General features: G+C 50.3%; 5 protein-coding genes across 7 annotated transcripts; 3 read left to right on the top strand and 2 right to left on the bottom strand.

The window, feature by feature from the left end:
• Nucleotides 1-2,666: 2,666 nt before the first annotated feature.
• On the top strand, nucleotides 2,667-7,952 carry LOC308060728 (UPF0500 protein C1orf216 homolog; the record flags this gene model as incomplete). 2 transcript variants are annotated; one of them, XM_080379811.1, is made up of 3 exons in its annotated part: nucleotides 2,667-3,269; nucleotides 3,339-4,024; nucleotides 5,442-7,952. In XM_080379811.1, the coding sequence occupies 3 exons, from the start codon at nucleotides 2,667-2,669 to the stop codon at nucleotides 6,277-6,279; spliced, it is 2,127 nt and encodes a 708-aa protein (XP_080235937.1). In that variant the 3' UTR covers nucleotides 6,280-7,952. The 2 variants fall into 2 exon arrangements, with proteins under 2 accessions (XP_080235937.1, XP_080235938.1); XM_080379812.1 differs by having other exon boundaries at nucleotides 2,998-3,228.
• Nucleotides 7,953-43,895: 35,943 nt separating this feature from the next.
• PSMB2 (proteasome 20S subunit beta 2) lies at nucleotides 43,896-54,735 on the top strand. The gene is made up of 6 exons (XM_080379817.1): nucleotides 43,896-44,077; nucleotides 46,219-46,341; nucleotides 46,921-46,991; nucleotides 51,854-52,016; nucleotides 53,528-53,577; nucleotides 54,505-54,735. The coding sequence occupies exons 1-6, from the start codon at nucleotides 43,987-43,989 to the stop codon at nucleotides 54,610-54,612; spliced, it is 606 nt and encodes a 201-aa protein (XP_080235943.1). The 5' UTR covers nucleotides 43,896-43,986; the 3' UTR covers nucleotides 54,613-54,735.
• Nucleotides 54,736-54,879: 144 nt separating this feature from the next.
• Nucleotides 54,880-96,604, bottom strand: TFAP2E (transcription factor AP-2 epsilon). Its single transcript, XM_080379815.1, has 9 exons — nucleotides 93,366-96,604; nucleotides 90,547-93,327; nucleotides 89,994-90,440; nucleotides 89,606-89,657; nucleotides 75,359-75,577; nucleotides 72,549-72,777; nucleotides 72,169-72,287; nucleotides 69,126-69,267; nucleotides 54,880-68,703 (listed from the first exon to the last, which is right to left on the bottom strand). The coding sequence occupies exons 2-9, from the start codon at nucleotides 90,571-90,573 to the stop codon at nucleotides 68,415-68,417; spliced, it is 1,524 nt and encodes a 507-aa protein (XP_080235941.1). The 5' UTR covers nucleotides 90,574-93,327; nucleotides 93,366-96,604; the 3' UTR covers nucleotides 54,880-68,414.
• A 100-nt stretch (nucleotides 96,605-96,704) lies between these two features.
• On the bottom strand, nucleotides 96,705-100,585 carry NCDN (neurochondrin). Its single transcript, XM_080379813.1, has 6 exons — nucleotides 100,380-100,585; nucleotides 98,958-99,944; nucleotides 98,510-98,736; nucleotides 98,109-98,333; nucleotides 97,743-97,885; nucleotides 96,705-97,419 (listed from the first exon to the last, which is right to left on the bottom strand). The coding sequence occupies exons 1-6, from the start codon at nucleotides 100,479-100,481 to the stop codon at nucleotides 96,983-96,985; spliced, it is 2,121 nt and encodes a 706-aa protein (XP_080235939.1). The 5' UTR covers nucleotides 100,482-100,585; the 3' UTR covers nucleotides 96,705-96,982.
• Nucleotides 100,586-100,786: 201 nt separating this feature from the next.
• On the top strand, nucleotides 100,787-135,140 carry KIAA0319L (KIAA0319 like). 2 transcript variants are annotated; one of them, XM_080379809.1, is made up of 21 exons: nucleotides 100,787-101,022; nucleotides 102,228-102,394; nucleotides 108,276-108,970; nucleotides 114,339-114,630; nucleotides 116,773-116,874; nucleotides 117,739-117,836; nucleotides 119,015-119,102; nucleotides 120,334-120,426; nucleotides 121,078-121,210; nucleotides 122,353-122,581; nucleotides 123,647-123,770; nucleotides 124,344-124,476; nucleotides 125,364-125,512; nucleotides 125,830-125,981; nucleotides 126,173-126,311; nucleotides 126,649-126,808; nucleotides 128,991-129,133; nucleotides 130,189-130,311; nucleotides 130,852-130,942; nucleotides 131,300-131,391; nucleotides 133,398-135,140. In XM_080379809.1, exons 2-21 carry the CDS (start codon nucleotides 102,253-102,255, stop codon nucleotides 133,583-133,585), a joined length of 3,366 nt encoding a protein of 1,121 aa, XP_080235935.1. In that variant the 5' UTR covers nucleotides 100,787-101,022; nucleotides 102,228-102,252; the 3' UTR covers nucleotides 133,586-135,140. The 2 variants fall into 2 exon arrangements, with proteins under 2 accessions (XP_080235935.1, XP_080235936.1); XM_080379810.1 differs by lacking the exon at nucleotides 130,852-130,942 and having other exon boundaries at nucleotides 133,398-133,537.
• The last annotated feature ends 4,446 nt before the right edge of the window (nucleotides 135,141-139,586 follow it).

Genomic DNA, 139,586 nt, shown 5'->3' with positions numbered 1-139,586 from the left:
GTTGCTTTTCTTTCCCTCAGCCTGCAAAACTGACCAAAATCTATGAAAATAAGACCGTTGTTTTTAAATTTTGTGAGGCCAAGAGGACAAACCCCTTACAGCATCCTCCCGCTCCTGCTCCCTCCATCGGCAGGACCCACCAGCACTGCTGACATGAGGCTCCTCGGCCCCAGCCCTGCAGCCACGGGGCAGCTCGATGGTCCCAGTGGCTCCTGTTCCCACCAGTATCGTCAGACCCGCGGCCAGGAATGTGACATGGCCACCAGCCCAGAGCCATCAGTCCACAGCATCCCCCATGGCCGTGGCTTTGTCCGGCTGTCCCAATGCTCGGTCCCCAGATACTGCATGGAGAGCTGCACCCGCTTGGCCACCGGCTCCCCCGGGACCCCCCCAGTGCCCCCCCCCCCCCCGTATTTACCGGAATGTGTTTACAATTACACGGAATGCCGAGCCACCGGTGGCTGCCGCAGCCGGCCGAGTCAGTGGCGGGGCAGCGCGGGGTTGGAGGTCAGCACGCTGTTTACTTTAATTTCTCTGAGAGCTTTTTGGGAGATTTCCCTCCTCCGTTATTAAACTCAGATGAGCCGCTGGGGAGGTTAGGTCGCATGTGGTTCAGGGCACTTTTTCTTTTGTAATTTTTTTTTTTTCCTTTTTTGCAATGTATCACCCTTAACTCTTTCGGGACGGGTTCCCCATCTCAGCACCTGGGTCCCGGGCTGAGCCTGCTGGTGGGACAGTGGCTCCTGGGTGAGCAGTGCCCTGGGTGGGCTAGTGCCAGGGTGCTCTCGGCCATGACGGCACCTGGCCAAGCCCGTCCCAGCATCGCTGCGTGGCCGAGCACAGCCCCACCACAGCCATCGCCCGCACCAGGGACCCTGCCCAGCTCCCAGGGTGCGCAGCCAGGCCGGTGCCCAGTGCAGGACAGGGTGGGAGATGGGAACCGCTGGGAGCCCAGGGAGAGGAAGAATGTGGAAATCTCCAGAAAAACATTTCATGTCCTTCCAGCACTGCAGCCTCCAGCCCACATGCCTCCCTCTGCACACAGCCCCCCCATGCACCAACACTCGCTTGCTCGGCCAGCCCAAGCACTGGTGTGCATGCACTGCGTGTGCAGCAAGTGTGCAGTGCGTGCATGTGGGCATGCAGCGGGTGTGCATGTGCCTGCGTTGCACACACATACTGAGCAGAGGTGCTGCAGGTGGAACCTGGGGAGCAGCAATGCCAGCACTCGCCTGCTCCGGCACCCCACAGCTCCCTGGCAAGGCCGCGGGGTGCCTGCCCTCAGGGCAGGAGGAGGCAGCCCCTCCGTGATGCTGAAGGCCCTTTCCCCTCCCTCCGCCATCTCGGTCCCTGCCGGTGGGGCTGGACGTGGCCGTGCATGGGTCTGTTCCCCGTGGGCATTGCAGCCCCCAACCCATTCTGCACCAGGTGTTTGGGCTCCGCGGTGCCACCTTCCTGGCGGAGAGGTCGGGCACTCGCCGCGTCCGTGACACGGGGCTGACGTCACGCGGGCACGGGGCCAAGCACGAGGGCTTCTTCTGGGACCAATTTTGTTCAAAGCCTGTGGCACGTTGCATCGGTTAGCAGGACGCACGGCAGATGAGAAGCAGACGGCTGCCGGCCCCATGCACGGGATGAGTGCAGGGAACGGGGAGCCGGGTGAAGGGTTTGAAGGATGATTTCCACGACGGCCAGTGCCAGGCTCCCCGTCACCAGTGTTTCCCTGCAGTGGTGCTGGGTCTCTGCTGGTGTGAGGCCCCAGCAGTCATGGAAGTCCCCTGGGTGCAAGGAGGGGGCTCCCGCAGCCAGGACGCTCAGCTGAGGGGAAGGGGGCTGCATCCCGGCCCCCAGGGACCTGCGCTGGTGGAGGAATGTGGTGCCAGTGCCATCTGGGGCGGGTCTGTGGGGTCACCCCAGCACCCTGCTCCCCTCCAAGCCCCAAGGTGCACTTGTGTCACCCAGGACACCCAGCTCTGAAACCCCAGCACATCAGGTCCCGTGCTCAGTCTTCTTAAATGATTTTTAATTTCCTGGAGAGAGAGCTTTTAATTTATTTCTGGAACAAAGTGGGGGAAGGGGAGGGGAAGACGACTCTGAAATCCATCACTAAGCCCCCTTCACTTCCAAACTTTCCCTTTCCCCTTGAGCCTGAAGGGATCAGCCAGCCCTCCCCGTGTCCTCGTGTCCCTGTGGCCCCTCTCTCCTGCACCCCGAGCTGGGGGGGCCCGTAGCCATCCCCACCGGCAGCATCCTCAGGGTGAGGGGCAGCGGGGCCGAGGGAACGGCTGGCTCGCAGGGAGCTGTTTTCCTTGCAAGCAGCAAATCCCTCTGCTCTCCATCAAATACGGATAATCCCAGGGCTGGGGGCACTGGGCTGGACCCAAGCTGCACCGGTGCAAAACCCAACCCCAGCGAGACCAGCCTTGCAAGCACCGCTCCCGGCTCCCTTGGCGCACCTGGCACAGCTGGCGTTTTTGGGGGGAACCCCCCCGAATGTGGTGGATGTCCTCACCAGTAAGCTGGAGCCAGCGCAGCAGGTTTGTGACGGGCTCTGGCACATCTGCACCCACCAGCCCCACGGGGTGGGGACGTGTGGCGCCCAGGGGGAGCAAAGCTCGCTCCTGCCCCACCAGCCACACTTCGGTCCAACTTGCCATCTTCTGCCCATGGCCCCGCCGCGCCGCACAGCTGCCGGGAATGCTGAGCGGGTGAAGCATGGCACGGATGCTGCTGCTCCAGCTCAGGCCCACACCGGAGCGACGCACAGCCCAGCCCGGAGCAGCCCAGCCCTCTCTTTGCCCAAACTTTTCCCTTTCCTGCCCATCCACAGGCACCTCCGAGCCGGTTTCTGCCTTTCTTGTGTGACGGGAAAGTTTTGTTTCTTTTGTCTCTGGCTTTCCGAGGAGGAGTGCTGCAGCCCAGCGCCCCAGTTATGCCTCTGGGTCCTGCCCCACCGATTCCTCCATGAGAGAGGTATCCGAGGCTGTCGGAGCGGGAGAGGCTGCCCTGGGGTCCTGGCAGGCAGATGGGGAGTGAAAAGAATTTATTTATCACCTCCTAGCATCATTCCACTGCTCCCAACCCTCGTGAAGTCCCCGGGGAACAGCTGCTCTCAGTGTTTCTCCCCTATGTCCCACCTCCGACACTCCAGAGCTTCAGAGAGGGTCTTTGTCCACCCTGAAAGCACCTTCATCCCCTCTGTCCTCCCCCTCGCAGGGGGGCTGGGAGGTGCTGAGCCCTTGGGGGGCTTCGGCTCCTTGAGCTGGGAGGTGCTGAGCTCTTGGGGGGCTGCGGCTCCTTGGGCTGGGAGGTGCTGAGCTCTTGGGGGGCTGCGGGAGGTGCTGAGCCCTCGGGGGGCTGCGGCTCCTTGGGCTGACACTGGGCTTGTGCCACCTTTGTCCCAGAGCCACCCTGGGATGCTGCCAAGGCCACACCGGCTGGACCCAGGGATGGGACCACTCCCACTCCAGGCACCTCCGTGGGTGACAGGGGCTCTGCGGCACCCCGGCTGCCCCCGCCCCGGCTGCCAGCCCCCCAGCACCCCCACCCCCGACCCCACAAAGCCTCTTTTATCCCCCGAAACACTCGTGGTGCCGCATGTGACGCCCCGCGCCGGGCTGGCGCTGGGGGACACGTTTGATGTCGCTGAGGCGCTTCCTTTCCCAGCGCCCGGCTGCGGGGGGGTGAAAGGCCCCTTTGAGGACGTGCCCCCCCGCCCCCAGCCCCCTCGTCCTCACGGGGACCTGCTGAGCCCCACGGGACCGACGGGCAGCGCGGGGGGGGGTCACCGTGCCCGACACCCAGCCGGGCTGCCCGCGGCGGGATGCACGGGCCCCACGGCCCCCCCGCAGCCCACGCACCGTGACACCCGGGGGGGGATCGTGTGTGCGCGCCGCTGGGCCCGGGCCAGCCCCCCCGGCCGGGCAGCGCGGGGCGGCGGCGCCGTCGGAAGTGCGGCCGTGGCGCCTCCCCACGCGGGGCCGCTTCCGCTCCCACCCGCGGCGGCGGCGGGGCCGGGCGGGCGGTGAGTGCGCGCTGCCGGGGGCGGGGGGGATGGGGGGCGCGCTGCCAGGGGCGGGGGAGATGGGGGGCGCGCTGCCGGGGGCGGGGGAGAGGGGGGGCGCGCTGCCGGGGGGCGGGGGGGATGGGGGGCGCGCTGCCGGGGGCGGGTGGGCCAGGACCGGGAAGGGCTCGCTGCCGGGGGGTTCGGGGGGGGGGGGGGGCGCCCATCGCGGCACATCGGAGCTGCTGGCTGCCGAGGGGGCGGGCAGGCCCGGGGGTCGCAGCCCCCCCCTGCTCCCCGTTATGTTTCCCGGCGCAGTGCGGGCATGGGGCCCTGCCGCCCCCCACCCCCCACCAGGCAATGTGTGGGGCTGAGGGTGCCCCCCCCCCGGGTCTGCGCTCCCCCCCCAGCACGACCCCACGCGTGTGCGGGGGGTGTGTGGGGCGGGTGATAGTGGGGCTGGTGCTGGGTCCATGCACCCAGCCCCACAAGGGGCTGCATGGTGGGTTGCGGGGGGGCTGCTGGGGCACAGGCCTGCGGGACCCCCCGGCTGTGCACCGGCTTCTCGCCCTCCTCTCCATGCGCCATCCTCATCCTCACCGCTGCAAGCAGCACCTCCGTGTCTGAGCCCTCCTGCCCTGGCCATCAGCACAGCACTGTGGGGTCTGCAGCGGGGGGATGGGACCAGGGCTGTTCCCCCCCCCAGCCCCGCTTGTGCACTTTCCCAGCCCTTGCCAGCTGCAGCCCGTGTCCCGCGCCCCTCCTGCCTCTTCCCGGGATGCGGCCGGGATGCTCCCTGGGCTTTGCTTCGTGTGAGCCCTGTCAGCGTGTCCTCGCTGGGAGGGGGCTCAGAGATGGGCAGGGAGCGTGGGGTTACCCTTCCCATCACTGGTCCCATCTGCTCCCAGTCCTGCAGGGCAGGCAGCAGCCCAGCGGGGTTACTGGTTTGGCCGCTGGTGGAGAGCAGACCCAGGGCCCGCAGCAGGGTGTGTGCGGAGGAGTCCAGGCCGTCTCACCTGCTTAAATACATTTTCTTGCTGTCGGAAAACCAGCTCCTTCCAAGCAAACCTTCCCCAGCCCTGAATACCTCGCACCTGCCCCAAGCACCGAGCGTGCGGGTGGGCACCTGCACCCGGCATGGCCCCCGGTGCTCACCGAGGGGCGGCCACATGAGCTGGGGAGGTTTGGGCTGGAGGGGGGGGCTGCCCTCAGCTTCTGCAGCAGGTGAGAAGTTGCCCCTGGGTGATGTTGCCTGGGGACACGCTGAGAGCAGCAGCTGAATGCCGGGAAAGGATGAGCCCGTGACTTGGGTTCGGTAGCTCTAAAGAGAAGCAAATCAAGTTTGGGAATATTTTATCCCGCTGCAGCTGGTCGGAGCCCTGGTCGTGCCAGCCCGGGTGCCCCACAGACGCCTTATGGTTCCGTGTCTCTCTTGCAGGCAGGAGAACGGCAAGATGTTCGCCGTCTGCCCACCAAACGCCCCGTTCCGGGGGGGCCCGGTGCTGGGCACGGCCATCCCAGGGGCCGGGCACGGGCAGGATTCCAACTCCAACTTCGTGGGAGAGGTGTGTGACAGCAATGAGAACTGGAGCCAGCCAGCGCCGGGGTCCCCGCCGGAGGAGGGCTCCAGCCGGAGCGAAAACACGACAAATCCATCCGATAATCTGCTGTTATTAATGCAGAGACAGATGGTCCAGGGCCGGCTTAGGGATGCCGCCCCGAGCCTGGGCGCCGCGCGGCCCCATCTCCCCGAGCCGGGGGTCCGCAGCCCCCCCGAGGGAGCCGAGGTCGGTGGGGCGGGGGACCAAAACGCTGCTGCCGAGAAGGCAGCCAGGGGATGCGGCAAGCCCCCGAGCTCCCCTGCGGAGGACAACGGCTATGCCAGCAGCTCCCTCAGCATCGACAGCCCTGACAGCACCTGTGGGAACGCCTGGGACACCCCAACCTCTGCCCCCATCCCTGGGAGCCCACCACATCCAGGGGTGGCCGAGCCTGAGCCAGGGACCCTCTTCCCGGCGCTGGCGGAGGCCGTGCAGCACCTCCAGGACAAGGAGCGCTTCAAGGAGCAGGAGAAGGAGAAGCACCACATCCAGCTGGTGATGTACCGGCGCCTGGCCCTGCTGCGCTGGATCCACGGCCTCCAACAGAAAGTCGTGGACCAGCAGAACCGGTTGCAGGAGAGTTTCGACACCATCCTGGATAACCGCAAGGAGCTGATCCGCTGCATGCAGCAGGGCCCGGCGTGCCCCACCGCGGCGGCTGCCCCCAGCCCCTGAGCCCAGCCCTCGCCCCCCGGCCGGCGCGGGGCTGGCTGGTGGCCTCTCCGTGCCACGTGCCGGTGCACAGCGCCTGCTGGGCGCCTGGGTGCCCGCTGTCCTTCCCATCTCTCTCCAACGTAGCCGAGAGTCCCCGAAGCATTCATCTCCATTTTCCCTCTGCATGGGAATTAATTTTCTTCTGCACCGTGTCCTGCCGGTCTGGGGACCATGCGGCATTGGGCTGGGTAAACCTCAGGACCTTGGGGTTTGCCGAGCCCAGGGTGACAAGGCTCAGCTTTTAAATCTAATTTATGATCCTTTGTACGAGCCTGGCTGAGCCACGCATGAGACCAGGAGGGTCTCGGGGCAGCGAAGCTTTTAAATGTACCTGGGCAAAGCCCTTCAGCACAGGCTCGGGCACAGGCACAAACTCGCTTTGTGCCCCGCATCGCACCTGCACCGCTGTGCCGGTACCGAGCCAGCCCGGCCGCCGTTAAACGTGGCTCGTGCTGCCGGTGCGAGCAAGGTGTCCTGAGCCTGACGTACCCCAGTGCACCGAGGCATGTGTAAAAGCTTTGCAGATAAGATCTAAACTCATGCAAGGGAGATGGAGAGAGAGAGAGGGAGGAAAAAAATCATTCTGAAAAGTCACCTCAGAATGCTAAAAAATAACTGTAAGTGTCAACTGGTTGAAAGCCAATATGTGTTTTTTCGATTTAGTATTACAGAAGTTAATTTAGGTTTTTCCGCACAGCCAGTGTGCACATCTGTCTGTCGTGGGAGATGCTTTAACATGGTGCATGATCAGGAAGCTGCTTGCAAACTTGTGCTGCTGCTGTCTATATTAATTTATCATTGGAAAGCAAAGAAAATATTTTTTTTCTAATCTGCATTTTACCCAGTGAGGACTGCATACGGAGTACAAAGCACAGGCTTCTTAAATAGAGATTAAAAAGGAGATGCTGTGTGTGTTTGCTGTATTTTACTAAGTGTTAGTATGACGTGTGCTATTTAAGTTGCTGATGTGGAAGGAGCAGCGGCGGGGGCGGTTTGGCTGCACGGGGAGTGCTCAGCCAGGAGGGGACCTGGAATTGTTGTGCAAAGCCAGGCACTAATTTTGTTTCTTGTCTGCAAAGGGAGGGTGGCGAGAGATTTCCAGGCTGCCACGTCCCCCCAGCCAAACTGCATCCTGCGTCGGAGGAGCGGAGCTGAGCGGTGACCATGACTCTGCCAGGACCCCGCTCTGCTGCCGGGGCGCAGCGGCGGGATGGTGGGATGGCACAGCCTGGAGCCTGGGCAGGTCCCAGCTTCCACCGACCGCGAGATGCTCCTGCACCACCACAACTGACCACGGCCGAGCCAGCCAGTGACCCGTGGGGCCAGGGTCTGCCCGAGCATCCTCCTGTCCGGCACTGGGCTCTGCTCCCGCCTGGGGCTGCTGCCGCCGGTAGCTAAAGTGAGGAGATGGGCAAAACTCTGTTTCTGGAAAGGACGTTTGGTGGGGAAGAGTACACGGCTCAAAGCAACCCGTGCCGGGGGCCGGGGGAGTCCAGCAGCATCCCTGCAAGGCTGGGGCTGCCTTGCCGCCCTCCTCGCTCGTGTCCAGCGCCTGCTGCCTGTGTTGTATCCCCGTCGCGTGATCGTGGGCATGTTGCGCACCTCAATAAAAGCCTCGGAGGTGAAAGAGCTGAGCCCCGGGTGGATTTGTTCCTTTATTTCCCTTCCCAAGCTCGCCGGGCACTGGCAGTGCTCGCCGCAGGGTGCTGGAGCGTGGGTGGGCAACAGGGCGAGGGCAGGGGTCTTGGCACCCTCCTGCCACTGCTGCATCCCCGGGCACGCGTGGGCTGCTGATGCGCCGGGCCAGCACCGGCAGTTAATTCACGCTGGGTTTAAAAGCCTTTTCGCTTTTTATAATCTCCAGCACGTTGCCCTCCCTGTGGCCGTGGAGCTGGTGCTGAGGCACAGCGGGGGTGCAGGATTTACCCCCTGCCCTGGCAGAGCGTGGCTGGAAGCGGAGGGACCGGATTGCCCGGGCAGCCCAGCACCCTGCCCTGCGGCCCCGGCTAATCGGGAGGGATGGGGGGGCAGCTCCGGGCAGATGGGGCTGGCAGATAAAAACACCTGAGTATTGACCCAAAGGTGACTTTGCCTCAGGCCTTGCAGCGATTAACCAGAGATGAAAAACCGAAGCCGTAGCAGGCCTTTGAACCTTCCTTCACCTTTCCCCCTCCCCTTCCTCCCTTCCTGCTTCTCCTTTACATCTCTGCATCTGTGGGAACCCAGGGATGCAATAGCCCCTTGTACAGACGCAGGGGCTGGGTTAGCGGTTCCTGACGGGTGCAGTTGGCACTTCTGTCTGTCCTGCAGCCGGGAGGTTTGTCCCCAGCCCTGGGTTCCCTGGGACATGTGCCCGTGCTCGGCTTTAAGACCCCCTTCCCACCTCAGCCGCTGCCCACGGAGCGCGTGCTGGGGCAGGTTTAGGGGAACACGAGCCTTAACCAGCCCTGCAGAGAGACCCAGCGCTTCTCTGTTTATCTTGGTCGAATGCTTTACACAAATAATTATTTCCAAGGTAAATATTGTGAAAATCCGGATTATTTGCTCAAGAAATGAAAGAATAACTGCAGGAGCAGATCAAAGTGGCGGATCTGCTCGGCAAGCAAGAGGCTTCCTCCGCGGTTATTGGGAGCCCCGACGCTCATGCCCCGAGAGCTGGGTTGAGATGGCCAGTGCTGATTTGCAAAATCAACTTCAGACAGTTTTTTACACACACACACACACAACCCCACCCAAGCTCCAGTGCCCAAATGAGATTTGGGAATTAATTAAAAATCTGACCAACTGCAGGGGGAAAACCAATAAAGACACAAAAAGCTGCAAGGCTGAGCCCGGGCCAGCTTGGGGGAGCCAGGGCCCTGCTCAGCCCCCAGGCACACACCCCCCGGGAGGCTGCAACTCCACAAACCCAGCCTTGCACCCAGCGCTCAGCTCCCTCTGCAGCTGCGGCCCCAGCCTGGCGCAGGATGGATGCAGTGGGATGATGTGCCCAAGGACCACGGTGGGGGCATCTCCATCCCCAGGGATTCCCAAGCCTCGGTGAATAAGGGGCTGGAATCAGCTCACAGATGGGTAACACGGCTCTTGGTGGCTCAGAGGAGATGCTCTGACTCCAAACTCTCCCCCCCCCCCGCCCCCAGGTCGGTGGGCAGAGGGAGCATTGCCAGCAGGGTCTGGATCAGGCCATTCTGGGGGGCTGGGAAGGAGTGGGGAGCCATGTCACTGCTTCCCGGCACAGGGGGAAAAGGAGCTGCAGACCCCAGGGCATGTGAGCTTGGATTTCCGTGCACGACAGACAGGGGCCTTTGTTTTTAAGGTCTCCTCTGAAAGTTTAGTTATTATTATATTAAATCCCTGTAACACTGGACTGGTTTTACTGCACAAAGCAAGATTTGGCAAACGTTGCCTTTCTTTGAAAGTTAAAATAATAGCATTAAAAAAAATCAAGTATTTATGAAGCTTTGGAGGGAAATATTTTACCTTGTAATTTGAATCCAGCCCAACTCCTTCCAGTATTTTGTGGGCTTAAAAAAAAAGTCTTTAAAAATAAAATCAAATTATGTGATAACTGATGCCATGAAAGTACAAAAGAAAATTAATCATCTCAGGCCATTAACATCCAGAGATCCAGACTGGGACACACTTAAAGCATCCTGGGATCTCCTGTTTATTATGTCTCGGAGACTTCCAGATCTCACGTGTTCGGTTTAGAGCGGGAAAAGGGCTTTTCTTTGCTCTCGGCGGGCAGGGTGAGCCCAGCTGGGGCTGCTCCCCTCACCCTAAACGCTGCACCCGGGCAGCACCCAGCACAGTGAGGGGCTCCGTGCCCCCGGTCCCACCGCCACTGTTCCTTCCCACCACCCCCCAGCGTATGGAGGAGTGAGGCTGCCTGGAGAGATGATCTCGGCCCTTATAGGATCCATATGTGCCACCGTGCCGAGAGCACCTGCTGCTGCCTGGGAGGTCCAGGAGGGTGGCGGGGAGCAGAAAAGCTCTGTCCTTGCTGTGCCCTGGGCACGGCTCAGCTGTCCCACACGTGGGCATGTGAGCCAGGCGGCTGAGAGCCTTTTCCACGCAGCCCCTTATCTGGCACGAAGCAGCACGGATCCTGCAGCACCCTTCAGATGGCCGGGAAGCATGGATGGGGGAGGCAACGGGGAAAAGGGAGGGCGTCCAGGTCCAGGGCAGGGGTCAGAGAGGACCTGTCCTTCCCCTGCCTGGCGAGCATTGCCTGTGGGATGCCCAGACAGGCAGCCAGGAGAGAGCTCTGAGCATGGGATGCCTTTGCTGCTTCTGCCTCTCAGATGCTCCTTGCCCAGCCAGGCTTCGTTCTCCTTCAGCCCCAGGAGAGCAGCACCGAGCAGCGGGCACCCAAGGGCCAGAGGCAGGTCCTGAGGGCTCATGTGTGGCCCCAAGCCTCGTACATCCCTCCTCTTCCAGCAGCATCTGCTGAGACAGACCCCCCCCCCAGCTGCTGGACCCCCCCCCCTGCAGCATTTGGGGACTGTCCCAGAGTGATGCCAAAGCCATCCCGCAGCCCTGCACCAGCGATGCCCTGAAGCCGATGTCCTTTCTCCCTCAGTGGGGTGACAAACTGTGTCCGGCATCGGGGTCACATCCTGCACCGCGCTGGATGAGGTGCTCCTGCACCCTGCGAGCCTCTACGCAGTCGATGACCTCTGCAAAAGCTAAATATAAACCCCACAGCACTCAGCTATTCCGTGCCAGCCGAGCCAGGGCGCTGCTGACATTTCAGCTTATTGGGGCAGCAAGTATCACACCGAGGATGCAGACAACACGGCTCAGCCCTTTCCCTACCCAAGGTGCTCCGGTGCGTGACTGAACCAGGATTCACATGATTTTTCAGGCTGTTCTCTGATATTTTGAATGTAATTTAAAATGCATTATGTTGGTGGTATAAATACAGTCACTTCAGCTTCCTGCTTGAAACAGAGCGAAGCAGCACCACCGATGCTGAGAGCTCGGCGTGGAAGGGGGCTGCAGGCAGGTTTGGGAATATTGGGGTCTTTTCCTCCTCACACCTGTACTGCTAATGCATCAGGACATATCACAAAACCCGCTGCCCTTCCAGGGCATTTCTAAAACCTCAGGATGCATTAAAACCTGGGCATCGTCCCAGCTGGATGGCGCAGGTCACGCTGCTGCCATGCCCCCGCGCACGTGCAGCCGGAGCCCCCACGGTCCCACGGAGCCGAACCGTGCTGGGACACGACCCTCCTCGGGCAGGCAGGCGGCTGCATGCCCTGGTGCAGCCCTGGCTTGGCGTGCGTGTCCTCCTCGCCCTGGCTTGGACGTTTCTTTTTTTCCAGAGCTGTTTCCCACTCGTCCTTTCCAGCAGCAGCGGGATGGGCAAGACCTGGAGTGCTCGGCTCTGCCACGGTATCTGATGAAAACGCAGTTTGAGCCTGCCTTCTTTAATGATTCCCTTTGAAATGTTGTTGCTTCCGCACATCCCCCTTCGGGGTAGAATATTAAGCAAGAGCAACTCGGCTGGAAATTCAGATTGTTTTCGTGTCTGTTTTCATTTACATTTTAATGTCGGAGAAATCTTAGAAATCTGGCTATTTGCAGCATGGCTCCTCAAAAGAAAAGGGGAAAAAAATCACCTGCAACTATCTAACCCTTGCCCTCTGCAAACGGCACCAAGAGCTGGGGATTGCTAGCAACTTTCTGCGTAAAAATGCTCTTTTCCCCCTTTTCCTGCCCAGGCAGCAGGGATGTCGGTGGGCAGAAATCGGCTCTCGGGCATCACTGCAGCCGCAGGGGCTTTGCCCAGGTGCGGCACCGCGGCACGGGCATGCCGGGTGCTTTGGGTGCTGGTGAAGGGGCTGCGGTGCCAAGGGGCTGGGTGCTCTTTGTTTGGTATGGCTGGGTGCTGAGGCCGAGGGTGCTGGGGGCTGCTCCAGGAGCTTGCTGCACCCACAGGAGGAGGGGGAAAAGGGTCCAGGATGTGCCCAGGTCTCACCGCCTGCCTTGGGCAGCGGTTGGGGGGATTTTCCCGCAGGGATCCACCCCGTGACAGCAGAGCCCCATCCCGGGAACCAGCTGTGCTCAGCACCTCGCCAAGCCTGTGGCTCTTCGGATGAGGCATGGGGATCCAGGCCTCCCCGAGAAAACAGCTGGGAGTAAAGATCACTAGAAGAGAAGCAATAAACTCTCGGTTATTCTTCTGCCATCGAGGCCAATCAAGCTGCAAAGAGTGCCTCAAGGCCGGTTGTACATCATTATTTCATGGAGCGTTCCCTGTATGATGTAGTGGCTGTCTGGCTGGAGGGAATGCCTTCCTGGTTTTAAGCATCAGCACTGAAATATCTCGAGCCCCGGAACCATCGGTTTGAATCCCAGGAGCCTCGATGCTGCACTTTATTCCTCCAAGGGGATAATAATCCGAGTGCCACGCAAGCTGCCTGTCTATGAGCATTTAATCGAGGGCTTAAAAACAAAGGTTCTGCTTGGATGGCCAAGAAACACCTACCCAGGGCTGGCCACGGCGGTCTGCTGGCTCCTTTTGGCCAGGATGGAGGAGATGGTGCCCCGGGGGCTCCTGCACATCAGGATGGGGCTGGGGGCTGCCAAGGATGGGCTCCAGCTCAGCTGTGACACATGTGGGACTGTGGTGTTGCCGCTGCCACCCCAACACGAACCCCTGGGGCTGTGGACCCCGGGAGCTGGGCTCAGCCCGGCTGGAAGCAGCGGTCCCCCGCGGGATGGCCGGGGTGGGCACTCAGCTCCCTGGGGGCCGGGGGATGCTGCGTGCAGCTGGGAGCAGGGGAGGGCTCTGGTGGGGGTGGGTGCAGGGAGGCTCCTGGCTTATCTGTGTTTAGATTCAAACCAAAACGCTGGCTCTGAACAAGCCCGGCTTGGCTGTGTTCGCGGGCTCTATCTGTGTTTTTCATCTTAGAATCTCCACTTCCCTCTATCCTGCCTTAATTTCTCTGCTCCCTGGACAGGGCCAGGAGGGAGAAGGCAGCTTCCAGTTCCCAGTCATGGATGAAGGCTGCATTTTGCAGTAGAGCAAAACAACACAGAAATGCACTTTTTTTTTTTTTTTTTAAGTCCGTCGAGGACTCAGATCATTTTATTTTGCCTTCCAAAAGTCTCCTTCCACCCCACGGCTCCAGCCCTGCCCTGCAAGTGGCACCATCTGTATTTTCACGTTTGAGTGATGCCGGCGGGAGCAGCGGCTGCTGCCAGCGAGCGGGAGCGCACCGTGCCACCGGGCTGTGCCGGGACCCGAGCCCAGTGGATCTGATAACCACGCGGGCCCTTTCATCTGCTGAGCTGCAGGAGATTTTTGTTCTTAAGCCATCCAAAAACTTTCCAGGGTGGGGAAGATCCAAGCTGACTTTCCATCTTTGTTTTTTTCCAGGAGGGCGAGGAGGGGGCTGCAATGCCACACGTCCCAGCAAACCCACCGCAACCCGGTGGATAAGACAGAGGCGCGGAAAGAAATAGAAACTTTTTAAAAATTCATGACAAACGAGGAATACAAAGACGAATTAAGAGAAGCCGGTAGTGCTGGGCTGAGTCTGTTTGGTGTTGATACTGTGCAGAATTAAGCCACACTGGTCTTTCTTGTGGCCAGAGGGTAGGAAAAGGGCTCCCAGTGGAGAGGACCCAGCCCGACGCTGGCGATGCTGAGCGGGGATTGATAACCCGGCGCGGGGGGGTGGCGCGGCTCTGCCGAATGCTGCTCCAGGCTGAAAAGCCTGCATTTATCCCAGCGATAGCAGCCAAGCCAGCGCTGCGGGCCTTGGGGGTAAAAAAGGCTTAAAAACCCATCCTTCATTCATCAGGCAGCTGAGACAGAGGAGGGGGAGGAGGGGAAGACAAAAATAATGGAGAACGAATTAAGAGTTGGGGGAAATGTGGTTGCAGGGGGGGGGTGCTGTGCCCTGGACAAGGGGCTTAGCCCTGCCTGGACCCTTGCCCCCAAAACCAGCAGCAGGCAAGAGCCTGGGTGGGGAGATGCCCACCTCACCCCATTCCCAGGAGGGTGAAACCCAGCTGAGATGTTACTTCCCAATCCATGAATATCCCTCCCCAACCCCTGAGCCACCCGCGCGCACCTCTGCGGATGCTGCTTGGGCAAGGGAGCAGCAACGGGTGCTGTGGTCTGGGGTCCCCTTGCCCAGCATCCCCCTTTCTGTGCCTCGGCGATGCCAGGCAGCCACCGGGAATTTTGCAGGCAGGGGAAGGGGAGGGGGGAAGGTTCACCAGTCACTTCTTGTCGAGCAAATAACGCAATGTGACAGTGAAAGGCTGCTGGGCGCAGCTAAGAGGGGATGCACAACCCTCCTGCACAGAAAGAAACCCGCCATGCAGAGACAATGCTGCCCGGCAGCGGGCAGGCAGGGACCTGCCGGAGCGGCATTGGGGCCATCGGGGTGCACAGGGCAGCGGGGAGGGCTCGGGGGGCTTGGGGCTGGCAATGCTCATGGCTGGGACATGCCGACCTGTTGGGAAGGGGGCTGCACCTCAAAACATCCTGCCCGTGGTGGGGAGGCTGCTGCTGCCCGTGGTGGGCTCTGCCTGCAGCCCCCAGCCCTGTGGGATGCGCTGATGGCAGGGGTGGCTCGCCATGGAAAACTTTCAAAAGGACTCCGTTTGGTTGCACGTTGGAAGAAACCCAAGTTTTAAAACCTCGAACATTTGATGAAATAGTTCTTGTTGCCTGGCCAAGCCCAGTTCTGAGCCCATCGACCATGACAAGAATCAAAGTTGACGTCTTGCGCAGCATGGGCCAAGGAAACTCACTCGGTACCTTCTCCACCAGCCCCACAATTTCTGACAGCAGCGTCGCTTTTGGGAAAGCATCCATCATCTCTGCAGCTACGAACAAGGCCTGGGGCACATCAGTTATCTTCCTGCACCCCCCAAGGTTCAAAAGGGAGATGATCATGGCAGGTCTAAGAGCAGATGTAGAAATCTCCTTCCCTATTCCTCTTTATGGGATCAGACACCTAAAGTACATTCGGGACCCCAGGGAAGATCCTCTCTGGGTGCCAGGAATAAGCTGCTGGCACCCCATGGTGGTCACCCGATAGCCATGCTGGTCACCCACCCAGGAGCAGAAGTGCCACCACCTCACTTGTCCCCGTTGACAAAGGTGTCTCCTGCCAAGTTGCTTAGTAAGGTCCAAAGCGCTAGGATTGCGCTGTGGAAATAATTCAAATTATGCATGCGTGTAATTACAGATATTTTATCCAAACAGGAGGAGCTCGAACATCACCGGGTATCTAGGGAATCATCTTGCTAGATGCAAGCGATGGGAAGCGATGTGGCAGAAGGGGGACAGGATCACCAGCCCTCAGCAGCATGATGCCTGCCCTGCCTGGTGGGACAGTGTGACAATAAGTGTCCGGAGCCTGCGGCACTGTCTTGGGCATCCCAGCCAAGCTAATTCAGGTGGCTGCATCTTGCCTCCTGCAGACAGAGCCTTCATCTGACTCCTCCTCTGCTGTCCCTCCCACGGACATGGTACGTCGTGGTGGGACCACTGTCCGGACAGTGGGTACCCACCGAGGACATCTCGCATCCTCAATGCTTGGAGATGCCATGCTCGTGTCCCATCCTGCTCCCCTGCCGCCTCTTTGTTCTCCTCCCTCTCCTCTCCACCACTCATTTTTCCCTCTCTCCCTCTAACTTTATTATTTAGTTTTATCATTCTTAATATTTCTTATAAAAATATTTTGTTATTATTCTTATTAGAGGATCAGGCATTCAGATGATGAGGCTCAGCTGAAGAGATGCTGTGAGAAGCGAAGCCATGCTGCTGTGCCCGAGGGTCCTTGTGCCACGCGGTGAGCTGGCGTGCGCCAGGCAGGGCTGCAGCCCCCTCGGCAGCTCATGCCACGAGGCCGTGGCAGCCCCCGGCTGTGGGACCTGGCAGTGGCAGAGGTCAAGTCTGGAGACATCCAGGGACCATGGTGGGAGCCACCAGGAGAGGTCTCGCTCGAAGCTGGCCGTGCTCCTCCAGGCCAGCCCTGCTCCGGTTTGGCTCTGCGCAGGTTTTGCATGCCCTGGGCTTAGTTGGTTTAGGGTGTTTTTTTTTTGCTTGGAACCAGCCCAATCCACCAAGTTTTGCATGATTTTTCTGCCTCCCGCTCCAGGCTCTCCAGAAACTCAGCCTCTCAGCTCGTGCCAGACGCTTACCGCCAGCTCCCGGTACTGCCAAAACTGCCCCGGAGGCTTGCTTGGAAGTCACCAGCTCGAAGCCTGGGCACGAGCCTCGCCCCGTGCTCCACAGCAGCCCTGTGGCTGCGGGGACAAGCTGGGGACAGAGCCCGGGGCACAGGTTCATCCCTGGTGCTCGGGCGGCCGCGGCGGTGCTGGTGCAGAGCGTGTCGGAGCAGGTTCCCCGCAAGAAAGGTGAAACTCGCAGGGAGCTTCTCTCAAATGAAAGGCAGCCCCTGGAGCAACCTTTCCTCAGGAATTATCCCGCTGATTAATCTCTCCCGAAGTCACTGGTGATAAATGAAGTGATTAAGGGACTGACCTGCCAGTGGGGCTGGATGCTCTCGGAGGGGGTGGGCAGGAAGGGATGCTCTCCCCCCGCCGCATTTTGGGTTCTTTGCAGACCTGGCACCTCCTGACTCTGTTCTGGCTGCACCAGCCCTCGCCTGGCTCCTGCACCTCGGAAGGGTGGCCGTGGCCACCCGCCATGTGGGGGCTGTCCCCACTCAGGGGGGCTGAGGGGATTCGGGGAGAGGGTGTGGAGCAGACCCCGGGGGGCCAGGGCAGAGGGACAGGGATGCTGCTGCTCTCAGCTGCGTTTGGTGGTCCCTGCCTGTACCAGGGGCTAGTGCGTGTGAAAAGCAGATTTATTTTTGCCTACGTTTCATATTCTTCACGCTCCGCAGCGGGAGACAAAGGATCAGCTCTTCAATGGAGTCCTAAGAATAAACCTTAAACCTCATCAAATCCAATCCGGCAATAAAAATTGCCCGAACAAAAGGCCAGGGACTAAGGGTAGTGGCGGGGGCCTTTTCACCATGATAACAAGTTTTCACAAGACTGTTTATCCGCACAATTCGGAACGACACTTAAAATCTCTAATCCCAATAGGCATGAAAGTGCTTGTCCTGAGCAAGCAGGTGGATTGTCCCGGAGCGGCCGAGTTGCCAGTGATGCTCGGTGGCCGCCATGGTGCCCATGGGGGTCACGGGGAATGTGCTGAGACGGGGCAGCTGCAGCCTGAATGCTTCTCTTCAACCTCAAAGCCTCGGGTCCCCTCCCCCTCCCCCCCCTCTCCATCCCACCCCCTATTCAACCCAGTTTTAAAAGGCAGCAAAATGGTTACAAGGTTTAAAGCAGAGGCGAGCAAAATGCTCCACAATAGGGAGGACAAAGGAGTGCTGCGGGGCTGGTCCCTAATCCAGCACCCATGGCAATGCAGCCCGGACCCTGTGGCTGCGAGGATTAAACCCGCTGCCAAGGGGAGGGTTTAGCGGCAGAGCTGGAGGGGGTGCAGAGGGGTGTCTGTCCTCCCCAGCCCACCAGAAGGGGCTTTCTGCAGCAAGAGCCCTGCAGGGTGGTGGTCCCCTCCCAGGGGCTGGATGCAGGCGGTAGGCTGAAGCAGTGAGGCAAAGTGGGGGGTGGCTGCCCCTCTTTCTCCAGGGGGGCAGCGCCCAGTCTCAGGCTGGCGTGGACCCTGTGGGGGCTGGAGGTGGGATGCTGGGAGCCAGCTGAGGATGGACCCTGTGGGGGCTGGAGGTGGGATGCTGGGAGCCAGCTGAGGATGGACCCTGTGGGGGCTGGAGGTGGGATGCTGGGAGCCAGCTGAGGATGGACCCTGTGGGGGCTGGAGGTGGGATGCTGGGAGCCAGCTGAGGATGCAAAACCATTGATGCTCTTGGGCTCAGCAGAGATGCTGAGGGTAAAGCAAAAGCCACCAGGTCCCCAGCAGCCTCTCCAGCTCCAGGGAATAACTGCAGCAGCCTGGGGAACCACAGAGCAGGATCCGGCCCCGGCCACATCCCACAGCTGAGACCTTGCACCCAGGGGCTCTCCCAGCCCATCCTCCGTGGCTGCTGTCCTGTGTTACTGCCCATCTGCAGGCACCCACAGTGAGGCCATCGGTGCCACACATGAGAAAGAAAAAGCGCAAAGACATGAATGATCTGAAAATCATTTGATTTTCATCACAGAGCTGCACCAAGGGGTGGAAGAAGGTGGTAAGGGCTGGCAGACAGCGTGGCTGCAGGGCTGAGTTGTGCCCCAGGGAGTCTTTCAGCATGGTGGGACGGTTTGGGTACGGCTGCCATCTCTGACACAGTTTAATAAATGTCTGTCACCGATCACAGTGGGTCACAGCCCCTGCTGACACCCAACCAGCCTCTAATTACTTTCCCCAAAGAAATCCTTCATTCCTTCTGGTTTTACACAAACCCCTATAAAGTGTTCATAGCAAATGGCAGCTGCTAAGTTGCCTAACTTGGGTCTTCCAAGTTCATGCCATGAGCCACCAGACCGGCTGGTTTTCCCTCGGTTGCCTCCAAGCTCCCAATTCGGTGCCACACCGGGAACTGGTGCCAACCACAAGGCTACGTTGAGTGGGAACATCCCCTCTGGGACAGGGACGGGGAGATGGACACAAACCCCCCCGAGACCAGCAGTCCTGTGTCCGCTAGGACCAGTGACTCAGGATGCTCCCATGCCCTTCCCCCACGCACCCCAGGACCCACAGCCTTGCAGGATCCAGCATGGTCTCAGCTCCTGGTGCAGGCTGCCACCCTTGTTTGAAGAAAAGCTCCTTTCTCTGGGCTTGACATTCACCCCAGCGCCCAAGAGAGGAGCTGTCACTCCCCGTCACATCAGGCTTCTCCTCTGTCTAAAGTTGGTCTTGAAATTAAGGTAATTATTTTTGCAGTCTCCGCTTCTGCATTGCTGCTCCCACGTTATCTGCTGGAGCAAGGCGCCGTGGCTGCCCGACGCGCGTGGCAGACAGCAGGGGCTGCTAATCCCTTTAGCACCCCAAAACCATCACCAAGACAGTAACGGGGCTTGGGAGAAAACCAAGCTGACATCCCTTTCACACATGGCGGTGAGGAGCCAAGCATCAGCTCACTGAGAAGCAGGGGGGGCTTGGATTCCGCTCGGGAGCCGTGGGGTGTCAGGGGACACGTTATGGTAGCTGTGAAGGATCCCACCGGCTCCTCACCGGCGCTCAGGGTGGATGAGCCTCAGCGCAACGCCACCGAGCCATGCCTGTGGCATTCCGAATGGGCACCACTGCCCAAGCCCTGCAACCCACACCAGCCACAGTCAGGGCACGGCTTGTCCGGGATGGAAAGCACCACTGGGCTCGTGGTCAGCAGATGTCTCAGGGGTGGTTGGGACATCCCAGGGGAAGGATGTTAGAGGAGCGGTGAGGGGTGCAGCCAGGGCTCCGGTGTGCTGTGGTCCCCAGCCACAGCTCCAGCCTGGGATGCTCCAAGGCTCCTGCTCACTGCAAAGAGGCATTTAATTAGTGTCACTGCCCAAGTCCCACAGCATGCAAACTGCTGCCTCCTCTCCCCAGCGATGGGCTGGAGGCAGGTCAGGGCTTTGGGCTGTTTCCAGATGCAGATTTGCAATCCAAAGGGAAGGACCGAGATCCTGGGAGCGTGCCACACTCACCCTCGTCAGTGCAGCGTGGCTTGTTTTTAACCAGCAGGTAGTGGAGGGCGTGGGCAGCGACTCGACCCCTGCACAAAGCTGCCCAAGGTGAGGAAAAAGCTCATCATAAAAATCTCTTACATGCACAACTGTGGACACTGGAACTGTGTATCAACATGCTCAGCCTCAGCCAGGCCACCCTAAAATAATCCGTGTTTAAAACAACCTCTATGAACCAAAGCAAAAGCAATACCATATTTGGCTAAATTACATATTTTTTTCCTTCCCAAGTTCACGGCAAAATGAAAGTACTTGAATAAAGCTGGGGGGGTGGGGAAAGACAGTGAGGTTGTGCTTTAAATTAGCATTAATTTACAAAGCCCAGGCAGACCTACTAAGCAAATTGTGCCCATTAATATATTAACAACAGATTTTCCCCTACTGCTCCTTTGGGTCCAGAGTGTAAACAGGGGCTGGTGATTAAAGCTTCTTTTTTCTTCTCAGAGCCTCAGTGACAGGCCTGGACCCGGACGGCTGCCTGCTTTCGGGAGGGTGTCAGGGTGACCTCAATAAAGTAGGTGACCACAGCACCTCTAATCCCCTCTTTTAATTGATTACTCTCGCCCAGCCCCCGAGGCCATGAGAACGGGGGACCCACCCTCTATAGATTAGCACCCTTTAGTTTACAGATCAGCCACTTTTTCAGTCCTTTGCCCTGCAGCAATGCATGAAAATAACACTAATCTCATTAAGGACAGAAGGGAGCCCTTCAAAGTTTATTAATAAAGGGAGCAGACAGGGAGAGAGTCAGGCTCTGGGTCAGATTTCAAAGCCGGAGAAGTGGCAGGAGCTTTCCAAGGGCCAGGTTTTGCCAGGGAAGAGGGGGTTTTGCCACGTTTGGAGGCAGGTCTGGAGGCTGCAGAAGATGCCAGTGGGCAGCGAGGGGCTGGGGCTGGTTCCAAGGAGCGCTGGGGCTTGCTGAGCACCTGGGAAGCCCTGGATGGGGCTGAGCAAGGAAGGGCAGCGCTCCAGCTCTCCGCCAGGCTGGCTTGGCCACTTCCAAGAGATTTTCTTGCATTGCACGGGGCTGTCTTCCTCGCAGCCCCCAGCTGAAGAATTTTTTAAACGATTGCAAGATCTCATCGCCTTGAAAGAGACCTGACAAACAAGACCTTAAGCTTCAAACGCCAGAATGAAGAGGACCCACATTAAAGAACAGATTAAGATTTTTCAAGGTTTAAACAACATTGCGGCCCCAGTTTTGGTGCTTTTATCCCTTTTAGGTAGAATTGTAGAATTCCTCCCATCATTACCTTTGCTGCTGGGTTCTGCTCAGCTTCTGCAGCATCCACCAGCGATGCACAGCCCCCAGCCCCGTACCCCTGGCCTGAGAGGAAGCTGCAGGCTTGGCATGCATCAGCCAGACAGGAAAGCAAAGCTTTGCTCATCTCTGAGCAGGACAGGTCTCTGAGCTTCTCCCTCCATCCACCTTTCCATCAGCAGGAATGGGATGAGCCCCCTGTGAAAAGATGCCCCATAGTATCTGCACCATTTGCCCACTCCCCACCCAGCAAGGGCAGAGCACAGAAGAGCAGCCCACCTTGCAGACACCCCTGGGCTGCAGAGGCAGCTGCCGAGCCCCCCCCATACAGCAAGGAAGAAGCCCCCAGCTCAGTGGTAAAACCCCTGCCCCTGCTGTGCCTCCTATTTCTGCTCCTTCCCCTCCCGCTGCCCAATTATCACCCTGTTAAACTGCACAGCTGCGGGGACTTTCATCTTCAGACTTCTGCACCGCAGGTTTTAACCCAGCCTCGCACCACCGGTGTTAATGGGAGCTGTAGGATCAGCCACCCTCCAGAGGCTCAGCTCCAGCTTTGCAGAGGGGTGGGCTCCTGGAGGCACAAATCCATCTGCCTAAGCTTTTGCCCGAGCAAGGTATTAATTAGCAGGGAGGAACCCAAAGGATGATCTGAAGCCCCCAGGACCGGAGCAGCATGGTCCCCGCGAGCCGATGCTGTGCTGTGCCGGGGAAAGGCTGCCCATCGCTGCAGCCCAAAGTGGGGTGGCTCCTGGGGGCTTCAGGGGGCCGCTGGCACCCGGCTCCGGGCTTGCTACGTGCAGCTCGCTTCACCTTCCCCTTCCCTCGCCATGGGATGGAAGACAAAATACCTTTGTCAAGTGCTTTCAGATCCAGAGGTTTGAAGATGTATAAAAGTGATGAGCAGGCTGTTAGTGCTCCAGTGGAAGCAGTTTATGAGAGATCACCCAATTTCTTTTAAGCTGCCTGAATCCCCACAACAAAGGCCATGCATTTTTAAAGCATATTCCGCATACGGTGTTCCCAGGCTGAGATGCACGTTAAGGGATAAGCCTTGATTTACTACCTGACTTCAAACAGGAGTGACAGTACAAACGCTTTTGCAGAAGCGGGACCTCGGCATTGCCAGACCTGAACTCTGCAGCCGGGATTTTCCAAGCAGCCTGTGGGTTCAGGGCACTGGGACCCCCCAGCCACCCCTGCAGAATTCCATCAACCCCAGGGGATTTGCAGAGCCGCAGAGAGGCACCTCACCTGCGAGATGGCTGAACAGAGGGAGGATTTCCTCGAGTGGGGCTGGAGCATCCCGTGCCCAGCCGCTGGCGCTCGGAGCTGCAGGGACCACGGAGCCGCCCCAAATCCATGGGGCTAAATCCACTGCTGTGCTACCCCCCCACTGGGCTGGGTCTGGGGTGTAACACCAAGGGCTTGAGGGGGGCTTGGAGGGGGGATGAGACAGAGCAAGAGAGGAGGGAGGGTCCCAGGCTGCGATCCCTCCAGGCCTAACCTAATCACCATCGCTCTGCATTATTACCCTGCCTAACGCGGCATGCTTTTAAATAAAATATGCAAAGATTTCTCAAATTATTTCCCCGGGGCAAGTGCGTTTTCTATCTTCGCTCGTGCATGTTAATCTGAAAAATGCAAATTCTGCACACACCCCCATCTGTTGGGGCTCGGCCATTTATTAACTTTTTTTTTTATGCAAAATGTTTCTTTCTTTTATATATATTTGAAAAAGCAATGAGTTTTGTTATCTCTGCCCCTATTTTATTTCATTTAGAGAAAACAGGTTTTAATGGATAAAAAAATAATAATAATAATAAAATGGCCCTGAGGTGGCAAGGATTACGACTCACTCAGCACCGGAGTTTTAATCAGAGATTGGTGTTGGGGAGGATTACGGCTATGAGAAGGCTGGGCCTGTTTTAAGAAGAAATGCTAATGTTCAGGGGACGAGATTTACTTATTTACCCGGGCTGACTTTGATACTCCGGGGCTGAGCCGATGGCACATCCCGAGAGGCTGGCAGCCTCCTTGCAGCTGCCTGGACCACCGATGGCACATCCCCGGGCTGCAGCACTGTCCCCATCCCCATCGCCTGCCCGGGAGGGTGACTGGCACTCGCCAGGGGACAGTCCCTGGGGATGGCGGTGCTGCTGGGAGCCAGAGCAGCACCCTCATCTCCATCGTTAGGGCTCCCTGACAAAATCATTAAAAGCATCAAGAAAAAAGGAACCACAGGCAAAAAAAAAAAGGGGGGAAGGAGGACCCCAGTGCGGCGTTTTCCCTGACAAGAACCTGATCTGACAGAGCTCGCCATATGGAGCGTAATTGGCAGCCTCTGCCCAGGAGAAGCCCATAGATAAAGTTGCTCCATGAGGAAACGATGCCCCATCCCTGTGCCTCCGGGTCACGGCGGCCGAGGCTGCGGCGGGGGGCGAGACTGGACCGTGGCTGCGGCACGGCCGCCTTGGGGGACATCAGCCTTCACCTGAGTAATGAGACAAAACCCAGGGAAAACACACATGAAAAGAAAGAGAAACTCTTAGGAAATGAGATCAAAGTCCTGCCTTCAAAAATGTTGTCCTGCAGCTACGAAGAAACCCAGATAGCCCTGACTGCAGCAGCCACGCACAGTGCTGGGCGCAGCACAGGAGCAAGCGCCAGCCATGCAGCCGAGGATGGGCTGGCGGGGTCCCAGCACCCAGCCAGGAGGGACAGGACCACCAGGGCTACGCTGGCTTTGCTTTATTTTACTTTAGAGTACTCCTACCCACATTGCTACAGGCCCACAGAGCTTGGGAGCGGTGTGCACGTAGGAAGAAATGTGGTGCTGGTCCTCGTGCGAAGGGTGGGCGAGGGCGAGCAGGGTCCACACGGGCCACCGTGTGTGAAGGGTGGGCAGGGTCTGCAGTGACCACCTTTAAAGCAGCTTCTTCCAGCAATGCCTGTGCATGCAGCTGCAGGGGCCACAGGTTAAAATAAGCCCTGAATCTCCTGTTATTTAATTTGCAAGCTGGGGTGGGATGCTCAGTCACCAGAGCCAGTTGTGCAGGTTTTAGCGCAGCTAACCCTGCGTTACACGAGCCACCTGCTTGCTCAAGTATGGAACGGCCAGATTTTATCACGTCCTGTAGAAGAACCCTGGTAGGGACCCACGGCACCAAACCCAGTGTGGACCAAGGCTGCTCCCAGCTGCTCCGTGGTGCCCCAGGACCAGGCAGCATTCCTGGCTTCATCACCTGCACAGCATTTCTGCTCCGGCCGCTTACGGCTCCGGAGGGAGGCAGGGGATGCAGCAGGTGCAGGAGTCTGCCCTGTCTGCCTCCAGCACCTGAAACGCTGCCCATCGCCTGCCTGGTGCCAGCATCTCTCCCTCCTCTGCCGTGGTTAGGGAGCGCTCGGAGCCGGCCCGGTTGGGAACAGGCATTAACTTCTTATGAAGCAGTTTTGAACAGCTCATCCCACATTTGCTAGGACTTTAGGAAGAGCCCTGGCTCCCCCTCTGCCCTCAGAGGGGGACACTGCCCAGGACACTGGGATGGCGGTGGGTCCTTGCCCACTCTCCCACTGGGTGCCCCCAGCTCCCCATCCTGTGCCAGCTGGCCGTGACTTTTCTAAGGGACATTCTTGCGTGGCTTTTTTCTTTTTTTCTCACGGGATGAAGGAGCAGAGGGAAGCTGCTGGCTCGGGATACCTTACACGTGGTATTTAACACAATTTAAGACAATTGTATTAAATACAATTCTATTAAAATAGTTCCCTCTAGACATCTGAAAAAGAAACATTGGATAAAACCCATGGCCAACTGCTTGGACATGATTAGAGTGGGTTTATGCATGGGAAATGGTTACAAAGGAGAACAGAAAAGGAGCTGCCTGGAGCCACTGGGGGGAAAAAGTCTCCCTTTTGGTAAACTGCAAACAACCTCCAGAACTGAAGCTCTCCCAGGCTCCCCGTGCAACTTCCCGGGGCAGGACCAAGTGATGGAGCAGACGGAGCCCAGCCCCAGCACGGGGTGGTGCAGGATGGGGATGTCCCAGGGGCTCTGCCTGGGCTTGTGTGAGTGCCTGTGGTGTGCCCGGGCAGCTCTGGACGGCGTGGAGTACCACTGACCTAGGCTGGCTATTGCAAACCCTTTCTGTTTATTAACATGTTCAGCGCACAAATTTATTCTGCAGACAGACACTTATTGCTTGCCTTCAAACAGGGTCTGGCGCAGGGTGATGGATGAGCTGACAGGTTTGCCTCCTCTCGCCGCCGTTTCTGCAGGTCGCCTCTCCAGCCCTTCCTCTGCCACAGGCCCCACAGCACCCTGCTCCTCCTGCACACCAGCAGCAGCCGGTCCCCAGAGGGGGACAGGGGTCTGGGAGCCACAGCACCAATCCAGCCCGACCCCTGTGACAGGTGTCAGGGTGCTCGGGTCCCCGCTGCGGCGGAGGGAAGCAGCTGGCTGGCCCTTTAAAGCCTTTTTTTTCCTCTCTTGTTAAAAGATGTCTGGGAGGGGAGCTGCCAATCTGAAAAATGATCCTTTCTTTTTTCCATTTTCTTCCTTCTCTCCTTCTAGCTTGTGCTCATCTGTTCAGGTGAACCGCAGGCACATTCATTAAATCTCTGTCTTTGACACCTCAGCTGCTTTGGAGCCCTGGGCTGCTCTTTCTCTTTCCTTTCTGTGTTTTTTTTTTTTTCCTTTCCCCATCTCCAAGCCCGCCTGATCAGCACACTAAAGCAGCGAGAGCAAGCTGCAGAATAGTTAACTAAGCAGAACTTCAGCTGCGAGTTGCTGAGTGGCCGGTTTTGTGGCCCACCGCCGTCCCTGCCCAGGGACCCGGAGCATGTGGCACCACGAGGGGCCACCACGGGCACCAGGGTGGCAAGGAGGGGAGCTGAGTGCGGCGATGGCACAGTCTGCACCCAGCCAGCGCCCCAGGGCCACGGCCGGCAGCCAAGGGCTTGGCTCAGCTGGCTCTGCTTCCCTCTGTCCCACTAAATCCTGTTACTCCCTGCAGGAGCTCCTTCCCTGCTCCCCTGGCCCCCCTGGGCTCCCCGAAGCCACCCGGGGCTCGCTGCAGCCCCCTTCGCTCACCCTCCTTCCCCTCGCACACCCACTCCTCGCTTCTCACGTAAATCCCATCCTGCCGGGGAGGCACCGAAACGGCTCATCCTGCTGCAGATTTGCCGCTGGGCCAAGAGGGACGGAGCTCATCCTCATCTCCATCAGCACGGCTGCGGCTGCCTCTGGAGCCATTTCTGATGGCCTCCCTGGCTGAGCGGGGCTGGAGTGCGGAGATAACCCACCCGGCTGCCGCCAGGAATGATTTGGCCTCGGCTGTGCTGGCTGCTGGCCGGGGTCCCTGCCGGCTGCTCGCAGCCCTGGAAAGCCATCGAGCGGCGGAGGTGATGAGATGCTCTCCCACGGCCTTTGCGCGTGGGACAAGGGATGGCTGTCTACATTTAAGGGGCAGGAGCAGAACACATCCCTTTCGGAAAGGCAGAGCCCCAGTGACGAGGAGGGCAGGAGGGCTGGGACTGGACCTGGACACCTCAGGAAGGCACATATCCGAATCCTGGCTCTCCCTGGATGCAGCACCTTGCACCCAGGGCACAGCAGGACAATGGCTCTGAGCTCCCTGGGATGCAGCGCCTTGCACCCAGGGCACAGCAGGACGATGGCTCTGAAGCAGGGACACGTGTCCTCCCGGGCAGGGGACCAGCCCAGTGTGGAGGACGGGGACCGAGCAGCGAGCGCAGCTCCGGGAGGCTCAGCGGGGCGAGGCCCAGTAAAGCTGTGAATTCCTGCAGAGTTTTGTTAGCGGGATCAGTGTGCAGCCTGGTGCCCTGCTCCGAATTAATTATCCGCTGACACGATTTCGCTTCTTTCCCTTTGTGTTATTTTAATTAACAGAGATCTCCTCCAAGCAAGCCAGCTGTCATGTAAATTGTAAAACTGTCAGCATGTACAGGAACTTAACAGGGATTTTAAGAAAGCCTAGCACAAAGGGATGTGCTACTTTCCCTTTTTGGTTTTTTTTGGTTGTTGTTTTTTTAAAAAATCTGCCACATTTGTAAAGTTAGAAAAAAGTGTGAAGATCAGGGTGGGGCTCCAGATGGAGAAAGCCCAGCTTTTATTTTAGATCCATTTCCTGAGGTAGAGGTGAGGGGCAGAGGTACTGCCCGAATACTTTTGATCGGGATAATTTTCTTGCAGCCACATGGACGTCCCTGCATCCCATCCGTTCCTCCCAGCTCCCTTCCCCACCATCTGAGCGGGCTGCAGGTGGGACAAGACCTACCGTAGGAAGGGCCCAGCATTAGGTGGGGTAAAAGGAAACACCAATGGCTTTGCTATAATTAATCTAGTCTGTGCCCATTGCAGATTCAACCTCATCTGCATTTGTCCTGAGCGTGATGCTGACAGCCAGCTGCTGGGTTGGCACCAGCCCTCTGGTCTCTGCTTCTGCACCCAGTTGTATCTAGGCTTGAGATTTTTAACTATGAGCTGAAATCAGCCAGTTCTTCCTAAGACTGGGCTCTGCAAGCAAGCAAAACCGTGTTAATGGGCCCCATATGTCTTTGGTTAAAAGCCACTTCAGCAGCAAGAGCAGCAGATGCAGAACTGAACGTGTGTGGATGGAGGTACGGCGGGAGTTCATGCGAGGATACTCTCTGGACATCTCGTCTCCCCTGAACACAAGCAGAAGCTTGTGGTAACCCTGCAGCGATCAATTAATAAATGTTTAGGCGAAGTCAATGGAGGTTAGCAAGGCCCCAGCTCATCCGGAGGCTCGGAGAGGACAGTGAAAAGCAGAGATGCTCTGGAGCACGGATGGCTCCGGCAGGCGCGGGGCAGCAGGACACTGAGTGCAGGAGCCAAGGGGGAGATGTGCAGGGGCAGCCCGGGGTCTCTGCACATCGGTGGGACCTCACAAGGATGTGGGGCAGCAGGGATGCTCACAAAACCTGCCCTCGCCAGAGAAACCCCTCAGGCACCCCCAGGCTGTCTACATTTTAATCCCTGCCCGATTTTAGGTGCAGATCAACAGCCTGGGAAGCGCCTGGCTTTTCTGCAGTGTGGTTTTCTGTGCATGTCTTGTCTCTGTGGGCTATGGACCTGGGATAAGTTTGGATGAGGATTGAGCTACTTAATTCTATTTCCTCCCTTCCTCATCAGAAATTATTTTCATTGTCCTTAAAGAACAAAGCAAAAAGATTTCAAACCACATTTTGGTGAAGAAGGAAGGATTTTCTTTCCCAGCAGCAGCCAGAGATAAAAGCCTCGAGACAGCTGAGAAAGCTGCAGCATTAAAGCCCAAATGCTGAGCTTATCCAGCGAGCACAGCCAGGCTGCAAGGGGTCCAGCATGATGCTGAAGGTTTCGCAACGAGGCCAGTTTCCCAGGGGCTTGGATATGCATATCTCATATGGAGGTTCCCTCCTCAGCCCTGTTTGCCATGCCAGGCATGCTGCCTTGTCCACTGAAACAAATGACCTTGAGCAGAGCTGCGGGTCAATAAAATAATTTGCTAACTGATCCATCTTCTGTGGCAAACAGATGAATCAACTTTGGCTCCCTGGGCTGTTTTATGTACGGATGGGAGAGCCGTGAAGTTAAAATAACGTGTGTGTACACATCCATCTCCATGCAATAAAAGGATGGCTCCAAGTGAATACATTTGTGTATGCCAGGATGGAAAAAAAGCATCTCTGCATCCTCTGACACTTGACTTTCTGAGGTGGGTGGGCAACCCAGGACAATGTGGCCTCAGCTGCCCGCTCCCTCGGTGGTGCAATGTGCCTCTCCCATCGTGGTGTCTCCCAGCAGCTCTGCTTCCCTGGTGTTCAGTTCAGCCCTTGTCGCTGCCTCGATGCTCCATGAGGAATGGGCCGAAGGCTCCGGTCCCCAGGGCTGGGCTAAAGTTTCAGCCCAGAAAGGTGACTTACAGCACAGGAGACAGACTTTGCTTTTACTGGTCTCCCGTGCAGCAAAGCACTAAAAGCAATGAAGAAACAGCCATCTCCACCATGGTGACACATCTTCCCATAGCAATTGGTAGGGGGTGGGAAGGAGCTGGAGCCTGTGGGGGGAATGCAAACCAGCCGGTCCTCCCTGGACCGAGGGCTCGTGCGTGCGCCCGGACTGCATCTGTCTGAGAGCACGGCAAACTGGGGCACTCGGAGGGAGCAGAAAGGCCCTGAGGCAGCCTGTGCTCAGTGAGTCCCTAATCACGGCGAGGCGATTAATGCCCTTCTGCTCCCGTGCATCGCTGCTCTGTTCCCGTGCTCCCCTCACTCAGCCCTGCTGCCTCGGCAGGTCCCACACCGGTGGGCACCAGGCAATTGGCTTTGCGGGGTACGGCACTCGGTTTTCCTGGTGCCAAAAGCAGGGAAGGAGCTGGCAGCGCACGGAAAAGGCAGAGCAGAGCCAGGGCTCTGACCCAGGGACTCATCCTTGGCCATGAAATGGTCTACGAATTAACCGTTGTTCCTGGGAGAGAGGGGTTTTGTCACCTTTCTTCCCAGAGGATCCCAGCACTGTCTGTGTCGATCAGTTTTCAGATGAATCTGATGAGCACATCGCCTTTGGTTTTAGGCTGGTGCAAAGAAGGTGGTGTCCAGAAGCAGGAGACAGCCCAAATTTAAACTCAGGAGCTGCCCAAAGAGTTGCATCCCAGGTTTCAGTGCTGAGGCAGACATTGCTGGGATTAAAAATCCCCTGTGCTCTGCTGCTCTAGCTGTTTATTTTCCAAATCCTTTATTAAAATTGCTGGTACAAACACAATTTTGCAGAAGGCCCCTGCAGCCCCTGCGAGCCACGTAGGGAGTGGGAGGAGAGGTGCTGGTGACCATCCCCTGCGCCAGAAACAAGCCTGGTGCCCAAACTCCTCCTCTGACAGCTGGAGCACAGAGCTGGGAGCAAAAAGGGGGAGTCTCGGCCCCCCCTTGCTGCAGCAGCACTCGCTGATCCTGACACTGCATCCAGCTGCAGGACGGAGCCCTTCCCGGGGGATGCAGGCAGGCTGCATCTCCCCTCTGCTCTCCCACAGGAGGGGCGAGTTACCTGGCCCCGCTCCCCCTGGCTCTCCCCGCAGGTGACCGAGGTTAGGCACAGCTCAGCCAGGTTAGGCACAGCTCAGTGGCAGCAAATAATAAGTTAGTGAGTGGGAACGAGCAGTTGTTCTTATTGCGGGGGGGCACGAGAGGTCAGGGTTTGCCTGCCCCAGAAGTTAACAAAGCCTGTGCAGCCACCCCCAGGGCTCAGGAGCTGCTTTCGCTGGACACCAGCAATAAAAGAAAGCTGTTCAGAGGGCTCAGAAAAATGGGGTCCCTTCCACAGGGCCATGGGAAACACCTCGTGTCCTGGCAGCTTCACACCGTGCTCCTCTTCCTCGGCTGGCAGCCCAGGGGCTGTGTGCGCTGCGGAGCTGCACTGGGCAAAGCTGGCTCCGCACTGGGATTGCTGCGGGGCACTTCCTGCGAGCCATTAAAGCAAGTTGGGTAATTAATACCTTCCATGCATGAGGAAAAATGAAAGGCAGGTGGGAGGAGGAGGGGAGGGGAGCAGGGGGGAGGCAGCTCCATTTTGAGGGCAGTCAGGGTGGTTTTCCCTTGGCGTGGTGTTATTCATTTGGAGCTTCCCATGCACCACAGCGTTCACACCTCTTGGACGCGTTGTTAACAGCCAGGTCCCACGCATCACCACGATGATGCTGTCGGACTGTGTGGGATCCATGCTGCCCTGCCGAAGCAGCTCTCCTCCCTCCTCTTCCTCCTGGAACCACGGCAGGGCAAGCTGGGGCTGCCCCAGGCACCCAGCACAGCACAAAGCTCCAAACACCTCCAAATCCCCTCCACCGCTGCCTGGCTGCAGAGGGTTACGGGAAAGGCTCCTCAGCATTAAAGAAAGCTCAATTTCAGCACCTTAAATACAGTTTCTTAACAAACAAAATGTTTATTTTCTAAATAAGAATTAAAAAAAAGAATCCCAGCCTCGGGGCATGTAGTGAAATGGCTGCAAGCTCATTGGAGCGTGTGTCCATTACCGTCCCTGCTCCAAACCCCACCACATCCCCAGCGCTTTATTCCGGGAGAGTGACTGACGGATCCTGATCAATGGGTTTTTGGTCTTAAATAAACACATTGGCCCTGGTTAGCCGGGGAAGAGCGAAGTGTCGGCGTCTGGCTGACAGGCAGGGAGAGGGCAAACTTTGCCAAACGGGCATTTCTTTGCGGTGTATTTTCTCTTCTGTCAGCATTGTGGCATGGGAGCCAGGCAAAAGCTGGGATGTGGTGGTTAGGAAGGTTTCAGGACAGGGGTTATTTTGCATTTTTCTCTTTTAACTTGTGTTTTCTGTAGACAGAAAAAGGACTGAGATGGAGTTCAAATATTCAAATAGTATTGTCCTGCTGAAAGCCATCAGGCACCTCACTGTTGACCGATCAGACCATCCAGCAGGGAAAGGTGCTTTGTTGTCGACAGTTGCTGTCAAGAGAAAAGCCCTTTGATAATTTGCTGAGCTATCACAATTCACATCTGCAAGAGCTGCAGAGCTCCAAGAAACCCTGAGATTCTTGGAAATGCAAACCGGAAAATTCTGGCTTTTGCACCAGCATCATGTACTTCTTAAAATCACTGGAAATGGCACTTGAGAGGTGTGTGAACTCAGGCTGCTGCAGGTTCGCAAAATACCACTCAGGTCATTTTTTTCTCCCTTTGGGTACCATTTTGTCCAATCCATCAGTTCAATCCATCTCCAACACCCATTTCTTGCTTTACTGCAGGGTCAGGCATCCACATCAGAATAGCAGCAGATAAAGTTTGCAGCTGCAGCAGCCCTGGCAGTGTCCCCTGCACAAGGGGTGACTGCAGCCGCCACGGACCGTGCTGTGCACCCGTGTTTCAGTGCCTCGTTGCGAGGTGACTCCTTTATCTCTCCATCTCTGACCCCTGCATGCCAGGCAGCCTCCAGCCTGGTCAGAAATGAAGGTGCTCTGACTCGAAGGTCACAAGTTACTGAGCCGAACTGGGAAAGAAATTCCAGGAGAGCAGATTGGGATTGTTTTAATTAAAGGAGAGAGGCAGGGGAAGGGGGGCAAAGAAACACTTGAGCAATCAAACAACGTTTTCCCCTTGTGAAGATGAACAATCTGAGGTAGGATTAAGAAGGCTGAAACTGTCTTTTTAAAGGAATGTAAAAATGTGGATGTTGAATGATTGACAAATAAAGGGCACTCTCCTTTAATTTAAATATGCTCCCAGTTTGCGCAGAATATGTTAATTTATACATTGCCTAAATAGCCAGTAGCTATTGTCTGTAAAACCACATCAGATCAGGGCAGCAGGGCAGTTAATGTACTGGCTAGATGTTATGGCTGGTCAGTGAAGCGATCCGAGCTTCCTTCCACTGGCTCCCAAACCCTAAATGGAATAGCTGAGCTGTAAAAAACTGCCAGGGGCATAAACTGAAGTTCATTCTGTCAGCCTTCAACAGGACAAGGCTCTCCTTCCCACAAGGACCTGTATGTACCCTTAGACCCAGCCCGGCCCCTGCACCTCGGTGACTCCGGAGCTGTTCCCCTTCTGCTGGGAGCGAGTGGAGGAGCCTCCGGAGCCCTGCAAGCCCCCGTGCCCCCCGCAGGGCTGGTTTCAGAGTCGTGGGGTTCCTACAGCACAGCCCAGGAGCTGGGGGACGCAGAGGCTGTTCACAGCTCTGCAGTGCCTTCCTCTAACCCCGTGCTCCCCCTGTGCCTCAGTTTCCCTACCTGCAGGCTCTCCCAGCCCCTCCAGCCCAGCCCTCCTGGGGCTTTGGTCACACCTTCTCTCTCTCAAGGTCCCACAGCAGCTCTTAGCCTCTCTAAAATGTCCTCCTCCCCTCATGCAACTCCATGCCCCTTGAGGGGGGTCCTCAGCTCGGCTTCCAGAACAGCCTCGGTGGTCCAGCTGTACTTTTAATGCTGTGATTTGACAGCCTCTGTCAAATCCCAAACAAGACCTGGGTGAGACAAACAAGACCTGGGTGTCAAAACCCAAACAAGACCTGGGTGATACCCATCCCTGACCTGCCTGTACCTCAGCCTTCATGTGTAGCCATGACTTAGTCTGGTCACTAGAGCAATTTTTAATGCAGAGGCTTCTAATTAACAGGATTCTGAAGTTAATTAAGACAATCTTTCTCATCTCATTTAGATCTCTCCACGAGTACTCACCAGGGCAATTCTGCTTCCCCGGGCTCCTGGGGAGCCTTCGCTTACCCTGCAGCTCACATTGAGGGACTGTCATGTCTCAGGGCAAGGGTCCGGGATTGCACCCCAAAGGCTGACAGGTCCTGGAACATGTTTGCCTGAAGGGTCAAATGATCAGCACTGAATCTCAGACTCCCAAGACCCCAGGACTGTCCTGCAGCCTTCCTGGTCCTCTCCTTTCATTTCTGGGACAAACCGACTGGCCTCAATAGGTGAATCTTAAGAGGAAACTCGCCTCTTGCCTCCCATGCCAGCCCAGGAAAATAGCAATGTTATGGACTCATCTTGCTTAAGAAAGATTCATCTTCTGCATTCCCGATGCCTTCCCGTAGATCAGTCTGGATTAAGTTTAGAGTGATATGATAAGTAGTAATAATACTGCTGCTTTGCCCCTAATTATTTTCAATATAATTACGTACCCTCAAGAAACCTTTTAAATAGCACACTCTCATCAGCGCTCTGGTCCAAGGGATTCATTTGTTTCAGGAAAGAAATAGTCTTGGGGCTGAATCCTTCATTAATCTTCACTAGAGAGACTCCTACTGAAGTCAGTAGGGTATGTGTGCCCCACTTGAAGATGTGGGGCTATGCCCATCTGGGCAGCTGGCCACCAAAGGAAGATTTTTGCAAGCACCTCAGAATTCAGTTTGTTGGCAGCATAAAGCATTTGGCAAGAAAAAAAGCCTGGAAGTCTGCTGGAAAGTATCAGTGAAAGACTCTGAGTTTCACTGTCTTTTATCAGCTTATCACGCTTTCTTTTCTCATGTTTTAATCCCACAGAAGTGCTGCAGCTCTGATGTGTGAAAGAAAAAGATAGATTAGATCCCTTGGCTGGGCAGCGCTGAGTGTGAGGCTGTATCCCTGGTATCTGCCTGGGCACGGAGAGGTGCTGAGCTGCCGTTTCTGCTCCTGGTGCTCTCCAAACCGGCTGGGTCTGCTGGTTAGCTGGGTGCCCGGTGGATGTGTGCCTGTGCCGGTGCACCCGTGGGTGGCCTCCGGGGTGCGGCACGCAGACCTGTGCAGGCTTGGGTTCTGGCTGTTGGGATTACACTGCAGCTCTGTGCGAGTGTGAAGGCGGTCAGAGGCAGCTTCCCAAGGCGCACTCTGGGTCTGGGATAACACTTTCCTGGGCCACTACAGACTGCGTGAGCGGGTGCTAAGGGTGCAAACCAAAAATGCGTACCATCGCATTACCGTGGCACCCTGCCCTACCCTGAGATCCAAACTGGGAAGGAACAGGAAGGACCAATGTGGTTGGAAGGGAGGAATTCAATGCATACATTGAATTTATGCAATATATTTTAAGGGGGTCCATTTTTTTTCTGTGCAAATCGACATTTCATTCAGGTTGCTCTCAGGTGGGGTCCTGTCTGTGGCAGCCCAGTGGAATTCCCTGTAAAAGCAAGATGTTCTTAGCTGAATTTTCCACTGTCCCAGTTACCCACTGGCCTCCCATCCCACCAGCAGCATGTTCAGGGGCCGGGATTCCCCAGCCCAAATTCTGTCTTGATGTGCTCCCGCTTTCCCCATTCAAACCTGTGGGATGCTCAGAGCAGAATTCGGTTTGTGGGTTTTAAGCAATTCATGATCTTTTAAAGATTAAAAATCTATATAAATGGATGTTTTCTCATGATCTTTTATTTTATTTACTTGCTGGCTCAGTGGTTGAGTCCATTGAGACCTTAATCCTGCAGAGACCCTTCTGTGCTCGATGGGGTGTCCTGAGTGCTCCCGTGGAATCAGGGGGTTATTCCTGGTGTGTGAAGCATCTGCATAAATCAGTGCCAGCTTGGGCCCCTAGACCAGGGAACGGGTACAGTGTCATCACTCAGTCTGGATCCCTGAAACCCTTTTGGGAAAGGGAGGACTTTAGCTGGGAAGAAAAAGCCCAGCCCAGCCCTCTCTGTGCATCCCCACACAACCTTCGTTTCAGACTGTCCCTTCTCTGCACCAAGGTTTGAAAACCAAGGATGAGTTTCCAAGGAAGTTACCTCACTGAAATAGTTAATGAGAAATTATACCATCCCCCACCTCTCTCCCCCCAGCTCACCACCCCTCTGAAAAAAAAAATCAGAATAATAATTAAAAGATGCCTAGAAACGCTCTTGGAAGAGCATAAATTCTGAAGATGAAAGTAAATGATTAAAATAATTAAATACTTCAAGTTGACAAGCAGAAGCAGAATCTTGCCAACGGACATTTGTCGGTAATTAGTTAATTAATCCTAACACAAATTATAAGCCATAACAAACCAGTCAGGCTGAACGCAGCCGGCTGTTCAGAATTAAACTTAGAAAAAGAGGGAGTGAGAGAAAGAAGAAAGAAAAGTTTTAAGATTCTTGTGGATCTGATGGAAGATGTTGTGCAGAAGCTGGTATCCCCGTGGGAAGAGTGTCGGGGATACAGACTGGTTTTCCAGGGCAGGAGGGCGGCCGCTGGAGCACTCCCCTTCCCTCCTCCGCTCTCGGGGTGCTCCCAGCTGTGCTGCCTGCTCAACCCTCCGCTATCCCCTCTCAGCTCCTCACCAGCCTGCCCTCAGCATGCGAAGCCCTTCAAGGACCTCTCGGTTCCCTCCTGCAGGGCATCTCTGGAGAGCGCTCAGCCTCCCTGTGCTGCCGGCACCCCAAGCCTGGGATGGGTGCTCACATCCCCCTGCACCCCCTGCGCCTTGGCACTGCTTGGTGGGTAACAACAGTGGTGTCAAAAAGCAAGCACAGAAACCAGCACGCATACTGGGAGAGGGGACTGGCCGGCACTGCTGTCCCGGAGAGTCCCACAAGGCTTTTGGAGGCGATGGATAGAGCAAGGATGGAGATGAGATCCAGGCCAGGCTGCAGAGTGGGATGGGATGTGTGGAGCAGGCAGTATAGAGCAGGATTTGGGATTTCCACCCTTTTTTCTGTGAGTAAACATGGAACAAAGGCTTCCCAGCTCTGTTTCTAGCTCTGCCACTGATGCCAGTGTGCGACTTGAGGCACATGACTTACACAGCCAGCCAAAGAAACATGCTGGTCTGTGCAGTCAGGGTCCCCTCAGGTCCTCAGGCAGATGGTGGCATTAATCCAGTGGTTTCTGGAGGACAGGCACGGGCCAGCATCTCAGAAGGCCTCTGTCTTGGGGTGCTGGGAGGGGAGCTGCAAGCCAGCTGCCTGTTAGCACCCTGATTTAGACAGTGTTTCTAAGGCAGGCTGAAAAAGCAGGGTCGGTGCTCGGGAGCTGAGTCCAGCCAGGGAAGCTCCGTGCAAGTGACACCAAGCCACATATGTGGTCAGCAGGGACCTGGCGTGAGCCTGATGCGTGCCAAATCGCTGGGAAGATGGGGAAGACAGAGCCACTGCTTTAGCTTGTGCAATGGGAAGAGGTTAATGAACTGTAGTCTGGTTTCCCACTTCCAGTCACCTTGGCTCAAGTCCAATTTTCAGCCCTAGATTAAGCGAGCCCAGTGATCCACAGGCAAGACATGGTGAATGACAGCTCATATGCGGCAGCGTACCTCTGTATTAACACATTGAGCTAGGACTGCAGATGCACTGAAGGGCCAGGCTTTGCCCTTCCTCCAGCATGAAAAAGCTCTTGAACAAGCAGGAGTTGATGCTCTTATGGAGAGGACCTGCAAATCCCCAGCACGGGGACACCTCTGTGTGACAAACTGGGCCAAATGACAGCTGGCAACACAGTTTAAGTGATAAATGGGACATATAAGTTGCAAATGGGCTTTTATCAGTAAGGAAAAGAAGCCAGGAAATATTTTGAAAGAATAAAGAGATGCCAGGGAAGCGTGACCTTCCCACAGATTTCAGATTGTCAGAGGAACTGCCAGCGACTGATGTGCCACGTCTGGGTATGCATCATGTGAGTGGAAGTACAAACATGTGAGCACTCATGACCATCTACTGATGTTTTACACACAGAGGAGAAAGAGATAATCTACAGGACAATAAGAACTAAACACTGAAGAAATGTAAAGTTCATCTTTTTTGGCCAAAATTCTCTGAGATGCGTGTGAAGCAGGTTCCTATTCGTCATAAAATCTATCCAGAGCTCTGCCTGAAGAGAAAGTTTCATTCCGCATGTGTGTGAGCATGTGTACGCGCGTGTTCTAAGTGTTTTGCATTATGTGAGCTCTGACCTTCAGAGGGGAACAGAAGGAATATTTTCCCCCCTGAGGCTAGAGTTGTCAGTGAAATGTCTGTCTTTCTTAATAATTTCAATCCGGGTGACAGGGGACAGGGCATTTTGCTCTGAACGAACGCACTGTAAAAACTGTCAGATAGAATTTGTCTCAAGAAGCAACATTTCTATCTACTCAGGGTCATAATTACAGGCATCTTATGACCTGTGGAGCAGCACATTTTTCTCAGCTGAAAAAAGGAGTCCTAAAATAGGCGGTTTGGTCTTCTGCAGAGCTTTGGATTAAACCTAAATGGATTCTAATAAGCAATGGTGATCTCTAGCAGAATGCTTTCTTCATTTGTTTGTTGGTTGTTGGTTTTTTTTACATCCAGAACAAACTGTGCACAGAAGTGACGTAGCAGAAAAGAAGGGATATAAATTGCCATTCACTGCGCTGGAGTAATGGCCTATTTTGTCCTATATCCTGTCTCCTAAACTGCCTGCCTCTCTGAATTTCCTCCAAACTGACAGTGCCCAGCGTCTTTGTAATGAACTGAATAAGTAACTAAATGGGTAATTAACCAAATGAGCATGACGATAATTTGATTGTGCTTTCCCCACTTTTAAAGCACAGGAAATAGTATGAAAAGTAATAATTCAGTGACCAGCAGGAATTCAACAGAAGGACAGAGCTAGAGGAGTTGAAGGGGAGCTTTGACTAGATGTTGCTCTCTGTAAATCTCCCACAACACTGCAGAAATCTCTTTGGTTTATTAAACATTTTGATTTCTCGATTTGTGCCTCCTCAGTGGAGAAAAAAAATATCCAATGACTTGAAGCAACTTTTCTTCTTAGGGTTTAATTTTACAATAAGCAACACTTATGAAACAGATCTTCCTGCTGGACTCGCTGCACAGTTATGGGTCACACACCACTCAAAGCTAGACATTGCATCGGGATCACCACACAGGTTTGCATAATGGAGCTTTTGCAGTGTTAGCCTGCAGTGCCTGTTGCTTCCCTGCCTCGCCAAGAAGGTTTGAGCATCAAATCAAACTGGCACAGGGAACCAAAAGTTACCACAGCAGGAAGCAGCTGTGATGCTTGGGGCTGCTGGGGAGGCTCCAGAAACTGGAAAACTGAGAAATAACAGGCCCTGGCCCTGGCCCTGGCCATCCCAGCTGCTTGCAGTGAATATCATCTTGCCCACTGCAAGGAGACAATGATGAGCACTGCAGAATCACTCAGGAAGGAGCATCCTGCTGAGGAGCAGGGCCCCAGCTGGTCTCTGAAACGTTCTCACCTGCAAGATCAATCCTGCCAGAGACACATACAAGTGCTAATCAGCCGATGGCAGATGGCAGGTTACAATCCATTTTCACTTGCACACTCCAATGGATGCCCCGTTCTTGCCATCGCAGGTGGAGGGTAAACACTCAGCAATGGACCTGGGACCAGGGAGGCAGAGCAGCCAGCTCAGCCGCTGCCGGCAGCGAGGGGTTTCTGTGGGATGCCTGCAGGACTGACGCTGCCAGCCATTGACATTTCCTGATGAGTTCAGTAAGAATGAGGACTCTTAGGAAGGAGTTTTGCTGGCAGTGGGTGAGAAGGACAAACTCCCTCCACACCAACCTCAGCTTGGGAAATGGCAGGAGAGGTGAACGAGGCCTCCTGAGTTCAAAGCAATCCCTCTGCAAAGCTGCTGTATGCCTGAAAGTGAGCACTGCTGGGGGATGCTCACAGTCCGCTCTGCATCCCAGGAAAGCCAGGCTCATGATTTAAATACCACTGACAAAACCCCTCCATGCAGGTAGTGCTTAATACCCATCTGTCAAAACAAATGTGAAAGAAAGACTCTGCAACTTTTGCTAGCTGAAACTTCAGCAAGAGCTGTTCTCGGGTGACCCAGAGGCACCTCAGTGGGGGGTAACAGCACCAGGGGCTCCCCATCAGCCTGGGCATGGGAGGAACAACACAAGGTTTGTCCCTGCCCAAACCTAAAGAGAATCTATTTAAGTAGACCATCTTTAAGCCCACAGAAAGCCAGCTCGAGGAGCTCTGTGGAGCCCAGACAGAGAGATTAAGAGCAAAGCTCCATGTAAGCCTTGCAGAGTTCATTTCAGGGTTGTGTGATCCAACTGGCACGCTTCAGCAGCTAGAGAGGCGCTCAGTGAATCAAGACGTTTCTATTCCTATCCAGTCCGCTAACCTGCCCTGTGATCTCCTCTAAATCACTTCTCCTCTCTGCGCCTTCATTTCCTGCACCTGAAATAGCAGGAACATGAGGATCCTTTTCTTCTCTGGAAAGCAGTGAGCTCCTAGCAGGAAATCTTGTCTAGGCATTATGGTAACTGTAACATCATCTTTACTAGTACCATATTGAGACAGATGACAGCAAAGGGCAAAAGCCAGTGCAAGCACTAGTCAAACAATCCCTAGAACCAAAACTATCTCCCATACCACAGTCATACATCTACCACAGCCCCACGCCTGCTGGGCTGCCTTGTGAGCTGGGGACAGAGCAGAAAGCTGAGCGCAGATGCTTCAGGCCAGCACTGCCCAGCTTTGGTTTAGCGCGAGGCAGCAGCAAGGCACCCAGGAGGGCTCAGCATCGCTCTTCTGGATGGGGAACAGGAACTGGGATCACCAAATTACAAGACCGATGTAGAACCTGTGGAGTTTTCCTCATCCTCTGCCACATTTAGGGCACTGTGTCCCCTCTAAGAAGTGTTCTGCTGTTACAAAAGGTGGAAGAGGGAGGAATGCCAGTCATCAGGCAATTAGCCAGTGGCCTAGGAGTTCAGCAAGCAGAGTGCTTGTTCCTGGACAAGCGACCGCAAATGTATCGCAACTTCTCTGCACTGCAGATGTGCTGTCTATGGCAGAGATGCATCTGTACTGCGTGTGAATTCGCACAATCCCTGTGCCCCTGGGTAAAAAAATAGTGGGGAAGAAAAAGAAATGCTGAAAGGTTCACAAAGCTAGCTTGTATCTTCATGGGCACTTGTTTTCCAGCTGTTGAAGCAATGACTTGTCTGCATTTTCTGCTCAGCTCCAGCCGCTCTGCCAGAGCAATCAGCACCTAGTAAAGAGACTGCAATGATTTCCTCCGTAAATATCACCTTAAATTAGGAAGTACTGGTCATCCTGCGTCACTGGAGATGAGCAATTATTGCCTAGGCCAGATCCACAGCTGGTGCCAGGCCAAACAGCTCCAGTGGCTGTAACAGCGCCCAGTGGATTTATATTCAGCGCAAAGCTGACTCTCTGAGCTGTACCGAGGACAATTTTTACTAACTTTTACTGTTTTATAGGTTTTCCCACATGACTACTTGCCTGCCTTTGTATAGAAAGCATGACAAGCTATTAATCCCTGACACCTTTTCTACCTATTTCTCAGCCCTCCTATTTTTCCCTTTCTCAACCAGTCTGTCCTTGCTGAGTTTCCTTCGTTGCATGTATCTTTACACTGACTTGTTGGTGTAGAGCAGTCCACAGAGTTATGGCAAGTTACACAATAAATTCAAGCTGATTCCTCCTTTGTGGGTGATCTTTTTTTCCTTTTTTTTCCATTTCAGGGTTCCTTAAATGATCAACCTTCCTTTTTAAGAAGATACCATGCTTCCAGCTAAAGCATACTTTACTTGCTAGAAGCTGTGATGGGTGGATGGGAGCGTGTTCCTCTCACCCTCTGTGTTCCCATTCCTGTTTTGTACCAGCACGCTTCAGCTCCATAACTTATCCGGAACAAGGAAGAAAAGATACTCCCAGGACCACAGAGTCTTTGGCTATCTCTGTATATTGGGGTCCAGCATCTTGGAAGCTGTATATTGTATATCAGGTATCTCAGGACACAGAGGAGTTTTATGTAGGCTGCTTAGCATCCCTGTGCTACTCACAGCTTTTGTTCTTGGAATAACTCCACCAAGGTTGTGTAGCACACACACATATAAATACACATAACTGCAATATTTGCCTTGAAAATAGAATAGGCAAAGGGAAGTTGAATTTTAAGGCAATTTCCCTTAATGGCAGAAAATGCTCCCCAATTTCTGCTGGGCTGAGATGTCCTGCTGTCCTTCTTATACTGATGTACTAACATTAGAAGCACCCTCACCCCAGGAAGAGAGGTAGGTGTGTACTAGATGCACACATGCTTCCTAAACAGGGAAATTCAATCTGTCAAGAAAATTCAATAACAACCTTAACATTTAATTGTACCCTAGGGCCCAATAAAAATCAACAAGGATGGTAGTTGTTGATTTTTCGTTAACCTTCTCTTAAAAAGGTCTCAAAATATAAGTTAGACTGGCTGGCTGTATGTACACGTGCAATACGTATGGAGATCTATAGGGAAAAATGCATTTAAAACTTCAGATTGGATCTACATTGAAAATACTTAAGCACTGGCACAGAGTTTGGCCATTGTTAGGTAACAGAAAACATCCTGTTTTGATTTATGCACGCAGCACTCAATTTAACAAGTGTAGCTACAGGCAATTGGAAAACAGTCAAAATGGTGTATTTGCTGCTTACACTCATTTATACTGTTTCCTGAAGACAATTTGCTGTTGCTTTTTGGCATGTTTAGTATTTTTTAAACCACACAAAGGTTATGCCCAGTTCTCATAATTACACAGTGACTTTCTTGGTATAGGTGCAGTTGGGCGTTTGCCATGTGCTGTAGCATCCAGAGTTTTATCTCCTGGGGCTGCCTCCTTTACAGCAACTGCCGTGAGGTTTTAATGCTTCGGTGGCCCCTTTTGTTAGCGTGGGGCTGGGTCTTTGTGGAGCTGCACTTAGTGAACATATTAGATGGGGCTCAGGCATGGGCAGAGTCTAATCAATAAACCAAGTGCCAGTTGGAGTTACTCTGCTCATCAGGATGGCGCCTCCAGTTAGACAATGTCCAGGCAATTAGAGTACTTGGTTTGTTTCTCTTGTTATTAATTATCTACATTACAGACACACCTGGAAGCTTCTGGGTGTTGCACTGACACCTAAGGCAAGACATTTTTTGCCCTCAGAAATTTAAGTAGATTAAGAGTTGGGGGTGGGGAGAAAGGAATAGTAGAGAACAGCGTTTGCTCATCAGCGGCTGCCAGAACCGCTGTCCAGCCAGGTGATGAAACAGGTCATCCAAGGTCTACACCTGAGCTCACAGACGAGCTCTGAAGCTATCAACTGACAGGAAAATCCTCAGGCACATCTGCGGCTCAGTTTTCCCTTGGTGGCTGGCACGGGCATGTCAGTCAGGGAAAAAATCCTGTATTGGCTCAGTAGGTGAGTCAGGCTAGGGCTTGTCCCTTTGGCTGGGGGGATTCGGCTTGGGGCAGCAGGAGGGATGGCAGGAGGGACTGAATGTACACTCATGGTTACCGGCTGTGGACCGGCAGGCTGTCGCCACAGACCGTGGCAGGAGCTGCAGGAAGGCCGGCGCAGCAGCTCAGGGCTCCCCTCTGCATGCAGCTGGCACTGCTGGCTACTTCTGACACAGGAAGATGGGCAGCAAATCAATCACTCCATCGCTCCTGGAACGATTTCACTGTCTCTTCACAGTTCAGTTCCCTTTAACTAAATAGATCAAGAGGCTGCAGGGGCACCGTGCATTTCCAAAAGAACTTGCGCCCAAGGAACAGTTACCATACAAGGTGGGTTTAGAGTATTTTTCCGTCTTCTTGGACCTTGAGTGTGAGGCAAAAGTGGGACATGCAGTTATCACCACTCCATTTTCTCAGCTGTGACCCTGCCCTGGAACTGTGCATTTTCATAGCCAAAACGCTTGTGTTTTGGTGAGGAATGGTGCCAGACACTCACTGACAGCATTTTTGCCCCAAACCAAAACCCCAGCACACCCGCCTGACAGGAAATCCAGGTCTGCCCGACTGCCCCATCGCCCCCAGAGCCATGAGCACCCCTGTCATTGAGCACGCCAGCGTGCCGGCCCAGGGCAGAGCGCTGTGGGAGCACCCCGGCCGCTCAGCCCCGAGCTCCGTTCCTCACGGACTGCGGCCCCCGGGGGGAGAGGGCTCCATCAGAAGCCCGCAAGGCGCAGGCAGGCCAGCCCGTATCCGTGCCCCTCCCAGATGCCGCCCCCCCGGATCGTTAGGGACGGCCCTGTAACTAGGGGCTACAAAATGGGGAAGCGAGGGTACAGCGGCGGCCCGCTCCCCGCCCGGCCGCGGCCATCGCCGCAGGACCCCGCCATCGCCTCAGGCCGCCGCCGGGCCACACCACGTGACCCCTCCCCGCGGCGCGCGGCTCTCGCGAGCGGTGGCGTCATCAGGGCGCGCCGGCGCTTGCGCGGGTTCAGGGGTGGCGGCGCTTCGCTGTGTCACGGCGCGGCCTGAGGGGACGGCGGAGCGCGGCCCGCCATGGAGTACCTCATCGGCATCCAGGGCCCCGACTACGTCCTGGTGGCCGCCGACACGGTGGCGGCCTCTAGCATCGTCCAGATGAAGCACGGTGAGAGGCGAGGCCCGCGCGGCGCGTGTGGCTTCGGCGGGGGGGGGCCGTTAGGCTGTGCCGGCCGTGCGCCCTCCCCTCCCCTGGGCAGGCCCGGCGGGGGGCCCTGGGCTCCGGCCAGAGCTCCCCGTACGCGTTATGGTGCTCAGGGTCTCCGGTTGTGACCGCGGTTGAGGAAAAGCTGTTAAAAGAGCAGTCTTGGTGGCGATAAACGCTGCTGAATGTCTCAGTTGAGGTTTTATTCGTTGTAGGGGCTCCTGGGCGGGCTCTGCCCCTCGAGAGTGAGGGACCCTCAGAGTCTCAAGGGGCCGGTTGCTCAGAGCAAGGTTTCCGAGCCTGAGCCAGTATAACTGCACTGTGTGGTGTTGTCATGTTAACTTACCGGCTCATGTAAGCCTTGGCTGGGTGACTCAAGCCCTGCTCTGTACCGGAATGTGGATGTGTTAGAAAACTGCACAGGGTTAACGATTGGTGAGCTTAAATGGTTTTGTCTAAGTCAATGGGAAAAAGGAAATACTGGAAGGAAAAGCATCAGTGAAATTTGTAGCACAAGGCATAAGGGCCAAACTGCAATGTTTTTGCTTTCTTTATGTAGTAATACACCTGGGGGATTATCAGGTGTATTACAACTGGGGGGTACCTCTGAAGTTCTCGAAAAAGACTATTTCAGTCTACTGTTGCAATAACCTGGACTGAAGCTTGTTTACAAGGAGTGGTGATCTTTTCCCATGGATTAGAAGCTCTTCTTTAAAGAAAAGTCTTAGATTGCAGTGTTAATAAACATCCCATAAAATCGTGACTGTTATAGCAGTGCTTTTACCTGAAATACTTCAGGTATGTGAAAGTTTAAGTAGCGTGAAAAAGATGGTTGTGAAAGGCGGTGGCACACGCAAAATACAAGTATGATCACTTTAAACAATGTTTTGTAAGTTAATGTTGGTTCCAAGTAGATTTAATCATAAACTTTAAGGAAATTATACATACAACATAGGATTTATTTGTCTTTGGAGGGGGAGAGAAACTCACAGATTTCAGATGTTTGTTTAGAATATTGGCATTTACTAATACTTGCTTTGATTTGTAAATAGATTGCAAAGGCTGATCAATGTCAGCGGCCTTCCCTGAACTCTCAAGACGTGCGGTTCCTGGGTACTTCAGTAACTCATGAAATCGTATTAGAGGATTGTGACACTTTATACCTGTCTTGCAGCAGAGATTATTCAGCAGCATTGAGTAAACCAAAAGTGAAATTCAGAGGTGGAGGTTTAGTGTTGTTTTGTAGAGCAGTACAGATAAGTGGTCTGGCTTTCACACCAACAGATACTTGAAATTTTCTGTCTCACAGATACCCGAGTGCCAGTCCGCTCTAATTAGATGAGACTGAGGTGTTAGAGTAGCACAAAATTGTCCTCAATGTTGTCAGAACGACAGTTTGGATTCCCTCAAATACACACAGATGAGGTTTTTTTTAAGCTGCAGTTATGAGTAAAACTGTAGCTTGCTGTTCCTTAATTTCCATGTATATCAGTGGGATGTTTATAATTTGAAATCAGTACTTAAATTATCTTTTTTTTTTTTTTTAACAAAAAGTAATGACAAGCAAAAACTTGTTTCTGAAAGCTTCACTCACCTAAATTGGTGATTTTTGAGACAGTGCTGGATATCAGGAAGAGGGGATCATTTGACAAAGAACTTTGTTCTGGATTTCCTAAAATTTGCTTCTGATGCAGTGTATTTAGGTAAAGCAGAATGGTCACTGAGCAAAACTTATTCGTGAACCCAGGAGGCACCACGTATAATGTTAAACTTTGCACATAGTATTCTGTGTGAAGTTTTAGTCTTTGTCTCTATGTAAGAAAGACCATGTATTTCTGAAGTGCCTCCCTTCCTGAAGGAAGCACTTTGTGCATTTCAGCTTTGTTTGTCTTGGTGATGTGTTTAATGAGTCTTTTGTACTGTGCCACCAACTGAGAAGCTGAATTTTGGAGTTTGCTTAGGAAGAGTTTTGGTAGTGCTCCAGGTCATAATGGAGTTATCCAAGTGTCTTCCTTGCTTCTGAAAGAAGTTATGATGTTATGACACTGGCAGAATAATTTATTTTCTCTCGACTGTGGCTCTTAATGTTATTTTTCTTTGCCTAGACCATGACAAAATGTTTAAGATGAGTGAAAAGATCTTACTCCTGTGTGTTGGGGAGGCTGGAGACACTGTACAGTTTGCAGAATACATCCAGAAAAATGTTCAGCTCTACAAAATGAGAAATGGTGAGTGAAGTAGAACAGTTACTTGCTGAGGGTTTGGAAGCAGAGTTAATGATAGGTATAGTTTACAGCTGAATGTTGGTGCAGTGTTGTTTTCAAAACTTCTCTAGCTTTAAGGATATCTGCATTTTTTTGTGTCAAGTAAAGGTGATAATGAAGGTGGCAGGATGAAGAAATAGAGACTGGATTATATAGTATAAGCCAAAAGTTTTATGCAAAGCCCAGCTAAACAGTTTGCAATATAAGTGACACAATAATAGATTTGCTAGTAAAGTATTTCTCTTAATATGTCCATTGCATGACAGTTGTTACCAATTTTCCTGATAACTGGACTGAAATTCAAGCTACGTGCCAGTTGTGTTTTAGGTTTTTTAAGCTATTTAATTTAATGGTCTATGAGCTACCTGGATTTTGAGGGCCCTTTCCATGCTTGTAGTTTTGAGAATAAACTGCAATTAGATAAATGGTGTAACACTTTGTCACTAAAGAATAACTTGTTATTTCAAAACAGAATGGAAAGTCAGAAGGTGAAACATGAATATGGATTTGTACTGTTCTCAAATACACACATTTCTTCTCCAGGTTATGAATTGTCTCCTACTGCAGCTGCAAACTTTACACGACGAAACCTAGCTGACTATCTTCGGAGTCGAGTGAGTAGTAGCTGAAGGATTTTGGCAAAGGCTTACAGGGGAAGATTTCCATTTTGAAGTAATGGAGTCTGATGAAAAAGGTTCCATTTTCAGTGATGAATTAACTTTGCTGAAAGGACGTTTTATTAAAATATAACTTGATTTGCTTATTTAAAAACTTATCACATCACTTATCAATAACTGATACAACTATAGTCTTAAAATTCCAGCCTTGGGCTCAATAAACATTTTGTCACAAATACTGCAAACGGCAAAGTGAATTAAGCCTCTTTAACATCGAGATAAGGTTGTCAGTTTTCATGCAAATGCACTGAATCCGTTTAATCTTCTTGGAAAATGATTTCATAGAGCAGAGCTGTTTGATGTACTTAGCAAAACAAGTCCCTTTTGTAAACAGCAACATGAGGCTTTCAGTGAATATCAAATCCAAGTTGGAGCTGTATTTTTGAGTTACTAAACTGCAGTTACTGATTTATTTATTTTTTCCTCACAGTAATTTTTTCAAGGTACAAAAAGACGTCATGAAGGGGCAAATGGATTTTTAAAGACCCAAGGTTAGGAAGCATTTCATTAGCGTTCTTCTTGATGTGCTATATGAAAGAAAAGGAGAAATAGGATGTTGAGAATTAAGTTGAACATCTCTGTCAGGGATAGGGCATGGGATAAATTGTGCTGCTATTTTAACAGTATACTGCATAGGCTTGTAATGATGTGGATGACAGCTGCAGGTAGCAAGTTTTCGAGTTACTGAGGTTAGAGCAAGTCAGAACTCAGTGCAGAGTCCTGCCTCAGTCTTGTATGTGAAACACTGCTCTCCTGGTTTAAATGGCTTCAGCCAACCATGTGGATTAAGCATGGTTGGTAGATGATGGTTGGCAGCGATGCTGCTTGCTTTAGCTTTTGTTTGGTTGTGATTTGGAAGGTCTGTGTATGTTTTGTGGAACTCTGTGCTGTTTTTGAGGTCGATGTGAAGGAGTAACGCTGCTTGGTGCCAGGCCCAGATGGCTGTTGGCTGCCTGGTGCTGGTGGCTTGTCTCAAGGGCTTCTTGATGACCTGCACAGATGGGGTAGGTGAGGCTGACACTGGATGTCCTGCCCGCTTAAGTGGAGGCAGACATATCTTGCATACGATGTAACATACCTCTAACAGGAGTAATTTAAGAGGCTTTTTGGTAAGCTTGGCCAGCAGGATGTGACTTAGATATGGCACTGTTGTTGTCTTCCTCTGTGCCATGCCCCTTGAGGCCTGATCCTCCCTGTGAGCCCACGCCTGTCTTCCAGCTCACCTGCTCCAGATGGGTAGCACAGTGGGGAGGACACTGGCAAAGGCAGATGTGTTTATTTACCGGAGACAAAATGTTCTGTTGCAGATGGCAATGCCCTGGAGCAAGTGGCGCACTCTGACACTACTGTCACACTACAGTGATCTCTATACTGTAGGGAGAACTCCCTTTTTTTTTTTTTTTTTTCCCTTCTTCTTTAAACATAGCACTTAATGATTTGTTTGTGGGATTTGGAGTTTGATGATACAAGCCTTGCCATCAGAATTTTCCCCCATGAATTTTGTTACATTTTCATCATCATTTGTGGGATACCAGAAGGATTAGCACTAGCTCTCTGTGTCTATTTAAATTGCATATAGGATTCCTGGAGGCTACTAATTTAATTATGTGGATGATAAAAATAAAAAATGAAAAGGTAAAACATGTGACTGCCACCTCTTAGTAGCAGGAAAATAATTTAGAAGTAGTAAGTTTAGTAGGGGAAAAGATAGTTTGTTGCTCTGTTGCCACTCACTGTGTGAAGCCACTTCTGTTGCAGAAGGGTAGCAGGTATGTGAAGGGAAGTGGCTAACACTTCTTTTTAGGCATTATACTGTTGGCATGGCCCAGCCCAAAGTAGAGCTTGATCTGCATTGTTAATCACCATCTGGGTTCCTCACTATGTTATCTAGTTTGATTTCATTCATGAACCTTGTGGCTAATGTCATCCAAGTTCCCAATAACCTTGGGGATGGGTGTCGCATAAGGCAGTGCTTCAGAAGTTCTTCTGGTGGAAAGTGTGTCGACTTCTGGTCGAGTGTGATGACGCTGGCCTTGTAACTTAAGGCCATTATGTTACTGTGCTCTTTTCTTTTACTGCATAGTCAATATGCGGTTCTTCATTACATCGCTTATTTTAAAACCTGGGGTTTATGCTCTAGAGTAGGATCCGAGAAGAATCTTTGTTGATTTCGGTTTATATGTTGCAATTGAGGCAAACCTAGAAACTACTTTGGAGCCAACTGGCTTTTGTGCAGGTGAGTGGTGCTGTAGTTCCTCTTCCACTGTTAGTTACTGCAGCATCTCCCTTGATTCACCTGCTGAATCAAGTGCCAGGTTTAGTACATTTAACATGTACTGAGGTTGTGTGGTGGTGGTAAGGAAAATATCCCCCTGCCCCTCCAAACATGATGGAGTTCATCTTCTTGTTGTGTGATGCTATGTTTAATTATAGGTGACAGGGTCTGGCCTGAGTCCAAAGAAAGACTAGCAGTTCCTCTGTCCTTGTCCACGCTTGGCAGGATGCTTCCTCACGCCCACCTTTTCCCCCCTTGCTGTGACTTTGGCTTCCGCCAGATGTCACGCCGCTGCCTGTCACCGCCCAGCCTCCCACTGCCAGTCTTGTTGTTGCAGTGTATTTATCACAACTGTTCTCTTCAGCTGTAGATTCTGAAGAATTTCACACATACCTTAATTGCTGTAGGTATTTTAAATCAAACAGCAGAAAGTGCAAAGGTACTTGGGATGAGAAATATTGCCTCTAATAGGAAGGTAAGGGGGTTTTTTTGGGGAAAAATTTTTCTATCCTGTAGTGTCAGTCATCCCCTCATTTGGTCACCCTTTAGTCACATCAGTCTTCTAAGGAGTTTAGAACCGTTGGCATGGATTTAGTTACAAAAGCCAAGGCTGCCTTTGAAATGGACAAAAGGCTTGAGATGTACAAGGAATACCAGTCCCAGCATAGAGATAGTCCCACTAAGACAGCACTAGGGTGCTGACTGCAAATTTCATTTGTAATTGTGGAAGTAATAAATAGATTATGTATATTTTCTGATGTTTAAATCCTGCCTTTCTCAAATAATAGGAAGGCATGGGGGACACTTTATTTACATTTGAGTTTTAAGAAGTTGTCCCATAGACCATTAGCGGGAGAACTTACAACTGAAAAACAGCTTACAGATTTGTTTAAGTCTGTATAATACCATTTATTTATGGTTGAGTATCTGGCATATGCCAATGTTGGTAATTCAAAGTCACACAATAATTTGAGTGATCTTGTGTCATGGCTCTTAAATATCAACTTGTGTGATGTTTCAGAATAAATAAATGATGAAATACAGACTAATTAAAAGAATACAGCTGCATGGTAACTTGTTTCCAAATATTCTTGAATGCTTTGAAGATTAAATCACACAATTTACAGTGCTATGTTTGATATATAACTGTAGCCTGCTTTATTCTTTCTTAATATCTGGTGAAAGTAAAAATATGTATTCTGTGATTCTGGTTTTTTTTTAGTGCAGATTCACTGTACTTATACTAAAATAAACTTTTTCCTATGGTACAGTTAATGTTTTGGCTTTAGGGTGAAATTGTGTTTGCTTGTTTTAATCTATTGTTAGTTGCATCATTTTTTTTCTTATTTTGTTGCTTTGTTGATTTAGGCTTTCCAGCATTTTAAGAAATACCCTGTTAGTATGATTAATTTAATAAGAAACATTCTTTAGATATGAAAATACTGGAAGTATATAAAAGCTGTTTTAAAAAATATATACGATTCCAACACTTTTTTTTGAGCCTACATTTAAAAATAATACAGTGCATGCATGTTTCATGATCTTATAAAGTACACATCTTGGGAGAAGATGTATAGGGACATCTGCTTTATTCGTTATGGTGGAACCACTAAACTTAAAACATGAAGGAAACTGCTAAGGAGTTGCTAAATTGGCAAGTACAGCACAATAAAAAGTCATGGTTCTGTTAATGCGGTTACATAGTCTTTTTGGATAAGATGTAGATATTTCTCAATCGTATTTGATAGGCTTTTGCTGAAGTCATAAACAAGAATCAGAGAAGACAGCAGCTAAAGCAAAGTAAAATTTGAGAACTTAAGAAAACTGTTTCCAACCAAACAGAAAAGATACTGCTATTGTGATGTTGCAGTATCTTAGTCAGTTTTGAATAGAAATAAACCAGCTCCTTGGATCTTCGTTCACTTGGTTGAGTTAGCCTAATACTAAAGATTAAACTTGGTACATGCAGTAAAAATCTAACTGCCAATTAACAAGACGGCATAACACTCTATATAACTGTTTGCACTGTATGTAAGCTTTCATATGTGCTAAACTGGTCTACGGTTAATAGTAGTAGGACTGAGAAAAGAGCATGCTAAATTAACAAAGACGTTCTTATAAACTGTAAAATGTTCACATTGTGCTCACATGTTGACAGTAAAAATCCACAAGTTTTATGTTGAGATGAAAGAATCTGGTGTGAAAACATAATTAAAATTTTATTAAGTTTGAATGTGCCTTGAAAGCTTTTTAAAAAAACCCCAAAACACAAACCCACAAGTTTTCAGGAGAATCAGAGTTTTATGTTTTTATTTGCTTATGCATTCCATATTACTAAAAGATCAAATTGGTTTTAGATTGAGACCTGTAATCTCCTGCAGACAGTATTGATGAAGTTGCTAGTAGCATTTATGGTAACAAATTGTGAAACCGTCGGTGTTGCTGTTTTGTAGGTGGCATGGGGAATTAAGATGCAAAGGTTTGGGTGTGGCTGCCTTAAGGAAAACATCCTTTCTGTTTGCAGACCCCTTACCATGTCAACCTTCTCCTGGCTGGCTATGATGACCATGAGGGTCCTGCCCTTTATTACATGGATTACCTTGCAGCTCTGGCTAAAGCTCCTTTTGCAGCACATGGATACGGTGCATTCCTTACCCTCAGCATCCTTGACCGCTATTACAAGCCAAGTAAGTGGAATCTATGAAGAAGAAAATTCTGTTACCGATTAATAAATTAAAGGCTTAAACTGAGAGACTGACGTTTGCCGAATCAGATGGTCCAGCACAATTGCTGTGGTGCTACAGATTTGAACTTGACTTTTTGTTGGAATAATGTAGCTTTAAAGATTGCCTTCTGGTTTTGCTGAAATAGTAATATGAAACTAGTCAACTCCTTAAAGTGTTTTCCTGTTTGAAGCGTAACAGACTGTAAGTGAAGGAAGTTTCAATTTATTCTAAAACTCGACTAGACTTTCCTGGACCATTAGCTGCTAGTGGTCTGTTTTTAATAAATAACATTTTGATAACTTTATCTTCTACTTGCTTCTCTGTTGGCTATGACATGTACATTTTCCCAGAGTATCAATCTTTAGAGGGCAGTCCCACATCCTATTGCTCCATATCTTGGATTTGTGTGTGATATATTAAAAAACATACTAGTGAAAAGATATTCCGAGCAAGACCGTCTTCAGTACTCTGAAGTGGTGGCAATGAAGATTTGTTGGTTTGTTTTACAGTTTTATGCACGTGGCAGCTGTTGATCGTAATTGTTTTACACGTCTCTACCTGTCTAAAGTTTTTAATTTTAGAATTGTAATCCAGCTCTTACACTGCCAAGGAATAAACATGGCCCCATAGCCACAATACAGATGAGGAAACATGCAAAGCTTGGAATATTGTTAATCTGACATCTTTGGCTTTAGTTACAAAACTACTTTACTCCTGTGTGCAAAGCTGAGTTTAATCTCATAGGAGAGATGTTTGCTTTGTAATCCTTTCATCTGTCTCCTGCAAGAAATGTAGCTATAAACTGACAATTTTATTCTAATGGGAATTCTACTTGAACAGTGGATACAGGTCTGGAACAAACTCTAGAAAGTTGCACAGTTTTGTGTAATGCACAGAGCTTAGCTGTTTTCTAGTCATGTCCCTTGCAAATTACACTGCTCCTTTTTCACCATTCCTTGTGAAAAGAGGAAAAATAGTGAGCTACAATACATTGTCATGGCTTGTCATCCCTATGGAGTGCTGGATTTTATCCTAATGAGTGAGAATAGCAGGGGCATCGCACACGTGCCTTTCCTATTATTAAAACTAATACCCAGCAGGGAACATAGCACTAAAACCAATCTCCGCCTACTGTCACTGACTTGCAGCCGGCTGTGGACAGATGGAGCTGATTTAAAACTGTAATAAACTCGAGGAGAGAGACGGCTGGACTTCTCCGAAGCCCAGTCCCTGGCCATGGGAGGCAAAATTCCGTCATGCTTCCTATTCAGTGTAACAAATCGATTCTAAATGGCTTGTTGCAGTGTGAGTGCTTCGGTGCAGGGCATCCTCAGTACATCTGGAAAGTGTTTTCTGTGAGCTGGGAAGGAGAGTTTTTGGTGCTCAGCTGAAAAGTTGTTTAAATTTAATAAAGTTTCTGTTGAGAGAGATGGCCTCTAATTAAATCAATCTGTGGATGTTTTCCCTTTCAGGTATCACACGTGAGGAAGCTGTGGAACTCCTAAAAAAATGTCTAGAGGAGGTGAGTTGCCAGACTTAGGCCCTTGTGATCTTAAGAAAGGAATGTTTGTTTGCATTCATTTGCTGATACTTTCCTGTTCCTCTTGTCACATCTTTTTGCTGTTCTTTGCCAGAAGGGGTTATAAATGCACATTGACCAGATGTGGAATAGCTACTGAGGGAAGGGATTTGTGGGCACTTGCATTGTCTTAGCATGGTTCACATCCTTCAGAAAGTAAACTTGAAGCTTAATTGCTTTTCTTTACTTCTGCTTCTTCCATGCTTTGCAAAGACAGTCTTTGACATTTTCCTTTTAAAGTTTCTTCTGAACTGAACACGATGCAAGAATCCTTCCGTTACTTGTATTATACTTAACTAGTACAGACTTCTAAGTGTACTTCTGTTCCAGCTTGTGAAGTGATATGTAACTGAGGTAAAGATTTAACCTTAAAGTTCATGATAAATTTTAGCATAAACATAACCTTTCAGACTCTGAGGCTCTTACTGTAGGAAGATATTCTTTATCCTTGTCTTAAGAGGTTGAATTGAATGTAACTGGGAAGAAACACCTGGGGAAATGTCAGGAAGAAGTACTGTAAAGAGGTTCTGTTTGAATTATCTTTTTGGTACCTGCACTTTGTGCCCTAAATTGTAGCCTGCTCTAGCCTTCCTGCTTAAATGTTTTCCTTGTTAACAGGCTCGTGTATTTTGCATTTGTAGCCTAGGCTTGTCTAATATGGATAGTCTTATAACGGAGAACAAACTTGCGTTAACTGATTCCTGCACAGTGGAAAAATACAGGAACTCTAGTTCCTAGTATTTCAGGTCACTAGAACCAGGATGGAAATTTTGATGTGCAACAGCATATCCCTTAAATTATGCTCTCCTCTTTTATTTAAGCCTTGAATGAATCTCATCTCTTTTTGTCTTTCTGTCTTTTGTTGAACAGCTTCAGAAACGCTTCATCCTAAATCTGGCTTCTTTCAATGCCCGGTTCATTGACAAAGATGGCATCCATGAAGTGGACAATATACCCCTTCCAAAAGCAATGTCCTAACCCCTGAGATCTTTCCTCAGCAGTTTTCTTTTTTGTTCACTTTTGTTTTTTTCTAATAATTTGAAGTACACAAGTCATGTACTGCACTGGGAGATTGAATAAAGATTGACATTTATATAGCCAGTTTTATCTTTTCATTCCACTGATCCTTCCTGAGAGTATTTAAGTAAACTGTTCCACAGCGAAGGTGAAACTTGATTTACTGGTAATGTGTGCATGTTCAGGTTATTTATCTTTCTTTCCTCTTCTGAGATTTTACACCCCCATCCCAAGTTTTTCAATGTGTGGGAAAACTAATAACTTTTATTTTCTGGATGACACTGTGTGCTGTCATCCACTCTCATAATTAAAGTTCATCAAATGTCAGGCAAGTATTTCATGCTAAACATACAGTGTCTACTTTATTTTTCCAAAGATGTTACCACTGTTTCCTGTATAAAACAATCAGGTTTTCAAAGACTTAATTTGCTTTTGTTTGTTTCAATCTAATCCAAGTGAAAGGTGAAAGAAAAGATTTTTCAAGTAGAATGGATTTTAAAATGCTAGTGTCACTTTTAAGTCACCTGGCCATGATTCTGTTACTAGGAAAGAATATTCGCCTGCTGGCACAGTAGGCTCATAACTACATTAAGTATTTAAAATATAAACTGATGTATCAATTGCATGATTTATCTTAATTGATGTGTCTGTACATTTAGAAGTGCATGAAAGCAGTTGGATGAGAAATAAAACCACAACGCTTTTCATAAGTCTTTGAATTACTTTCAGCTAGCTGGAGCTTTGTTTCCATGAGAATAATCACGGATCTGTCTAGGCTCTAGATCATGCTTCCATATAAAAACTCCATTCACAGAACAGCTTCAGAAAATTATCATGTGGCTGATACTTGCAGTCTGCCCATAAATGAGTCTTCTGAGAATAATTTTCATGGAGACTGCTTCCCTACTTGAATTTGCATTGAATGAGTTAACCATTTAAAATGCTCTGTTTGGGTGCTTGTTTTATGTTTGAATAAGCTTGGGAAAAGAATCTTGGAAACAGAAGGATGGATACATACAAGACTGTGTGCAGACTGTTACTTGTGTGGCATGGCATAAGACCTAAGGTCTCAGTTGGGAAAGGTAAGTGACAGACCTAACTCTTTATTTCTCAAAGCATTTTTGTTCTTGCCTCAGGAGTGGGTTTGAGAATGTTAGTCTCTTTCCCACAAAAGCTGTCAGTCATAAAGACCTCAAGTATTCCCATCATATTGAATGGGTGAGAACTGGATTAGAGACTGAGACTTGCTTAATGTCACAGAAGAAATTTGCTGTGTCAGTGCTTTAACTCATCTTGCCTCTTAAGGCTACCCTTGAATCTAATCCGTAACTGAAGTCCCATCAGGCTTTGTAGTTTAATTCTTTACAGAATGAGTTTAATTATCAGGTGGTGGTGTTGTAGCCATGGCTGCAATAGCTTTTATTTAAGGTCGATGGCATATAATTCTCTGAAACATTTTGCTAATACGTACTGTCTTTTAAAAACATTTTCAAACTTTTTTACACTAGGAAAAGAAGTCCACAGCATGCTTATTTTCTCCTGGCAGGTCACATTTAACCCAAGTAGAGTCTGAGTGTTCCAGTTCTGCAATTGAAATCTCACCCCTTCGTGTTGCATTAATGTATTTTTTTAGCTTAATATGCAGTATCTCTAATTTATTTTACCACTGATGTTGAATGTTTTTGCAGGTTTCTTGTCTCTCTTTTCAAAGTCATCATTGCAGAGTGGCTGAGATGATGTGATATTTTTGTCACTGCATATCAAAGTAGCAATGCCTCCTTATTGGAGGTATTTGTTATTTCAGACACCAAAACTGGGGTGTGGTGCTATTAGATTGTGAGTCTGGCAGAGAATCTGCCTGGAGTTTTTATTGGCACCTATTTGCATGCAGGTGATTAATAAACATAAAACAATTATTCCCTTGCAAACACCCTTGTTGGATTCAGGTTGGAGTGGAACATATGTTTTGCCTGAGGGCAGGGCCCAGGATCTGAATCCCCCACTGAGTGCAAGATACAAGGGGTTGCATCAGAAGCCAACAGAGCAGCAACCTCTAGGAATAAATAAATACAGACCTTCATTTCAAACCAGTAGAACAAAAGAATTGGCCCACAATGAGATTGGACTGTAGCTTCTAATGAGGTAGATTCTTTTGAGGTCTTTCCAAGAATTTACACTCTATAAGGGAAGGTGTGATAGTTTTGCTGTGTAACTTTGGATCGTTTTAAAGGTATACAGTGCTGATCTTTACATTCAGAAACATTTAACTTTCATTTTTTGACAGTAATACATGGAATCTGTTTGAAAAACCAATGTTTTAAGTTTTCCATTTGCATTACTTGAGGAGAAAACTTACCTGCTTCAAGTTTAGCCCTAAAGCTTTTGGAAACCGTGTTTTGCCTAGAATCCAGGAATCCCTTTTCGAAAGAATTTGCCTTTCCATTTGAAAAGCATCTTAATTTATCACAACAGGCCTCTCATAAGAAATCTGAAAGAATTGAGCACTGCAAGAAAGCACTGTTTTCTACTAATAAGGGGTTTTTTCTTCATATTATAAAAAATTAATGTTGTAAACCAAGGTAACGTATTCCTAGGGCATTGTAGCCACAATAAGCTGTTCTGCTTTGCTTTGGCTGGTAATTCTGACCATATGTTTTACTACCAAAGCCTCAGGGCCTAAAGAGTTAACAAGGCACATTTCTTGTTTTAGGTTTCCTGTTTAAAGATGGTCCCTTCCTGAGCACTGTGAATGTAACAGATCAGTGCATCAGCTCATCTCTTCAAGACCTTGGAGTTTGCTCTGAGATCGGTTTACAAGAGAACAGAGCCACTGTGCCTTAGGCCACGTTACATTGGGAGTGCTTTGCTGAAAGGAGTATGTGAGTGTAGGTGCAGTGCTTATAGTTCTGGGTTGGTTTTTTTCTTCTTGGTGTTAATTATACCTTTTCATGGAAGAAAATCTGCACTTTTGTTGTAGACTTTCATTCATACTAGAAACACTGGCACATGGTACAGGAGGTCATCGGTACTCAGCTGGCTGGCGTAATTGTACTTGGCACAAGCTTGTAATGTCATCAGGCCAGTTCTGCAGTCCTGACAGTGACCAGATGACTCTAAGGAGTCTCGAGTGATGAAGCTTCTCCCCACATGGGATGGCAAGCAATGGCCAAGCACAGACATGCAATTAAAATTTGAAATGTAGAGGTGAAAGCTACCTCCCCTCTGGCTGTATTCAGCCTTTATGCGGAGCTGCTGGTGGGGGAGAGAGCCCCAAGCTGATTCACCTACATGTTTCCCCAAGATTTCTCCACTCTAAGAAATCCATGACCCCATTCAGTTAAACCAAGAGACACTTCAGCCACAGGTAGGTGATAAGCCTTGGGCAGGGACTACTTTTTCTGTGTAAACCTGAGTGTCCTTAGCAGGTACGTTTGTAGAAATTCATGAGCCAATGTAGAGACTGCACAGCAATCGAACAATCCAAGACAGAGAAATAAAGCATGTTTGGAGCAGTCCTACAGAGTATTCTCGGCAGTCTTTGAGTCTGACTCCTGTTGAAGATGAGGTGATGAAACAGTCGCTGTCAGAAACTACAAAAAAATGGAGCTGTTGCTTTTCAGAGCGAAGATGTAGGAGCCAGAGGGTAGAGAGCAGGCTAAGCTTTCCCAAGAATGTGTTTTCATTTGCTCTTAGAGAATCATAAAATCATTTAGGTTGGAAAAGATCTTTAAGATCATCGAGTCCAACTGTTAACCAAGCACTGCTAAGCCCACCAGCAAACCCTGTCCCCAGGTGCCACATCTGCATGGCTTTTAAGTGCCTCCAGGGATGGTGACTCCACCACTTCCCTGGGCAGCCTGTTCCAGCGCTTGACAACCGTTTTGGTGAAGAAATTTTCCCTAATACCCAATCTAACCCTCCCCTGGCGCAACCTGAGACCATTCCTTGTCCTGTTGTTTTTTTACCTGGGAAAAGGCACCAACCCCGACTCGTTACAACCTCCTTTCACGTAGTTGTAGGGTGCAATAAGGTCTCCCCTGAGCCTCCTTTTCTGCAAGCTAAACTACCCCGCTTCCCTCAGCTGCTCCTCACAGGACTTGTTCTCTAGAACCGTTGTTGGACATGCTCTTTGTCTAGTTTTGACAGTAGGTTCCTACAAGAAATATTAGTTGATGCCAGGGCTGACATCATGGGTTATGTTCATAATGCTTAGGATTTGGATGATTCCATTTTCCAATCTGAAGCCAGGAGGGAATATTCTTTTTGTATAAAATAGCTTGACATCTAAGGAGGGGAAAAACATCTAACTTTGCTACCGTGAAGCACTGTATGTATTGTCTGTAAGGAAAAATAAATTTATCCTACCTGTAAAAAGTTTATCCTTCAAGCCATTTTTAATTCTTTTTTCTTTAAAGGTTTAACCTCGTATAGAGTTTCCATGTGTTGTTATCAGTCTGCCATCAACAGTAATTAAGTGCAGGAAATTTTCATGTGGGCACTGATCAAACTAAACAGACATAAGCTGTTTTAACAGATTAAAAAAAAAAAAGGCAAAATGAGAATGGTGGAATTAAAATATGAAACTTCTCTATTTTCCATGCTCTCAACTATGTTGGTTTGAATCTCTGCGTACTCCTGACTTGCTAAGGACTGTGTTAAAAACTAAGTTAGTTGTCTTGAAAATGTAAAGTGACAGTTTAAGTGTTTTGTTTCTGTGCTAATGTGCAATTAGGTAGTTATCCAATAAGCTTATTCATGTAGTCTAACTCGAGACAGCTGTGGAAGGAATAGAGAAAACCCTTTAGTGTTGTTGAGGAACAGTGAGAGAGGAAAGGATGTTTAAAAGGATCTGTTTCAGAACTGCCAGTACGTTCTTTTTCCCCATGTAACGTAGTAAAGCATTAAAGGTTAGCAAGAATTGTGAAAAATTAAATTCTGCTGATCAAATTTATAGAGGTGAAACTAAAATATGGATAGATCTGAATACCAGCAAATGTAGTATAGGTTTGGATCTACAAATTAACTCTAAGGCAACCATACAAGGTGGGGCCAACCTAATAATCTCAGTGTCTGAAATGACTGACTTGGCTTAGTGTATTTTAATTTGGGTAAAATACCTTTTGCTTAGTAGAGGCTTCCTTGATGTCATCAAATAGTTCTAGTGTTTATGCACAAACATGAAAATAGTGCAGCTCCTTTAGTTAATGTACAGAAGACAAAGCACGCTCCATCGTGTTTTGTGTCAGTATTTTTAGGATTATTGACAGTATCCTACTATAGTACCACCAAAATGCCCGTGGGCTTAAGTGATGCTTGATCTTCTCTTGCTAAATGTTGCACTTGAAGTGCAACAGATGCCATTACCCTGCTGCCAGAGCTCTTCGGTTTGGGGGGGAAACCTGTGCGACTCACCAGCCTCTTCCTTCAGCAGAGGGCAGTGATCCTGCACGCACACTGCCGCCTCCTTGCAAACTTGTTTGGCCTCTTCATCTCTGCAGATCATCTGATGGCCACAGAAACTCCTCGTTGCGGAGAGCGGATTAACACCTAGCACAGCAGTGGCAGATAGGATGTACAAAGTTGAGGGTTTTTTCCTCCTTGGAAGATGCACGTTTTATTTTTTACAAATGTTGGACAGTTGTCCCATGAAAATTATCCATGTTTTCACAAGTAAAGGCTAAGATAGCTAGTGACTCGCCAAAATGACCAAAAAAGAGGAGCTGGAATCTGTCCTTTACTAGTTAGTCCAAACACTAACAAACAGGGATATAAAGTTAAGGTACATCTTTAATTTTTTTAAGATAATGCCATTCTCTCTTGCAAAAGTGCTCTTGGTACTTACTAACTATGCGCTTGAAGTGAGGATGCTCACAATATTTTATCAGCAACAGCATGCTGGGGAGGAAAAGCTGTGGCACCGTGTGATACTATTTTCAAAGAACTTTCTGTGATTCCACAGCAAAATTTGCTTAAGAAAAAAAGTCAGTGAAAGTCTGAAATGGCTATTTGGGAATGTGGAATATTATAAAACATTCATTTGCTCTTACCCAACAAACATATAGTGTGTTGAGGCCATGGCTGAAAGATACCATTATGGTCCTGGGTTTAGCAGAAAATGCACTTGTCTGTATAATTAAAATGTCCACAGTTGGAGTATATAAGAATCAGAAACTTTAAAGTACATAACCAGCCTCTGACATCTGGGAACAGGGAAGACATTTCCTAAGCTGTCAGATCATTTTGTGGGGTTTTGAGTTTTGGTTGTTGTTTTTTTTCCCTTGAACAGCAGTTTCGTGAATCTTTGGAACTTCTATTACTGGGCAAGACCAAGTACAGGATATAAAAAGATCTCCAGGGTTTACTTGTTTCTTATTTTTTTTCATTTGAAGTAATAAGGTTCAAATCTGTTTCTCCTCTCCTTTTTTATAATCATCCTTAATATCATGTAGCTCAGAGTGGGCACCTTCAAGAAGAAAACTATTAAAATTAGGTTGTAATTTCATTTGTTTTACAGTATTCTTGCAAAGCACGTGAGAAACCTGTCCAAATCGTCACACTTGGGGCTTTGGTCTGGTACATCTGATATTGCTAGGTTTGTGTTATTAGTATTTACCTTAGTGTTTATTGCCCATGCTTTGATGAAACGTCAGGAAGGCTGGTTGTGTGAACACTGCCAGAGGTCAGCTTGCCTTCATCTCAGATGTTTACATAAGCTGGTTAAAGATTTGAGGTTAACCTCTGCTGATGTTTTTAGGAGCTGTAAAGCCATACGTTTTTGGTTTTGGTTTCTATGTTGGCTCCAGAATTTGTGGAGAACTAAACCAAAAGGTTCTTTATGTTCAAAAGCTGTGAAAAAGTTTATTAACACATGGCATTAATAGGAAAAAAAAAATTACCCCAAACTGAACTGAACAGAGCTATTTTTCCTTGCAGCACTCAGCTGAATTACTCCTTAGCTCAGCAGATTGAAAGGCACTGGCAACTTTTTTTAAGAATACTTTAAAACGGGAATGTTCCTGTATGCTTTTTTTTTTTTTTTAACCTTTTCATCAAAGTCTTTGGACTTTACCGGGTAAGACCCATAGTGTGGATTTTCTAAACTGCCTGTCTTTCTTCCAAATGTTACGAAAGATGCTCCATCGGGTAGAGAGGTTTCCAACCTGTTTTGCCTTGCTCACTTTCCTGGGGACAGCTGGACACTTCTCAGCGTGCCTGAAACTTGCCTCTTTGCCTGGTGCCTGCATGGCCATGCCGTGCCGAGGTGGGGATCAGCTTCCCTATCCCGTGTGGATACGCTCGCTCCCATTTTTGGCTCCAGAGAACCGTGCCAAACCTAGTCTTCTTTGCAAAGAGATCCTGAATGGGGCAGAGTCAGAGTTATCTGTGCTAAAAGACTAGTCTGATTTAGCAGGGTAATTAGTGTGTTCTTCTGGAGGCTCCCTGTGATGACCAAATTAGCAGGAAACTCTAAAAGCTATAATATGCTCCTGACATATGACAAGGCTGGGGGAGAGGAAATGAAATGAAAATGGGTCAGGAGTGGGAGGCCTGGGCTGAAGCAATTCCCTGTGGTGCCAGGGTCCATTTAAGAGTCAAAACAGCAGCACATTACAAAGAGGGTGTAAGAAAGGTTGTTTTCGTTGTCCGAACTGAGCAAACTGGCCTTTCCACTCCTCTCCTCAGCAGTGCCTGTAGCGCCTGTAGCACCTGCAGCACAGACGTTAGATGTATTGCCTTCCTAGTTTGAATGCTTTTCTGCCTTTGTTTTTGCAAGGAACCAAGAAGCAGCAAAATAGAACATGGATTGTTAAAGGAGATGTCATTTTATCACTGGAAATAATAAACTTACAAACTATATTTTTGGCTGAAACAGACTGTTGAAATTAACTTTGGGGTTTTTTTTGTAGTTCCAGCGCTAGACTTGATTTATCTGGGTTTGGATCCCAGCTTTTTCCTAAACTCCCTGTGTCTTCCCCTGCAAATCACTTTAACTTTCTGTTTTCTTGAAGATGCATGTCACTCTTTCCTTCATAATCTTCTCTATGAAAATAGAAATTCTGGGGTAAGATCTCTTTGCACAGGGCCTAATGCAACAAGGATTTGGTGTCTGATGGCACAACGAGGCACTACTGGAGTGTAAATGTAACCCTCCTGAAACATAGGTACGTGGAGTGGATTGAATGAAATGGTTTCATAGCAAATGCTCCTTTTTGAAGAAAAAAAAATAGTTGTGGCATGCTGAGAAGTAAACCTGTGGGAAAAGAAACGTCCCTGGGTGATACAATCAGTGCGGGAAATACAGATAAGTCCTCTGGTTAGAATTCCACGTAGCTGTTGGAGTGAAGTCTCCAAGGTGTGATGAAACTCTCCTGAACTCCAGAATAAAAGCATGCAGTACTTCAGCCACTGGAGGATAAAAAAATCCAAGATGCTATGGCAGAATTAGCTGGAAATTAGCTGAAACTTATCTGTTCTGTGAGATAATAAATAGAATCACAGAGAACACGTAAAATTTTGGGTGTGGACAGAGGAAGATGGTGGTCTGATTGTCATTTTTTGTTGAGTGCAGGTCATTTAGTCGCACCAAGAAAATGCTGCCTCTTGGGGATTCTTTAGCCGGTTTAAGGCTCCTTACAGTGGAAAAACTTGAGGGGAACCCAAGGCACTTCTGTGCAGACAGACGCAGCATCAGGTGAGAAGACTGTAGCATCCAGATGCATCTTGACAGGCTGCAGAACTTCTCAACTTGGAGCAATAGCTTGATCTTTCTCTGAGCTCATTTCCCACCCAAAAAATAAGGTGAATTGTCTCCATTTAGTAAATCTTTGGCTCTAAACTTTGCTACTAAAATGAAGCTATCCTTATGGAAAACACTTCTCAATTTCAGGGTATAATTTTAGCCTTTTCTCTGCCGAAAAGAATCAAATAAGAAACAGCTGAAGCTGTCGGGATAAAAACATACAACGGAGCCATCCAGATGAACACTGGCATAAATTTTGCTGCCTGCCTGCCTCAGAGAGGTTACTGGGATGCTTCAGCACTGCGATTACGGGGCCAAAGGTTTGGTGAATTACAATGTCTGGAATTATTATTGCCGTTTTATTATTATAATAAATAGGAAATTTTATTTCCTATTGAAAATGCAGCCGGTGGTCAGGTGGCCACGGTGGGATTTTTTTGCAATATAAAGGAGGACGGGCAGGAAGACCAAAATGATGCCTTTTGGCTTGACATGTTCAGATTCCGTGTAATGGCTGGGGTTAGACTGTTCCTGCCAAAGTCTGTTAGGCTAATTAAGGCTATAGTTGCATGCTGCACATGATGCTGTGCTGTCTGGGCTGCTAGATCAATAACCTCTGAAGTAAGCATTTTGTCAACCTTGCAAATAACATTTGTTTTACTGCCCGAGTTGAAAATGTTATCGGTTTTGGTGTTTTGATTCAGCTGCACTAACAGGAAAAACTTCCTTTGCTCGCTCATGGTGTGGCTCCTCGGGTTCTCTATGTAAAGTTTGGAATTCAATGGACTCTCATATATGAAAGAATGTATTAACTACAGGTCAGCAAAGTCTGTTTATTGCGTTGTTTTAGTATGGAGAGCTATTATTAACCTGTTGCTTTTAAGGTAGCCTGCTTAAAGGTAATTATTTAGTCTATCCAAAGCCGTGCAGATGCCAACGCAGCCTCTGCTTGTTTACATTAATGATACAGTATAGAGTCACAGTTCAATGTTAACCTCAGTTTACCCTTGGGATAGCTGACTGTTAGGGAATGAAGAGATTTTGGTAGTGTTCTTTTTCTTTTTCACTTGTCAAGGTTTGTCATGTGGTTTCCCCGGACTTGTCATTCATTCAAAATTAATTCAAAAAAGATATTTTTTTTTTTTCAATTCCCCTTTAGGATTGAAATTCCAGAGTGTTCTATAACAAGCACAGAAACCATGAGCCTGAATCTATTTTTACTCTTCGACACAATCCTACGTATTTTCCCACGATAATCTTTGTAATCAGTGTGGGAATTTATACCAGCATTGAGCCCTGAATTGTGTAAAATGCCTTTTTTTTTTTTTTTTTTTTCTCTTAGGATGGAAAGGCAAAGAACATATCAGGGGATGGCTTTGTTTGACAGTGAGCTGGGAGGGGAACTCCAGAATGAACTTATTACAAACCAGAACTGGCTTGGCACAACCTCTGAAAGCTGTGCTCCTCTCGGGTATCTGGGCCTGCAGAAATGAAGCTTTGGGAATTTGGGGAAGTGTAAGTCTCAATGCTTTTAGAAAGTTGATCCTACATGGCATGTCCATCGTCAGTCTCGAGCATCTGTGCCAGAATCAACAAGTGAATCCAAATCATGACATTTCCTCCCAATTCAAAGGGAATCGGTGGCATCCTGGCTTTTCAGGCACCAGACTGTTCCTCATAAAACATTCCAAAGACTTGCAGTTACCCAAAAAGGAAGACGAGGAGGTAGGTACCTTTCCACCTGATGGACATGGCATGTGATTACTGTGGGCATATCCTGATTCTTTGTCTGCATTGCTCATCGCTGATACGTCTAACAATTCCTTGATATTCAAAAGGTGCCCTAACCAAGTCAGGTTTTCATCATATGATTACACCATGAAATTATATTTCATGCCGGTATATTATAGCGTGTGCACGTACACTTTCGTCATGTGTGATGACGATCCCATGCACCAGAGGATGTCTACAAATTGAGTTATTTCAGGATAGTTATCCTAAATAACTCCATGTAGGGAAACATGTATTGTAGCACAAAAGCACCTTACTCTCCTTTATCATAATCTGTTTTAAACATGGATTATGCTGATGCAGAACAGGGCACTCCTGTTTTGGAATAATTTTAAATAGGAATAGTTTTTGTGCTTTCTGCTCACACCGTGCATTATCCAAAATAGCTTTGAAGTGTAAAGAAGCCTCTAATGTGTCTATAGTATTTCCATTCTGCTCCCTGGCTCCTCCTTATTCCCTGGCTCTTCCTTTGGGAAGGTCCAGAGCAAACCCAGACCTGCAGAGCCCGTCATTTAGGTCTTTGCTTTCACAAACTTCATACCAAGGGACGCTTCCAATCCAATTCCCAATTTGAATACATCCCTCAGCTTTTGAAGGGAGTGTTTGGATGGAGGCTTCTGACTGAGCCATCCCCACAAATTATATTAGTACATAAAATGTTTCTTTTCATGCTTTTCTGAAAGGGAGAAGGGTTTGTATTTCTAAACCTCTGTGGTCCCTTTTGGGATGGTTTGGGGTTTTTTCTACTGTCATCAGCCTATTCTGCAACCTCCAGAGAAAAGGGATGGGTACAGCTCTGGGAAAGGTCCGATATAACGAGTGCTGTAATGACTCAAACCTGTGTCCATCTGCCTAGTCTCTAGCTGTGATGAGTGGTGGATGTGTAAGGAAGACAGCAAACGCTCTCTAAAATCATCCCTCTTTCATTGTGTCAAAAGCCATTTATGCGTCTGCTTCCTTGAAAAGCCGCAGCTTCTTCCTTGTCTTCTGTTCATTTAATTAAACCTGCTTCCTGACTATTTCATTTGGCGTCCTGCCTGTAGTTTTACCGTCATCTTTCCCTGTTTGTGTTGTTTTCCACACTTCTGTCACATGCTGCTTGTGTCCCGTGCAGGTGGTGCAGCTCTAATCCCTTGGGTTTGCCTCGCACCGAAGTCAGTTCCCACCTGAGATCTCCCTGCCTGCTTTTCTCCAGGGTTTTACCAGCTGGGCTGCCCAGATCTGCAAGTGGCGTTCAAGGTAGAGCGATGGAAGCGCACGGATATCACGCAGCAGAATCTGCTTTCTGGTTTGTTAATCCTTTTTGAACAGTTCCCATAATTTTGTTTATTTTTAAGCTCCCGTGAGTACAAGGTGGCTGTTTTTAGAGGCTTAGCCATAATAATGCCACAAACATAGCAGCTAATTTGGAGAGCTTAATTGCATATAGATTAGTAGGGTTATTTTATCTGCTAATTTATCACTCGTCGTCTTGATACCGTGAGGTCCTTCTGCAGCTCTTCACAGACAGGTTTAGATTTGACTACCCTGAGCAGTTCTGAAACATCTGCAAACACATCATTTCACTATTCATCTCGAGCATCACCACCGGCGCCGGCTGGCTCGGCTGCGATGGCTTGTGAGACCAGAGCATTAACGCCAGCTCCAGTCATACTTGGAGCTCTCTATTTGTGACTGCACAGATCAGTCAAACGTCAGCCATGAAACTGGAGGGTGTAATTTCTTAAATCTATATAGGGTTGTCAAGCAGTGAACAGGCTGCCCAGGGAAGTGGTTGAGTCACTGTCCCTGGAGGTATTTAAAAGACGTGTAGATGTGGCGCTCGGGGACAGGGTTTGCTGGTGGGCTTGGCAGTGACAGGTTAACATTGGACTCGATCTTAAATGTGTTTTCAGCCTCAATAATTCTATGATTCTGTGATGATACAACCACAGAGGCAAAAGCATCCTTGTTCACAAAGACAATGGAGGTGCTTTCTTCAAATAAAAAGAGGTTTATTAAGATAATGAGAATGACATTGTGGTGTGGGTGTTGTACATCTATTGCAGCATTAAGAGAAACAACAGCAAGTACAAAATCCTGCAGAACTTCTATAGTCATTATCATCACAGCCTATCTTGTCCATGCTACAGTTTTGTGTATCCAAAACTTCATTCCCATTTCTAATGGCAGAAAATCCAGAACTTTCATCTTTCAAAAAAAAACCCAAGAACAACAACAAAAAAAAAAGGCAAAACAAAAAAAAAACAACTCAATTTGATATAAATAACTTGCACTGGACATTTTAAAACTTTCAGATTTTAATTACACATAAATAAATATATACAGATTTAGAACAGTTCAGTTTGGCCTGGTTCAAGTTCTGCTCCTTGTGCTTTATTAATTATAATTAATTTTAGAAACTTGTGTGCTGTTATCTGTAGGTTGTGAAGTTTTAATTAGTCCTGGGTTGAACTTCTCCTGCTTTCTCCCCAGCTGTGACCGCAGCAGTCGGGAAGGCTCTCCTCGTCTGGTTCCTGCCCTGGGAACCATCGGGTGTGCGGTTTGTTCCTCCCCGCATGGCACGGCTCAGGGCTCCCTCAGCCTGGGGGAAAATCCGCCTCGAGTCTCACTTTGAAAACTGTAAACGAAGTCTGAAACCGCTTTAAATCCCAAGCAGTTCTGCTGGCAATTTTTTTTCGTGGCCTGGCTTTAGGACTGGGCTGTAGTTGGGGAAATGGGAAGGTTTCCTGTGTGTTTGCCTGTCAAAACCAGCTGATAAATCCAGGTACAGCCACTGATCCAACTCCCTGCCCTCTGCTGCTCATGCCTCTGGTTCTTGCATTGATGAGGCTTTTGCTCTTTCTTCTTGGTTTTTCAGTTGCAACAAATTCCCGGAGCATGTCAGGATTTCACTATGGGTTTTTAAAAAACGAATCAAAATAAAATTGCACATGACTTGGCTTCCTGCATCCACAATCAAAAAAAAAAAAAAAAAAAAAAAAAAAAAGGCAAAACCCAAGAGCCATCAACCTGGCTTTTTTTCTCAATCTCACTACGTCCGTTAGAGTTGCTTTCTTCTTAAATTCTTTAAATTTTTTTTTTGTCTTTTCTTTGTTTGCTTTATGAGTTTCATCCCAAGTTCAAATGTAGCAGTTCAGAAAACAGTGCACTGGATCATCTTTCCCCCCCCCAGTGCTATCTATAGTGACCGGGAAAAGCTCCCACCAGGAAGAGGGAGGGAGACAGCACGTTATTTCCGATGCTTCACTTCTTTTTCTGACGCTTTGGAGTCCCCGGCTGCGTGGCCGTTCCCTGTGCTGTTCATGAACATTTTATCCAGCCCCTTAAGGGACTCCACCAGGTAGTTCTGGAAGGCCGTGAGCGCTGCGCAGATGGCTGGGCCCCCAAAGCCGTGGGTTATCAAGCTGAAATGAGTCAAACAGCTCTGGACACCGGGCTCTAAGATGAGGGAGGGGCGGCTGTTCCCCAGTGGTGAGCGATCCTGGGCTATCAAGTCTGCAAACTCTTTGCAAATTTGCCTGAAAGAGAGAGGTTTGTGTTACTAGAAAGGCTGTTGGGAAGCTGCAGGGGTGTAGGTGTGTCTGGGGGTCCTTGCCCTGCTCCCTGCCCGAGCAGCTGCCTCCCTGCTGGGAGTTTTGGGCTCCAGCCCGGGGAAAGCCCCTGGGTGCAGGGTCAGAGCTGGTGCAACTGCTGCTGCTGCTTCCAAGGGGCACGTTGTGGCAATGTCGACGTGCTCCCTGGGCTTAGGTTAACCTCTCCCAGGCAGGAGCAAGCCCTTCAAGCCACGTAGATTATTCACCTTGCTGTGTATCTTTCAGATCTGTGTGCAGCACGGGAGACCATCTCTTCCCTGCAGAAGAGTATGCTTTTGGGGCTAATGCTGCCCTTCTGGGCTGTGGATATCTTAACGCACCAGTGGCTCATTGCCACCTGTACTCACTTGGTAGCCAGCAGCATGTTTTTCCTGGTGTGGAGCTCCGTGGGGTCGGAGTGCTGTCGGCACAGGTACTCTGCCGCCGCCTTGGCTGGGAACTCCGTTTCACACACGTACCCAAAATCCCGAGCCAGGTGAACGGCTTCACCTGTGAGCAGGACAGAATAACAAGCTGTGTCAACACCTGCGTGAAAGGGGGAGCGCTTTCTGTAGCAACTTCAGCCATTTCACTGGTGGGGCTGATTTCTGCTGGGACTGGAGCACTTTCTCAATGGCCACCCAAGAGCTCTCTCCGCTCGGTGCAGAGACACCACTATGAGTTTCTTATACTCATCTGTCAGGCAATTAGTCTGCGTAGGTTCAAGTGAACCACTGTCAACTCTAAACTGAAGCTGGTTCCTTCTTTTGCCAGCTTTTAAAAAAGCACCAAGATGGTGCTGGTGTTAGAGCAGGATGAGGTGTGACTCTGGGCTGCTGCTCCAAAGGGCAGAACATCAGAGATGTTTCTCACTTAGGTGCTTCCCTTGCTGCATCTTTCTTTCCCTATTTATTCCAAAATTTCCTGCTTGGCCTCTCCAAATTGAGCTGAGATTTAAACAGGGGCTGGAGGGTGAAAAAGCGACCTTAGTCCCTGACTGCTAGACAAAACGGGGATGTGAGAAACGGGCAGAAGGAAGAGGTTTACATCCTCCCGCAGCGAGCAAGGGCCCTCGGGCTGGACGCGCAGGCAGCGTATCCATCACCCCGTGGAAATGCCCACCCATTGATGGAATTGATCCATCTCCAGGCGTCCTCGTGGAAATAATCAGAGCTGATGGCAATTGATCATGCCCAACACCCAAAATCCCGGTCGGGCAGGCAGAGCTAATTTGACTTGCCCCCCTGCTGCTCATACGTATTAAGCCATCCATCCTAATAGCATTAACCTAGATCCCACCACGGTCTCCCCAGCTCCCGGAGCTCAGTCTGTGAAGCCACATTATGGGGAGTGGCCGTGCTTCCCTTATAACATCTCTACATTTCCTTCTTCAACTCCGTCTCCACTTCATTTCCTCCTCCAAAGGAGCAAGTAAGGTAAACCTAGAGAATCAGAACTGCCGTTGTCTATAGGTTAAAAAACACTCAGAAAGTAATAGCTGCTGAAAAATGGTCATTGTGACACTAAAAAAGGGCTTTGGGATCTCATGGCGAGAGCCCAGGCTGGAGCCAGGATTTATTTCCTCCGTGAGTGTGCGAGAGGCTACACGGCTGATTGTCTCAAAGGTGATTTCGGTGCTGGCTGGGGGAGGTCGCAGACGGAAGGGACAAGGCAGTCGAGCTTTTGAAAGCGGTGTCACAGCCACCCCAAGGCAGAGCCCAGGGGAGGAGAGCGCTCGTGGGGCACGGGCCACCGCAGGCAGAGGGGCCGCAGGAGCCTGTCTGATGCACGCTTCTTTCTGAGAGCTTAAGGATGTTCCTGAAGTTGAAATATAGCCCTGCTGCTCTCCTGGGTCCCTGCAGGAGCTGCTCTCACAGAGCAGGTGCCCAAGGGAGGGCAAGTGCCTGGTGTACGTGGCGAGGGCTCCCGAAGGAAGCTGCGTTTCTACCTGCAGCCCCTGTGGTGCTTCCTGGGCTTCCCGTTCTCCTCCATCTATAGGAATGGCAGGGGATCAGCGTAAGAAAAAGTATATCATTAGCACTCAAATAAACACCCAGTGTTTGTTGGGTTTTCTTAAGTGAAAGGATGCTGGGGAGGCAGAGGGGAGAAAACAAATTAAACCAAGACAGCAAATGTCCAAGAAAGAGGGTGCCTGGGGCATAGGGGCACAAGCCAGTTTCTGCGTGCTGAGCAGTGACAATGCAATGGCACCTTCCTCTGGGTGAAGCATCTCCCAATACCATAACACTTACGTGCAAGAGGAAATTACATCCATCAAGCACACACGGCACCGCTCTGTTATTTACTATGAGCTGGTAAGCAGTAACCAAAACATCAGCAGCCACCTGAAATCAAAATGTACGTTTCTTCCTTCCTTTCTTTCTTTCATTCTTTTCTTTCTTTTCTTTTAATGGAAATCAGCCTTTCATTCAGCACGAACCAACTGCCCTCAGTAACAACCTCCGCCTAATGAAGCGGGTCATTTAATTTGCTGGCAACAATGGAGATGATTTTCTATTCAGAAACTGCAGGCAGCTGCCTCCAACACGCTGGGTACAAACACAATGGATTCCAAAGCTCGGAGGGAGTCAGAGCTGTCATTGCATTTGTTTGCGTCCCGTGCCTTTTTCTCCCAAGAAGCGGTGGGGACATCATCCTTTCCATAGCGCGAGAAGTAGGAGGGGAGCAAATAAACACGCGGCTTTAAGCAGGGGCACCTCACGCATCGAGGCAGGTTGCGCGCTGCCTGCCGCGCGGTTTCCGTAGCTTAGCCCTTAATGCCACGCTCCGAGGACAGCTACTGCAAACTTCACCTCCACCTGCAAGACCTCAGAGCTGTGCGGCATCTCCTCCAGGTTTCACTTGTCCCCTGCCGTCCCAGGGGAGGAGGGCAGGACTCCGACACGGGGCACCTCCTTCTCACGGGGGACAAGAGACGGACCTGAGCATGGTGATGGAGCCTGGACAGAACAGGGCGATGCTGGCCGAGGGCGGCACGGTGGGCAGCACCTGAGTCGCGCCCTGGGTGCACGGTGGTACGGAACAGCTGCTAAATCCTTGGCAGCTTTGTTCAAGCTTTTTTCTGTTTGGTTTCTGTGAACCTAAGCGTTATTAGCGCTAGTTCGCAGGAACCAACGGTACCCTGAGCTATAGCCGCAAGGAAGCTCGCAGCCCCGTTCAGGCTGCGGATGCCTTTTCCCCATGGTCTATGACTGGTCCGACAGAAATGTCTGAGTTTCAGCAGACAGACGTGCTTGGATCAGCACGGAGACTTAGGGATATTTCCAGTCTCACTCGGTGGTGGCTGCTGCATACTTTGGTTTAAGCGTTCTTGTTTGTGGAAAGCTGCAAATGAAAGGGATTGAAGTTTCGGCACTCCCAGCCTCCGTGGGAGTGGAAAGCGACTCTTACCTTCCACGAGGGATGTCAGCAGGGTGACATTGGCAGCTTTGCGCCTTCCTGCAGGTAGATTTAGTCCGATTTTCTCTAACCTTTCCCTTAAACACCGACCCCCGTTTTTTGATTTTGCTCTGAAAAGAGAAAACGAGGGAGGAAAACATGACGATGTAATTAATGTTAAAAGAACTATAACTAATCTCAGTTTAAGCTTTTAGGTTTGCAAGGCAAGAAGAAAAAGCAACAAAAATGCTATTCCCCAATACACCACCCACCCGAATTTCTCCCGTCTGTTATCCTGAGGTGTAAGAGGTGGTGCTGAACGCAAAGCTTGCTTCAGCATCACCTCCCATGTTCAGCCCTGTGCTGTCCCAGGGCTCTCAGGAGCAGCTTACCTGCGGAGGACTCCGCCGAGGAGAGAGGCGTTGAGACACTCGGGGGGCGAGAGCCTTCTCTGCACCTCCCCGACGGTCACCTTGTACTTGGAGGTGGAGCTGAGAAGAGAGAGACGGCCAGGCACGGAGCAGAAGACCTCGTTGGGATTTGTCACCCCTCCGATCAGGCCATCTTTGTTCATGGACAGGGTGGAAATGGTGGTGCCATTGGCCTTCGAGGGGATGGGCACTGGGAGACAAGGAAGGAAGAAAGAAGAGGAGATCGTGGCTGAGAGACTCCCGAGCCAAGGAAGCTGCTGGGTGACTCTCCTGGCAGCTTTCTAGCCCCCAGCACCCGTCCGCCATCCGCAGACGTCAGCATGGCTGGCTGGGATATCTCAGTTAGTTCCTTATTTTCCTCAATAAAAGAAGAGAGGTGGGGTGATGAAACTAAAGAAAGAAAAAAACAATGGAAGAAACCTGGCCTCTGCTTTGCCTGCTTTCCCACGCCTCCCAGCTCTGCTGTAATTAAACCCAAGGGTTTGGGCTGGTCTGGAAGGCTGAGGACTGGCCGCAGCATCACTGTCTGGACCTGTGACCAGCTTCCCCTCCCCGGCTCCTCTGGGCACCCTGTGGCGGTGGGGTGGCGGGGCGAAGCGCTGGCTCATCATGCTGCCCTGGGTGCCGTTCCTCTCCCGGCTTTGGGACGGGATCACGGCTGCAGCCCAGCTCTGCATCCCACCGGACAGGCTCAACGGGGCTGAGCTGCATCCTTCACACCCCGCGTAAGACCCGGGAGATGTTGGGGTGGCCGGGAGCTGCGTTTGCCCCTGTGTGCCCGCAGGAACCAGGGGAAAGAGCTGCTTTGACTTCAGCTTTGGGATTAGCCCCACAACAAGCCACAGCCCTAAACTTTCCTCATCCCGGGCTTAAAGGAAGCTTGAGAAGATCAAGCCAAATTAATCCAGCACAAACTTCCTTTTACTTAATGGGTAAAAGTCAGTTAACACAAGAGGTCAGACTGCAGCGCCGCATCGGGCCTGTGGCATCGCACCCGGCACGGTGGGCACGGTTTTCCCATACGTCATTCCAGTAAGAAACATTCTTAGACGCAATAAAGGTTTATAGGTTAAAACCGTGGCTGAAACTTGTGCCAAATCTCTTTGGCTTTTATGTTCTGAAATTAATAACCAATTTAACTCTGGAAAAAAAGCAGGTTTTGAAAGAATCCAAAGAGGACTGCAAATGCCATCGCTCCAGATCATGCCGGCGCTGGCACTCCTTGTGGTTCCTTGGTAATGACTGTTCCACAATGCACATTCAGATGGTTCCTGCGAGTAACACAGCAACGAATACCAGGGCGAGATGCAGGTTTTATAAAGGAAATACACATGCCCAAAGTGAAACAGAAAACCCGAAAATTAATTGGGGAGGGTACATAGACTGAACCTATTAGGGGGCGCTTACAATCAGCATATTGTAAATACAGCTCAACAACTTGTTAGCGTGGCAATAAAAAAGTAGCACATGTTACATAAAAATGGGTAATGTTTTAAGACTAAAAGATGAATGGAAAAGAGCTAAGGTACGTGAAGTTTCCTCTCAGCGTGAAACTTGTACAAAGTCAGGGGACTGAAGGGCAGGATGCACTGGTGCCCTGCTGGAGTCAGCAGCTGCGGTGCCGGCATTTGCCAGGACTGGAGCCTGGTTGAGGGATGTTCAGGGAAGAACAAATAGGGGAACATCACCATGAGACGTAGGAAACCAGAGCTATTTCCAGGAAGCAGCAACTTCAAAGCTTTCTTCAACAGTCCCAGAACAGGTTATATTTGTCTCTAGGGGACACCCTTAAAATAAAAAGTCAGAGCATGTTTTACAAACATCCATGCATTGCTGCCAAGGCGTGTGTCACCTCGGGTCCCGGCACCCAGCGGATGTGGGTTCTGCTGCAGCAAGGGCCACCCCCAAACCAGACACCCCTGGAGAGCAGGTGTTGCTTGTAGTACCATATACTTTGTCTGTCCACCAAGAGCTCTGCATAATTTATTTACTTGCATATTTGTGCATGCCTGAGATCATGCGGTGGCGTGCATTCAAGCCGCATGCGTGGCTTGGGACCTGCTTACACACGAGGGACTGGGCAGCCATGCAGGAGAGAGGGGAATCGTGCCTCGCCACACATGCCCGTGACACACGGCGTCTGGGGAAGAGGCAAACACCGGAGCCTACGGAAAACCGGGCTGGAGGTCTGTCCAATGCAAGTCGCCCACACGCGCCAGCAGCGTGCGGGGCTGGGAAGGCACGGATGGATGCTGATGCACAGCATGGAGACACCACAACACTTTTGAAACACACACTGGCATGATGCTACTGTCAGAAACAAATCCCCTTGAAGGCTGTAACCCAGAGCCTTCCGCTGCCAAGGTTAATGCCGGGGCGGTCAGGTCAGCCCTGCTCTGTGCCACAAGCAAACCGTGCAGGCAGCGGCACCGGGCGCCCGGAACAGAAGGTGAACATTGGCATTGCTCTTCTGCCTCGAGGCCTCAGCCGAGGCCAGAGCCCTGGCACATTTGGCACGTGCCAGCGTGGGACAGGGCCGCCCGTGGCACAGAGAGCTGGCACCCTCAGCGGCGGGGCGCAGGGGGTGCCAAGGGAGGGAGGGAACGGGCGGCTGGCCCAGCATCACGCAGAGGTTAGCGGCAGCGCTGGAAACTGAGCTGGTCTCTTGAGTCCTGTAACAGTGCTTCATCCATTAGACAATGTTGCCTCAATACAAGAATAAACATAGCCACATTCGCCATTAATTATTAATGATTGTTATTTGGCCTCACCTGCTGCTGTTTGCCTGGTCTGATCTGCAGCTTGTTTGCCCATAAACATGCTGCAGGAGGGAGACAAGCTACCATTAAAGCCTGACAGCTTTGTTTCCTTGGCTTTTGGGGAACCAAAATTGTCTCTTGTCATCTGAGTAAACCAAAAGTCCCCCTCGATCTTCAGTTGCTGCTTTCCCGTTCCCGCAAGCAGCAGGTGATCGGAGCACCTGAGCCAGCCTGCAGACAAGAAGGAAGGATGAGACCACCGCGGGTCGGCACAGCACGCAGCCGACAGCCCAGCGCCCCGGCGCGCCAGCACACCGACCCCCTGCACCCGCTGCCGCCGCGGGCGGGAGCCACGGCACCCTTCCAGACCACGAGGGGTGCATGCAGGCGCTTGGCCCCGCTGGGAAGCACGACGTGCTGCTTCGCACAGCCTCGTGTCCAGGGTTCAGCCCAGCCACGGGGCAAAAACGGGGTTTTCACCAGGAGGTTTCCGAGGACGCGAGTGGGAGGCACTCGGTGCCGCTGTGCCCGAGCGGAGGAGCAGCTGGGCAAGGCACAGACCCCAGCCCCACGCGGCACTTTGCAGCTGGGAATAGAACCATCACGTGGGTGTCACTGCACTGCTTGTCCCTTCTGAGGTGCCCTGGGTTCAGGCTTGGCACGGGGGCAGGATGACACCTTGCTCTCAGTGAGCTGGTCTCACCCTGCTCATCCCCACGGCATCGGCGTGGGCAGGCTCAGCTCCTGCTCCTGACCGCGGAGGATGGGGTTTGCGGCAGAAACACACCCCAGAGATGCTCATTCACACGGGGAAGGACCGACGCATCACGCAGGCTGACGAGGGAAGGGTTAGATGCTGGTGCCCCGGTGCTCAGCCCCCTCCCTCCAGGCCTGATGAGTGGGACAGGGCTCAGCTGGGCCACCCCACCCCAGGAAGCTGTAAAAGGCAGGGCACAGGCTGCCTCTTCCTCTGCAAGGCTGTGTTTGGGTTGATTCAACAAAGAAAGAGGAACAAGAGGCCACCAGTCTTCTAGCAACAGTTTACAAAACTCCTGGGGAGTTTGCGGTCTTTTTTTCTTATGTCTATCTTTGCTGTCTGCTATTATTATTATTTCCAAATTCATTTCCTAATTTGCACATGAGCTCTGTGAGCTGCGGGATGGATGGGTGAACAGAGGGTGAGCTGGGGAGCCTGGGGCAGTGCTGGGGGAAATCTGTTCCCAAAAGCCAGGAGCTGCAGCCAGACCCACCGGTGCTGGTGGCCTCTGAGCAGGAGCCTTGTAGCAAAGACACAGCCAAATCTGGTGGAGCGAGAGGGTGAGCATCCGTGTTGCGCTACTGGGAGATGTGTTCAATCCAGAAAGACTGGCAGGGGGGCTTTTGAGATAATGAGCTGCCACGTGGATTAGTGTTGCCTGGGGAGCTGGGGACAGCAGGGGAGAGACTGAAGCCCTGGGCACGGTGCTGGTGGGGTGAGACACTGGAGAGAATGGAGATGTGTCTGCATGGGGGAAGGGTCAAAAAAAGACATCTCAGTCTGCTCCCTGAACCCCCTCGGTCGCTGGGGCTTGGTTGCTTCACTTTGTCTCCCTAAAGTTTTTTTGCTCTTTAGTTACCAGGTCCTCCCGAGAGTTTTTTTCCCCATGGGAGGGTTGCTTAGTTCACAGTAATCCTGCTACTTCTAATTCAGAAATCCAAAAGGCTTTGATTGCTGTTGCTGATACTCGGCTCCTCGCCTAGAGGTGAGCTCGGCTGCAGATTTCACAAACTAAAGCCCCAGTGAAGCATCTGGACCTGGTGAGCCTCCGCTTGTGGGGATGCTGCAGCTGGGCTGGGCGCAGGCAGGCACTGCGGGGCTGCGTGGCACACGGGTCAGAGGGATCTGATTTGAAAGGGAAAACTGATGTTGAAATAAGATTATGTGGACAGACCTCAAAGAGCTTCACAGGTTGCTAATCCCCAGCCCGGTGCTGGTTACAGGACCAGCCACTTAAGTCATTAACTCGCTCCCAGTGCCTGTGTGAGCTGGCTCGTTATTGCAGCTGGGGAAAATTGAGGCACAGAACAAGTTAAATGATTTACCAAAGATCAGGTCTGTGGGCATGACCTGAATGCACACGCTCCTGGTCTGTGGGAATGCTTTTCCAAGCAACCTGGGTTTTAACTATCGCCCAAGTGTTAGGAAGCGCGGTATAGAAAACTGATTAAGGATGGCCTCCAGTTTTGTAACTCCAGACTTTCTTTTCAGTGCTGTGAAATAGTTGTTTGCCACAGAGTCGTCTTGTCTCGTGATGCTCTTGTAGTTTGAAGTGGAGAATGGCAGCGTATCGATAATCGGTGTACGGTGCCTCGCGGAACGCGGGAAGGGAAACGATCCTCATGGCACAACATCACAGGAAGCATTTCCATGGGGCTCGGCATCTCGCTGCTGCCTTGAACGTTGCGAGGCAGGTACCGCTTCCAGTACATTGTTTCATGTGTGCATCAAGCAGCAGCAGCGTGACACAAACTCCCGTGTGAGTCGGTGCTCCGCAGCAGTTACACGCGGCTTTGGCTTCCCTTTGAACCCACGAGGCTTGTGATCTCCCACCAGAGATGCCTTTTTCATGCTGAGTCAGGTCTAGTTTGTCTTTTAAACATACCCTGGGTGTAACTGTCAGGTGATGAAACTCGCACCACTCTTTTGCTGTGGGGTGAAAACCCCTGATTCAGAGAGAGCAAGCAATTTCAAAACACATCCTGGTTTCAAAGAACACCAAAGGCTTCGTCCCTTGATTTCCCTGTGCTGGAGAGCACCCTGCGTGTGGCTGTGTCCCCGCAGCCGGGGGAGGCTGCAGCCAGCTCCCTGCTCTGCCAGGGAATTGTTTTATGACACTGGGCAGGTCACCCCCTCGGTCTGGGCTTGACTGTCTCCAGCAACAAAACGGAGATAATATCATCCACCTGGGAGGGATGCTGTGATACCCAGTTAAAACTTGCCAAGTGCTCCCTGGATGAAGGATTTCTCCAGGTGAGAAGTCCCTGGGTGGTAAATGTAGCCAGGAGTCAGTCCAGTGCCCAAGCACAGGACATGATGATGGTCCCTGCAGGTGCAGACAGGCATGGCATGGCCAGGCAACCCCTGTCAACATGAGATCCCGATACCTCCGGCGATGCTGCAGGAGCGATGGGATGCCACAGCCTGGTCTCTGGGAGGGCTTTTCAGGAGATACTGGGCACAAGCGTGAATGAGAAGAAACAACCACCACTGAACTGATGATGGCTCAGTTGTGAGTCTAGTGGATGGAGTAAGGAGCCTGGTGCCTTTGAGCTGCCCCAAGGTAAAGCATAAAGCTTCTGACGCTTTTGTTCTGGTTTGCAGAGGCGGGTCCCTCCGCTTTTAGGTTCCAGGTACAAAGAATATGGAGGAAAAGAAACCTGTTCTTCAAAGGCCTTTGCCTAGGAACCTAGAAAGTATCGGAGAATCTCCAGCTTTTCCCCTGAGTTCCAGCCCAGACTGACCCACAGCCCCATGCCTCTGCTGCCTCATGGTCTGGGGTGATGATGCTCCATCCCTGAGCTCCTGCGCTGCCTCTCCCTTCCCCGTCTGCATTCACAAACATTTCTGTCTGAAACTACCACAATCATTCCTGAAAACAGATGCTTTTACATGTAAATATTCAGGGCAAAATGTATCTGCAGCCTGGGCTCAGGCTCTGTGCGTGGGTGCTGCCAGGAGCTGTGGGATCACCGTGCTTCGGGGGCTGACTGCACACCATCAGCTTTTGGTTTTAAGGGAAAAAGAGACTTTACCTACAAAAAGACAAAGTACTGACTCATTTCCATATGAGAAATGTGCTACCTGCTTGCAAAATGATTTGTAAGCAGGAAAATTTGTGGTACTTGGAAATGGAATTGCTTATCATGGTGTTATTTGCTCAGTTTCATTTCCAGCTGGAGCTTGGGGTGCTGCAAGGGGGGAAAAAACAAGTCCAGAGGGAACATGCAAATCTCTGCCCGTCTTACAAGTCTGTTTTCTTCTCTCCTTAGATACATTACAGGTAAATCCTCCTCCTCAGCCACGTAGAGTCCCTGGATATTGGAGCTTTTGTTGCAACATCTCTTTCAAAAGTGGGAGTGTGCTAGTTTAGATTGCATTTTAAAGACGTATCGGTTAATCCTTTTAGGAGACTACCTGGGACAAAGCAATCTCTCATCTTCAGGTACAGCACTGTCTCCAGCCACCCCAAAAGCATCTCAGCCCCCCCCGGTCCCCATGCATGGCCATGCACCGCTCAGCTTGGCTGCGTCGGGCATTGCGGCGGGCTCAGGGCAGCCCCCCAGTAAAGCTGTAGGAGACCTGAGCTGTGCTGCCCTGCAAGGGGACACCTGGGCAAACCTCTTTCGGCCACTCCTTGCTGAGGTTTTGCTTCCACGATATTGCAAGCCCAGTGATGATGCCCCCGAGCCCCCCGGGTTGTGTTCCCTGGGTGTCCCTGCAGCTCTGCCCCTCTCCGGGCAGGCAGCGGTGGGGGGTGCTGGCCGGTGGGTGCTTGTGCGTAGCCCCTGGTGAAAGGTGCTCCAGCAAGGCGAGGGATTACTGTTTTCAGGAGGGGCCTTCAGTGAACTAATCTAACCTTCGTTTGAATGTCTCTGATGTAAATTATAAGATGGAGATATATACAGGCAGACGTAGCTGCGTGTGGGTGTAAGCCAGAGGCAGCTGCTCCTACCACCCCTTGAAAAGCCCTTTTTCACCGAGGAGGTGCTGTGGAGTTCAGCTGCTTCGATTTCCTGGTGCTTCAGCAGAGAGGTATTTATTGATGGTCCGGGGAAGGAGGTCAGTGCCATCAGCTATATTTCAAACCTGCAGCCTGTAATTATCCTTTCTTCCCAGAGGGGATTATACAGGTATTTTCTTTATCTTGAATGCACAACCTGAACCGAGTCCCCATGTCAAAGAGCCTCTCTAGGAAATGCTGTAATCGGCTCGGAGGCCTTTTCAAATGGAAGGATGGAAAGAATCTTGTTTTTATCTCTGGGCTTTCCAGATTGCCGAGTCCTGATAGGGAAATGGATCTTGGACCCTCGCGAGAAGAGAGGGAGCAGGGATACAACTCCACAGCCTCAAATTATTCCCATGAGAAAGCTAATCAGGAGAGGTCCCATGCCTATGCAAAGCTCCTGTATTTAACATTTTGTTTCCCATGCAAATCAATACATTAGGTTACAAACTAAATGTTAAGGTGCCATGTGATATTAATTGCATTTTTCTTTCTGTGCCTCTGTTTTACCCAGCAAAGTATCTGCCACCATGTGTCACCGCAGGTGTCTCCTGGGGGGCTTGGGGACAGATCGATGGGGCAGGAAGGTTCAGCCACCCCAGACCAGCAGACACGATGGCTCGGTGAGAGACAGTACTGGCTTAATACCTTGTGTCTTGGTAGGAATGGCCAATCAATATAATCACAAAATTCACTCAGACCTGCCACAAAAGCACCCTGTGCTCCCTCAGGACTGGGAAGGGGATTAGCAAGTGGTCTGCTCGTGTCAGCTCATGCATTTCCCTGCTTTACTGTTTGGGAATGACTCGGCCTCAGATGTGCTGCTTGGTCAGAATAGCTTGTGAAATTTTTTGGAAACCGCTCACAAACAATTTGTTGTGCCTTTCCACACATTTCCCTGCTGTGCTTCATCTTATGGACTGGGCTGTGCTGTCTGGGGAGCCTCTGATGTCGAAGCCTGAACAGTAACCTCAAGAATACCCCACAGGAAAGCAGAAAATATCAGTGATTAAAATGTCCTCCTAACGAGTGAAACCCAAATGCTTGAACCTTTGCCGGAAATGAATGAGAAAGGGTTTGGTTTCTGCTTCTGAATGTTGAAGTGGATTTGCAGGTATTTATTGCACATGGGTTTTGCTTTTTGTGGAAAGAGCCGCTGTGGTGCAGCAGCATCCCCATCCCCTCCTACCGCTGCGCTTCACTCCCACCTCTGCGACTTCATTTGAAAAGTCAGTTTAATGGGGTAATTCGGATTATTTCACTCCCCCTGCTTCAAAAAATTTTTTTTTTCCAAATCTGAAGCTAATCCCTTTCCTCTTTACGTTAGGAAAACAACAACTATTTAAAATTCAGCTCAATTACAAGCTGCTTTGGGTGGACCTACGTAGCTCTGCTTGTCTGGAATTCGCGTGTTTCACAGCACAGAACACGCAGGTGTTGGGAAGGCAAGAACTGGAAGGGGAGGCTGGAGAGCCCGAGGATTTAAGCCAGAGGAACTGGAAACCTGTGCTGCTCCGTGCTGATGCCAAGGAAAGTTTCTCCTCCAAAGTCACCCAGCCTGGCACACCCACCGCTGCTCTGCCCTGTAGCATTAACCATCACAGGTTTATTCGTTTAGCAGCACAAACTCCCATTACATTTTGGCAACCAGTCTATGGGATCTTTATGTGTTTAAACAGTATAATCCATTTTACAGTAACATGCTTGAGAGGTTTTCCCTGTATTCCCTATAGAAGTGCTGAATTTGTGCGGCTTGGATCTACATAATCTAAAAAGGGAGAACAAAGATGCAGTGTCTTCCGTGAGCGGTGGCGGATCCCATGTAAGCCACGGTGATGTTGTTATCAATTTGTTAAAATGTATTTAGATCATTGAAGGGCAAAAGACCCTTCAGCAAAGATTAGACATTAATAATAATAATAGAAAAACACTTCTCCTCGTATAGAACTTGCTGCCAATCCGCAGAGCATGTGGGAGGGTTTTGATCCGAGCCTCAGACCGCAGTAGTGCCGGCGGGTCGGTTCACCTGCTGCTCCGGCATCGCCAGCTCACCCAGGGATCACTGGGGAGAGGTGCCGCTCGCCCACTATCCCACAGACAATACTTTTCCTTGCTCGGGAGATGCCCTGGGCTTCTAACCCCTGCGTACTGGCGGGATGCCGGGCAAAGCAGACGTGTTGCAGCCTGGGCACGCACCGGGGAACACCTCTGCGGTGGCACAGGAGCCACCACAGTGAAGGAGCAACCTCCACATCTTCCCCTGGGCAAAACAACCCCTACCAGCCACAGAGAGAGCGTCAGGAGAGCCTGGCCAGCTGTGCGGGGCACATCTGCACACAGGGGACTGCGGCGCAGCTTTTGCAGCATCTACAGGCTCTCTGATGACGTTCCTTCGGTGACTGCCCTCATCTCTCACTAACTTGGATCTTGTAGTCGAAGCATCCTACCAAGGGTACGCAGGGTTGCTCTGCTCGCACCCCACCAGCCCCGGGACTGCAGCCCCACGGGGCCACCTCGGGGCTCCCAGGGAGCCCTGGGGACATGGCAGCCCCACACAGCCACCTCACTGGGGACACCGCTTGCTCCCTGCGACCTGTTTGACCAGTCCAGAGGGAATAGGGCCTGACCCGCTCCCTCGATTGCTGGCGCCTCGGCACTGGGGTGACTGATGCCAGATAAATGCCTGAGATAGAGGGTGGGGAGCTCGGCCCGGCTGGAATCCCAAGCACGCGCTGCAGGAGCTGCGATGGTTTTTTCTGCTGCAAAGGTGAACCTGCTGACAGCTGCCCTGGCTCCTCAGCTGCTGACAAGCTGTATTCTGGGACATTTAATAGCAATGGGTAGCTTGGTCTCATTTCTAGCAATTCCTCCTCACTCCCTGGTGCTTCTCTGCTCTTTTCCACCAAGTCACAACACTTTAACCTCTCCCCAACCCAAAGGCGATACCCGGACACAGCAGAGCTGGGTATGGGACAAGGCACAGAGAGGAGAGCTGAGCGCGTAGCAGCTTCAAGCATTATATCCACATTTGCTAATTAGTTCCTCCATTAAGAATTAAAATAAACAAACAAATGGAAGGACAGCAAGAATGAGTAATTCCCTCGGATCACACAGGAAAGGGTGGGATGGTTTAGTGGTTAGGGTGCTCGTCTAGGACTTCAGAGAGCCTCGTTCAGGCTCTTCAAATAATTAAGACAGATTGCAAACGTGTTTTTTTTCTGAGATCACATATCTTGGAATATTACTAAACGGGGGGGAATGGTCTACATTTGCTTCTGCTCTGCTGCAGACGCGGTGTGACCTGGGCTGGAGGCATATGAACCGGTCCCCGTGGGTCTTGCCTGTGTTGGTGCTGCCATGGGTGGGTGCCTGTGGGACCCTGGTGAGTCACACGCTGGCTGTCTGGCACATCTACAGAATTAAGATCTCAGAATTAAGACCTCCCTTGTGGGGCTGATGTGCAGACAAGCACCACAGGGTGCGTGTCACCCAGCTGAGGCTGTTCCTGCTGACCCTGCTGCCAGCCCACCGGCGGACAGCCGTCCCCGTGGAAGCTGGGGCTGTGGCATGGCAGCGATCCGCCACTCAGAAGGATGGAAGCATGTGCTGTGCTCTTCCCCAGAAGCTTTCATGCCTTTACACAACTCTTCAAATTACAGAGGGAGCACCAGGGGTGGCTGGGGACAGCCCGGCCCCTGGTGACCCCTTTGCCCATGAGTGGGGACGGCTGCAGCCCTGCCCGGCCAGCAGGGTCTGAGCACCGGCCAAACCACCGAGCTGCAAAACTATCCTGCAGCCCCAGAAAAGGAGGCAGAGGTGCTCCACGCCAGCCCATCCCATCCACGGTCCCTCGCTCGGAGCCGTCCCATGGAGAAACCTCACCTGGGCTCCATCTCCGGGAGGAGAAGGGCTGTAGTTTTGACTCACAAGCCACATGCCAAATAGCAACCCAAGCTGGCTTTTCTGAACCTACCCTTTAAGAGCTGCTCTTTATTTCTAACAAAGAAAAAAGAATTCATTTAAAAACATCTAATTAAACAGTAAGTCATGACAAGGTACATGAAACTTGGAGATAACACATGCCTGGGAGGCAGTGGGGAGGTTGAGACAAAGCCCAGCGCCTTCACCGGTACCCGCGTGTGTTATCTCACACAAACACACACCTGGTTTTATCCCGGTGCAATTATAGGGCATTAAAAATATAATTTTAATGGAGGAATGGTGATCTGGATGCAGTTCAGAGTAAAAACTTTCTTTTAAGTTGCTCTGTTTGATTAGTAGGTGTTCCTGCCCCACACGCCTGTGTGCGCGAGGGAGAAGTGCCCGGATCGGGCGGTGTGACTGTTCTGATGAACGCTGTATCTCGCGGTGTGTGCGAGGGCTTGTCTGAACTTTGAAGCCTTTGTGAGCAGCGCTAAGACAGCAAAGCCTCCAGTCAAGACCCAGCTTGTCCCAGGTGAGCCCCTTTTCCCACTCAGGCACACTACCGCCACAGATAAAGCTGCAGAGAGCCGGGAGGGCTCTGCCGGCCGAGCTCAGCACCACCTGACTGGAGTCCAAGCACCTCCGCCCACGTCCGTGGACAGTCTTATAAAAGATGTGTCTTCACAGCCCCAGGTGTTTTACGGGATGACCTCATTTATTACCTTTGCTCGTCACAGGAAATGATGTTTATCTAATCTACTATTCTTTCAGGATGACTTTTTTTTTTTTTCCCCTGCCACATCTGGCTTCACGCGGCATTTCTTACAGCTCAATTCCTCGCTGCACCGAAACAAAGGAGAAATGGCACCGCTGCGGCCACGCCGGCACCCCAGTCCCACCGGCAGCCCCACACACGAAGCCCACGGGGAGTTTTTGCTTCCAAACCTGGAGCTCGCGTGCGGTGGCAAGTGGATCTGAGGCTCTCCTTCTTAATCTCCCTCCTCTGCTGCATTCTTTAGTAGTGACAGCTACTTCTTGCAATATTTCTAAATGTGGGCTCGGAGCACTCTGAGGCACAGCTTTCCATCCATCTGTCCAGCATCCAGCCAAACAGGTCCGCATTCCTCAGCAGAAACGCTAGCCCTGCCACTCCGGAGCAGCTGAAAAGCTTCGGATGGAAATTCAAACAAGTCACAAACACGAGGGAGAGCGCAGCGGCCAAATCCTGCTGCCTCAACGTGAAGCCAGGGGAGCTCGATCCCCACTCTCCATGCAGCGCCCGTGTGCCGTGCATGCCTGAGTGCCGGCGTGAACCCACGCGGGCTACACCCTGCTCTGTCTCTACTCCAGGTTGTAAAATGCCACAGCCAAAATTCTTGCCCGTGAGCAGGGTGCGCAGGCCCCTGCGGCTCTCCCCGCTCCTGCTGCTTACAGGGCCCCATCTCTCGGGACCCCAGGCTGCTCCTGCGCCCAGCGTGCCCCCGGGTGCTGGGGAAGGAGATGTGTATTTTTCTTTGTAATAAAAAGGCTCTAGCAGCAGCTTTCCGCTGATCCTGAAAGGATGTCAAAGCAATAAAACCCCTCCTTATTTTATGACCAAGCTGCAGGATTTTTTTTGCTACTGAGCACAGTGGCAAAAACACTGGAGTTCATCGACAGAAAATCCCCCTCTCCTCACCACACCGAGGGAAGGAGCAGGACCAGCTTGGGGCTCGCTGGGAGTCTCCAGGCATTTCTCTGGTGGGATTCATGTCCAGCCATGAGTAGCTGTCCCAGGAATCCAAACACCAGGGCAGCAGGTGAACAGAGCAGAAAATGCCTGTAGCTGCTGTAGCCTAAAGCAGCCAGAGACCCCGACTAAACTTTTTCAGGGTTCATTTTACCGTTTTCAAGTCAAATATATTCCTGGTCTTATATAAGTGCTTGGGAGAAAAAAGGAGGGAAAAAAAAAAAAAAAAGGAAAAACCCAACAAGACCGAAACAAATAAAATTAAATAAAAAGATACAGAAACCCATTTCTAAAATACTTGTGAAAAACAGGGAGAACGACCGCACGCACATACAAAGGCTATTCACAGAAGCTCTGCTGTCCTGTCCAAGATTTTATCCATTTAATTCCTAAACTAAATATATCCCCCCTTTGTCACGCCAGTACGGGGGGAAGCTCGTCTTCCCTTTCCCAGCGCTGCCTCCCCCCCCAGCACCCCAGCCCCACCACCACCACCACCTCAGGGCTGGTCACGGGAACAATGACCCGGGGCCAGTCGCGAAAGCACCGGTGGGCACCGAGTCGGGAGCACATCGTTTCAGCCCGGACACCCCTCGCCACGGCGGGACCCCCGGGCCGCCCCCTTCTTCCTCCTCCACTTGCTACATGCGAAGCTACCTGCAGCAAAAGGGGTGTGTGGGGGAGAGAGCTGCTGGCGCGGGACACCCCACCACCCACCCCGTATCAGCCCTCAGATCTCCCCCTAAAATCCCCTGTCGCGATATTAACTGCGGAGAGCCTTGAAGTTTATTGAAGAAGGAAACGGGGAAAAGAGCAACCAGGCGGCTGGGGGCATCGGGAGTCCCCTCCATCTCCTCGCTCCTGGCCCCCCCCCCCCCATCTCCTGAACATCCCCCCGGCCCCGGAGCCCCTCCCCGGGGGCTGCTGGCCGCCCGTTTGCTGCTGCTTTGGACGGGGGGGTCCCCGCGCTCGGCTGGAATGAAAAGCGCCTCCGAGCACCGGAGCTAAAAGGTGGCTTCAGGGATTTGGGGCAGGTGATTAATATTTTGTTGAACCAGGACAACAGTATCTCGGTAACTAATTAAGGAGAGATTTATCTGTTTTCACATGCACAGATTTATATCAGGTTTCTGTCCGACGGCCATCCCGTCAGGAATTCCGGGATTAATCCTCCCCGGTGCAGTATTTGAGAATCTCGGCGCGATTTATGATAAAACTGCGCTTTTTCCCGTTGACCCTTCCTCCCCACGGGGAGAATCCCCTGCCGTCCACCTGCACACCTCCTGCCTGCAAACCGTTTATTTTATTATTATTATTATTATTTTATTCGAGTGTAATTCATTCCGGCCTCGGGGTCCGAGGCTTCGCCCTGAGCTTACCGTCGCCCCCGTTGTGGCAGGGAAGTAAGAACGACCCTGTATTATATATTAAAAATATATATATGTGAAAAATTTAAATAAAGCAGACTGCAAAGTAATTCATTCGAGCGGAGGGCAGCGGCGCTTGCCGCTCCAACACACCGCCCGGTAGGTCGGGACCCGCACGGCACCGAGCACCGCTCCCCGCGGCGACCGGCCCGGCCGGGGGCTGCTCGGGGGGGCCGCCCGTATCCCCCCTGCCCCCGACAGATGCTTTGAGTTTGTCCATTTCTCAGCTGCTGCGGTAAATGGGGGGGGTTGGGGTGCCGAGCAGAGATGGGGGCACCCTGGCAAGCGCATCGCTCTCGAAGCCCGAGCGCTCTCCCAAAGGTAGTTTGCATCTTTATGCCGAACACAGCAGGGAGGGTGGAAAAAAAAACCCCCACCAACAAAACAAAACCAACACCAAAATTAAATAATAATAATAATTTAAAAAAACCCAAACAAACAAAAAACAAGAGAACCGGAGCGGGAAGAGCAGAGGGGCTGCAGACGACTGCAGCCACAAGCCCAACTTTTAGCTGGGTTTTTTTCCTTCTTTTTTTTTTTTAAATAAATAAAAGAGACTAGAGGATCTCCGGCACTAAACAACAACAAATCCTCCCGATGGGAGACGAAAATTTCGAAGGAATGGCGCGTTTTGCAAAAAAGGAAAGGGGGGAAATCAAACCAAAATCAAACCAAAATCAAACCAAAATCCGAACCCACGGCAACTCCAACCCAACTTCCAGACAAATACTGGCATTTCGGCACCCACGGCCGGCGCGCACACACCCCGCAGCTTGTGGCAACCATTTCTCAGGCAAGGATATTTAATGGAACGCCTCTCATGTGTTCTAATTAAAGCTAAAATAATTACGGTCATTAATGCTTCACTGAAAGGCCGCGTGTAATGAAGCTGCGCTCTTGGAATAACAATTTCCACGGAAAGGGGGTCGGAACGCACCGCGGGCGCGGCTCCCTCCTGCGAGTAACGATCGCGATAGGCGATGTCGGCGGGGGAAGAGCGGCACGATCGGGATATTTGTCCCGGGTTGCCGGGGCTGGGCAGCTCCCGGGGCTGCGGCCAGGCAGTGGGAAGCGGCCCCCGGCCGGGAGCGGGGCCGAACCTCGCTGCGAGCTCCGGGTGCAGCCGGCGACCTAAAATCTCCCGGTTTCGGCGGCGTTTCGCCGGAGCCAGCCCCCCCTCGGCCCCCGGGGCGCTCGGCCTTTCACCCAGCGACCCCGCACCCCGCTGGGCTGGGGGCACCGGGCCTGCCCCCGTTACCCCCTCCCGTTACCCCCCCCCCCCCCGTCCAGCCCGCACGGGCCGCCGCCGTTTCGTTTGCCGGAGTCCGCACCGGGGAGCTGCGGTTCCACACGCCTTTTCCAGCCACGTATTTTTTCTTTTGTAAAAACTGGCGGGGAGAAGCCAAGAGCAGCGCTTGAATAGTTCATACGAGTTATGGCCCCGAGCAGCCGCATAAATCGCTCACGTCCCCTCTGCTCCCAGCGATGCCCGGTGAAGTTTTTATTAGAAAAATATTTTACGGAGTTGAGCTGGTTTAAGCACGGGGCTTTGTCTGGAAGCAGAGGGGCAGTTCAGCAGGTGGAGGAGAATCGGCAGTAAATTAGGAGAGGCGATGGGGGGCACCGGGCGGGGGGCACCGGCCGCCGGGCACCGGCCACCGGCCACCGCGCGGGACTCCTGCCCGCAGCCCCTCTTCCCCGCGGCGGCCCCCGGAGGGAGCGCCGGGCCTCCCCGCCCGTCCCCGGGGCAAAGCCCCGGTTCTGGAGCCGCAGACGGGGTGTCCCCGCCGGCCCGGGTTGGTGCCGAGGCGGGGGGCGCGTAGGGGATGCTACCCGGCCGCAGGGACGGGAAGCGCCGCTTCCCACAGCCGCGCCACCGCCTCGCCCCCGTTAACCGCCCCCTTCCCCCCGGTACGAGCCCCGCCGAACGGGCCCGCGTCGCCGTGGCCCAGCGCTTTCCCCGCCCGGGGCGGTGCGGAGCAGAGCGCGGCCCCGGCTGCCTCCCCTGCCGTCGGGCGCAGGGCTCCGGCCCGGGGCGGCGGGACCGGGGAGCACCGGGAACTGCCGCCGGGCCCCGCCGGGCATCCCCGGAGACTTCCGACGCGAACTGTCCGCGGCCGCCGGCGGGGCGGGTTCCCGGGGCTCCCCGATTGCCGGGGCCGCCCGCCCGGGCCCCTCGGTGACCGGTCCCGGGAAGGAGCGGCGGGCCGGGGGCGGGAGGACGCGCTGGCCCGCCGGGACCCGCCGCTTTCGTTTCAGTCCGGCCGGGGACAGCGGCGAGCCCTTCCCGACGGGAGGGGAGCGACCCCGCGGGACGGCTGGCGCGGGGGGAACCCGACGCGGGGGAGCCCCGAGGGCAGAAGAGGGGCGAGGAGCCGGCCCGGTGCCGCGTCCCGCGGTGCCGCCGCGCTCTTACCTTTCTTGATCACGGACTGATCGAGCAGGTTCATTCCGCCGTCGTCCACGGCCTGAAAGCACCGAAGCAAGAGCCGTCAGCCGGCGGTTCCCGGTGCGGACGGGCACCGGCCGCTCAGGGCGTGGGGACAGCGCGGTCGGGACCCAGTCCACCCGCTGCACCAGGTCACGAGGAATCGTTAGGGCACGGATAAGTCCCGGTAACGGGGCTCCCGGCCCGGCGGCCCTCCTTGCCCGGGGGTACGGACACCGCAGGGCCCGTCCCATCGCACCCGCAGGGACCCCCTCACTCCCGCCCCGGGGCGCACAGGCGGCGGTAGGATCGGTCCCCGGGTGCCGCTCCCGTCTCCCCCGGACACCCTCCCCAGCCTCCCTCTGTCCCCCGGTACCTGGATGTCCTCGATGCCGTGGTGGCCGAGGCCGTGGAGGCCCAGCGGGCCGTCGGCGAGGCCGTGCCCGCCGTCGGGCAGGCCGTGCAGCAGGCGGGGCACGGCGGGGTACTCGCGGCGGGGGTCGAGCCCCAAGGCGCGGTGGGTGGGCGAGAGCAGCCCCGCGTCGTCCTGCCGGCCGCGCTGCGGGGGCCAGGCGGGCTGCTGGTGCTGGTGCAGGGGGCTGAGCGCCGCGTAGGGGTCCGCCAGGTGCGGGTAGCCGGGCTCCTGGCCCTGCGGGTAGGGCAGCGGCGGCTGCGGGTAGGGCGGAGGGAAGTAGGGCGGCTGGAAGTCGGCGGCGGGCGTGTGGCAGAGCGGCGGCGCCGAGCCGTAGGGCGCCTGGTTGAGCGCGGGCAGCTGCGGCAGGCGGGCCCCGGCCGGTGCCCCGGGCAGCCCCTCGGCGCGGTCCTGCGGCGGCGGAGACAGCGGCGGTGAGGCGGGCGCGGACCCCCGGCCCCGACCCCCCGGCCCCGGCCCGGCCCGGCCCGCCCGCCCGCCCCCGGCCCGCACTCACCATGCCCGGGTAGCTGTGCACTAGCATCTGTGCGGGCCCGCGGCGAGCCCCGGGCGGGCCGGGCCCCGGGGGTGCCCCCGTCTCCGCCCCTCTATCCCGCCGGAGCGGCGTCTCCCATCGCCCGCCCGCTCCTCTGCGCCGGCCCTGACTCCATGCACGCCAGTTATAGCGGCGGGGGCGCGCCCGCCGCGCCGGGAGCGCGCGTCAGAGCGCGGGGCCGGGGACGCGCCGCCCGCTCCCGCGGGGCCCCGACGGCTCCCGACGGCTCCCGACAGCGGCCGGCGGGCGCAGCAGGACGGCGGCGGGAGGCGGCTGGGGCGGGGGGCGAGGGGAGCCCGCCGCCTCCGGGAGCGCGGCCGGTGCCGCTCCCCGCGCCGTCGGGCGGCCCCCCTCCTGTGTCGTGAGGTGTCGCTACCCCTCCCCCCGCCGGTGCCACCCGCGGGTCCCCCCACCCCGGGCCGCGCCGCCTGAGAGCCCTGTCGAGGGGCGCCCCGGGCCGTGCCGGGGACCGAGCCCCGAGGGCCGGGAGGGCCCGTGTGTGCGGGCGGGCTGCGGGACCGCGGCGATGCTCTACGGTTTGACTTTATTAGCCGGAGTGGGCAGCGGGGGCCCCGGCGGCAGCTGCAACCTCCGCCCGACGGCGGCCGGAGCGGGGCCCGGGGCCGGTCCTGCCGGGAGAGCCCGGGGGTCCCCCCGTGGCACTTCCCCCTCCTCCCCGAGGGGGAGCAGGGAGCCCCAGCCCGGGCCTGGGGGAGAGGGAGAAGTGTCTGGGGGTGCTCCGGGCCTGGCTCCCCCCGCGAGGGGACGGGCGGGAGGGCGGGCGCCGGGCGAGACAGAACCAGGGGAAACCGAGGAGCAATGACAGGCAGCGTGCCTGCCTCCCCGCCCTCCATCCCTCCCTCCTCCATCCCTCCCGCCTCCTCTCCATCCCTCCCTCGCCCTCTGCTTGGGCCCTCCCTCCGGGGCAGGGCGAGGCGGGCCCGCAGCACCGGGCACCGCGCGGGGCGAGGCGGACGGACGGGGCGACCCTGCCAGCGGCACGGAGGGCTCCTCAGCGACACCACCAGCCCCCCCCCCCGGGGCTGCACACCCGCACGGGCACCCGCACGCTCGCACACCCCACACACGCACCCCTGGACACCCGTGGACGCACTGGGGGTGGCCGTGGCCCCGCGGTCTCACCGTGCCACCCGCGGGGAGCGGGCTGCCCGCTGCTGCGCAGGAGTTTCCATTGGTGTCAGCGCGGAATTTGTGTGCGAGCGGAGAACAACCCCGTCACCCCCGACTGTAACGCACCGCAATGTGTGATCGACATTAACAAACACAATCCCACATTGCATTTAATTTAATTCCACTCTTCCTGCCCCGAGCTACAGCTCCCTTCATTTTCATTTTTCCTCTGAATTCCCACAACTCAGACCTCTTTGATTTCCAGGTTTAATTAACAATGCTCATTAAATGAATTTTTATTCATTTCTTTTAATATTACCCTGCCACCTGTCTTTAGGAGGCAAGGGCTGATCATTTATTCTAATTTATTTCTATTAAAGATGGCATTTAAGGGAGGGAGGAGGGATGTGCAGAGGTGTAAAGGGCTGATCTATTCAAATCTCTTCATCCCCCTCACATGCTGTTCAAGGACGCTGCTCCTGAAAGTTCTGTATTTATTTTCCACCAGATCCATTTCATTTGCTAGGAAAAATTGGATTGGACATGCTGTATTTTGCAGTTATGTTCCAGTTCATTCTTAACATCCCTTGCTCGTCTAGTCCGTATAATGTCAAGTCTTTATTCATCTGAAAGAGGTGAAACTGTGCAAAATCCAGGCGGGAAGGGCCAGGAGCGGGCCTGGGACTGTGGGGCGAGTGGGATGATGCTCCCTGGAGGCAGCTCAGAGGGAAGCTGTTTTTTCCACCCAAAAATGAGAGAGCTGAGGAAACCTGCAACGCTAACAGACAAAGGGAAGGAAAAACAAAAGGCAAAGCTGCCCCACTGCTACCGAACAGGCCGGGCAAGCTGGGCTGGTGGCAATGTGGTGGGCTGGGGCAGGGGGCCGAGGCAGCCCGAGTCTGGGCTCACCCCCCCCAGCCCAGCCGGTGCCCAGGAAGGGGCCGAGGGACCTCGCAGCAGACAAGAGCGAGCGGCTGTGGCTGGTGCTGGGGGCTGTGCGTGTCCCTGCCAAAGGTGAGCTCTGGCCGCTTCTCTCCTCCGGGCTCGGGGCAGCTCCCCGCAGCTTCTCCACCCTGGCACCCTCCGCTGGGAGCACAGGCAGCACCTTCCAGCCCTGGGGTCCTGGCCAGCAGCACGCTCAGAGCCCTGCAAGCACCTGAACGGTCCTTGCAAGATGCTTGAGACCTGCCTGGATCCCCCCTGCCCTGTTCCCTCTGTCCAGCTTTGCTAAGAGTGTTCTCACCTGCCCGGTGAGAGCAAAGCAAACCCATGAGTGTCTCAGGGGCAGGAGGTGGCCACTAAGCACCAGTGGTGATAATGAGCAATTACTCGCTTTAGCTTGCTGTCCCCTGAGGTCCCAGGTAGTGCCAAGGCCTGTCACACTGGGCACTGCACACACACTGTCCCAGCAGCTGCCTGGTTCTGTTACTGGGTCAGCACGGCCAGAGCATTTGCTGGGGGTCACACGGATGCGGGGTGCTCAGAGGCAGCTTTCTGCTACTCTTCAGCCTCCCAGTTTAAGGACCACGTGCACATCCAGCTGTGCTGGTGTTTTGCTCTGCCAAACATGTTTTTGCTCTGCCAAACATGCCAAACATGAAGGATGTCTCCCTTCATGTTTGCTACCATGACATGCCAAGGTCCCCAACACGAGATCTGCCCCCTCACTCCCAGCTACAGGGGGGCGTTCGCTGTTGGTCTGGGACAGGTCTCCACCCCAGGGACCACTTGTGTTTTCACCCAAGCCAGAAATCTCTGACAAACTGGTTTTGTAACAAAGGTCCCAGTGCTCCTTCCCAGGGAGATCAATGTGTGTGCCGCCTCTTCCAGGAGCGTGTGAGGGGCTTGAGGCAGCAACCTTTGCTTTTGGGGGTCAGCAGCAAAAATACCTGCTGAGCAGGGCAGTACGGGCATGGAAATGAAAGTATGTGAGCGCAGGTCTCTGCGCCAGCCAAAGATGAACCGGTTCTTCTCCAGAAGCCCAGCTCCCACCAACAAACACCTCAGAGAAACATGGGCTGCTCCTATCGTTTCCCACATCCCCTTCCCAGGAAGCCAGGTGGGGAAGGAAGCTCCTTGCTGTGGGGCTGGAGAGCCAGGCAGGGCTTTGGGGAGGACGTGGACCCCATCGAGGGGTGTGCAGGGAACAGGGCAGCCCCCCCCTTGGTGCTCAGGCCTCCCACCCTCACCACCCCTGCTACATCTTGCGGCAAGAGGTTTGTGGGAGGGGGCTGCGCTTGGTTCCTGCAGCGCAGCAGCCAAATAACATCTTATGAAATATTTAATTTTATTGCCAGTGCTTTTGGGGTGGTCTGAATAAACACTGTAAGATAATGTATGCCATGGTCAGGTTTGCAATGGCATTATGGCATTTAAGCTGTCAAAGCAAAACAGAATGTGCATCTGCTCCTCTGGGGCCTTATTCATCTTGTCCAAGCCACGGTGAATGATCATGTTGTTCCTGGAGCACAGTTTGCTCTGGGTGTTGCTGGCTGCAGTCCCACTCTGTGCTGGGATCTCAAAGCGCTGTGGCAGACAGGGGATGCTACGTGATGCCATCATCCACCTTCCTGGCACTAGAGGATCGATGCCTGCAGATGCTGAGTGCCAGCAGCAGAGCATGTGGCTGGGCTTGCAAAGCTTGGGAAGGCTGGGGACTTTGAAGCCTTAGCCAGGCTGCTGGGGCACCATCTCTCCTGCGCTGGGCTGAGCTGCCCCGGGGCGTGCCGGGGCCTGCAGACTGGCACAAGCAGAGCCAACGGAGATGTCCACATAGCAGGAGGCCTCCACCAGCCCTGGTGCTATCCCCTCCTGAGCATGTTGTGCTCCCTGTTGTCAGAGCCCTGTGTCTCAGGGAGGGAAACCAGCCTTTTAGGGGTGCTCTGTCTGAGAATGTGTTTGGAAAGTGGTGTCCTGGGACAAGAGAGCAGTGATTTTGCTCAAGGAGCCCCAGCATTTGCACAATGCATCTCCCCTGGTACCCAGCCTGGTAACATTCCAGAGCAAGGCTAGTGTCTTACCCTGTCCTCTGTCAGCTCAGGAGCAGCCAAGAGGAGTGTGTTTGGTGTTATGCAAAGAAACAAGCATATGATGAGCCATCAGGGTCTCTGGGAGGCTCCAGCTCTGGCAAAGCATGGAGGGTCCTTACTACACCTTTGGTAATGTGACTTTCCATTGAAGAGCGTGAGAATGAGGGACAGGTGCTCCTCTGCAAGCACCTGTTGGTGGCCAAACCCCACTGCCCCAGGATGTGGTGAAGGAAAAACTGGAGGACTTCCCTGGGCTCTTGGTTTGCTCGCAGGTAGCCTGCCTGGGAATTAAAGACCAGCAGCCAAAGGCCTCCGGGTCTAGGGCTGCTCTGGTCTTGGACGGGGTCCTGCAGGCCCATGCTGAATCTCCGGTCGGGTGCTGGGGGAGCTCCTACCGCTGCCTGCGGGGCTGAGCAACGGCCAAACCAGCATGGCTAACCGCAGCGAGCCCAGTGCACTGCTGGGGGAGAGAGGAGCTGATACAGGCGCCTATCTCTCATTAGCGCTAATGATAACCTTTCATTAATGGGAAGCCCACACCCTTTGACCAGAGGCAGAAGAGCATACAGGACCAGGGATAGTTGAAGGTAAAGCATCTGAGGGCTTGAGTGGTTTTTTTTCTGACACCCTGAAATGTGTTTCTGACTCTTCCAAGGCATTGATGTTTCCCCGCGGTGTAGGGATGAGGTGTTCTTGGCAGGATGGGGAGACTCTCCCAGCCCACGCTCCAGCAGAGCTGTGCTCTTTTCCAAGGCCAGGAGGCTCATTTGCATGTTTGGCTCACACGGCTTTCTTCTGGTAGCACCTGCCTTTGCCCCAACTTGCATTAACTTTTCAGGGCTGAGCTGGAAAGATCAGAAAGATACTTTTCCTGAGCAACAGCAGACGCCTCCTCTCCAGTTGTGTAAGGCGTTTGCTTTCATAAAGCAGCAAGATAAAACTGTGGTGTAAAGCAGGAATACACCCCGACTCAGCCCTCCTGCTGGTACAGCTCCTCACTCGGTTTTTCTTTCAATCGGACGATTCCACAGCTCCTCCAGCAAGGGTTCTGAGGGCAGCCAGGATGAGTGCCTCGGCCTGGCAGCAGAGGCAGTCCCCGGGGAGGCGGCTGCTGTTCCCACAGAGCTCCACGACTGACACCTGGTGGAAAATCCTTCCCGGACCCGCGGCTGCCAGGCGGGAGCTGGGCTCCAGCCGCAGTCATCCTCCCTCAGCCTGGCTCCGCACCACCACCCCGTCCCAGCTGCTCTTTTGGGGAGGTTTCACACTCAGGCTCACAGGGTACCTGAGTGGCGGCGGCCCAGGCTGCAAGCGGAACAAGTGATTTACTCGCATTGTACATGTGGCCTTTCTCTTACATAAAGCAAACTACTCGTCCGTGCAGGGGGGCAGCGAGGTGCAATTCATTCATTTCTGCTTTCACAGTCCACCCCCGAAGGCTCCAGGGAGCTTCAAGGCCTTTGCAGGTTGAACCCCTCGCCCTGCAACTGGAAAAGTCCCGCTGTACATCTCATCTCTGCAGCGAGAGGGAGCTGAGCCAACACAAACCGCCATGGCCGTGCCTTGGGCAGGTGCTTTACAACACAGGCAACAGCAGACCGTGCTGCGAAGGATTTCTAGGCGTGAATTTGGGACGATGGTACCAGGCGTGGGTGTGAGCCTGGTGGGTGCATCCCACAGCACGGCAAAAGAGCCTCTGTATGTCTTCACATCTCATCTGTGCCACGGTACGGAGAGTTACTCTCACTGCTATCAGTAAATAGTAAAGTTCTTCCTGTTCCTGCCCTTTATAGGCTTCTACATGTAGTAATGGGTTACTTCACTAACACGTGCAGGCCTCTGACAAAATAAGGTGACATCCTGAAGGGCTTACTGTGATGAAATTGAGAAAGCACGTTAACAGGAGAGGCAGGCAACCTCTCAGGGCCCTGGCAGAAATAAATCCCAACACTGCAGGAATTTAAAAAACAACGCAACAGAAAACGTCTTTAATAAGAAAACAGGCTGGTTTTAAATATTGACAGAGCTCAAGCAGGTGCATGTTGAAATGTTCCAAGGCAGCAACAGCTCTGCACATCAGGTTGTGCACAGTGCAAGTACTGCTGAACTCTGCCTCATGTTATAAAGTTTGGTCATTTAAATGTTTTTTAATGGCACCAAAAGGTGCATGAGAAACACCGAACAGTTCTTGTACAGGTGCTTGGCTTCATTTCCCACACCAGGGTGGCTCTGGCTGTTCACTCCTCAGACAGACACTGTTCCAAAGCTGCCATACCGTAAAGGTTGGCCCACTCTCTGCCGTGGTGTGACAGGATGACATCCCTGCACGGCTTGCTGGCTCTGGCCAGCTCTACCAACACGCCCTGGAAAGCGGTGATGAGTTCAAAATCCACCGAGGCTGGAGCAACACGGGTCAGTAACTCAGAGAGGCCTTCCAGCCACCGCGCCTGGAGGATGGCTTGTGGCAGCCAGGGGAAGAGTGGCACGCAGCCAGCCAAGGCCTGCATCCCCAGGAACCAGAGCTCACGGATGTCAGCCCAGGCGCCTGTGTAGGCAGGTGACACGGCTGCGGCCAAGCCGTCGCTACCAGGGTCTGCTTGGGTGGTATGGGCCTGTGATAGGAAGCGAATGGCAGCTCCGAAAAACTCCTTGGCAGACTGCGTCCCCTGAAGAACTGGAAGAAAAAGGAAATTAATGACTTGATACAGAGCTTACTCGGCCAAAGGAGGGATCCTTTGGTGGGTCCGTCTGCAGCAGGGCTTTCGAGGAGATCAGAGTAACATCCTCCTGCCCTAAAAATCTCTTAATTGCAGTGCACCTGCCTGCTGAATTTTTGGCATATTCCTTGCCCCTCCAGGTTTTTGATTTCAGCACTTTTTCAATGACAGAAACTGGACCTGTTTCCCTCGTGGTAGCTTTCTCCATCCCAACCACCCAGACCCTGGTCTCTGCTCACACAGAGCAATGTGCATCTTTGCCAATGGGAACTCTTCTTACCTGCTGAATTTGAAATGATTCTGGCCATCATCAGGCCCAGAGTGGCAATATTCGCTGCTAGAACCAGTTGATCTTTCTGGGGCAGCAGAAGTGGAAGGGACTTTAGCAATGTGTCCATCAAGGAGGCAAAGGTTTTGTCTCGCCTAGAGAGAAAGCAAACCCTGAGACATATTCCCTGAGCAGAGTCAGGAGCACCTGAAAATGTTAAGGTTAAAAGCAGCACCCAAAAAAGTAATGTAATTGATGTTGAAAAAGGGATAACCCTTTTTCAGCACAGTGTTTTAAAAGATACTGCAAGCTCATTTCACAACGCACCCTCTTTCCTCCCACCGACAATCTCAAAGCAAGCCCCTGCAGCTCGATTACCTGATGAGGTCTGGTGCAGTCACAACCAAGTTAAGGAAAATCCCACATGCAGTCTGCAGACTCATTTCAGTGCTTGTCAGTGGAGTCAGGGACCCAGACTCAGAGGTCAGCATTGCCCACTGATGGAGGAAGTACTCACACAGCAGTGCTGGCACCCCTTCCGAGATGAGGATGTCCCGGGGCCTGTCTTCTGCTGTTAAATGGCAAAAGCCAGGCAGCAGAAACCTGGAAAGGGAAGGAAATGGGGAACATGAGGTAGAATGGGGCTAAGCCCTGCATTTACATCCAACAGGAGGCAAAAAGTGCGCCACAGAACTCGCACTTCAAGGAGAATGGAAAACAGAAAAAGATTTGAGCAGGTTTGTGCTAAAATGCATCAACTCTACACTTAAAATACACACCTCAGAGCATCCTGGGGTAAGCCAGAGCCCTTGGTGCTGACCAGCTCTGGCTGGGGGAGACTCGCAGCTGGGCTGCCCTCTTTGAAAAGCTTCTTGGCATAATGAACAAGGAAAGGCAAGAGCTCACAGATTTCCTGCTTGAGGGATGATGTCTCTTCTGCCATCCACGCTCCAAGGATTCGAACAGAAGCAAATATGAAAGGATCTTGTAGCTTCTCCTGTTTAACCTGCATGAAGAAGGAAGCAGACAGAAAATGACACATTAGGGCTGTTTTCCTATCAAGCTACCGCAGGTACAAAAACCACAGTGGTCAAAGATGCACATTTTGCTCTACACAGCTACAGCCATAAGCTGCTGAGTCCCCATTAAGCGTCCTGGTGAAGAGCTATCAAAGCCCCCCAGAGAAACCCATGAAAACATGCTCTTCACTTGAAAGCCCTGCATTACCTGTCTCAAATAGAATATTACAGCTCCAAATGCCTCCTCCATGATCCTCATGAGTTGCATTTTCTGCACCTCTTCTAGCAGCGGTTTCTCTTCTCTCAAGCACTCCTGGATCCCCATCTCAATAAGGACATAGCAGGCTGTTACCACTTCTTTCTTACCCTCCACCTCCAAGGGCTCTGGCTCCTCTAGGGTCAGGCGAACCTCCACACAAGCCAAGTTCACCAGCAAGGCCAGGAACTTGCTTCCAGCACTCCCTTCTGGGATCCACTCTGACCCACAGGCCTGCACAAGGCAGGCAGCAAGCTTCAGAGCAGGGTCCCGCTGTGACTGGCTGAGTTTACTGCCCAAGATGTTAGCCAACCCTTTGTAAAGTCTATGGAGGCACTCAGAGCCCTGCGAGTCCTGTGTGAGCGGTGGCGACAGGGGGATGAAGTGAGGCAGAACCTCACACAACTCAAATTTGGTCAAGTCTTCAGCCTTGAGAAAATCATCAGACAGCTTGCTCAGCACGGTCAGGAGGTGTGGAGCGTCTCTCTGCCAGCACTTTGCCTCTGCTACGGCCAACAGCCCCAAGAGCAGTGCCAAAGCACGGTCAGAGCCATAACTGCAATTCATGTAGGCCTGGCACAGGACAGGCACTGTCCCTTTGCTCACCAGCTCCCTGGGGCCCCTGGTAGTGGCCATGACAGCACTCAGGCACTGGTATACATCATCGATCATGGATGTGCTGTCCGGATTGCAGGGGGACACCAGGATGTCATTGAAGGTTGGGATTTTGTTCAGGATCTGGGAGTGACCAGCTAACTCTGGATCAGTGCAGAAACATGCCAAGAGAGTGAGGCCCAGTGCTCGGAAGGTGTGCTCAGGGCAGCCTGCCGGGGGGTGCCCCGAGATGAGCAGCCGATTTGGAAACGTGAATCCAATTGCATCAAAGATCTGGCGACGGGTCTTAGCATCTACTTCTCCGGCTCTGACCGCTTTGGTCACCTGAAAGGCAAACAAGGGGTGAGCGCACAGCAAGAGGCTTTGCTAAGTTGAACAGGACTGAACAGGTAAATAGGAAGCCGAAACAAGATTAGTACAGAGGCGTACAAACTGAGCTGGGCATTTGGCCTGAGTGCTAATCCAGAGGTTTACCTGAGTGTTTCGAGTGTGGTGATGCTGCCTAACCCTCTGCACACCCACACCAAGGCCAGGCACACTCCATTTTGCTGATGGGCACCCCAAGGCACTGAAGCCCCCGAGGCCCAAAGCCCCCTGTCTCGAGGCCTCCAAGGCCCTGAAGCCCCCAAGGCCCCCGAGGCCCACCAGCACAGCGGCAAGCACCGCTCGGGCACCCGCGTTGCCAGCGGCGGGGTTCGCCCTCCCGGCCCGTTCCTGAGGCGACGGCGGCCACGGCGTGGCCCGGCGGTGGTTCCCTACCAGCAGCAGGGCTGCGAACTGCTCGCTGTCGTTCCTCGCGTCTCTGAGCACACCGAGGCACCTCTTCAGCGTCGCACTTCTGTCTCCGCAGTCCGAGGCCATGACCAGCCAGGGGAACTGAGGAGCAGACAGCAAACCCACCACCAGCCGCAGTCTCCCGTCCCTTTTACCTCATCAAGGTACCGCTCGTGCAGCCTCGCAGCCAATCCAGGCACCGCTGCCACGCCGCCGACCAATCGCCTGCCGCCTTGTTGGGCAGCCCCCGAAGCCCCGCCTCCGCGCGGCCTGTGGGCAAATGACCTGTGGCTGCGCGGCTTCCTCCGCCCGCGGGCTGCGGGAGGGCGGCCCCGCCCCGCCCCGCCCCCCCCCGCCCCCCGCTGGGCTGACGTGAGGCGTGACAGCCGGCTCCGGAGCCCCGGCTCCGACCAGGCAGCGCCCGCAGAGCCCCGGTTCCGGGAGGCGGCGGTTCAGCTTCCGGGTGAGGGGTGAGCGGGTGCCCGCCGCTGCTGAGGTGCCGCCGCCATGGCCGCGGGGCAGGAGGCTGCGCTGCCCCGGGGCCCGCCGCGCTGGAGGCCCGGCCTGGCCCCGCCGCCCGCCTGAGGCCGCCGAGGAGCCGCCGAGCTCGCCTCGCCATGCACCCCTGGTACGTACCCGCCGGCGGCCCGGGACGCTCCCTTCTCCTCCCGCCCGGGGCCCTGTCCCGCGCCCGGGGCCCCGTCCCGCCCCCGGGGCCCTGAGGGGCTGCGGGGCCTCCGGCCTGGGCGCGTCCCGCCGGCCGGGCCCGCTGCAGGGTGAGCCCGCCCGGCCGGCGCCTGCGGCCTGGCCCCGAGTCACGGCGGCGGCCTGGGCCGAGCCGCCCTGGCCCCCGTGGGCAGCCCCGGTGGCGGCTGGGGGACCCGGCCCAGGGGTGGGAGAAGTTTCCTTAAGGACCTGTTGGCTGAGTAGCCGCCCTTTGGCATCTCCCTTCGGGAAGCTTTTCCTCCTGTGTCCGCCCCGTGGGGTGCTGCACGGGCGGCCGCGGGAAATTCCCTCGGGATTTAACAGAGGGTAGGTGTTCAAGCAGCGCCCTGGTAGTCGGGTCTGTAACTATATTCCCTTCTGATTCTTCAGAAAGGGTAGATTTAACTCCTTGTGCCTAACGGTGCTTCATTACTCTTTATAAAAACAAGTAATCTTTACTACTGGTGGAGTAATTAATGTTTTCATATCACATCACCTAGAGCTAAACTGTATTTCGCTAACATATGAGGCTGTAAAAGCCTTTGGCCTTAGAAGGGCTGAGATGGAGCATCACTGCTTTTGTGATCTCTGCCCTGCAGAGCGAAATACGGGGTGAAACAGTTCTTTGACCAGCTTTGCTGTGTGCTTGTTTCTCTTTGTTTCTGGCTGGTACCAGCCAGCACCAACTTGCAAGAGATGACATCGCCAGGCAGATGTGTGGGGTTTATCTGTGCCTTTGTTATGCTTGTGATGCTGGCTAGGTGGCCATTCCCTGCGGGATAGCTGAAACAAATTTCCCAAATGTGTCTTTGGAATACGGTAGCCTGTTATATTAGATATTTTGCCGCTGAAAGTGGTGGGGTCTGGAGGACAAAATCGCAGGGGTGATGGGAATGGCTGTTGTGGTGACCTGCTGCGCTTCAGCACTGGAAACGTTGATACTCCAGATTTCATTTTAGTAACGTGTTGATAGTTACTTAGCAGCAGTGGACTAAGTCACAGCAGGCAGATAAGATGTTTCTTTTCCTCCACAAATGTGCCATGTTCTTCATAGTGTCAACTGGATATGTGCAAGAACGTAGCGATTGCCAGTGGATGTTTTGTGTTTCATATCTTATACATTTCTAGAACCCTGCTGCTGCCCACAAAGGCCATGGAGAAGAGGTTGGAAGCTAAGTTCAGCATTAGCGCCCGATTTCTGTCACGATACTACCTGGGAAAACCTGCAAGGGAGCTGAGAAGTCTGCAGCTGTTCTACCTGTGTGCTTGCCTGTATGCCTTGTGCTCCTCAGCAGGTGATTCTTCTGTTCTCTCTGGGACTGTGTCTATATTTTTTTAATGATATTTTTCCTTCTCACTTGTTTAAAATATTCTGAGAGGGAAGTGAAATTATTTGCTGCTAGACATTGTAGCTGGTTTAAAAAACAACCCCCCACCCTTAATAGTTACTAAATGAGGTGTCAGAAGGGTGGGAGGGATGTGGGGTATGAGGGGGTCCTTTCTTACACTACTGAATTGCTCCGATAACCAGCTGCTATTTTGAGTAACCGAGTGGTCAAAAGCAGGGTGTCTGTCCGACAGCTACTGCTGTGCATTGTCACATGCGGTGCTAGCTTTCAGACACTTGCCTGTATCTCATAAAAAGGCTTTCTCTGAGCTGAGAATCTTTTTTTTCAGAAGGAATAAGTGATAATGTGGAAAACAATTTCATCTAAGGAATACACAAAGCACGTTGGGAAGGCAGGAATGTTGGTTTTAGCACTCGAATGTTTAACAGTCTCCCCAGACGCAGTATGTCAATAATCCGTATTTGCCTACAGGCAACTGTTATGTTTGGCTTCTTATTTCCTGTTCAAACTTGAGTAACCAACCTCCCGCTCAAGTAAATAACCAAGTTAGTGGCTTGTATGGAAATTTTCACCTAATGGATTGCGTGTGTTTTTTCTTTTAGAGTTCAGATTCTGACTTTTGAGAGACTTGTTAAGTTCCTGTGAGTGTTTTGAGGCCACATCTTCACCAGGAGGTGGTATTTTTTCCATGCATGCATGTAGCATTTACCAGATCTAGTTAAGAAAGTTTATGTGCCTTTTTAGTCCCTCTTTGTTCAAGTTGCAGTGAATTACAGGTTTGAGGCAGTGGTGACCTCAGTATATATCAACCCATGTGGCAGCTGCCAGCAGCTTTCTGTTTACTGGGAGGTTGCTATGCTTTAATGGTAGCAAGATTTGAAAAGGGGGTTGTTTTGGTTTGTTTCTTTGTTATGTGGATGTGTTCTCTAGGCTGCTGCAGCATTTCTATTGTTTCACCAGGCCTTTCTGAACACTTACTGAGTGACAGATTTGATTATGCTAATGAGCTGTTTGACCTTAATGAGCTAATTTAGAACCTGGAAAGAAATACTTGTATTCCTGGTCCTAGCAAAGGGTTCTCAGCACTATGTGTTTGGATGGTGTGTCATGTGGATTGTGTGTTTCCTTATAGAATTGTGCTTCTTGTGTGGTGTTCCCTGTTTTTAGTAATACCTTAGAAGTCTACAGCTGGAGCTGCAAATACTGTGTCGCTCTTAGAGGGTGTTCCGGACAGTGCTGTTGTGCTTGAGGGCTGCTTGGGGGAGTTAAAACCATGAAGGCTGATGCATGCGCAGAAATAAGCATAATTATGCGTGACATAGTTATCCTGATGTGGATGCTTTTTCCATTGTAGAGTTTTTTTGTTCTGGTCTTGTTTGTGTCACTTAAGCAACAAAATTTGTTAAACTGAGGAGGAATTACAGCTGCCTAGAAATTAGCGTGATCATGTGGGGTTATGTAAGAAGACTATGTTGACATAATTGGTTACATGTGACAGATTTAAAAAGTCTATAGAGTCAAGTCTTTAATCATTAATCTGATATCAGGAGGGATTAACTGCCTGAACAAGTCTGTGAACCTGAATTTATTAATAGAAACTGTTCTTGTCTGTTCCATTCCCCTGCTGTTCAGCAAAGCTGTGAGCTGCATTGCCAGGACAAGGAACTCCTGAGTTCATGGCAAGAGCATCATTTTTTTGTACTGGTATACTAGGGATTTAAAAAAAAGACAAAAACAATATTAAGAAGTGACTAAGCATACCCACTGTGCAGATGTCTTGTGATTTGTGTTGTGCTAGGCTGAGTAGGCAGCTGGGGCTTGGGAGGGAGCTCATTCTCAGGGATGTTGCTGCTGACAGGTTTCTCGTGCTTAGCTCTGAAGCTGTTGGCATTGGTGCAGCCAGTGACCAGATTTACTGGTCTACTGGTCCAACGCAGCCTACAAGTTCCCATGTGAGACTGCTGTATGTGGTTGCATAGGGTCCAGCACATGGAACTGGAAGGGAGCGAACAGGCAGTAAATAAGCAGGAGTTATAACTCTGCTTGTACTCACAGCTGCCTTTTCTCATTTGGTGCAGGGCCGTGTTCACTTACTGCAGGTGCTGCACCAGATTCTGTGGAGGTCTCCATCTGGAAGCCTGCGAATAGCAATGTGCAGCTTCTCATCACAATGATTTGTCTGGCCTGTAGTGTGTTCCTGCAGGAGTTTTGGGAAGGAAGTGTTTTGTGACTAGGCTGGGTGAATTTTCCTGGCAGAAAATCTTTCATCGTTCTAGAGATGAAATGCAAGTGTAGACTGAGGAGCTCTGCTTTCTGCAGTGGCACTTGGAGTTGTCTGAATGTGTGATGCCCACCAAAGACCGTGGGACCTGCTTAGGTGAAAGTCAGTATGGTTCTGTGGAAAAAACACACTTAGAATTCTGGGCTGGCGTATTGAGTGAGAGTTGCCTGTTTGCTTCTATTGTTCCTGAAGTTAACTGAGTTTTAAGCAATCAATGTACAGCAATTCAGAAACAACATTGGCTAATTTCAAACAAGTCCTATGTGGCCATTAACAGAGTTCTGGAAACAGAATCTGGCCAAAGTATAATTCAAATCTCTGAGTCTTGATTTAGCAGTAGATTAAAAGAGAAGCAGAATGCTCTCAGCATGGTAGTGTTGTGTCATGGCTCTGACATACCTAGGAGGTGCTTATGGGGATTCAGGTTTTACATTTAGTGTGAATAGATATAATACTTGTTATCTAGTGATATTTTTCAACAAGGAATACCTTCACTGGGAACACTTTTGTTGTGGTGGACTTGGCAGTACTAGGTTAGTGGTTGGACTTGATGATCTTACAGGTCTTTTCCATCCTAAACAATTCTACGATTCTGTTTGTGCCCTGGTTCTAAGCCTGTTACTAGAAAGCTGCTGCTGAATTTCACAGAGTTCTGTATCGAGCCTTAATTTGAGTGTTATGTGTGAGCCAGGACTGGCATCTGAGAAGAGATGGATCAGCACTGGTCAAGGAGGAGGGGTTTTGGGGATGTGGGAAGCAGCACATTTTCCTTTTGCACAGGATATGCTTAATCTTTAATAGAAAGTGAATTTTTTAGGCTGAATTGAGTCTGAATGGGTAAGATCCTCATGAAATTGACAGCGACAGTGTAATTCTTCCATTTTTTCCTTGTTTCTCAAAGTCTGGAGTGTGTGTACATACACACACCTTTTCTGTGTAACCCCCCACCCTGTCCTAATTCAGGCCCATCAGGCTAGTGCCAGGTGCTTGTCCCTGCCTGTGCGCGCTGTTGTGCCAGGGTGACTGTCAGTCCAAGCACTTCGGTGTGTAATGAGGTCAGTTGTTGCCTCGGGCAGACAGGCTGCCCGTCTGCTTGCTCTCGAAGGAAGTGCTGTGTGTTGATGAAGTGTGACAAGGGTGGTGATGATTTTAAAGGTGCTGATGTCAACTTCTCTCTGTTGAATATGCGGAGTTTCATTTACACATTGCAGTTGGGCCTCGCTTGAGTGAAGAGCTTCCCCACGTTCTGCACAGCTGTGGGTTCAGACACCCACAGGGAGAACTGGTCCCCCAATTTGGTTGCAGATCTTGAGTGCATTCTGTTGCAGCTGATGCTACCTTTCTGGAGTCTTGTCTTCAAACTGCCTTTGCTGAGCTGGCTTCAAAATAAGCTGTAAATAACACTTTTGCTTCTTGTTTTCCAGTATCTCAAAGTGGTGCTGTGAGTTCCCTTTTTGGTTTTAAATTCTTGTAGCAAGAGATTCCACCCAAAAGGTACTTGAATGCGGCCACTGTCCTTGATCTTAAACAAGTGTCTAATCCATTCTGCGTGAGAAAATCATTGTATGTAGATACCTTTAACGATCAGGAGTACAAAAGCTGTTACACCTACTGTGGTGTTTGGGATAACTGAATTACAACAAAAGATGTCCTTCATCTTCTCCGCTTGCTTTCTTTGGCCATACAAGATTATCCAGTTTCATGCAAGGTTATAGAAGTGCTATGACTTTCCACTTCCTCCTGCACCTGGGGGATGGTGCAGGAGGAAGGACAGTGTCATAGCACTTTTGTGTCACTAACTTTGGGTATTAGTTGTGATTCATAGAGTCAGAGTTCTTTGCTATCTCAGTAGTGTGAGGTGAAGTGGTTTTGTGGCTGTAGTTTAAAGTCCTAAAGTCAAATGCTTCAAGTAGCCTAAACCAGCCAGAGTAGAAGACACTGGCACCTGTCTGTACTGTTCTAGCCTCGCAGAGTTTTCCAGGGTTGGTGCTTGAGGAGGCTGAGGTTGACCACTGCTTGTGTGCTCCAGACTTGATCAGAAAAATACATCCCCCTCTGCGCTTCTGTCTGTGTTGTGGTTGATGCTTGGAAAGCTTCCTGCTATGTAAGCCTGCTGTGGCTCAGCAGGGCAGGTGGAGTTGTGCCGGACAGTGGGGACCTTGCATCATTTCTTCCAAGAATCCTAAAACACACTGCAGGGGCATCACCAAATTACGTTTATTTGGTGGGTGAGACATGGAGATCTATGTGGTCTTTCCCCTGTGCCTCAACATACTCAATCTTTAACGTGTTTGTCACTTGGAAGTGATAAGGAGAAGTGGGGTGGGAAGTCTTATCAGGGGAGACAGATGGATCAGTAGCCTCTGCATCCATGCTTATTAATTTGTCTAGTTACCACTGCAGTAAACATTGATATAAAGCAACATGAAGCCGGTATTCATACAGAGTTACTGGAACAGTAATATGTTACTGAACTTTTCTTTATGTGCTGTCAAGAAAGGGGGAGCAGGGTATAATAGTTTAAATTCAGGCTATTTTAATGGAGAAAAAGTTTCCCATTTGTGTTGTGTTCAAAAACCCTGTTCTTGACAGGCAGGGAGCCAGATCTAGAGCACATTCTTCAGCTGCACTACTCGGAGGCCAGTGACATAGCTCGTAAAGTAATCTTCCAGTGACCTATTATCCCTTGGATGCTGAACACAGCACAGTGTAACAGTCCCATAGGTCATTAGTCTATTTTTAGGGAATCCTTAATCTGCAGAGCTCTGAATTTTGGAAGCCTTTAATCCATTGATCCCTGCAAGCACTCTTAATTTTTCATGCTAAGAAAAAAAAAATCAATATGCAAAGCAGTTATTGCTTTACTGCTCATCTGAGATCTGAAGTAATTTAACTCTTTACAAAAAGAGCTTGACACGATTTCTGTTATAGAAAGCACTACAGTGGAGCGGGTGGCAAGCACAGGCCTTGCAGTCCCCTGTTCTAGAAGGTGTAACAACTTCTCAAGCGGAGCAGTTTCAGTGACTGACCTCAAACATCAGCTTGGAAGAGGAAAAAAATGCCTTTGTACTATGAACCAAGCCAGTGTCACTGTTTCCAGAGTTCTCCTTCAAAGCAGACTATGGACAGAGGGGCAGTGGTTGTTACTGGTTAGATTAAGAAATGACTCTGGATTCCTGGGTTTCATTTCTGGCTCTTAACCTGCTGCGTAACCTCAGCCTCACTGGGCAGCCTGTGCCTTAGTCTTCTCTGAAACAGGAACGTTCTCTTTTCACTTCTTTTGTGGTACATGGCTTTAGCTCAGTTACTAAAAAGGGTTGTGGTCCCTTTGGTAGGAGGTGCAGATTGTTGCTTGAAGTCTTGTGTAAGTACTGGATACTGAGGCCAGGTATAGATTCTGAGAGGTCTCCATTTCATTGTCCTGTGCCCTCTCCCCTGCATTAATCCTGTGCCCTAAATTCATCTTCACAATAGTGATGAGGATCTGTTGTCCACTGCTTTAAAGGATTGAGAGTTGCTTTATTTGTCTTGCCTACTCTTTCCCAGATGCAAACTGGAACAGATCTAAATGTGAGCCGGGGAAGATCCTGTTTGGTAGCCGTTTGAGATCGTGGGAAGATCACAATTTACAGCTTCTGGAAGGATATCATACTGTACAGTCCTGTCAGACTGCTTGCTGCCAGAGCCCCACCTGTGATGCCTTTTGGTTCTTAGAAAACATGTGCATCCAGGTGAACTGCACTATGCCTGGCATGTGTCAGGCAAACAGGACTGGCTTTTCTGACTCTGTTTTGGTATTTTTAAAGAAATCGAAAAGCACAGAGCACTTAAAGTTTCAAATGGAAGGTGACATGAAGACCTGTTTTCATAAGTGGTTGGACTGGGGCATCCCTGTTCAGAGGAAAAAGAGGCTGCGGAGGTCATTCCAGAAGTGGAGCTTGGCAGGTAACAGCGTGGAACTCCTGAAAAGGGATACAGCAGCGAGCCCCGGTCGTGAGGCTGCAGCCAGAGTATCAAACAGCAAGTCTAGAAGCAGCCGAAGTGAAGCAGAGCGCTTAAACGATGAAGTACTGAGGCACTTGGTGGCAGACAGGCCTGTTCCCGAAGGCCATCCAAATCAAAAGAAAGACTCTCTGAAAAACGGACAAAATCCAAGAGAGCAGAAAACCAAAAGCCCGTTTCCTCCTAAAAGCAATAATGTGAACAGATCAAGCGACGCAGACGGTGTTGGCTTGCTACAGGTAAGTATGATTGCTGGGGCTGAAATGGAGCTGCCTTGGACAGCTGTCACTCTCCTGCTCCATCTTGCTTTATGTAGACTTTGACTTAAAACTGCTTAAGTGATAGAATACCTTTCTGGCTGCCTGTTTTCAGCCTCCTGTCAACAAGGCAAGGCCAAGGGTTGGGGGTTTTGTTTGTTTTTTGGGGGGTGGAAGGTTTTCCCCCTTCTTCCTAGCTGGGATAAACTGTCTTTGGGAAGCTGAGGGGAGGTGGAGGTCATGATCATGCTTCTCTTGTATAATCACAGAGCATGGTTGCCAGATGAGAAGGAAAGGTGAGATGTGATGTCAGTGGGAAGCGTCTGGGAGTTGAAAACTGTTACCTGTAAAAGTACTTTTTTTAGATCCCCAAAATAAAATGTTTTCCTTTGAAGGCTGAATTGAGGCAGTTAATATGTTATTTTATAGACTCACGCATTGAGTTTCCAGTGTACTTTCACATCAACCAGCTTGCTTGAGTTGGCATCTTAAATGCCAACTTTTTTTCTTCTGTTTTTGAAGACTGCTACAGTTTCTCAAATCCACAAAAGCTTATATTGGCATTGGTTGAATGAAGCCAGTCTGGTCTCTGCTCCAAACACGTGCAGTGTTAAGCTAGTAAATCTAGATGTTATAGAGAAATTGGCACATTTGAATTGTTAAATTATGTTTGCATTTTTAAACCTGCAAATAGTTTTTTGAGCCTTATCATACAAAAAAAGCCTGTGCACTCATGATGGTGAAATAGAATTCTGCTTTGTGAAACTGTTCCTTAAATACATTTTACCATGTTTCTAGGATTTGGCACAGTTGAAGCCTGATGCCTGTCTCTGTAGTTATGTTCTCGTTCTGGAAACCTGGCTGAATTTCTCTCCCTTGTATTCAAATCTTAGTTCCAGGTAGGGCTGTGACTGGTCTGAGCCACCACCCTGCAGAGCAAGATGTGGAGAGCAGCCAAGGGACACTGCTGAGAGCTCCAGGGCAGCACAAGTGGCGTGTGAAATCATGCACTAAAACTTTACAAATGTTTGATTTTTCTAGAACCCCACAGCATTTAGGGCTGACTCAAGATCTCAGCTTTCTCTCTCCCCTGCAGTACTACAGCATTTCCACCCAGCCTGTTCTTTCCTCCTCCTCATACTTGAGCTTTACACAGTGACCCCATTCTCTCAGTTGTTATGCATGCAGCATCTGGGGAGACTTCTTTGCAGCCAGTCTTTAATGTCTTCTGTTGCTCTCGGGTAATAGTTGTTATCTCCCTGCTTGTTCAGTTTGCAGTGCTGCATTCTGAGTTGTCATATTATTACTGTTCAGTGCCTGTCCAGTAAACTGGATTTTTAAATAAAAAAATCATTTAAATAAAAAAAATCAATCGAAAATATTGAATTACACTGATTAATCAGGTTCTGAATATTGCTGAGTATCCAGGATTTCCCATCTTCAGGAAGCAGTCTCAGTGTCATTACCGTGCACTGTTGGATGTATGCTGGGGAAGTTTTTCTTCTTACTGGTTTCTGCTAGTAAGAATGGTGGCATCTCTTGACAAAATGCAGGTTCATTAAAATACAAACTTATTACTAAACTATATTGGCTGTGGTGGAATTCCTGGCAGTCACATTTTTGAAGTTTAGGATAGTTTTTGAGGAGGAGAAAGAATTAAAAAATCCACCTTAACAGGAGTATTGAGCTGAAGCTGGTTCTACCCAGCCCTGGGCTAATTCCTTGATTATTGAACCATCCAACTTTCACCTGCAAAATATAAGGTAAGCTATGCAGCTGTCCTTGCATTTCTGATCTGAGAGCAGTTTAATTTAGGCCAAGGATATAACATTCAAGGCTGTGTACTTGGGACATGGCCAACCTTTGCAGGAGGGAGATGCTAAAGCAGGGAGTTTTACAAGTTGGGTTGGTTGTGGGCCAATATAAGTAAAGTTACACACATGCTGAAATCAGTAGAATTTCACCTGGGCTAGATTTAGTCCAGTAATGGAGCACATGGCTTCAGCAGGTGAATGCTGTGCATTTAATATTGTGATTGCTAAGAAGGTTTGGCAGGTGGGGAGAAGACTGCATGCGAAGTAGTTCATACCTGGGAGCTTCAAGCATCTGAAGTGGGAAAGGACATCTGAGGTCAAAGTAGCTCTTAATTCCTCTCTGAAAGGGGAGGAAGAAAGTAATGTGCATATTCTCCTCTTCTATTGATGAGCATTGAGTGTGTGGAAGGCAGATCTTTTCCTTTGCTCCTAGGGACTCAAGGAGAAGTGACAGTTTTAGGAAAACATTGCCTCACTGAGTTTTAATTTTCCTCTTGCAGTTCCAGTAGCTCCATAGCCATCTGCAATGTCATTCACTAATGTGCAGCTAGCATTACTTTGCGGTCTTGCTGTATCCATGCTATGGAACCAGGGATGGGTGAAGGAGGGTGTACCAGGATAAACCACAGTGCACCCTGCTCATCAGCCCTTAGCTAAGGAAGAGAAATTTCTGCTTTTCCATTAGAGTGAGTGACGCTTTCCAGGCACCATTTTTTTTTCTGCCTCATAGAAATACCTGTCAGTTTTAAAATATAGCAATGCATTTAATAGCCAAGCAGAGAAGTATTTAAGCGCAGCACTGCTGTTGAGAAGGGCTGCTGCAGCACTGCAGCAACTCTGCAGTCAGACTGGAAAAGACTGCAGCCTTTAAAGTGGATTTGTTACAACAGAGCCAGAAAGCTCATTCCCGCACTCACAATTCTGGCTACCGTTAGCCCTAGCCAGCCCGGTGTTTGACTCTTGCTGTCATGCTTACTGCTAGTGCTGGGTGCTTTTTACCCCATGAGGCAGGAAGAAAGGTCTCTTCACAGGCAGCACTAACTTTGTAATGGTTTGTGACATTGTGTCTTAAGGGTCTTCACAGACATGGCACCTAGTGCAAACAACTAAGGACACAATCTAAGCTGAAAAGAGCCTATTTTGTAAATTCAGACCAGGCTTAGCAAAGTAAGGCCCATTTAGATTAAAAAATAAAAGAAAATTCCAGAACACAGGTGTATTTTTCTTTCCAGTAACTTAGGTTTTAGGTTTAGTGCAGCTTCTGATGCACATAGCTGCTTTGGTTCCATCTTAGAGGTGTAGGAGACTCAGACAAGGAGACCAGGTCACTTGTCCCAGGCCAAAGGCAGTTAGGGATCAGAATGAAAAGTGTCAGACACTCCTATGTTCACTCAGGCCAATGTGCCACTTCTCTCTATTTTCTAAGCTAATATGATGGGACAGTTGGCAAACTAGTTCTAGTCTCTTCCTCATTTATCCCCAAGAAGGAAGTCTTCTGTTCTTTGCTTTAAAGAATTCAGGGTTACAGAGTAAAGATAAGAAATGTCTCAGCTTGCAAGCATTAGAGGCATTTTTGACTGTTATGTTGCCGCAGGCGAAGCTTATCTAATTCAAGCTCTCTGCAGACATTTGGCTGTCAAGTCATCCTGAAGACTTCTGGGAGGAAAAGTATCTCTTAACTGTAAAGGGTTTTTTTTTTTTAGGCATTAAAAAGCAAGTCAAGGAAGCATCTGGCTTGCTGAAAATATTACCAAGCAAAGTAGAGACTTGGCTGTTGTGCCCAGTGGGTGGGTGCTGGTCTCCTGTGTGTTGTGACAACTGTTCTTGTGGCCCGTCTGCATTGATTCTTGCTAAGCAAAAGGTGGTTTCCCATAGTGGTGTGAAGTCACAGAGACTTTCTGCTCCTGTGCTTTTCCTAAAGAGTCTGTCTCAAGTGTCTGAGTTCCTGTCTGGCTGTTCCTCTCTTGTTGTGGCAGCATTTCTAACTTTATCTTACTTGCCTACTTGGTAGAAGGGACTCAGTACCCTGAGCTGACCAGAGTTATGAATTGGTGTAAGGTGATACTACTTGGGACAGCCAGCTGTGCTGAGGCCACCAATAAAGAACAGCACAGAGCGGTGTGCCAGATATTGCCTGCATTTTGTTCCAAAGAATCTGTGGTTTTGTGGAAGTTGAGGGAAGCCCATCAACAAGTAAGCAAATAGAGAAAAACTTGTGTCTGTAACACGAACAAATAGTGTTTGATTCTTTGGTCCATAAAGCTCAGATGTTCATCAAACATATACATGAATTGAGATGCTTTAAATTCTATGACTGAGGGAAAGTTAGCTGAGATACGGGGAAGGGAAACTATTTACCCAAGACTGCAAAAAAATTTGCATGGAGGCCTTCAGTGCCTTCATTGCTACTCTTGGCTTGGCTGGCTGTTCAGTATGTGCAGCACAGTGTTATTTTTGCAACTGGCATTTAGTGTTTTCTGAAGCCCAGCCCACTTACTGACCATGATGTTGCCCACCGTGGTCTAGAGCACTTTTCCAGTTCCTGTTTTCTGGACTGAATGCCATCAGCATGGTATAAAAGCTTGAGAATATTTCCTTCAATATGAGCTTTTGGTCAGTTTCTCTACTGGGGAGCAGCGGTGGGCAATTCAGCTCTAAAACACTTTCCAAGTCAAAGATGGTAAATTGCTCCATTTTAAATATTTAGCAGATGTTCTCAAAATAGCGTTAGTTCAATGAAGTGTGCTACACACATGTACGTCATAGTGGAAGGTAAATTGTCAAGTATTGCCTGGCAGGCTAAGAACTGGAATGGGGCTAGGTACTGTCAAAGGAATTTTCTGATGAAAGAAAGGAAATTGTTCCGGCCACTTTGATTATTTTCAATAAAGTGGCTCATCCTGTGTGGATGCAAGCAAACTTTCTGCCCGCAAGCTCAGCTCTCTGCCCCAGCAGCATCTCCTGTGGCATGCACGCAGGGAACTGTTTGTGTCAGGTCATCTTGCTTTGAAGAGTGTTTCTGAAATAAATTTCCTCTTGCTGCAGTGATTCGATTATTACAGAAAAATGCCATTGCAATCCTCCTGCTTTGTGCTTGCCAGTTGCACAGCTTTAGAAAAAGGAATGCATGGCCAAAATCAATGACCCAAACAAACCCCAGTTCCTGGGCCCTGTTTTTTTGCTTCTGCCTTATCCCTCCTCTCCATTCCTTTAGCTCCACTCACTGCAACTTTGAACCTAGATCTCCTGTCGTGTTTGCCACGTCAACAGCCATGGTACTGAAGATGCTGTAGTTAAATCTATGGTCTTAACAGGTGTTCGACTGTGCTAGCAGTGGCCTGTCTGCTGTGGAGGAAGAACATGAAGAAACAATTTAGAAGAGAGAAGAGGAAGCGGGAAAACAACCTGCTTCTGGGAAAAACAAGCCAGGGACTTTTCAGCCTCCCTAACTGGAGGAGGAGAAGCGTAACTTACACAATAAAACAAAACTGATATTCAGTGTTGAAGTCAAACTGAGACAACTTTTTCCTTTACAGATCAACACAGGAATATCTGCACCAGAACCATTGGTGTTGGCTACATTCTCCAGTCCTGTAGCACAGGGCTTGCCAGCCACAGAGAAGATTGAGAAGCCTGGGCAGTCAGATGATGCTTTGGTACATCCTCACTCCTCAGATGTGTTGCCCACAGTCAGCCCCGTGCTGGCCAAAAACACAACAAAGATGCAGACAGCTACTTCTGTGCCAAGTGGGGTTCCCACAAATGGCAGTGTTTCTACAGTCCAGACCAACACTGCTGCATCACCAACTACTACTGCCACCACACCCGGTGAGAATGTGCAGTGCTCCAGCAAATGTCACCTAGTCAGGTTTCCGTGACAAGCCATTGCAGCATTGCAAAGTAGGAGATAATTTGAGAAATTATGGTACCTTTGAGAAAGTGCTGAGGTACATGCTTCAGTGCATGTGCCGGTTGGACCCCATAAACTCATGAGGTCTGAGAATGTGACTTTGGCATCATAAATCTGCATGTGGCCATTTGATCTATTTTCAGGAACGGCTTGAAAGTAATGGTGATATCTTAATTCCCAAAGTGAAAGTTGAGATGTGGTATAAGGCATAGTCTTGTGAAGTGTTCTTTCATTTTGTCAGTCTTGATGCGCTGCTATCTGTCAAATTGAGCAGGAATCTTAGTGTCTGCTCAAAATGGGGTGTAGCTGATTCTTTTCTCTTTTGTCCCTGAAATGTCAGTGCACAGTTCAGCCATGGATAACAGCATACTTGGCCGTTGGGCCATGCTTTGCTTTGCAGCAAAATGATGTTTCTGTTCACACTGGCATTTCTTAAAACAAACTATTCAATATATATAAAAGCCAAAATGCACTTTGGACAGCTCTGTTAACTCACCCAGGCCATTAGCTCACTCTGTAAGGATGTGTACATACAGTGAATGGTGTGCACTAGTTGTGTGATACCTCAGAATTTAGTTAATCCAGTTTGCTGAAGTATTCATAGCTGAATTTTCTTTTGAATTTAGGGTTCCTTTCCCTTACAAGGGAACAAATGGAATGTGTAAAGGAAATTATGCATCCAAAGACAGTTTTGGCAGGAAGCTTATTGGATGCTTGTGCTAACAAGTTAGCATTCTTTTTAAGGGCTTACCCCAGCTACAACTGGAAAAATACGTTTTAAACCTCTTCAGTGGCTTGTGTTGGAAAAGTAATATAACCAGGGCCGCCTTGTTTTGCTAAACAATACAAAGATGATGTGAAGGGTAGTTTTTCTAAGTGGGGTTTTGGTTTTTCATCTGTTTGGTTTTGGGCTTTTTTCCCTACTGAGATCAGATTTCTTTTTGCCTTGGAACTCTTTGCAGCTGAAAGACTGATGGAGTTATAATATCCCAAGATCTGGAGCAATTTGGGGTGGGGGGCAGGGGGGAAGAATTTGATGAATTTGTTTTCTTTTAGTTAATTGGTTAACTCTAGTAGTTAATAAACAGATGGAAGAAAGGCTAAATGTTTAATGATATTTTCCCTGTCTTTTTAACTTGTTTTTTTTGTGTTTGTATTTCCAAAACATTATCTTTGACAGGGTCAAACTAGGGTAAAGCAACTCTAGTTCTTGTTTTCTATGCATAATTCCCAGGCCCAATGATAAAAAGACAAAAATAAAGTAAGTGGGAAGGGAAGAGGAGGATGAGGAGGCCGAGTGGTACTTCTAAGAAATGTGGTCAACTTTCTGGTTACCTTAATGCTAATACAAGCAGGAAAAAAAAAATGTCACCAGCCGTAGTTTTCAAGTCTGTCCTGTAGTCGTTAAAAAGAAACTACCTGTCAATTTATTCAAAATGGAATGGCAAGAAAATTCTTAAGCAGGGGTTGAAAAGAAAATACAAATAAAAGTAACAGGTTTGTATTTTGAGTTTCCCTACTCAATGTGATAGCTATGCAGGTTTTTAAAAAAAAATCTCTTAGCCCTCAAGCAGTTTTTCAAAAAAGAAATACCATGGATTCTTCGTATATTTGTGAAGATCTGGAATTGCAGTTTGGTAAATAGCAGTGTTTGTCTTGCTGTGCCGTGAGACTGCAGCTGGGTTTTCTGCTGAAACCTGTCAGGTAAAACCCTTCCCATCCTGCTGGACCTAAGTGAATAGATTGCCCTGCACAGGGCCCGAGGTCACATTTCAGCTCTTTAGAAAAAAGGAGCAGGAGCAGCACAGTATCTGCAAAGAGAGAGAGGTGACTGAGTAACTTTGGGCTTGTCTTAAAACTTGTAAAACCCCATTAGTGCTTTTGCATTAACAATGAGAGCGAAACCTGAAATAGGAGCTATATTGAGTGACAGGATGTTTACAAATTACAGCTGTTTGTAGCTGGGTTTTATTCCATAGCCTCTGAAACCAAGGTGGCTTTTATGTATGTATTTAATTTTTTCCCTGTTCCTCTTTCAATTCTGTGTTTCTCCCTCTCAGTTATGAAGGAGCTGGTAGTTTCTGCTGGAGACAGCGTCGAAGTGACCCTGCCAAAGAATGAAGTTCAGCTGAATGCGTTTGTGCTTCCTGAACCACCACCTCGTAAGACTTCCTGGGAATTCTGCTAAGGGCTTCTGACGGTGAAATGGCAAAAAGGCATTATATACGGCATTAAATAAGGAAATGTCTTTTGTCAGAGAACACTTTCCTGTATAAATTTTTCATCCTGTGCTGTTAGTTCATGCTGCCTTGCACAGAAAATAGCAAGACACAAAAAAACATTGGAAGTGGTACAAAGTCATTAGATTTGGGAGATGGCATGTTCTCAGAGTGGTGTGTGAGGAAGCAGTGGATCTTCAGCATCTATTTGTGGTATTTGCTGATAGGTGACAAGCTGTCTTAGCAAGTGATCTCTCATTTGGTGGATTGAAATCTGATTTGGAGGGTTGACATGCTGAGGAACACATTTCTATACATTCCTTGTTTCATCATGCAAATTGTTCTCGGGTGTTGTAAAGTTCTCATCTATAGCTCTGTCCACAATGGCAGTGGGATTCTGCAGAGGAGAGGCAAGTGTTATGTGTTGTGCAGCAACAGGAATAGATGCACTCCTGTTCAAACACTGGCATTATGTTGTGTCTGCAGGATTTGAGGGTGTGGTAAGACTTTTCTCTATTACTGTCCTGGAGCTGTGATTGTTCCAAAGCTCTTTAATGCCTTAGAGGCTGAAAGATGGGTTTTGGCTCCAGAATAAATGTGTTTACATGCACAGATTGTCTCTTTTCCTGGGTATATTCCCAAAAAGCTGCAGCCCAAACTCCAAGCTGTCTCATTTCTCCATAGTGCAGTAGAATATGCCTTGTAAATGTTTAATACCTTTGCTTTTCCCTAGCATGGCGGAAAGGCAGTCTTTTAAAAACAAATGTCTGGAATTTGTTTTTTTTTTGTTGGTTTTTTTTTTTAAAGGAACCACTTATTCCTATGAGTGGGAATTGATTACTCATCCAAAAGACTACAGTGGAGAAATGGAAGGGAAGCACTCCCAGACCCTGAAGTTATCCAAGGTAAAGGTTCTTCTGCTTCGTATCCTGTTGTGTTAAATGCCAAGTGGAGAAGATGGGAACCCTGGCAGCTGGGAAAGACTTGTATGTGATTTCAGGATGAATAGGAAATTGCGTGATGGGCAGGCAGCCAACGTTTGACTGCAAGCCCTCTTCTAAGTCTCTTATAAAAGGGAGATTGATCTGGCATGAGGGAAAGAAGAAATTGATTTCAGGATCTAAAAGCTGCCTACAAGCAGTGTGTCAAGCCATACAAATGGCACTATTTAACATTTAACAAAGGGTTGTGAATATTTCTGCTGCTGAAACAGTGTGGTGGTCTGTTCAGGTCTGAAGCCTTGTACTACCCACTGATAAAGGGATGTCTGAGATTCCATTAACGAGAGCTGTGGAGTACCTTGTAGCATGTCCCTGGCTGCTGCTTTTAGACAAGCTCCAACAGCAAAAGTGGTGCCAGTTTCTGCACTTGGGGATTCTTAACAAGGAAATAGCTTTAGATATTGTGTGACTATACAGTGCTTTATTTATGAGACATGCCTCTGAGCATCTTGGATTCTGCTACACTTGGGGAAAAAAATCTACAGGCTGTAGTCATGATATCAGCCAGAGAAAAACCCTTCAAAAGGAGCATGTCTGTCCTTGTCAGGGTTTCAGCCTTTTGGATGTCATGATTGTTGGCCAGCACCTAGTCCTTCATCCTCCCACTTTCGTTCAACAGTGAATGATGAAGGCGTGACTGCCTGACTCATGTAATCTAGAAGGAAGAGAATAAACACTTTTCTTTGTAAAAACACACAAGAAGAGATTTTCTTCTCTTACATGCAGCCTTTCTCATCTCAAATGCAATCTGCTAGTACAGATTCCTGTAGCCAGACAACCTGAACTAATCTCTGTTATCTCTCTTCTGTTTGCCTATTGTTGCTAGAAAATAAAGCTTGTCTGACAATTCTGTGGCACCTGTGGTAGAAAGAAATAGTAGTCTTTGGTTTCTGCACAGCCATTATAAGCTGAAAGAGAGGCAACAGCGTTTTGGTGTGGAAAGCATCCTTTGCTGTGTATGCACAGGTTGAAGCATAATGTGCTACTGTACCAAAGCTACAAAGCCAAAACTTGACCTTCTAATAGCTCCTGATAAGGTGCTGCTACCCTGAAGGTAAATAATCTTTTGTGTTCACTTCCAGCTTACTGTTGGTCTGTATGAATTCAAAGTCGTCGTCGATGGGGAAAATGCACGTGGAGAGGGTTATGTGAATGTAACAGTGAATCCAAGTGAGTTGGTAGAATTGTATCTTTTCTTAACTTCATCTGTCTCTGACAAACCACGATACCTGTATCATGGTGTTCTGCTTATTTAACTGGATGCTGGTTTAACACAGTGAAAATTTATTGTGCTGTGAACTCAGTATATATGTATGTGTATCAAGTCATCTCCCGGGCTATGAAACTATTGCTAATACGCATAGCTATTTCTGCTGTACTGCACACAGGCCAACCAGTCAATAAAAAAGCTGGAATACTGATATGAAAGTGCCTAGCAAATGCCTTGCCCTGGAAGGCCACTGCTTCAACAAAAACTAACTGTAACCTGATAAAAAGCTTATAGCAGCAGGAGCAAATAATGAAGGGAAGCTGGAGCTCTGAAGCTCCTTTGGAGGATCTTTTTTTCCCTGTCCAGTAAAGAATATAATTCCCAACCAAAGGCAGATAAAATCAAATCTCATTCCTTATGGTGAGATGTGGTTTGCAGATGAGCTGGTGTAGATAACAATAGCTTGTGCTGACTGTCTCACCAGGTGTCACTTTTTAGGCGGCCTCTGTAAAGAGGCAACCACAGGTTCTGCATCTCCTTTTACGCAAAAAAACTACCTTTATTTGCACACTTCAGCAAGACTTTGTCAACAGCCTTTGTGGGCAAAGAAGTGCTCTTGCACTCCCTAAATTAGCAAGAGTGTGTGGCTGGCCTTCTGCATGCTGTTACTGATCATTTCCTTATAAGCAGTGAATCTGCAGCTGGCAGCATGCATTAAAATCATTCATTTTTCAGAGCAGCGGCCAAACTTTGGCAAGAAGCTCTAGGTGCTGCACTTTTAGAATGGTCTTGAATGTTTGACCCAGTATGGGAGAACTGATGCAGTGCAGCCATTTCCAGAGTACTAGCATGGTGGCAGTTCACCTCTTTGCTTTTCTAAATCCCTTTTGTTAGCGTGGTTTCCCTGAACTGGTTGTTGGTTGTGCAGTTCTGTGCAGTTAGTCTGATAGGTGGCTGTCTTGGAGCTGTGTGGCACAGCAGTTCCACACTTTGGACTCCTCTCCTGGACTCGTTGACTGTAGAACTGAAGGGATAGATGGGGCCGGGGAGAGGAAAGACGATGTGCAGTATGTATTCTGCTTGCTACTTCTGGTGCACAAAGGCAGGGTAGTTTTGCAGAGTTGCTTGGCCGGAGCTTTTTGTTGTGATCTGCCTGTAGATACCATTGTAACAGCTCGGTTATTGTTGCAGAGCCTCGGGTGAATCAGCCTCCTGTTGCCATCGTGTCCCCACAGTTCCAGGAGATTTCGCTGCCAACCATTTCAACTGTTATTGATGGCAGCCGTGAGTACCTGCAGTTTTAAATGCAGTAGTCTAGCAAGCCTGGTTTCTGTGTGTTTGGTTCTGGGATGACTTTTTGGATAAAGTTTTAGCTGTGACACTGTCAAACACTTTAGTGAAAAGAATCAGCCACTCTTGCCAGGAGAGGGGAATATGCACGTGAAAGTATCTCTTCATGTTTCCTTTTGAGGGGCACTGGCTTGAGCCAATGTCCTAAAAAAGGAAAAGTTCTAGAGGCTGCTGGTTAGAATAAAAAAAATTACTGTCAATCAAAATTATTGGCCTCTTGCGTTAAGCTTCAGACATATTAGTTACCTAACACACCACCTGAGCCTGGCCTGCACCAGAGCTTTTCAGGAATTTCTCCAAGGATGTTCAGGTTGTCTTATCCCCACCTATATTATGATATTAGTGGTTTGATTGGGGTTTTTTTGTCTTCCCTGCCCCAGCACACATATAAACCTGGGATTAAGGGTGCATGAGTATACCTGTGAAAGAGGGTAGAGGAGAGCATGCAGTTTGGGCATCTGGGCTTGGACCAAAGATGTCTTTGCCCATAAGCCCAGTGCTGAAGTAGGGGACTGAACATTTGGGGTTGGTGAAGCAGCATTTTCCAATTCCTTGTATGTGTGTTTTCTTCCATAATTGAAACAGAAAGCACCGATGATGATAAAATCGTCAGCTATCACTGGGAAGAACTGAAGGGTCCTTTGCGGGAGGAGAAGGTTTCTAGCGATACTGCCATATTGACACTGACCAACCTGGTACCCGGGAATTACACATTCAGGTAGGTTATACCTGGAAGAGTTGATCCTTTCTTATCCCTTAAGAGTAAAATATACAAGATTCCTGAGGTGTTAGTCTGTTTGGAAAAAAAAACCAACAACCAAACAAAAAACCACAAAGAAAAAAACCACACAAAACGCAGCAGAGAGGGAACTTCATTTTGTGGTGTGCTCTCTCCACTCCTAGGCTTCTAGGTAGTTTCATAGCTTCTGGCTTCAGAAGAGATAAGCCTGTCCAGCTACTTTTTATTCTTAAACTGTAGCACTAGTTTAAGGCAGTGGCAGAAGGGAACAAATGGTCTGCCAGCGCTACAAAATGTCTCTTGAAATGTCAAATCTAAACTGTTTGGGTAAAGGCTTAAGCAGAAATGCAGTCTTTAAATCCAGTTTTTTAAATGCAATATGTTTGTCCCAGATAAGTGAATGAGGCCTAATGGTTTTATGCACATACCTGAGTAATAGTAGCCGATTTTACTTGCATGTGTATTCTGTGTTTTTCCTTTGGTCTGCATTTTGGTGTGATGCCCACACGCTGCATCAGCAGATCTATTTAAAATAAAATAAACCTGAGGACCTATAACTGAGCATTGTTTTCCTTTGAAGCAGTTGGTATATGAACTAATCAGATCAATATTCAGATCTAGATTTAGCAAAAAACCAGTTCTGTTTTGTGATAGTAGCCTACCTGAGGAGGCATACTGTGTTCAAGCTACGTGTGGATTAGTAATGAGCTTCTGTGTCCGTGTTAATGAATGTCTTCTGTTGGGCGTCAGCGTTATATTCAGGGAGGGCTTTTCCATCACAACTGTGTGTGAAAGCTGGTGATCTTTCACTAGCACAGTTTTATTTTGGAACTAGTAGGTAGATCTCAAGTGAGAGATGAATGTGACTTGAATTTCTTGCATTGCTTTGAGGCTGATAGTTGGGCGTTTCGGGGAAGTTTCTATTTGGAAAAAGCACAGTTGCCTCAAACTATAGGTGGGTTTTTTTTTTCACTCCTGAAAAAAATTACTATTCTGTCCTTGTGTCTTAAGTTTCTGACTCTTCTTTTGCATTCCAGGTAACTCCAGCCAGTGTTTTGTATTCAGCTTTCATAATCATGACTCTTCACTGCTTTCACTTTTTTTTTTTTCTCCCTTTTCAGTCTAACAGTAGTGGACTCAGACGGTGCCAGCAACTCCACCACTGCAAACCTGACTGTGAACAAAGCAGTGGATTATCCTCCAGTGGCAAATGCGGGCCCAAACCAAGTCATCACTCTGCCTCAGAACTCCATCACCCTCTACGGGAACCAGAGCACCGACGATCACAGCATTGTCAGCTACGAGTGGCTGCTCAGCCCAAACAGCAAAGGGAAGGTGATGGAGATGCAGGTCAGTGCAGGTCTCTGGTACTTAACCTGGATTACTCACTAGCTGGCTTTTTTTCTCTAATTAAACCGTTTTTAACTGACTGTTAGCACACGTCTCTTACAATCCTACAGAGCAAGCATGTGGTGATTAAATATATACTTAACCCTTATGAAAGTTGTGTTGGCTTAGTGACTGAGCTGGTGCACCAGTCTAGCCACGTGTTTTCATTGGCATCCCGTTTCCTTTCTTGAGCAATGCAGTTTTAAATACTGCTGAAGAGGACTGAGAGACATAGGAACTTGTTGACTTTGGATTCTGATGTCCCATACGACAGGTCTCAGCACAACTTGATCACAGCTGTGTATCTCACTTTAACCGATGTGGCTGCTAGGGGACTGTTCTTTCTGAGCTCAGTTGCTGACTTCTCAGAACATTGGTGATGGCTAAATCAATTGTGGTATAAATAGGGATGTTTAAGTGCTATCAGCAGGTGTGGAAGCCAGACTATGTGATCTTTTAGGTAACTATCAGTCAGGACGGCATTTAGATGCACAGGATAACTCATTCTGTCAGGTCATGCATTTCCTAAGCTGGACAAATGCAATGAGCTGGATCTTTTGAGTTGAACCCTGGAGTCTAAACTTTGCTGATACTGGCCAGACACTCCTCAGTCCTAAACAGTAAAAGCTGGAATTTGTTTCCATGTCATCATTTTTCTTCTAAATATTATTACTCCTGTCAAGTTTATGGAACAAGAAAGTCCATGAATCAGGTTCACAATGTGTATGATTTGCACAGTGCTCCCCAGAGGTTTTGCTCAAACTGCTAACTACTGAATCTCAAAAGATCTTAACACCTATATGGCATTACTGTTGTTACATTCCACAGCAGTGTCCTTGTTGCTGTGCATAAATTTAGCTCTAAGTGCATTGCATGCTTAAGTGGCACAGGCTTCTGGCCCTGTAGCAGGAGTTAGTAATAAGCCCCTCGAATCTGCTGATAATAGTTGTTTTAGAAGCAGAGTCTTCTGGTCTATCATCATCTACATAAGGATTCTTTTTAAAATCTGAATATGTTTTCTTAAAGGGCGTGAGGACACCAGTCTTACAGCTCTCTGCAATGCAAGAAGGTGATTACACTTACCAGCTAATAGTGACAGATTCTGCTGGGCACCAGTCCACTGCAGAGGTCACTGTGATAGTCCAGCCAGGTAAGCTGCCTTTAGCTGCTTTTGCCACTTCCATTCTAACCCCCGTCAGTCTGCCAACAGATCGTTGTCAATTGTTGTCAATAGATCTTACGGTAGCTTGGTGCTGCTTTCAGAAAACAAGCTGCTCTAATTTAGGACCATTCTTGGCTGGTGTATTGCTAGTAAATGAACAAAAGAAAGTTCCTAGGAATATTGCCTTTCTAGGCTGTTCTCTTATTTTATACAATGTAGTCTAATTGATGTTATCCCACCATAATGGCAGGATTTTATTTGTAAGCAGCTGTCTCTGCTCACGGTGCTAGGTTGTGTGACAGGAGCAGGAAAGGTGGAGTAGTACTTGGAGAAGGAGAGCAAAAATCAGAACTCCTAGATTTCATTCTCATTTTACTGAAGATGTGTGAATGAAACACTGGGCTGAACTCTTTAACTGCTTTCAGTGTCACTTTCTCAGAGTACAAGGTTGAGATAGGGGGCAAGAAATATACTAGGGATCATGGAGAAAATTCTCGATACTGGGGTCTTAAGCTCCACCTTTTATGGCATGTGTATGAAAAATATTGCATCCTTTTCCAGAGAACAATAAGCCGCCAAAGGCAGATGCTGGTCCAGATAAAGAATTAACTCTTCCTGTGGACAGCACCACTCTAGATGGCAGCAAGAGCACAGATGACCAGAAGATAGTCTCCTTTCTTTGGGAAAAAACACGGTGTGTATCATCTTCCAGACTGTTCTTATGCAAGTATCTGGGTCGTTCATTTAAACCAAGACACACCCACGCATACCTCCCTCATGTCAAATCCTGGTCACGTTGGGCCTGACAAGCTTTACCAGTGACTAGAATGAGACAAGGATTTATGTTTAGTTGGAGAGAGGTGGAGTTGTGTTTGAGCATTAGAAGTAGCTCTGCTTTCATCTCCAGGCCCGATTCCCATTCTCAGCATGGTTGTGGCTTGTAAAGGAGACCGTGTTCGGTTCACAGCAGCGTAATGTGGTCTTGGTCTTATGAAGAGACTGACTCTTGTAATCAAACAACAGCAGGGCCTTCTAACTCGATGCTCTTGCAGTTTGTTTGAATGAGGTAGCATTCCTCTCTTCTCATTGTCATGCTTCCTTTCAGACTCTAGATTCCCTGAAGTGCTTTAGGGAATTCAGGAAAAAGCCTATGGGCAACTTGCAGTAGCTTTTTCTGTTTGCTAATGCAAATTCTGTGCAAAGCTCTTATAAATGAAGGAACTATTTTTGCTCTATACCTTTTCTTAAAGAAATTGGCTTATTGTGCAGTTCATGAGCCAATTTTGCTGAAAGTACTACTTAAATGCTGGTATTGGTGCTCCTCTCATTTAAAAACAACCAAAACACTAAACCACTGGAAATAGTTTTGTTCTGATTGCTGCACTTATTCTTTTGATTATCTTGCTGTAACTGGAGAAAATAATTTTGCTTTTTATCATGGACTCTGTATTTCCAGGCAGCTGTCTGTTTGTGTCCCCATAAGCTCTGCGTGAGCCTTCTGTGTGTTTGTGTGAGTTTGGTGTGAGCCTAGCTCCCGTGGTCTGTGCAAAGTTTAAAGTGATCCTCTTGTGCTTTGGTTAGGGGCCCAGATGGTGTCAAGCTGGAGAACGCCAACAGCAGCATTGCCACTGTAAGAGGCCTTCAGGTTGGGACATACGAGTTTACTCTGACAGTTAAAGATGAGAGGAACTTGCAGAGCCAAAGCTCAGTTAACGTCATTGTCAAGGAAGGTACGTCCAGCCGTGAGCAGGGATGGGTGAGGCACGGGTTGTCTCTGAGCAATTCAGCAAAACCTGTGTTCAGGTACACAACAGGAGTAAGGAATGGGTGAAAATAACGTGGGTAGCACTGAAATGGCCTTAAGTCAGGGATTTACCCTTTTCTGGAGAAACAGTGTCTTCAGCTGAGTCCTGGGGTACGCAATTCCCCCTCTCTTCCCCCTGGGCTAGATAGATCTCTACTGTAACCCAGAAATCCCTAATGCAGTGTTTTTTTGATTGGGCGTTATCAGATTTTTCTCCAACTGCTTTCTTCTCTGTTTGCTTAGAGATAAACAAGCCACCAGTTGCAAAGATTGCTGGTAATGTTGTCATCACCTTGCCCACAAATACAGCTGAGTTGGATGGATTGAAGTCCTCTGATGATAAGGGAATTGTCAGCTACTTGTGGACCCGGGATGAGGGGAGCCCTGCAGCTGGGGTGAGGTTTCTTGCTTTTAAATGGCAATTGCAGCATCACAAAAGTCAGTGCAAGGTAGCATTGACAGCTCCAGAGGAAATGTAAAGCTCATTGTTGCACCTTGTAGTGATATCCTTAAATATAATGATCTATCATGCTAGTTTGATCCTTTGTTTGCTGATCCTTCCTTTTTTTTTTGCTCTGCCTTCCAGGAAGTCTTGAATAATTCAGACCATCATCCTGTCCTTCTCCTGTCCAATCTAGTAGAAGGGACGTACACATTCCACCTCAGAGTAACAGATGCCAAAGGAGAGAGTGATGTGGAAAGGACCACAGTGGAAGTCAAACCTGGTGAGTCTGTACCAGGTTTCGTGCTGTACCACGTAGTGCACTAGCAAGCCCTCTGTCTGGGTAAAGTGTACTGAGATCAAAATGTGTAGTCTAGTCCAGCTCCAAACTGTAAAAGTCAAAAGTTTTGCTGGATGTGATGGTATTTTCATTTGGTTCATGGGGACTGGCTCTTGCTGCTTGCTGTTACCTGTGGAAGTCAGACTTTCATCCCTTCCTGCAGTGTGTTTCTGTAATGTGTTCAAAGCAGAAACATTCTGGAAAAATACTAGAAACCTAACTCGTACCCAGACGGTCAAATAGAAGTTATAAAGATTTTTATTACCTACATTCTCACTAGATCCTAGGAAAAACAACCTTGTGGAGATAATTCTGGATGTTAATGTCAGCCAGCTGACTGAGAGGCAGAAGGGTATGTTCATCCGACAAATCGGTGTTCTGCTGGGCGTCCTCGACTCGGACATTACTGTGCAGAAGATCCAGCCATACACTGAGCAAAGGTAGGGTCTGTCTGTGAGCGTACGTGGAGGGGGATTGCTTGAGGGTTTAGTAAACCAAGGGCTGTTTTCTCTTAGGAAGCAGAATGGACAACCAAAACACAGGGGGATGTTGCTTAACATTGATATTCCTGCTTGCTTGGGTCAGAGGTGTGTTGCCAGGCAGGTCCTGGGTGTCCTCCCCTCTGGAGGTGGTCCAGTGTCCTCTGAAACCGTTTGCTGCTGCTAATGTCTTTGTCCCCCAAATCTGTAAAGTAAGAGCTAATCTTACTTGTTTTTGAAAATTGTGAAGACTGAGGGACGTTTTACACCAGCAGTTTATAACTGGAGAAATAACGTGGCTTGATAGAGGAGTGGTGTGGTGAAATGCTGGTGCCCCACCAGAGGTGATGGTGTAGTGATCCCTGCATGCCAACTTTGTAGTTTCACTTTAGCTTTACTGCCTACATGACTGCTTCAACTTAACGCAAAATAAAATGTTGAAAACCAATGTAAGTTTTTTGTTTGAAGAGATAAGGAAAACTTGGGTTTGACTGCTATTTAGCTTAAAATAAACTACAGCTGGTCTCTTCTAAACAAGTGGAGGTTTGCTTATAGGCAGGGCTGTAGGCTAGGGTCGTGTTGCCTGCCTGGAGAGTGTTGCTCAGCTCCAAGTACAGTAACCAGCAAGTCACACAAGGGTTAGTTCAGCCCAGCTGGATCCTGGCCATGCTCCTTTGGCATGAAAGGACCAGATCAAGTTCAGCTTTCCGCTCTGTACAAATGGCTGGTCTGGGAAATTCACTGTTCTGTGGAAAACTTCAGCAACTGGCACTATAGCGTTGTCACAGCAACTGCTGCACACAGCTCCGTACCAACAGCAGTCCATCGTCACTGTAGGTGTGTTTGAGGATGCCTGAACATGCATGTGAGTGGCATGGCAATGAGCTTATCAAGGGCAGAGTGGTAATCTGTTGAAATATGTGCAATATTGCACTTAATTTTTACTAAAAGTGGAGTAGTTTTAAGGTAGATAAAGCACTGAAAAAGCTTTAAGGGATATGATTGAAGTCATGCAGCAAATCAGCAATAAATCTGCAGTTATACTTTACACTTTCCTGAGTTCAGTAATGTATAGATTCCTTCGTGTCCATGTTGCCTGCTGTAGCAGTAAAATCAGAATTCATTGTCCGTGCAAACCTAAGGAGCTCAGAACAGAAGAGCTAGCACTTTCAGTTGTAATGTACCTTTCCATCTCTGCCACGGCCAGGCCGGATGCCACTGTTCTTCATGGAGTAAGGCAAGTCAGGGATTCTTGTAATTAATGTTTTGTCTGTTTATATGTTTGTTAACTAGACAGAAGAGTGGGCAGTGTTATAAAAGAGCAGAGATTATTTTCTGGCAGATGGCTTAAAGATCCCATTTTTGCCTCAGCTATCAAAGTAACTTGTACTGTTTAAAAAACATCTTTTACCCCCAGCTGCTGTGTTGGTTTTTCCCCGCCCCCCCACATACTTTGAGGGCTTCATTAATATCCTGTTGACTCATAGGCGGTGATAAATTACTCGCTGGTGGTAATAAACCTGAAACATCCATGCATCCTTCTGTGAATCTGAAGGATACACAGGGCTCTGCAAGGCTAGCAAGCCTAGGGGAGCAAGTTCTTCTATCATAAAGTTAATGCCATAAAAGATGCAGAATACAGTAATCCTCTACACCTGTGCTTTTTTCTGGCTATAACACTTCTTGCATTTAAACTAAGCTTTGCAAAAGACTCTGAACCTTCACTGTGTTCTCTGATGCGGGAGCTCCATGCTGAGCGGTTAAATGAGCCCCAAGTCTGGCATGTAGTAAGGTCTTAGGATCCCACAGGGAAGGAGGGAGGAGACTGTGAAAATGGCAGGACCTTAAAGTATGGGGGTGTGCATGCTTAGCATGAAAATGCAAAGATGTGCTTGATGAGTAAACCATTAGCAAACTCAAGAACAGTCCAGCCCTAGCGTTGAAAATATGGGTGGATCAGATGTCCTGAAGGGTTTTCTACTGTGTGACCAGGTCCGTTACTGCTTTCAAGATGGAACCAGATATGTAGTCCTCAAATAAATCTGGGATTCTGAATAAGCCTCTCTAATGGCAGACTGGGGAGAATGGTTCTCTACCTGATGTTTGGAGAAGCAACAGATAATAATTTTTGTCTGACTTGCAGCACGAAGATGGTGTTTTTTGTACAGAACCAGCCTCCCCATCAGATATTCAAAGGACGAGAGGTGGCCTGGACGTTAAAAAATGAACTACGGAAACAACAGTCAGACTTCCTCATCTTCCGGGCATTAGAAATTAACACAGTCAGTAAGTAAGAGTTTACAATAAGTAAGTACAAAAACTGTGGTACATGCTAACATCTTTTCCCTTTTCAGATGCCTGCCAGAATAAGGACTTTCACACGTGCTAAAAACACCTGCGTGTACACACACGTACACTCACTCCAGTAGCTTTCCTAAGTTAGGAAATGAGAAACACAAAAATAAGTCTGTTAGACTATACATTAATCAGTTATTTACCAATTGATTCTGTCTATTTGCTGTTCGGCCTCTTATAAATGGTTACCGGTAATGTTGCTAGGAAGATAAGAATTGACAAAATCAAAAGCAGATACATACTTAAAAAACTAAAATATAATGTTAATGAAAGACAGCCAATGAAATGAGTGTCATACTGAAAACAATAAAACTGCAGATCTTGGTAGCTGTGAATAGTCATTTCCTCTGCAGCACATAACCTCACTCTAAAGGAAATGTTTCCCTTCTATCATTTTTTTTACAACTTTATATTAGCACTGTTTTTCTTTTACAAACTCCATCCTGTGTGGATCGTTGGCTGATCAGTAGATATTTTAAACTAGAATTATGTAAAGTAATTATTTTCATGGCTTCTTGATCTTATGATTTCATGGCCTTCAGAAGCCACTTTTCAGTTGTTTGGTCCCTTTTAAAGGATCTACTTGTTTCTTGCCTGTCTCACAGGCTGGGTTTGAATTTGAAAATCAAAACCTTTTTTTAAAAACATGTGCTTAACACACAGACAAATTCCGTAACTTTGGTGTCAAAGTCATGATTTATTAGGTAGAATTTTCTTAGCATGTTATGTGTGTTATATTAGCAAAGTGGAAATTTTGAGTTTGGCATGAGGCCTGGGTGCTTATGTTTGCAGTTCTTGCTGCTTGCAATTATGGCTAAGCTACGAATGAGCTACAGAGCAACTAGATTCGTTAGAGCCTACAGGGTTGGCTGTTTTGAACTACATTGTGTGTGTGTGTATATATATATATATATATATATAAAACTATATTTTTGCCTCACGTGCAAGTCATTTAGTTCACCTGGCTGTTTTTTTTTGGTCCCTAGCATGTCAGCTGAACTGCTCTGAGCATGGACGCTGTGACTCCTTCACCAAGCGTTGCATCTGTGATCCCTTCTGGATGGAGAACTTCATCAGGGTGCAGATGGGGGATGGCGAAAGCAACTGTGGTACGTGCAGCCTCCCTGGGATTGTTTGTTTGGAAAGCAAACAGTGTTTGAAACCCAGGGTAGGCAGAGTAACAGGTACCTGCTTTCTCCCGGTATCTCTGACTTGAAGCTCACACGAGGAGATAGTCCCTGCCCTGGTCTCACTACACGTACCTTCTAGGCAGGTGGTATTTGATGGGGAAGCAACTCCTCTTTAGATCCTTTTGGTGAACACTCACGAAGTGTTGAGTCCATTTGTAATGTATAAATCCCACCTCTTTTCTGTCGTGCCCCTACAGAGGCTTTCCTGCCACAGGAAAGCAAATTGTATAAATGGGCACACATTGAAAAATGCCCTTGTGCGGCGGGTCCGCACGCTGGATCTCAAGCCTCTGGCTTCCGTAGGTGAGTTAGCGGTACTGTCAGTGATGGCTGCGAGCCTCTGATTCTGCAGAGGGTCAGGCCTTTCTCTTTCTTTCCCAAGAATAGTCATCTAAAGCGCACACTGTCAACTGTATGAGGTGCCAAAACATCTTTATCTCTGGGGTGTTTTGCTTTCAGAGTGGAGTGTGCTGTATGTGATCATTGCATCTTTCGTCATTGTGGTTGCCTTTGGAATCTTATCCTGGATGGTGATCTGCTGTTGCAAGAGGTGGGACTGAGGCCATAACCCCCACTGTATCAGTGCTTCAGAGCCAAGTAGCTGCTTTAAGAGGTGAAAGATAAACCCGTCGTCCCAGCAGGTCATCTGCTTAGCCCTGGGATGTTAGTGTTTGCCACTTAGTGTTTCAGGTGAAACATTGAAGTCCTAGGACTTTGGGTTCAGTTAAGAAGCAAGATTTGGATTAACCTATAAAAGTGCAACTAAAGCAATGCTTTTAATGTTTTGCTTTATGATATGAACATAATCTGAAATAAGCAAGTACTCTAGCTTTGAAGATCAGAGTTGTTTTTTCTTCTGGCTTCTTTAGAAAGGACCTGCCTCTTAATTCCTTTTCTTCCCCTTTAGACGAAAAGGAAAATCCAAAAGAAAAAGCAAATACAAGATTTTGGATGCAACGGATCAAGAAAGCCTGGAGTTAAAACCAAATCCCAAAGCAGGTAAAACGTGAGAGGGAAGAGCTCATATTTCCAGAATGCTGACTAAAGAACAGTCTTCCTCAGTGGACTTAAAATCACAGAGTGAAACAAACATGATAGTAGGCACTGACAGAAAAGTCTCAGAAGATCTAAGAGCTTGTTTCAGGTCTGTGTGCAGGGTATTTAGTAACTTAGGTCTAGTGGTTTAGAAACTGGGGCTGGAACTGGCCTGGGCCTGATGTCTCCACCTTGTATCACAGTAGTAGTAAGTGGATGTGTGTAAGCTGGGCAGGTTTGCCTGATCCAGGAAGCCCAAAACTGGGTCTTGACTAAACTTCTCTTGTTCTGAAGTTTTCTGCTGGGTTCTGGTAGCTTGCTTCTTGCCATTATGCAATTCCTTGCCCGTGCTTTGCAGCAAAGCATGAACTCAGTGTCACTAAGCGTCTCACTAAACTGATTGACTTTGGCCAGTAAGCAAAGGGACATCTGAAAGCAACCTGAAAATACTCACGGACTGGAGAGAGTGATGTTTATTTCTGCCCCCCTACTCTCCCACCCCAAATGACTTGTTCATAAATTTATTCATTCTTGCCCTTGTGAGCATCAGGCTCGAAGTTTCGTGTTTTAGCTAATGCTCTAATTTCTCCAGGAAGTAGACACCTTAGGAGGGGGACCCATGAAGTCCTCAGTGCTCCGTGTGGCTACAAGCCTGTTGGCTTGTTCCAGAAAGGCAATAATTTGTCTTCAGTGTTCTTAGCCAGCATTTTCCTTGCCCGCATTGCTGTCCTCGAGAGTGCTTGTCAGGTGTTTTGCAAAGATCATTGGGTTATTTCAGGCAGGAGCATTTTTGCTGCGATTGTATCAGATACCTGACCCGAGCTGTGGTCACCTGCTGACTGTCCAGGAAAGGAGGGAAATGTGGGAAAGTACGTGCAAAGCGCAGCCCTGCCGAATGCTGGGGAGCACTTCAGCCGCTGAAATACATGTCTGAAATGAGTGTGCATCCTGGTTTTGTTTAGAGGAGGAGTTATTTTAACTGTGCATGGAGAACAGTCCCTGATCCTTGTTTGCTAGTGGAAGATAACTGCTCATCCTAGTATTATCCCATTTAATGGTTTTCCAGCAAAGTGAACAGTGCCCAGCAGCAGCATTGGAGGGCATTGCAGCGACAGAGCTAATCAGGCAATTCCCCCGAGAACTGGGCTGTCCCAACTGCACAAGTACGGATACCCTTGAAGAAAAACTGGATGTTTTCTCCTCCCTCAGCACCCAACTCCGCTTTAATCTGGCCATCTGTCACCTCGCACAGAAGAGCCCCACTCTTAAATAAAGGGCTCGTTGTTCTGCAGTCTAGCAAATGTGCCTCAACCATTTGCTGTCTGGTAACTAAACTCATCATGCTTCTTCTGAGGCTGGCTGCTGACTAAAGTCTTTTTTTCCCTGCTAGATATGTCCAGGGAGCATTCCGCTAACAGAGGAAATGTTGCATTTCTCCATTAAGGCAAAGCTAAATTTAAATATTTCCTCTGCTGACAATATCAGTAAAAGTCTCTCTCCTGTCCTTGCACATTAATCTAAATTCAGCCTGCTAATTTATCTCTCTTCCCTTGCAGGCAAGAGAAGCAGAGATGAGAGTAGGGAGAGTAGTAAGTGCGGTGATCTCCCACCCACCTGCATATTCTCTTTACTATAGCCGTTAAGCCCTCAGAGTTTTTTAGGCAGTGCCCCAAGCAAGGTCAGGGAGACAAAGCTCCCACGTGTACTCACAGCCCCTTCTGGTAACATACTTTTGCTTTCCTACCTGTTTGTTGTGCTTTGCACTATCTTGAAGAGTCGTCGTGACCTCTGTCACAATCTGAAACAGGATCGCTTTGGCATTTGAGGGAATAAGTGACACACACAGGAAAGTCTGATTAGGCTGCTCCTTCGACATGACAGGAAAAGGAGACTTAGAGGGAATGGAGTAAGGCGAGGTTATTGACCAGTATTAAAAGTATTTTTAACCTGGGAATCTCTCTCCTTCAAAGGCAGCAGACAGAAAGCCCAGGTCCTCAACACTAGTCTGATGCATTCAGAGTCTGAACTGGACAGCGATGAAGCAATCTTCACGTGGCCTGACCGTGAAAAAGGGAAGCTGCTCCGTAGCCAGAACGGCTCCTTGCGCAATGGACAAGTGATGCTCAAACCCAAGAACCAGAGGGAGGAAATTCTATAGCTGCCCTCAGGCGGCCGTGTGCTGGAGTTCAGTGGGAAACGCCACTCCCATCCCTATCCTACAAGGGCCTTCGGAGGCCAGTTTGATTAGGACAACGCTGCTAACTCATTTCACAGAAAATAACTTTGTTTTTGTGGGTTTCTTTTCATTCAGTTAAAACTGGTTGTACTTGAATTTGAACTTCAAGGGAAATCAAAGGGAGGAGAAGGCAACTGTGAACCCTGGGCAAAGCATTGGAAAAGGACAGAGCCGGCATCTGGAGAGCAGGAGAGAACCACTTGGAGCAACTGTGAATGTACAGGACCCTCCTAGCCCACCTCAGACTGCAGTGGAGGAAACACCCATGGACTCAATTGCCTTGGGAGCTCCTCGGAGAAGGAAGGTCAAGACTGTGCTCAGGGCTCCCTTCAGGCTCCAGTAGCCTACCACAGGCTACTTTTGCTGTCCAGCAGCTTTCTTCTCTCTTACTCCCACCTTCCCTAATGGTTTAAGCACTATTTTAATTTAGACTTGTCCTTTCACATGCACTTGGCTGCTTTTGGAGTGTAGAGGAGAGGAAATCTAAACACTATGGGCACGCTTCATCAGCTTGCAGGTAGGAGAGGGTTTTGTAGCTGTTGTAAATTACTATCAGGCTGCTCTTGTTTGGGAGTGTTGATGACAAGGTGCCTGTTCAGATGTGGAAAGCTGACCTGCCTGTGGTAATCGGCTGGGGCTAGGAGACCCCCTCCTGCAGCAAGCTGTTCTGGGTACCAGAGCTGGGAGGGGACACCCACCTTTGGTACCTGTCTAATGTCTGGCTTAATTCCAAAGCTGTGAGATGTTGTTCAGTGGCCCCAGCACCTTCGGCTGGTCACTAAGCCGTCCGTGAGTCTGGACGTTAACCATATCTCAGTTACAAAACACTATATATAGTGGGGTTTGGTTTGGTTATTTGTTGGTTTGTTTTTGGGTTTTTTTCCTTAAAATTTGCACAGCCCAGGCAAATGGGGGTTGCTATCTTCAGTTCCCAGCAGCCGGCTGCTGCTTCTTCTGGCTTGCAGCTTAGTGGCCTCATGTTGTTACGGCTGAAGAGCGCTGCGTGCTCCTGACGCGGCGTGAAGCATGCACTTGGTGTCCTTTAGTAGGTGGAAAAGGGAACTGCTGTTACCCGAGGGCATCGTGTGGGCAGTGCCAGCAGCAAGCAGCTGCGTGTCTGCTGCCTGCGCGCTGGGAGGCAGGTGTGTGGCAGGCCGACCCTGTACCTGCTCCTTCATCTCACTGTGCTGCTTGCAGCAGTTGCACCCCTGTCCTTGAGCAAAAATCAGCTTCTTGCCGGCATGAAGGATGCCACTGCTCCTCTGTGGATGGATGAGCAGTTTATTGCCTTTCTTTGTGTTTAATTTAAAAAAAACTGGAAACTTGTTTCATTGGCGCTTTTATTTTTTTGAGCTATGAAAGCCAAAAGGCTTTAACTTCCTTGGTTGTATTTATATTGCTGCACTACTGATTTGTGTTGAGCTAGATGAAGATTAAACACTATTGAATGCGAGGGAATGTTCCCTCGCTGAATGTAGTCATGGCTGCTGCTAAGTTTATTTGTCTGGGCAATCGGCTGTCCTCCTCGGGCACCAGCACAGGAGCTGGCTGCTCTCCCGAGTACGGAGGCATTAGCCTCCTGCCCTCCCAACTCCTCCTCGCTTGCCTGCGTCATGGTACGGGCCACCCTCTGCCTTGTCTGTTGGTGTTCTGAGCTTCTTCTTTCTTCTCCTTCCCGGGCTGCTCTGCACCCGCTCTCCCAACAGCTCCTTCCCTCCGAGCCCGCCTGGGACCACACACGGGGACAGCTGACGCTGGGATGCTCCCAGTGCTGGGAGCTGTGTTGTGGCTGGACATGTAACTCCTGGGCGATGCCATGCCACCCTCTGCTGTGTTTTGGTACGTTTGGCTGTAAGAGGAACAAACGATGAGAAAAGGAGGTTTTGGAGCTGCAGGGACTGACCAGACGTGGTCCTGAGGGTGTGCCTGAAAGCAGCCTGGGCTGTTCAGGGAGAGCTGTACTCTCACCAATCCTGGTCCTTGGGGCTTGTGTTTTTTGAGCCTCTTGCTCTTTCCCGTCCCGGGGAAGTTGCCCCTGTGGTGGATCAGGGCTGGGTGCGATGGTTCAGCCCTCGGGTGTTGCTGCAGAGATCAGCACCCCTCACAGAGAGGCAGAGTGCGCTTTGAAGCCAGCCTGGCTTCTGGCTACGGGAGAGGGAATTAAAAACCACGCAGCTGCTCCCACCGCCACCTCTGTTTAGCTGAGGTTATTTTCTTCATCCTTATAATTTCACTGTGGGGTAACAAACACTTGGGCTGGGGTGTTGTCGTCAGCTGGCAGCACTGCCCGCCAAGGCTGGGTTTTGCGGGGGGCTGTGGTGTTCCCCCTGTGCCGAGCGGCTGGGTTAGGAGGGTTTCTCGCTCGTTAGTCATTTGTCATCACCGAGTGCAGGTTTGTGACAGAGCATGGCGTGAGCTTCCGTTAGTTTTCTGGCTCCCATTAGTATTCCCTGGCTGTGCAGCTCCTCGTGTTAACCCTCGGTGCCGCTGAGCCCTCGCCGGGCTGCAAGAAACCGGGACACGCAGCAACTGCACCCTGGCCTCGCGGGAGCACGAGGGCCTGCGAGGCTGCGGGAGGCAAGGAGACCCTCCCAGGCCAGAGGAGGTACCTTTTGGCCCAGTGTAGGAGCCCCCTGACCCATGGGACGGGGCAGGCTCTCTGCTTTAGCGCACCCTTAATGCAGAGCTCTCCCGCGGTGTGCGCACACGGAGCAAAGGTGGTGTTTGGAAATCCCTTGCCACCCTCTCCTCCTCCCCTATGGCATCGCTAATGTCGCTGCTGGTTTGTTGCCTGAGCACCGTGAGCGGGGCTGACCTTGCTCCGGCAGGTTTCTGCATTGCTATGCATTATGATTTCACAATTAGAGACACTGGCTACAAGTTACCCAGGTGTGGGAGTTAAAAGCTGAGACATCTGTTAGATGAACCATCAGCTTCACTTGATTTTTGTCGTCTTTAACATATTCGAACACTGGTTAAGATGTTTGAGGCAAATGTTGCATTCTAGTTTTAAAATAGTTTGCTCTGAAATGTTTTCTTCATTCTTCTGTGTAGCGGGGGCTGCCCAACCTGTTTGAACTTTTGGTTTAACAATGTTTGTTGATTGCAGTGTTACTTGGATCAAGACTAAAAGTAATTTTTTTAAACAAAATGTTTCTTGCAAATAAACAGGGAAGATGTTTTGCTGCTGCTCAGCTTGCTTCTTTCTCCAGTTTCAGGTGTGGGATGGTTCCTACCAGGACCGCTGTGCTTTTTGCGTAAGAACTGGAAGTTCTCCCTCGTTCTTCCCTGGTGCCCGGCAGCGGGGTCTCGGTGGGCGCTGCTGGGACAGGGGCCACCTTCGCTCCAGCTGCTGTAGCGTGCGGTGGGGCTCTGCTGCCAGCGCAGCTCACGGGGCTGCCAAGAGCTTTCTTGACAGTCGGCCAAGTCCGCTCCTCGCTCGGCAACCAGTGCAGCAACCTCGACATGTGGAAGGCTGTGCTTTGCGTAGGGAGCAGGAGCTGCCGAGCCTCGTGCTACGGGCCTTGCGCTTGTGTTTTGACCCCTGGTTTGTTTGTAGACTCCTGCTTTAGCACAACCATAATTAGCTTCTCCTGTTTGAAGTGAACTTTCAGCCTAAGCCCCCAGCAGCTCTTGCCCCTGCTGTCCTGCAGCCTCGCGCTGTCCCTGACAGCCAAGGCAGTGCTGGTTTCACTGGAAAGCAGAACAGCAGCAGTGGTGGGGCTCCAGCTGCACCCAGACCTGGGGTGAAACTGTACCTCCTGATGCAGCAGAGGAACGTTTGTTAATTAGTGGAGTCCTTGAAGGAGATGAAGGTGGCCACCCAGCTGTCGCTGTGGCTGGCTGCTATAGGGAACATGGTTTAGCACCACGGCAGCCAGAAGGGACCTGGTGGCACCGTGGGACACGGGATTTTTCAGAGGGGAGGAAGAGACTCGCCTTCGGAGCTGCCCAGCTGCCCGTGCGCAGCCCACGTGGTCCGCGGGTTGTGCCGGAGCCGCTGGAGTTCACGCTGCTCAATGTCACCTAAGGACATGAGAAGCCAAAGCTGCTGGGCTCCCCAGCCCGCTGCCTCTGCCCACAAGCGCAGCAGCAGCTGCATTCAAAATAAAGCCATCCCACCCCTCCCTGCGCATCAAACAGCACGCGATGCCGTAGCACCCCTCCACCTGGGTTCGGGGCAGCTGTAGCCCCACTGTCCCACAGTGGGAACGTGGCTGGAGCAGCCCTTGTCTCTGCGAAGCCGAAGCAGAAGGCTCCTGCCTGCCCCTCTCCGCCATCCGTGCTCAGCTGGGTCCCTTCCCCTTGTGTTCGTGCTCTTTGTGCTGTGTCGCCCAGCTCTGCTATTTTTTGCTGCCTCCTGCTCGCTCGGTGTCCCTGCGGGAAGCTCTCCGAAGGGCTGCCCTTTCCCGGCTGCTCCCAGCCAGCTCCCTTCACTGGCTGCTCAGCACCACTTCGTATTTGCTGGCTCCTTGCAGAGGAGCGAGAGGAAATGCGATGAGGGACAGAGGTGGTGGCTGTGGGCAAGGGAGCCCCGTGTCCCCCCCGGCTGTGGGCCCTTGGGGCTCAGCTGCTGCCGGGGAAAGCTTGCACCAGCCCCGGGGCAGCAGAGGGAGAGAGACGGGGTTCCTCATGGCCCCGAGGGCAAAGAACTGCCTCCAGCAGCTTCTGGTCTGTGTCACCTCCCCAGAGAGGCTGTGGGTCCATTCTGGAGCCTCAGAGCAACCCCAAGCTGCTCCTTATCGGAGCCTCTCAGCCTGAGAAACAGGTTTGTGTTACAGGAGTTACGTGGCTCAGGAAACCGAGGCAGCGGTGACAGCGGGCAGGGCAGCAGCTCAGGGGTCCTGCCCACCGCTGCCACTGTCCCGGCTTTTTGGTGGTTCAGCAGCTGGGGGAGGCCCCGAGGCCCCTCAAGTCGCGTGGATGCAGCCACCGGCACCGTGATGCTGCAGGCAGCTGAAGCCATGGCCAAGAGATGCCTGTTGGACCATGACCAAGCCGGGGAGCTCGATGTGGCTGCAAATACAACCCCGAGCTCCCTGGCTCCGCTTGTCCTTCCCTAAGCTGTGCCGGTTGCTGGGAGAAGTTAGAAAGGAAAAAAAAAAAAAAAAAAAGGCTCTTTCTGGAGCGGGAGGGGAGAGCACGGGGTTTTTTCTCCCCACACGCATTCTCACCCCTCTGCTTGCGCTGTCCTTGCTCTGACCACGTGGATCTGGCGCTGCTCACTGGTGCCTTCTGTCATTAGGATTCCCTGAACTGCTGCTGCTTTACCTCTTCCAGCCCGGCTCCGGGTGGCCGCGCTGGCAGGAGCTCCCACACCTCGCCCCGCGTCCCTGCAGCAGCGGGGTGACACGGTTACGGTTACGGTGCCGATGTCACTCCTTAAGCATCCCCGTGGCCACAGGTGTGGACAGCCCCTGTGAGCGATGGGCACTGCAGGGATGCTGGTGGCTCCTGGGGACGCTGTGGCACTGCTGGCACCCCGCCTGGCCCCCGACTGCGGGGCTGCCCCTGGGGTGGCAAAGCCAGGGCAGGTCGCAGCTCTGAGAGAAGCCTGGATTTGCAGGGGGCCCAGCTGGAGGAGCAGCCCAGTGCTGGCTGCGCCCCAGTGGGAACCGGTCACGCTGCCGCAGCCCACACATCCCTCCCGGCTGGGCACAGACCCAGCCTTGGTCCCTGGGTCGCTGCTGGCCCCGTGGGTCAGTTACAGGCGCTGGGGGGGGGGGGGGGGGGGGGGGGGGCACGGCTGGCTGGGGACAGGGGCTTGGCACAGCATCCCTGCTGCAGCACCTCCCCCTCCCGCGCTCGCCCCGCCGGAGCAGGGCCCTTGGGGCCATCAGGGTGCGGGTGGGTGCTGCGCTGCGGGCCCACGGGCACCGTCACCCTGCGTCCATCCTGCCGTCTGTCCATCCTGCCGTCAGTC

Source organism: Falco punctatus, assembly GCF_963210335.1.
Source record: "Falco punctatus genome assembly, chromosome: 3".
Lineage (NCBI taxonomy): Eukaryota > Metazoa > Chordata > Aves > Falconiformes > Falconidae > Falco > Falco punctatus.
The sequence above is the reverse complement of the archived record's forward strand: the minus strand, read 5'-3'. Positions and strand labels throughout refer to the sequence as shown.

Bases quoted from the DNA above. Each gene is read 5' to 3' on its own strand.
- TFAP2E (XM_080379815.1), bottom strand. From the start codon at position 90,573: ATGCTAGTGCACAGCTACCCGGGCATG. The intron at 89,658-89,993 runs GTACCGGGGGAC...CGGTGCTTTCAG, and splicing joins ACGGCATCGAGGACATCCAG to GCCGTGGACGACGGCGGAAT. The intron at 69,268-72,168 runs GTAAGAGTCGCT...TCCTGCTCACAG, and splicing joins GCTGACATCCCTCGTGGAAG to GTGAAGCCGTTCACCTGGCT.
- KIAA0319L (XM_080379809.1), top strand. From the start codon at position 102,253: ATGGAGAAGAGGTTGGAAGCTAAGTTCAGCATTAGCGCCCGATTTCTG. The intron at 119,103-120,333 runs GTGAGTTGGTAG...TTATTGTTGCAG, and splicing joins GAATGTAACAGTGAATCCAA to AGCCTCGGGTGAATCAGCCT. The intron at 130,312-130,851 runs GTACGTGCAGCC...TTTTGCTTTCAG, and splicing joins GGATGGCGAAAGCAACTGTG to AGTGGAGTGTGCTGTATGTG.
- NCDN (XM_080379813.1), bottom strand. From the start codon at position 100,481: ATGGCCTCGGACTGCGGAGACAGAAGTGCGACGCTGAAGAGGTGCCTC. The intron at 99,945-100,379 runs GTAGGGAACCAC...TTTGCCTTTCAG, and splicing joins AGTTCGCAGCCCTGCTGCTG to GTGACCAAAGCGGTCAGAGC. The intron at 97,420-97,742 runs GTAAGAAGAGTT...TTTTTCTTCCAG, and splicing joins AATCATTTCAAATTCAGCAG to TTCTTCAGGGGACGCAGTCT.
- PSMB2 (XM_080379817.1), top strand. From the start codon at position 43,987: ATGGAGTACCTCATCGGCATCCAGGGCCCCGACTACGTCCTGGTGGCC. The intron at 46,342-46,920 runs GTGAGTGAAGTA...TTTCTTCTCCAG, and splicing joins GCTCTACAAAATGAGAAATG to GTTATGAATTGTCTCCTACT. The intron at 53,578-54,504 runs GTGAGTTGCCAG...TTTGTTGAACAG, and splicing joins TAAAAAAATGTCTAGAGGAG to CTTCAGAAACGCTTCATCCT.